The sequence below is a fragment of the Furipterus horrens genome, unplaced genomic scaffold (assembly GCF_987537825.1).
Source record: "Furipterus horrens unplaced genomic scaffold, mFurHor1.1.pri manual_scaffold_9, whole genome shotgun sequence".
Classification (NCBI taxonomy): Eukaryota; Metazoa; Chordata; class Mammalia; order Chiroptera; family Furipteridae; genus Furipterus; species Furipterus horrens.
Genome location: NW_028327179.1, coordinates 36,860,115 through 36,966,461, shown reverse-complemented (window position 1 = coordinate 36,966,461; position 106,347 = coordinate 36,860,115). Strand labels below are relative to the sequence as shown.

At 40.4% G+C, this 106,347-nt stretch overlaps 3 protein-coding genes, 1 non-coding gene and 2 pseudogenes across 4 annotated transcripts; 2 read left to right on the top strand and 4 right to left on the bottom strand.

The window, feature by feature from the left end:
- Window positions 1-948: 948 nt before the first annotated feature.
- Window positions 949-13,423, bottom strand: SRI (sorcin). Its single transcript, XM_090287262.1, has 8 exons — window positions 13,306-13,423; window positions 12,354-12,437; window positions 10,224-10,293; window positions 6,353-6,396; window positions 5,436-5,583; window positions 5,128-5,241; window positions 4,045-4,103; window positions 949-2,402 (listed from the first exon to the last, which is right to left on the bottom strand). The coding sequence occupies exons 1-8, from the start codon at window positions 13,354-13,356 to the stop codon at window positions 2,376-2,378; spliced, it is 597 nt and encodes a 198-aa protein (XP_090143388.1). The 5' UTR covers window positions 13,357-13,423; the 3' UTR covers window positions 949-2,375.
- A 1,482-nt stretch (window positions 13,424-14,905) lies between these two features.
- LOC150001607 (U4 spliceosomal RNA) lies at window positions 14,906-15,046 on the bottom strand. Its single transcript, XR_016513206.1, has one exon. It is a non-coding gene; the product is annotated as a U4 spliceosomal RNA (small nuclear RNA).
- A 9,524-nt stretch (window positions 15,047-24,570) lies between these two features.
- Window positions 24,571-36,329, bottom strand: LOC150001606 (clathrin light chain A-like). The gene is made up of 3 exons (XM_090286881.1): window positions 36,215-36,329; window positions 26,693-26,782; window positions 24,571-24,893 (listed from the first exon to the last, which is right to left on the bottom strand). The coding sequence occupies exons 1-3, from the start codon at window positions 36,327-36,329 to the stop codon at window positions 24,571-24,573; spliced, it is 528 nt and encodes a 175-aa protein (XP_090143007.1).
- A 23,949-nt stretch (window positions 36,330-60,278) lies between these two features.
- LOC150001605 (transgelin pseudogene) lies at window positions 60,279-60,923 on the top strand (annotated as a pseudogene).
- A 13,657-nt stretch (window positions 60,924-74,580) lies between these two features.
- STEAP4 (STEAP4 metalloreductase) lies at window positions 74,581-94,483 on the bottom strand. Its single transcript, XM_090287260.1, has 5 exons — window positions 94,393-94,483; window positions 79,921-80,378; window positions 78,737-79,264; window positions 77,149-77,313; window positions 74,581-75,595 (listed from the first exon to the last, which is right to left on the bottom strand). The coding sequence occupies exons 2-5, from the start codon at window positions 80,374-80,376 to the stop codon at window positions 75,332-75,334; spliced, it is 1,413 nt and encodes a 470-aa protein (XP_090143386.1). The 5' UTR covers window positions 80,377-80,378; window positions 94,393-94,483; the 3' UTR covers window positions 74,581-75,331.
- Window positions 94,484-104,959: 10,476 nt separating this feature from the next.
- On the top strand, window positions 104,960-105,843 carry LOC150001603 (glucose-6-phosphate isomerase pseudogene; annotated as a pseudogene).
- Window positions 105,844-106,347: the final 504 nt, after the last annotated feature.

Below are 106,347 nucleotides of genomic sequence, written 5' to 3'. Positions count from 1 at the left end.
ATTTCTTGAAGCCCAAGGCTAAAGCACACATCTGCAAAATTAAGTCTTGAGTCCAGGCAATTTGAGAAACTCGGTTCTCCAAATTGAAGCATTCAGGTTTGACTTCACAGCTTTACCATGCTTTAAGAAAAAACGGACCAAGAAACAGTTGTAAAGATGTGGGTGAGGCTGCACTGGAAGTAGATAATGAAGGAAACACAGAACCCAACATAAAATAGAAATAAGGCAACACGAGATTCACTTGTAATGAAGACTTTGGCTGTAATTAAAGAAGGGATGATACATCAAATCTGTCAAGGGGAAGGAAACTTTCTAACTGCAGGAATATGCTTTCAGAAAGAAACAGGGAAAACAGAAGTGAAGGCGATAAGGAGACTTGTTAAAAGGAATAAATAATTACAACTGAATTGAGTATTTCCAGACATGGCTTTGTAATACTTCGGCACTTAACCGAAAGCAGATTCAGAACCATGACTGGTGCAGGACACCTTGGGACTGACTTATCTGAGCAGCCAGATGGTTCAAATATGGTCCGTAACTCTGAGTTAGCAAGGCCCTCCCTAACCCTTCCCTTACACCGTGACTTCTTCAGAGGATCCTGGTGGGTTCAAGGCAGAGTAGGCACTGGGACTGAGGGTGGCCCTGCCTCCTGGTCCTCTGAGCCCTCCCTGGCCCTTTTCTGGAGAGCCTCAATATTATCTGGAATGAAACCTATACTCACCACATATTATAAGGTGGGGCAAAAGTAGGTTTACAGTTGTTTATATAGAGAAATAATACAATTAATAAATACAAGAATAAACTTTCACGTACTCACAACTATAAGCCTACTTTTGCCCCACCCTGTATAAAGCAGGCTGCCTCCCATTCTAATATATAGCCAGGTGTGACTACCTGACATAAAGATATGTTAGGGTTACACAAATTAAATGACTAGTGAAAGGTAGCTAAAGATGCTTAGAAATATTTTATTTTCATTGGTTGACCTGAGAATGGTAGCTATTGCATTGTGCCCTAAAATCGGACAGGTATTCTGCTGGCAGGGAGAAACAGACTAATTACATTACTTATCTGTTCAACTCTTGCAAAAAGAGCAAATCAGGCTGGCATTAAATTTAAGAAACAGAAACATTATTGGTGTTTATTATACCAACACATTTTTCATATTCAGATTTATCCCAGGAGATAAGTTATCTCCTTTTCAAAGATGGGGAAACTGAGGCTCAGCTTATCTGAAATGATCAAACCACATGCATAGTTAGAGGCACAGCCGGCATTAAAATCCAGATCTTACATAAAAGCACATGGTTTAAATTTTTTCTATAAAGCCCTCCATTATAAATGTTGTACTTGCTAATCAGAGAACATTTGGGACAGTAGTAGGAAGGAAGAAAATGACTCAGGATCCTGACTCCAGTGGCAGGCAGTCTCATCAACATTTCGGCACACTCTTTCCAGACCTTTTGCTATACTTTTTTAATATGTGAACACATGGCATATCAAAACGGAAGCATCAGTATTTTAAAAAATTAACATCTGATTTTAAAAGGAAAGCACACATTATAGAAAACCCTGAAACGTATAAAGGAAATTAAATCACCTAGAATTCTATTAGCCAAAATAATCATAGTTAATATTTTCATAGTCCCTTAGTCTTTTTCTATTAATTTTCTTTTTCGACATAGTTAAGCTCGTAATGTACAAGGTTTTTAAGTATGCTGAACAAAGGTCTATGTGGATGATGACCAAGATCTTGGTGACAGATTTGCCACTCAAATTATTCAATAGGGTCTCAAGAGGCAGGAAATAATCACTCAGTTCCCATTCATTCATATGGCCAGCAAAACATCTGTAAGCCTGAAAGCCTAGGCTAAGTTTCCATTAAAGTGAACCCTGGCATGGATAACCATGCATGGTCTTTTTTGCATCCAGGTAGGTCTAAACCATTTTACAGGATAAGAATACTCCACACATAAAGCTTTCAATACCGTGCAAAAGCTCTTCTAGGAGAGGAATGACAACAGCTGTAGTCTGATTAAAGAGTTTTAGCATCCTACAATGAAAAATAAATAACGTGCCTTAAACATTTTGCACACTTAAAATTACATAAAACGGTTAGCAAGAAAATAAGGCGTATGACAGCTCAAGGAAATTCCAAATGGTATAACAGAACTGATCTTCTATTAATAAAATTCCAGACTTTATTATCTAAACTGAAAGCAAAAACTTCAGAGGTACATAAAGCAATATGCCTTTACAACAGCTGTGAAGGAAAAGTGGCGATGCGAGCACACACACGTTACTGAAGGCCGGAAGCTGGAGCGAGGCAGAACCCCCGCGGAATGTCGGGTCCAGTTACACCGCTTCCTCTCGGTTTAGATGCTCATGACACACTGAATGAACTGAAAAACAACAAAGTCAGCATTACACTGCAGATCTCGTAAACTCAGCACACCCAAACTTACTTTGAGGCAGCTTACATTTTCGTATTCTAATTTCAATTATGGATTTCAAAAAATCCTTTACAAAATAAAGAGTCAATGACATGGAAAGGTTTGTTTTTTTCAGGGAAGCAGTCACATATAAAACCCAGTCGGTTTCTCACATCAAAGCTTACAGGAAACAGCACTCCAATGGATAAAGAATTATTTAAATTCCATACAATATCTAAGACTCTAGACATGGGAATGGTCAAAGGTACCTACTTACACACAGAACAGTTGACTTTATATATTTATGTCACGTGGAGACTTCCAACCTACACAGGATTACTCCATTACTCTAACAAAATTCCTTTAAACAGTTTACTCCTTTACAATCTGCTTAATTAAATCATAACATGAAAGTATATGTATGCACAGAAACAGAATATCTGACCCTCGTGCAATTCAGAAACCCCAATTTAGAAACATCAGTATGTGCTATGAAATATTTGCTTGCTTCACCACTAAACACACACACCAATAGACTGCTTTTTCTTATCAATTTTCTTTTTCATGTTCCAGCACCAGGGAGGACTTGCTAATCAATCTTCACAGCATTCCTGCAAGACCAAGCCGACTGTCCCTATTTCAGGGAAGAGGACACTAAGGATCAAGATGTTTAGGTTTCTCTTAAGTGGCCCGATCTGAGGCCAAAGCCTGTGCACTTTCCATTCCACAGGCTGACTCTCCATCTTTGGAAACAGTGACGAAACTGTCACCTGAGAAGTTGCACACTAAAGAGAACACATCTTTAAGCAGAAAAAATAAATATATTTACACACAAGCGTTTTAAAAGGGTACTTATAACTGCGGGAGCTGCTAAGCCAAATACATGTGCATCTTTGTCTTTTGTAATGGAGAAACATTTAGTATATTCAATCATCACAGTGATTCTATTCTAAAAGTAATTTTAAAAAACTCAATGGCTTTTAAGCAAAAAATTGGAAAACAACTAAACATCTCCCTAGCTTTGTTAAGTATATCCAACTAATACCATCAAAGATGGCCTTTGGTTACACTCACACTGTGACATGGCCTTATCCTACCTCCTTTAGCGTGGCTGTTTAGTAAATATTGTACATTGTTTTAAATTGTGTCTTGAGTTTGCGCCTGATGTCCTCAATGAAGGACATGGGTGTGTCAAATACAGTTTTGAGCTGTTAAAGAAGTTATTTCTTATTGACTATGATACAACATGTACATAATGTTTTTCAAGGACATTTCTGATTGAAGTCTCACAATAGTCCAGTGAAGAAGGTACTACTTTCTCTTTCCTGAAACAGTCTTGGAGCAATAAAGAAACCTGCCTAAGTAACCCAGCTTTAGAGTGGGACAATCTGGGCTTTGACTCAGGTCTTTTCATGCAAAGCAAACAGTGGTCTATGTATGGATAAGATGAATAATAAATGAAATGAATACATTTTTAATGGTAACTCCTTCTGATCATTTAAGCCTGGATTCCTCTGGCATCTTTAAGATGCTCTTCAGTTAATGTTAAAAGGGATGCCCATTTGTTGTACATCTTACTAATCTACTCAGTTCTGAATTTACTGAGACTTACATCATCATATGGGAAATTCACAACACCTTGCTGACCAGTATCCCGTCTTCGAAAGTTGTCTGTAAAACACAACAGTAAAATTTGTTTGTTTGTTTGTTTTTTAAATCTTATATGAACTCATAGTAGTTCACTGTTTTGGATTTGGGTTGCGTTCACAATGTAATAACATTTAAGTTGTACAAGCAGCCAACATAACCAAACGCCAAAGCAAGGAAGCCAACTATATGAAAAGAAAATATACAACAAAGTAATACAATGTGCACAAGTTAGCTAACTGTCTTTTTCAGTGTGGACCTGGAAGAAAATATCTTGCCTCACAGTCAGTAAAACCTGTGCAACTTCTGAGGCCATTACTTAATTTTGATGAAAGCACAGAATTTCAACTTCCTAATACCACAGATATTGTTTAATTAGGAAATAGACGGAGTCCCTACTATGAAAAATTGGCTGTGATAAAATATTCCATTCATTTGAGCTCTGCCCCACCGAAAAGGATTTACTTTAATAAAAAGATCTGCCCACTATTTTGTTAGGATGAGTAAACATTATAAAAGCTAGTATTAAAAAGAGTAAAAAGAGAGGAATGGAACAGGTAGACAAAAGAAAGAAAAAGAATAGAGGGAATTGAAAAGTATATACTGACACTAGTGATATCTTATCATTTAAGAAACACACCTGAAACAGATGACCACTATTTTATAAATGACTTTCCATCAGGAAGAGATAGAAAAGAGAGCTACAAATGAGTAATTGTACTCTTTTCAAATATTTCATTCTAGGGAGAAATCACAGAATATTGCTCATACTCTGATCAAAAAATTAGTTTGTTATGTTTTGAAACATTTCAGTAAAATATAGTTAGGGTTTTTTAACAACAGATCATGTACAAATCTAAAAATAAATTTGAAAAAAAATAACTCTGCTAGATAAGTTTAATAGCAATGTTAATAAAAAGATACTTAAGTTAGGGGGAAAAAAAAAAAAAAAAAAAAAAAAAAACTAGGGCAATGAAAGTTCCTAAGCACTGAGAAATAAAAATTTGTGTCTTCCTGGCCTGTGGTGACAGCATCTCAAGGAACCCACCTGTCAGAGCTCGCAGTTTGACGCAGCAGGAGATGTAGTCATCGAAGGTGATCTTCCCGCTGGTGCTGTACCGTTTTGCGATTGAATTCACAGCCTGAGGACTCAACCGAAATCCTGAAAAGAAAAATCATCCAGCCAAAGAAGTTAAAAGGATTACAGAAAGATCCTTACAAATAATCAAGCACAGTTTAAGACTGAGAGTACTCCTTTGAATTACGAATACACATTACTCTAGAATATAGAAACTGCCTTCATGTAGCACTTAGTCTTAGAAATTAAAAAAAAAAACTTCTCCTCCCCATACATACCCATTGCTGTCAGGGCCTTCTGCAGTTCTTGAGGGTCTATTGTTCCACTTCTATCGCTGTCAAAGCTGCTGAAGTGTTGCCTCCAGCCATTCAGTACAGACCAGAGTTCTTTAAATTCACTGAAACCCATTGTGCCTGACAGATCTCTCTGAACTGTAATTAAGGATTGCAGCTTTTGAAGGGGGCGGAGAGCATTTTCTAATGATTAAATCAAAGATCAAAGATAAGAAAATTTAGTGTTCTTTCTGCTAAAAAGGTTAAAAATGTTACATGTTCTTGTTGGTATGATATTAAAAAAGACACACTAATGATGTAACCATCAGGGCCTATGGAGAAAAAGCTGAGAACATCTTTCCACTGTGGGGGAAAAGGATAATCTCTGTGATGTGATTACAAGGAAACGACAAAGACATTGTGAGCCTCAGGTAAAAAGTACACCGACCTGGCTGCACTTTCTGGGTGCCCCAGGCTGGGCTGCTCACTCCCTGTCCTGGGGTGCTCTAGGTCCTAACTCCCTCCCAGACCCAGGGTTTTCACTTTTGAAAAGGAGGTTGGGTGGAAGGCACTGTGGGGTCAGCGCTTGCTAAACTAAGTCCAACAACTGTGCTGTGAAAAGCCTCCTGCTTGAAGGTCAGGTGTGAGTCCCAGAGGGCACTCACTGTTCCGGCACACAGGCTTCCCTGACCACTTGAGTTCTATACTGTTCTCCTTGGACACTTCCTTGAATTCTTAAACAACCAACATTCTACTTACTAAGCTTCCTTCCTTTTTCCAAGTTCCATCTTTAATGGTTTCAGAAGAATTTTTTGGTCATTTGTCACTGTTTACCAGGTATTAATTCTTAGATGAATTCCTTTAGGGAGGAATTTTTTTTGACAAGAAAAAATACTCTGAACTGCAATCAAGGTAAAGGATACATCCAGCATTGAAACCATAAGCCGACAAGTCTCCAGGTTGAAAGCTGTTAAATCAACAAAAGTACATATTAATAAATTTCAAAAATTCACATTATATTAGATGCATTCAAATTAGAAATATGATTTATACACTTACTTTTATATGCTACTCAATTTATGTGGAACTAAATTATATGGAGCTTTGAAGTACGATTTTTTTACATTTAGGATTCCTTCTAGAACCCAAATTTGATTTTAACAACTTCATAGGAATCTTTTATAAAAGCACTGCATAGTACTGTTACAATAACATTTTTCAAAGTGATTATGGTTTTTAAATTGGGGGGAAAAGTGTCTTATCTTTTAGAAAAGTACCCAATGAAGTTATTTGTAGGTGAAATGACTTAAAAAAATCTGGAATTTGCTTCAAAAGAAAAGGGACGGGTTCATAGAAACAAGAATGGCAACACAGTGATAATTGCTGAAGCTGAGCGATGGGTACATAGAAGTTCATTGTATAATTATCTGTATTCTTGGATAGGCTTAACGCTTTCTATAATATTGTCTTTTTAAAATATATACTTTCTTACCTCTGAAACTCTAATATAGTGAGTTCAATTCATCATAATGAATCACAACGTATTACATACATCGTGGTGAGTAGGAAGGTGAGGTGCTTTGTCACTACTTGCAATTGACTATCGATAGCTGGTGTGCTAGCTGTCTAACCATTCTTCTTTCTTTTCCCTTTAATGCCAGGAACTGAACAGTAACCTTCTACCTCAAATAGCCTGACCTCTTTTCATTCGCAATAAGCTCATGTATGAAACTAGATAAATACATTTGCTAGAATTGTGTGTTAAATGAGTGTTCTGGAGTAAGACACAATGAGGACTTAGAGGCTCCTTCCTAGTAAGAAACACGTCACAGAAGCAGCAGCATTTAAGCCAAATCTTGAGTGACAGAAAGACGGGGGACATTTGGTGACAGCCAGGTAGAGCTAGGGGCCAACATGAGCAAAGAGAAGCAGGAAAGTCAGGGCAGACAAAGGAAGTGGAAGTAAGTTAAGTACCTTTCAGTGAGGCTACATTAGAGGATCTTGAATTCCTGATAAACCATTTTGCGTTTATTTTATAGGAATCATGGAGCTACTCAAGATTTTTAGAGGAGAGTGACAAGTTAGAGCTGTGTTTCAGGAAGTACAAAATCTGGTCATTTTTGGTCAGGGGTTAAAAGGGAGGGGATGCGAAGGGTAGTGAACAGAAGTGACCAAACAGACACCATTCCAGACAGTTCCAGGGACTAGAATGCTGATGTCTAATAAGTTTGGATGAGGAAACTCTTGCTTAATATGACTTGTATTTTCCCCCAGAAAAAGCTTCTATTGATACTTAATTCTATTTTAAATGACTTCAACATGATCTTTGCTATAATTTTACCTTTACTCTCTTCCTTCAATTAATTTTACTACAATGCCTCAAACATCTTTTCTACCAGTAGAAATCACGATGTAACAGACATAGCAGGAAGGTGCTACCTCCAGTTGTTTCAACTGCACCAGAGGGGTAACTACGCTCAAGGAAAAAGAGGAGCTAAATTAATGTCTTACAGACTAGAGCATCGGTCCTCATCAACTCCACCTCTAGGTATGGCTGCTTCCTTTTAAACAGGTTAAAAAGCTGTCTGTAGGTCCTGGGCTGGGGTATATCCCCATGCCCTATCTGTGCTCTTTTAGTTTGGAAGCTGGATGTATAATTTCTGCATTACAAAACCCAGTCCGACACCTCTCAAGCAGGATAGTTTTGTAGTTCAGTACGGCCTCCACCACCAGATGAAGCAAGCATATGAATTCGGTCTCACAGTCCTGATGATTAAAATGTCTTCTCTGTAGCTCAGTGATCTAAGGCCATCATCAAGTATGGCTTTCTCAAATGAAATTTTTAAAAGAACTGTTCTCCAAGGATATACAAGCTACTTTGTTGGTCAGATTTTAAAACCTACCACACCTCTCCTACTGAGTGTAGAATAATAGTGTATGTTGTTCACTAGACCCAACTGCTTGAGGTTAACAATGAACAGTTTAAATGTATTGCCTACAATAAAAAAAAAAAAAAAAAAAATCCCCTAATCTAGAAAGTGCTTCTTTTATTTAGGACCAGATTAAATGACAGAAATGCAAAAGGTTCCTCTTTTGTATTAATTCCTCCCAACTGGGAAATATTAATAGAGTAATGAAGTTACATAAAACAAAGAATAGAAACAGAAATGCAAATAGTTTAAGGAGGGAGCGAGCTAGTAAATATGCCATGTCAGTCAAAAACTGCCACTGTAAATCCTCAAGTGTGACTTATAATTTGAGCATTTTAATTCAGTTTACCAGGAGGGGCTTCGATTTGATGTTCTGCCTCAGTTAACAACTGGCAAAGAAGCAGGCAGCTCAAGACTTCAGTCAAGACACTATCGTCTGCCCCGGGAATCTATCATGGTCAAGATCTGATTTGACAAGAGGCATGTGGTCTGGGAGTGTGGAGTAATGTGAAGCGCCCCGACAGGATGCAGCGTCTTTGCAATGGCTCCCCCTGTCGGCAGCTCACAGCAGAGCCCAAAGGGCAGGAAAGTGGTTAAGTGCTAAATTATAAGGCAGCAGATCCAGCCTGAGGAACTGGGGAGGAGGGGAAAGGAGGACTAATATATAGTTTAGAAATTAGGAGGGCAGGTCCTACTTAGCCCAAACGAATTCTCTGAGGTGGAAAGAGGGAGGACCTGGAAATGTCACGGCAAGCGTTCATGGTGCCACCAGCACTCTGAAAAACCAAGAAGGACTGGTGTGGACGACAGGACCAACCACCAGAACCAGGAGTGCAGGCAGGTCACTCGGGGACCAAGTGCACAGGACCCGCCACTCAAAGTCCTTAGGGCCACCAGGCTCAAGACAGAGCCAGCTCTTAGCAAAGAGCAGTAAATATTAGCTATTATGAACAAAATGGAAGTAAGGACTACATAATAAACCTCACAAACTATTGGGGAGCCCACGGCAGGCCTGTCATGCTCAGTGACCCAAAGGAACCACACAGCATGGTCTGACTGATCACAAATTCCTAACTGGGCAGGTCAAAGTGGGTAGTCATGCCCCATGCATGTATCTTCCTTAGCAAAGTCAATCTTTGCCTTACACAAGACCTGGACATCGTTAGGCATCCAAGATAACTCAGAAGCCAGAGCAGGAGACCACAGAGACCCTCACTGTTACCTTATTCCCCACATACCAGCTCTATGTCCTGCCAACGTTAATTCCTAATCATCCTGTACCCACCGATGTACAATTATGTGCTTTTCCACTTCGCCTTTTAGGCGGTCCTAGACATTTCCTTACTTTGCTTTCTCTCGCCTCCTTAACGTACCACCAATGGACTTCATGTACCTTCCTTACATTTTTCTCCCTTGATTCGAAATACATAAGAGGAACTGCAAGACAGCCATTCTCCAGAGCATGTTCTCAGCCCATTGAGATTTTACTTCCTGCATGTCCTCAAAATTTTGGCTTACATAGACTCTTATAAAACTTTTGTATAGGCTGGCCATTCTCCTGTCATTAAAGACACCTGACCTGGCAGATTTCATCTCAGCACCTTAAACTCTTCCTCAGTGAAGAAGGCCACATAAACTGTTTCTGCTTCAAATGGTTTCAGAAACATGGAACCCAAATCTAAGAAACGATTAAGCTGGCAGGTAGTGTGGAATGATTTATTAAGAACTGTTTTCAAATTCACATTCTGAAATAAACAGTATTTAGCTTTTGAAATTCTGAATGTTGAAGGCTATAATCACAAGCAAGAGCTAGAATGTGAAGTGCAAGAGTACTTCTGGAGAAACTCAGGGACTGTCCACTTACGTTTATATCCTCCAGCAATGCCAGACTCTGTCAGGCACTTCTGCAATTCATCAGCATCTATTTGTCCATCCTTTTGAAAACAAACATAGGAAGAGAAATCACAACAGTAATTTGTACCTTCTAGTTCTTGCTTACTTTCAGTATTCAATGTAGCAATAATAGCCAAGAAAAAGAGTATTATCATGCATGAAACATTTCATTAAACCTTTTTTAAAGGAATGCGTTTCAACAATAGGCATTCTTTTCTTCATCCTACATACAAAAATAATTTCATGATGAAAGAAAGACAAATTGTTACATCCTCTTCTGCAAATGGATCATTAGGGCCATAAAAATGTATTTCTTAATATCTAAGTGGGCATTCAATTTCAGACTCTATATAATCATTACACAAAAATTAACAAAGTCAGAAAGCTGCTTACACTTATATTTTAGAATTACCAATGTCCTTTCATCATTTCCTTTAAATTCCTGAGTTAGATTTGGCATAAACATTCTTAAGTATAAGGTTCCTCTCTTAATAAAACACTAAGGTGAATCCAGTTTCTTCCATTGATACTTGATATGTTTTAATGAATAAAACTCGTTTCTGTCCTGAACTACTCTTCTCTGACTCTGAGCTAGAAAAGTGCCAGAGTTTAGCATTTTGAAATAAAATAATTTATGTAGTTGCTTAAAATCTTATTCCTCTTTCTAGCTTTTTAGGAAGGGGACAGCAGGACACACAGCTGACATCAATGAATATAAAGCTTGGTTCAGAAAGAGATCTTTGTGATCACCTTTGCTTATGATAAGTGTTTTCTTTAGATGACACCTACATATATCTGGAAGATATAGGTTCCCAAATGCCTATTTATTGGCTGGCCTATGTCAGAACTAGATGTATGTTATTTTTAGGGATTTAAAAATAAAATACCTAATTTCTCAAGTCCATAGGTATTGTAAGTTCTAAATGAGGAGCAGGTCAATAATTTGAAAGAGTATGAATATGCTGATACAGGCCAGGGCTGCTGAAAGCTAAGCAGGTGGGGTCACTTACAGGCTGGAGGCACAGGCAATCTAAGAATGTGAGTCTTGAGCTTTGCTGTGTCTTGTGGTTTCAAAGATACAGATCGTTAACAGATTAAGCAGATACTTAAAGGGAAGCCCTTCCAGTTTTAGACTCAATTTTCCACTCAATTTCTCAAACTGTATTTCTTAGAGTGCTATTCTAAAGGTGGTCTTAGGTTTGTATCCCATATATTCTATGGCGTTTCCACATTAAGGATGTGTTATTTCTAATCTTTGGTCAAAACAAAGCTAGCTTGAATTCATATGAGCAAACATCCCCTCTGGGCACACATGGGTTACACCAACAGTGTTTACCATACACAGTAACCTCCTGAGCTAAGGCAGTGTCCTTCCTCAATGTACAACACCACCTGTCATACAACGCAGAATTTAATGAAGTGAAAGATCTTGGGGAGCAGACCTTAAGCATCTCTTTGGGTCAACAGGCCACAACACCTAATAAGGACATAGAAGAGCTGACCTAGTAACAGCATCTCCATCAAAAGAGAAACTGTTCACAAGATTAACTTCCTGATAGTAACAAGAGAGCAGTAACTTTCTTATTTTGGAGCTGGTGGGTTTTTACGATAAATATCTATTTCGTAAGGGGGATAATTTATTAACAATCAAATTCAACCCAAAGAAAGCATCCATTCTAATTTGATAACAGAATTACCAATATAGGCCCTTAAGTTGTACAAACAGTGTTCACCAGATCAGCAATTTCTTCTCTGGAAACCATCCTAGATTCTGACAATTCAGTTCTAAAGACCTTTTCTACCTTACAGATCCTCAAAGGGTATTAATAATCCCCTATTCTGCTCAATCTGACCCTAATTCAATCACGTTTAGTTTTGAATTGAACTAATATAACATCAGTAACACTTTGTCCTAATTTGTTCCGGATATTCAAAAAAAGTAACTAACAATAAATCTCCTTACTCTCTTTTCTTTTGGAGGCGCAAAGGGACTACTTTCCAGAGGAAAGGTGATTTATTTATTTTTTTTTTGGCCACTGGAACAAAGACTAATACAAATATAGAATGTGATGATTCTTTAATATTGAAGGGAAAAGCTAACCTGTCCAGCTACTGCAGCGAAGTAACCATACAGCGGATCCTGAGTTTGTCCAGGGAACGTAGGTCCTCCGGGAGCCCCTCCATACTGTAAAACAGAAACACAAATTCAGTTTCATTCTGCTGAACCAAGGTTAGTTCTTTCACCACTGCGTGCCTTTGTGCAAAGCCAGGCATTTATTTACCTCCCCACCACCGGGCACACTGTAACTGCAGTCACTCTACCCCGTTCTTCCATTCTCACCACACTATCATTTAGAAACGAGAGGCCTGACCAAAATGAACCGTCCTTAAGGTGACATCTGCGTTAGGTGAAGCAACTTAAAAAGCCCTGTTAACCCTCAGGTTACGAAAGTAAATGCAAGCTAGGCAAGCAGTTTATGACCAAGCTTCAGTTTTTTTATAGCGTTTTACGGTAGTTTCAAACCGTTTTGGGGCAGGTGTAGCCAGGAAGGGGTAAGGTGTGTCTGGGTTGGGCTATTCGCCGAGAGGGAACATTCTCTCCTGGAAACAGTTCCCACGACAACGCGCATCCTGGACGCAGGGCAAGGGGGCCTTCCTCCCGGGAGACATTTACTCTGGCGGTCTTTCCCTGACGATTTTTTCTTTCTTTTAAAGGGATAAGTAGATCCTTGGACTATTCTAGATTAAAACTGTTGTTGCTCTTAGAAAAAAAACACAGAGGGAGGCGGAGAAAGCCAACACCCAATTTACGCTATTTCACGCCAGGTATCTGAGAGTCACTGGGTGGGCTTCTGGGGGTCTGAGTCCACCACGGGGAGACAGAGAGGGCAGAGAGAAGGAAGCCAGAGAAGAAGGCCGAAAGATCAGGGGCGAGGCAGCCGGGGGGAGGCGCCCGGGGAGCCGCCCCAGCTAAGTCACCAAGTGTGTTTTCTAGGCGTCCCTGGTGGACACGGGTCGCGCCGGGGCCGCGAGCCCGCGCGGGCTGCACTTACCCCGCCTGGGTAGAACCCGCCGCCGGCGCCGGGGTGCCCGGGATAAGCCATAGTGCAGACTGCGCTGGCGCCGCTCCGCGCGCCCCACCTCACAGCCCTCCTGCCCGCCTGCAAGGGCCGCCCGGATCGCACCAAGCGGGCCGGCGGGGGACGCGCCCCGGAGCCGCCGCCCGCGCGGGTTTCCGCTGCGCCTTTAGCCCTCAGCCTGCTACCAACCCTGTCTTTGTGCTTCACATGCCCAGGTCGTGCATCCTCCAAGGTCTGGTAAATGACTTAAGACCTGCGAATTAATTCACACCAAGGGCTTTCCTCCCTTCGAATCGAATGGTACATTCCAACATCTATACAGAGCCAAGGGAATTTTTTTCTTCCTGTTTGACTATTTTTTCTGACTTTTTTTTTTTTTTTACTTTAAACAACTTTATTGGACAGGGTTGACCGGCTCTAAGCAGAGTGCAGTACTGTGGGAGAGGCTGAATACGTTAGGGCAACTCTTAGATGCTTATAGGGGAAGGCTTTGAAAGATCAAAATGGGAAAGCGCCCTTGGAAAACAGGAATAAACTTAAGGGACTGTGTGCAGGAAGCGTTTGGCATGCGGCTGCACGTTTCCCTGAACAACAACGGCCTGTTTCCTTGCTAGGGGACATTGCCATCTCAGGGCTAAGCTGGGCGTAGCCGGTTACGGCCTGGGGAAGGCAGAGGGCATGCTCTGGGCTGGGCAGCCTGGCCCAGATGGTTCTTAGAAAAGGAATTTGAATTAGTATCTGGATGAATCAGGCACAATAAACCCTATCTCCAAAATGACTCAGCTACTTTATATACAAGAAAAGTTTAGAGCAAGCGAAGAGTGTGCAGGTAAATATGCAGGAAGGTGACCGATTGGAATTTCCGCTTAGGGGATTCAGACAATGGTTTTCCGTACTTTCCATGTTTCCTTTTCACTCACTTGAACAGTCTTGAAGCTATTCAGACGTGAGACTCTCTCTGGTTTTGATTCATGTAATTTTGATCTCGCAGAATGTTTTTCTGAATATAAACGTTTTTAAGGTGCATTAGTGAGCAAAATTCACAGTATTTGTTGTGGAGGTTGCACAGAAAAAATGAAAGAGCCATCAGCATTGAACAAACGGGAACATTTGCTGAGTGTGGTACTGTGCTTGTTTACCATGGCAGACAGGGTTCCTTCATTCCAAGTTCCTGGGCGCGTTTTCACTAGGGCCATTGCTTTCCTCTTATGTATAACTCCCATCCAACTCTTTTTGGATACCCAAACTCCAAGAATGAAAGTCCTGAATTATGAGGGAAAAAAATCTAATAGTCCCTGTTGTCTCATATCAAATAAACTATATATTACCTGTTCTGTGTTTGACTCAGAACCCAGATTACTGTTTCCAAATACCATAGCATCATCGAGGTAGATTAGACAGTTTAGGAGTCCCTTGGCCTCTGTTGGGTTTTTTTCTACTTTTTTGTTATTTTGCTTGTGGTAATAACACTTGACATCTATTCTCAACAAAATTTTAAGTGTGCAGTAGAGCATTGTTAACTATATGCAATGTTGTACATCTTTCAAACCTTTTTATCTTTTTTTTAGTTCAGTCTCCATAGAGACTGTCAAAAATTGCCAGTGTCTGCTATATTTCTAGTCTCCACAGTGAGATATTGGGAAAAGTTTTCAATTAACAATAACCGTGCCTCGCATAAACCTCATTGGGTCCAACACTGCCATGCGACCATGCAAAGTTAGAAACTTTTTATCTTGCATGACTGAAACTCTATACCTATTGAACAGGTCCTCATTGTTCCGTACCCAATGAACAATTTCCTTCTAATTCCAGCCCCTTTCTACTTTTTGTTTCTATAAGTTCGACTACTTTAGATACTTCATATAATTGTAACCATGCAATATACATCTTTTTATGATTGGCTTATTTCACTTAGCATACCATCCTTGGAGTTTATCCATGCTGTAGCATATGACAGGATCCATTGTGGGATTGCTGGAACATATGGTAGTTTTATTTTCAATTTTTGAGGAGCCTCCATATTGTATCCCACAGTGGCTACTCCACTCCGCATTCCCACCAACAATGTGTAAGAGTTCCAATTTCTCCACATACTTACCAACATTTATTGTCTAAATTTTAATATATAATAACCATTCTGACAGATGTTAGGTGATATCTCACTGTGGCTTTGATTTGTATTTCCTTGATAATTAGTGACTTTGAGCCCTTTTTCATCTATCTGTTGGCCATTTGGAGGTCTTAATTCCTTAGCCCATTTATAATTCAAGTTATTAGTTTTATTTATGTTGAATTGCAGGCGTTCCTTATAAGTTTTGGAGACTACTCTTTACCAGATATGTGGTTTGCAAATATTTTCTTCCATTCCATGGGTTGCCTTTTCATTCCGTTGTTTCCTCTGCTGTGCAGAAGCTTTTTGATTTAATGTAGTCCCACTTGTTTATTTTTGTTGCCTGTGCTTTAGGTGTCATAGCATGAAGCCACTACCAAGACTGGTGTCATGAAGCTTTTTGCTGTTTCCTTCTAGGAGTTCTATAGTTTCAGGCCCTACATTTAAGTCCTTAATTCATCTTGAGCTGGGTTGTGTGTATGATATCAGATAAGGATGCAATTTCATCCTTTTGCATGTGGATATTCACTTTTCCCAGCACCATTTGTTGGAGAGACGTCTCTTTTTCCATGGTGTATTTTTGACTCTCTTGTCGAAGATAAGTTGATTGTAGATGTGTGAATTTATTTCTGTGCTCCTTATTCTGTTCCTTGGCCTCTGTTTTGATATCTGTTCCTTCAGAAAGAGGTAACTAGAAATAATTATAAGAAATGGATGGTGATAGCTTAACTCAAAGTTGAGAGTAAACTCTTTCAGGGCTCAAGTTTGGAAGAAGTAGGTAGCATGCAAAAGTAATGCAGAATTAGCTTTGTGGGTAAGCAACTATGCTAATTGTCATTTCAATTGACTTTAGACTTCTTTCTACTGCCCTGCTGCTAAAGAATATTTGCTGGAGTGCTGCAAATGAAATTTCTGCAATTATTGCTAGCAAATTGGCAAGCTGTTGCTGATGCTTTAGTTTATTAAAAAAAAAATGTAGCGACTAATAATAACAACAAACATAGTACTTAATATGTTCCAAACCCTCTTCTAAGCACTTTCCATATTTGCTTAATTCTCATAATGCTCCATGAGAAAAATGCTATTATCATCTTCAGTTGAAGAAACAGGGCTGAGAGAACTTGTCTAAGTGGAAGCAACACAGGACTGAACTATGCAGCCAGGCACTGGAGTCTCTGCTCTACACCAGAGGGAAGCAAACTTTATAGAGGGCCCAATAGTCATTACATTGTGGGCCTTACAGCCTCTGTAGCAACTACTGAATTGAGCCATTGTAGCACACAAGCATCCATCATAGATAACACACAAATGAGTGGGTGTGGCTGTACCCCAACACGACTTTGTATATGGCCATCGAAATTTGAATTTCATACAATGTTCACATCATAAAACATTATTCTTTATTTTTTCTACTATTAAAATATGTAGTATTTTTCTTAGCTCCCTGGTGTCAGAATACAGAGGTAGCCAGTATGCAAACCTGGTCAGACAACAGGATGTGTTAATCAACCTGGTCAGAACAACAAGATGCAAACGATCTACTGAATATGCTAATACAACAAACTCACCCTCAATGAAATGTGCAGTTGGCAAGTTTAAAAAGCGCACCTGCTGAAGTGGGGGTGGGACTCCTACGTGACCGCGTGGAGGACTGGGAGTTCCCATTCCCTTGCTCCCCATTCCCCTGCTCTCCATTCCCCTTGCTTCTATGGGCCCTCTTGAGTCTGGGAGTTGCCTCTCCTCTCCACCCTCTTCCCCCTTTGTTCACTCAATAAACCCGATGCCTGATACCACAGTGGTCTCTGGGTGATATCTCAGAGCACGGGGGCTCTGACACCTGGTACAAAAACAGGAGGTGGGCAGATTTGGCCCTCGGGTAGTAGTTAGCCAACCACGGCTATAAAGCCCTCCAGGATTGTTTTTAAGATAAAGCTTAAGGGTAGCAGTGGCTGAGTCACCTCAAGGAATGATGACTTCCCTGAAACAGGATCCTGAGTACAGAATGGCTTCTTCAGAGTCTTCTCCATTGCCCAAGGATGACAAAAAAGAACACGGTGAAACTCTGACTTGTCATGTCACCTGTGCAGTAATAACAGCCAAAGGGCAAACACAATGACAAAGCTAGAACAAGTGTTTATTCGTGTAATGTGGATACCTCTATTCGTAGGCTGAGGATTGACAAACCTAGGAAATTCAGGAAAAAATACTCAAGAACTTGACAAAAAAAAAGATAAATTTACTTTTATGTTTTTAATATTCATTCCAATGGACAGAGTAAAGGTGGAGAGTGAGGGAAATAAACAACTTTACTAAGATCTTGACATGTGCCAAGTGTTGTACTAGATACTTCCTTGTGGTATTTCACTAGAAAAACATCACTTTCAAAGGAGGTGTAATTAACCACATTTTATAGATGAAGAAATTGAGGCTTAAGTAACTTCTGGGAAGTTACTCACCAGCTCTTTGACCCGTAGCTATCTAACTCTGAAGCAGGAGTGTTTTAAAATATAAACAAACTACGAAGATACTAAGCCAAGCTCTCATTTTTTCCCCTCATTGTGCTGCTTTCTGAGGGATTAAGGCAGAAGAGAGACTGCAGAAAAAGAATATTAGAGATAGAAAAACTCATCAAAGGTTATAAGTATCAGCGTTGGACAAGGCCACACAAATTTTCAAAGAGTAATATCTATTTTCTTCATTCCTAAATATAACCTGGAGGAAGAGAGTCCACTCCTCATGTCTATTTTAATTTGGAACCAAATAAAAACCTTAGTGGAATAAGAACTCATTCTTATCCTTTATACCTTCAAATCACAGAATCTGAGATATGGACCCTGCAAATCCTCCAGCCATTTAAGGAAGCTCAGCAACAGAACACTCCAGCTGTATACATTAGTTAAAAGAGGGATTCCTAATGGGTATGGACATTCTGGGGAGGAAGGATACTGTGTTATATGCCCTACAACTTACTAAGTCCTAGTGAGAAACTGCAGGAGTTACACAGCCACACCGCCATGATCAAGGGGCATGGCAGCAGCGCGGGTTAGGGAGAGAGCTACAGGAGGCTGATAAATAAAATATGGATCATGGTCATTAGGGAAGCTGTTGGAATCACAGAAACCGATAGGGGACTCAAATGTTGGGAAAAGTTTAGTTTCAGGTAACAGCTAATAAGCTTAGTAATCAATGTATGTGAAAAGCTATTGTTTTAGGAACTGGAGGTATGACCTGTTCTGACTCCAGGAGACATAAGCAGTTCCACCTTTGTGCCTTGTGCCTCAGTAGGAATGCAAGCTATCAAGATGGTATCTGAGCCATTGTACTCCAGGGTGAGACACCACCACCCAGGACACAGATAAAGACCCCCGCTTAGGGCACAGATGAAGGAATGCTGCAGCTTTTATCTGATTAACCTTTTCTCTGAATTCCAAACCCCTTAGCTACAGTTTTCCTTATAAAAAGGGTCCATTTATAATGGAATTTATGATGGTCTGTTAGGGTACAACCCACTGTCTTCTCAGATCGTGGACCACCTCAGTAAAGCTCCCACAAAGATTCAAGCCCTGTCTCTACTTATTGGGTCTGGTAGGTGACAGACAGCACGAACACTGGCCTTTCTGGTTTCAAAACCTTTGTGATTTTCTTCCCCAATTGTGCTGTTTTATGAAGAAGGTGAAGAAACTGAGTCTGAAAGAAGGCTGACTCCTTCTCCTGATGTAACTATTTCGCTCTTCCAACTAAAGTGGTGACATTATCTGAATATGCCTCTCAGAGAGGATCTCGTTCTTCTGTAGTATACACTCCCCAGTCCATCTCTGTCTATGCTTCCAAGACAAAGGCAGTGTGGACGTTCTCTTTGACCCTGGAGAAAAGTTAATATAACGTACTCTGTGTAGTTTCCAGGCTGAACTTCCTCACTCAGAGAAGTGGTGAAAGAAATAGTCTAGCTAAGCAACTATAGTTGTTTCACCATTTCCTGCAGGTGAATTAATCACAGGTCTAACATTTCTGGAAGAAACAAGCAATAGTGTTTACCAGATTAACGTCTCAACTTTCTTTTAACTCTAATCTGCATGTCAAGTGTTTAATGGGTTCCTGGTACACTGTAGGTAATAATGAATCACGAAAATCATAAACCACTGCTGTCTAATAGAACTTTCTATCATAATGGAAATATTCTATATCTGTACCATGCAGTACAGTAGTCACTAATTACATGTGGCCACTGAGCATGTGAAATGAAAACTAAAATTTTAATTTAATTTAATTGACATTTAAATAACCACATGACTACTCAACAGGTTCCTTTTGACCCATTCCTTCCCTTAGTGGAGTTTTAGCTAGGATGGATGATCAAGATTAATCAGTAAGCAGGTTTGTTTTAAAGAAAAAAGTATATATATATTCATATACATATGAATATATATACTATTTATATATAATACTATATATTATATATACTATTTATGTAGCTTATATATATGTAATATATGCATATGCAACTTTGTAGCAATTAGTGCTGTTGAAATAGCCATCAGAGATGAGTTCCCTATCACTAGAGGTGATCAAGCAAAAGCTGTCAGGGATGCTAAAGGGCAGGTTTACACTTTGGGTAAAGGATTGGATGAAATAAGCTCTAAAAACTACAAAGTATTTTCTAATGGTCTTCCCTTAATTTTACCCCAGTCACAACTCTAACACTGATGTTATACCCATTTTTCAGGATGAAGACTGAGGCTCTGTGACTTGTTTTAGGTCACCACATTAACGGCAGTGACACCCTACCAATTGCTTATCTTCTGACTTAAAATCTTTTCACAAACTCATGCTATTCTCTCAAAACACTTTCTTCTATGGCTCTGCAATTCATTGGATCCAGAATGTGGTTTTTTTTTTCCTATTCCTGATTAAAATGTTTTTCAGAAATCAGATATTACATTTAAATAATTGTCTAAAGTAATGAACACCCAGTTAGCTCTATTATTATCCATTATAAAGGTTGATTTTAGGACAGACAATTATTTAACAAACAGGGTGTAAATAGGCATAGCTAAAAAGAGGTCAAGAAATGAATTGGCTGTAATCAGTCCTTTCTGAGGCTTAACCTGATTTTCAAGCGTCCACAACTGTACTTGCAGCTGTCACCATGTTTGGGACCAGGTAGAGAGGAAAAGACTGAACATTGGAGCTACATTGCCAGGTAGAAAATCACCTGTGCTTAGCATCAGACTTCCACGAAGTTGAGTATTCCTAAGAACATTAGACAAGTATATCACAGGGTGCCCTTCACTCTTAAAGGGGGTGTGTTCTAGAAGCTGGTTGTTTGTAACTTGGAATGTATTCTACTACACAAGTCCCTTTATGACTGGCGCCTGCGCAAGCCTCCAGAGGTTCTTCAAAACCCTGCGTTCTGGGGAGAACCAATACTGGGTCGAGGGCAGAGAGAGGAAGGGAGGACCCATTTAGGCTTCTTTTCTGCCCGCTCCCCTCTCAGTTCCTTTGTCCTGTCAGTCCTAAGGTCACAACATCTGCCCAGAGCCAGACATTAAGTAAGAAGCCAGATTGGGGTAGGAGGGGGATACAGTCTCTATCAGCTTTATTAGCATGGTGTGTGTGTGTGTGTGTGTGTGTGTGTGTGTCTGTGTTTGTGTGTGTATGTTTGTGTGTGTGTGTGTGTGTGTGTGTGTGAGAGAGAGAGAGAGAGAGACAGAGAGAGACAGAGACAGAGAGACAGAGAGAGACAGACATTGGGAAGAGGAAAAACGGAAGAAAAAATTTCAAACTAGAACTCTGTGGAAGAAAGAATGACTGTTTTTGACTCCCAGACACCCAGGTGGAGTAGCTGTTTCCAGAAAGCCAAACATGTTTGAAACTTACACATAAGCCAGTTATATGTAAATTGGGAATTTTTTAATTAAGAGTAAGATATCTCTTTATATAATTTTTTTCCAGGAAGTTACTTGCCTGTTTTTACATAGTGGGAAGTCAGTTGCAAAGCTGGGAAAAGAATCTGGGTTGATTCTCATCTCTGTACTGCTATTGTGGTTAGCAAAGGATCAGTTAGGCTATGTTATTTAATGCTGTATTCAAACCTAGTTCATTACATACTGGAAAGCAATGATTTGTTAAGTATCTAAGATTCTATATGGGAGAATCAATGTAACTATCTCAGTCTAAAACATATTACCAAAAGAGTTATAGATAGTTTTTTTTCAATTACATTACATGCTTTAGAATTACTGTTCTATGAAGCAACTCGTATCCACTTTAACTGGAGGGATAACTTTAAATTAGATCCAATTTTCTCAGAGCAAAAGGAAAAACAAAGAAAGCTTTTCTTTTGGCAAATGAGAGAAATGTGGGGGCACTGAATTATCTAGGAAGCTGAAGCTATATAGAGAGCTTAATATTCTATGAGTCTATAGCAATAGTTTCAATGAGGAAATTCAATAGTAAATTCTGTATACCCTTAAAATCTCAAGATTGAGAACACTCTTCAATTATTAAATAATTTTATTTACCATATTTGTTAATTTCTCCACTTCATTCTTAAGCTTTTGCTGTCAAAAGAGCATCCAGATAATATTTTATGGAAGTAAACTTGGCAGATTTTCTCATCCTGGAAAAAAAAGTGAGTTAATAGAATTGCACAGATTAAGAACTTTCTTATTTTTAACAGCAGAATTAGAACATTTGAGTTGTTATGGAACTGTGTGACATTACATTACCTGCATCTTAATGTGAGGTCTACGAGGCAGAAGCTGGTGATTCTGAGGAGTGTGTCCTTGAGAGGTGGCCAAACAGAAGAATCAATAAGTATAAACTCTAATAGCAGATTAATCACATTCCCCTCTTGAGACTTGGCAATAGTAACCAACTATAATCACATTCAACAGTGTGTGCAGCTTTCCCATTGGCTCCAGAGAGGCCTTCTCTGAAATGTGTGTTAGAAGGAATTACCTTAGCTAATAGCAACAGTATTGAACACATGCTCAGCTCAATATTTGACATTCCATTGGAATTATTGTCTTTATCAGAGACTTCTGAAGACTTGCAGAACTGTGCACTGCACTTATGCTATGTGGGAGCCAATTTTCAGGAATTTTGCTAGCCCATTGTTAAACACTGTCAATAGTATAAATTAAAATTTTTTAACTTTCTAAAATCAAAGGTAATAAATACTCAAAATATATCACTTCTTAATTATTTCTCTACACTTATACTGTGTAATGGGGTATTGCTGGACATTAATTCCCAACTCCAGACTCATTCATATCATCTTAGTGCTTGAAATAGGCCATGGTGGGGGTACTTATGTCAAGGAAATTAACTTGTATGTGCAAATAAGAAATTTATTTATTGTTTTGTTGCTTGTCTACTCTAGACTTAGAGTTGACATGTTGGAGAAAATGTTAATAATACAGATTAAACTTAAAAGTGTGTTGTGTTTGTGAATTGTGCAAACTGTTAAGGAAACATTCCTCTTTCACTTTAAGTTATTTTGACTTATTAGGACCATTTAATGCCCCTTATGAAGAACTAATCTTATCATTACCAGCTATGGGAAAATTGTGTCATTTAAGTTTAATTTAAAACATGAAATTGATTTGAATGATTTTCAGGATTTTGTAGGTGCTCTAGAGCCAAATGATGTTCCAATCCCTGCAATTATGCAAAAAGTGAAAACAACATTGCAATTGGTTGTTCTGAAGTTGGAATAAGTTTCAGTTTATTGAAAACATTTTTTGAGGATGAGCAATAGCTGAACAATAAATCATATAACAGACTTAACACTGAATTTACCGGGAAAGTGTTAGTGGATTGGGATGCAACTCTATTTGTCAAATCATGGTTCAAGTTCAACCATAGGCTGGCTGGCTTTGGATTAAAAATGTAAAAATTCAGCAAAAGCATTTTGTGAGAATCAACTGTCTATATGAAATTGACAATTAAAAATACTGTATGTTTTTATTATTATTTATAAATTGTATGCTACACATTCTTTATATCTTATGTGTATATATAAGCACATGAAAGGGTTGTTTTTTTTTGTTTGTTTGTTTTTGTCTTCTCCTTGCAGAGCCAGCTGTTAAGCTTTGACCAGCACACCACTGCCTGCAGCCTGAAGGGTAGGACAGTGTCAGTTGAACTCAAGGACTTAGATAGAGGTCTCTGTCTGGGCTCAGGCTGTGCACTTGAAACTGACTGGCAAATGAAAGGTAGCATGAAATGGGATTTTAAAGCACATCTAGGTAAAAATTCAAGAGTTTTCTTTAGGACTTTTGAATGCTTTATCCTGTTTCTATTCATCTGGGTTCTGGAAGCAGCTACCACAGGCCCTTAAGTTTCTGTCTTATGCTTCTGTGACTGCTGAAAGTCCCGAGCTTTAAGATCCCCCTTATGTCTCATTTAAACTCCTGTCCATTAGATGTGGAATATCTTTTATAGTTGTTAGAAGTAATTTAATTAAAACATAAACACACAAAAACATAAACACTGCAAAATACTAGCATTTTACAATGGAACATTTTTACCTGAAATTAATCTTTAATAATAATTACAGTATGTAGAAGGTTTAAAAAATAATAATACATGTTTATTAAAATTTGTAAAATACAAATGAAAAGAAGAAATAAAAATCACCTACCACTCAGAGAAAATCATTGTAAATGTCTCCAGGCTGTTTTCTATAATTAAAAATAGGATCATCCTATATATACTATTTTGTAACTTGCTTTTTAGACTAATAAATATATTGAGCGAACATCTTTTTATTAAATATTCTAAGTCAACACCATTTTTGATGGCCACAGAGTACTCAACTATATAATCATTTTACACTTTAGTTAACCATAGCCATATTATTTGTTTCCACAGTTTTTGTTTTTTTATTGTTTGAAACAAATTTATTCTCAGACTAATGCACAAAAAGCACAAGTTGAAGTTACCATGGCACGCTTCCCTCCCTTCTTCTGCTGCCACCTCCCACTCCTCTCTCAACACCAGGGGGAACACCTTTGAAGGAAGAAACATGCAATCACAAACAATGAACAACTCTAAAGACAAAAGGTTTGGTCCAAAAGAACTCAACATGATTAACCCAATTATGTGAAGAGCTTCACCGAGGACTAAGATACTGCAGATGAAGTGTTTCCACACAGTGGCTCTTCAGTGCACGCAGGGGCCTGCTTGGGGGAGATGCGGACAGAGCGTCTGCGGGAGACATCTTTGACCTGCTTGTTGGACTTGGGGTTAAAGTCACACAGCCGGGCCACCCGTTCCCACTCGGTGCCTGGGGATGACTCGTCCATGTCATTTACAAAGGCTTCTTCTGCTGCCCTGTTATTTGCTTTTGTTTTCTGTAGCTGCTCCTCCTGCCTCGCATACCACTCTTCCAGCTCCTTTATTGCTTTTCCTTTCCGCTCTGCTTCTTGCTTCCGGGAAATTGCATCTGGTAGTATTTGCCATTCATCACCCCATCAATGGCATCTGTCTGGATGAGTATTTCTTCTTTATATCTATGTTTGCTGGACTTACATGTAGTTTGATTTTCTGAAGCTTCTGGTTGTTTCTAGTTTTGCGGTAGTTGTATTCCTTCTCAGTTGTGGAGGGAGACGCAGCATGTCTGTCTATGCCTCCATCTTGGCCAGAAGTCTCCACAGTTTTATTATTACATACAATGCTGAAATAATAATATCATAGTTAAATTTTGCTTACCTTTTGAACTGTTTTCTTAGACATCTTTTTAAATAGGTGTGGTGGGATGAGGTTTTTGAAATTACTGAGAGTTACTGTAAATTGTCGCACAGGAAGTGTCTAACCAATGTCCTATCATCAGTAGGACATGAGAGCATTCAGGGCTGTCCAGGGAGAGGGGTGCAGTGATGTATAATATCATGGCCAATCCCTCCTTCTGTGACCTGGATTGTAGACTGAGCTGAAAAGAGTATCTCTGAGTGTTGAGTTTATGGGCATTTTTCTTTAATACTTATGTGTGAATTGTGGTATTTTTTTAGTGAAAATTAAAAGGAAAGAAGATTCATGTTAATTAAAAAAATAAACAAATAAGCTTTAATTAAAAAAGCCCTACCATTAACAAAATTAAAAGGCTAATGACAAACTAGAAAAAATATTTGCAATATCTTTAATAATGGGTTTATTATTTTATTTTATTATTGTTTAATTACAGTTGTCCCAATTTTCCCCCCATTGCTCTCCCCTTCTCCCCTCACCCCCTACTCCCACAGTCAATCCTCACCCTGTTGTCCATGTCCATGGGTCCTTCATACTTGTTCCTAGTAATAATGGGTTTATATCCTACATATATAGAATATAAACTGCCCTGGCTGGTTTAGCTCAGTGGACTGAGCGTCGGCCTGCGAGCTAAGTGTCGCTGGTTCGATCTTCCAGTCAGGGTACATCAGAGAAGGAAAACTCTGACTCCAAAAAACCTCCGCTGCCTTGCGGCATACCTCTTCAGGGGAAAGGCTAAGGGAGTAAACCCCGACAGAAAATCCGGAGCCGGAGTCCCTAAGGCGGTTTGACGTTATAGTCAACACCGGCAACTCCTGCGGCGCACCTGAACCCAAGCTGTATTGACTCCGTCTTTCCCTTGGATCCTTCAGCTGCGAAGAGAGGGGGGGTCTGCTGCATGGGCAACAGCAGACCCTCCACATTACCCTGCCCAGGCTCTGTAGCTTCAGCGTCATCGCAAGATGTCGATTCAACACGGGAGGAGACAGATACCATGTCACTCCCGAGTCAGACTGCACAGCCATTCTCGGTGGTGCAGATAGACTCTTAAGAAGCTACATCATCGTCTCTCGAGACGGACGGCTGCCGACGACAACGATAGAATATAAATCAGTAACATGAAGAGGTGTTTTTGATGGAGATTCAACCTGTCCTTTGCATCCTCTGCACTTTGCTCTGTCATTCCCTCACTTACAATTCCACACCCACACCCCCCCCACACCCTTGCCCACATTCATACCTGACCACATTTACCTACCCACTGATTTGATGCCACATTTTTGAAAGGCTTATTTATAAACTACCTTAAAAATTAATTATTTAGTTTAGAATGATGAAACCGCACTATGGTTTTACAGATAAAGTTTTAAAAGGTTAAGTGATTTTGATACAGGTTGAGCCTCTCTTAGATGGTTGCTCTACGGTTATTTTTTAAAGCTTCTCTTAGATAAGTTTAAAGTTTCTCTTTAGGCGCTCTCCAAGAGCTCTGCTCTGTACCTTTGTGGTTGATTCTGGCCCGTACTGGAACCCGGACAGCAAAGAGCTCTGCTCTGCCCCTGTATGGTTGATACCAGCCCACAAAGAAACCTAGAGAGAGAAGAAATCCACTCTGAGCCTGTGTGAAGCGCCCAGCCCTACGTGAGCCAGAACCCGCAGCAGTGTCGGGAGCTAGGCTTTCCTTAGTGTGTGCTTCCTTGATGCATTGAGCTCCCTGTCTCCTTTCCCTCCACCTTGTTTTCAGGAAACCTCTTCCTTTGAATCTGTTTTGCTTCCTCTCTTGAGTTTTATCTTGGGAAAAGCAAGAACCCTTTCATGGTGACATTTTGACAACATCACACTGCTAGAAATTTCTAAGAGTCCTAAAGAAAACCCAGGTCACCTGAGGCTCTATCCAATGTCCTCGTTTACACCATGATTGTATTCAAACATCTATTTAAGTAAAACTGTCACGGATGGGGAGAAAGATACCCGAGTCAGGAGGCCCTCCTTCCCTGCCTCTATTCTTGTCCCACCGCGAGAGATGAATTCAAGCAGGAGACAAACACGTATAGTGAAAATGAGATCAAGTTTATTTATGAAACACACATGAGCACAAAGCTGCCAGCAGGACCCAGCTAGTCTTAAGTGCTCTACGTATAGAGGAAACAACGTGGTTAGTAAGTAAGCTTATTAGTTAGGTAGCTCTATACACTTGAGCCGAGGCTAGAAGTTGGCAATTAGCTAATCTAAGTATGCCGACTATTGGGGTTCAGGGGTTATATGCCTTAGCTGGCTTCTAGGTTTGCCCTCCTTCTACCTTGGGAATCATGTACACCTACAGCTACAAAGGCTTTCTTTCTCAGTGAAAGTTCTTTGTCTTAGTGAAATTGTTGCAGAGGTCCCCTTTCCCAGCATAGGCCCACCTTCCCCATGTGCAATTCCTGCTTGTGATGTTTAGAACACCTGGCAATCTTAGTAAGATTGTTACAGAAACCCCCTGTCTCAGCGCAGTCTCAAGGACTATCCCTTCCTCCTGTGCTGTTTTGCTTGCATTGCTCAGGATACCTGGCAATCTTATCAACTGGAGTTCGGGACTGCTGATGCTGAGTTAATTGGTGAGACAGGTCTTCCTTTGGCTTCTAGCCTCCTGCATTAATTCTTTGTAAGATTGTAGTGGTGAGGGCCCTGCTTTATTTCCCCTCTGCCACTCATCCCTAGCTACTACCTAACAAAACCTTCAATCATTATCTTTAATAAGTTGTTCCCTGTGTTTGAAATTCAGATGAAATACAGAACTGAAGTAGGTGGGTCCTATTGTTGTCTACACAACAGATTCCCCAACAACAATCACACCCAGATGAGTTGTTGGTTTTCCAAAACTAATAATCCCATCCGCCTTGTAGTGATTGGTTTAAGAAGGAGCATGACAATCAAAAGAGTGAAAAGGTCCCTCCCTCCTTCTTCCCGTTTCAAACCTTGGGAATAATGTACAGCCACAAAGACTTTCTTTCTCAGCTAGTAAAAGCTCTTTGTCTTAGTTAGTGAAATTGCTACAGAGTCCCTTTCCCAGCAGAATCTCAAGAACTGCCTTCCTCCTGCGCTATCCCTGCTTGTGATGTTCTGAACGCCCAGCAATCTCTTCAGACTGGGCTCAGGACTGCTGAGTCAATGTGTGAGACATGTATCCCTCCTCCTCCTCCCTGCCTCGGTTTGATTAACGATTCTCAACATCATTAATTATCAAGGAAATGCAAATCAAAATCACAATGAGATAACACCTCTCACCCATTAGTATGGCCATTATTAAAGAAAAAAGAAAAAAAAATGACAATAGCCAATGCTGGCCATGATGTGCAGAAAGTAGAACACATGCTCTGTTTGTGGGATTGTAAAATGGTGCAGTTGCTATGGAAAAGAGTATGGGGATGCCTCAAAAAAATTAAAAATACAACTGCTGTACAGTTTAGCAATGCTACTTTTGGGTGTATCAAAAAAAATTGAAATTAGAATGTGGAAGAGATATTTGCACCCCATATTCACTGCAGCATTATTTACAACAGCCAATGTGTGGAAACAACCTAAATGTCCATCTGTGGATGAATGGATAAAATATATGACATATACAACACAGATGAACCTTGAAAACATTATGCCAAGTGAAATAAAGCAAGCACAAAAAAATATACTCTGTGATTCTACTTATGTGAGTGAGGTGTATATAAAGTATTCAAACTCATAGAAACAAAGTAGAATGGTGGTTGCCAGGGTGTTGGGGGAAGGGAAGAGGAGCTGTTCAATGGGTATAGAGTTTCAGTCATGCAAGATGGAAGGTTCTAGAGACCTGCTGTACAACACTGTGTGTTTAGTAAGCAATATGGTGCAGTACACTTAAAATTGTTAGTAGGGTAAGTTATTTATTTTTTAATCACAGCTAAGTAAAAAAAGAACCATATGACCTAATTCTGAATGATAAGATTGAAAGGGAAGTCAATGAAAGGATAAATGTGTGGACATTGCTCTTAAGAAAGTGATTCAAGAATAAATGGTTGTCTGGAATTGTTACATGTTTCATTATTAGTGAGAGGACCAACAGACTTCCAGGGCCCCTGAAGTGATAATACTGTTGAGAAATAGATTTCCTTATTACTTAACTTAGCTAAGTCAGTGCTTAATGCTACTTGCAGCACAGAAACATCTTGCCTAAAACAGAGAAGATTTTTAAAGTGTAATTTTATTCTTTAACTTTTCTGGCAAGTTACCTAAACTGTATTATTTATTTAAAAACTAACCTACATTAGAAATTAATCTATCAGTTAGCATTACTTATTGAAAAATATAGAGAAGACTTATTTTTTAAAGTTGTTTGTTGAGGTGTAAAAACATTAAAATCCTAGTTTTTATATACATAGCCCTGATTTTGACAAATGTGTTCTTCTTTATGGGTTAGTCTTTATGCCCACTTACCAAGTAAAAAAATGTGAGGACAATGTCCTAATTTCAGCTTTGATTTGAGAAGAAAACTTTTCTGCAAATGAGATCGTCGTCGTCGTCGTCGGCAGCCGTCCGTCTCGAGAGACGATGGCATAGCTTCCTGAGAGTCTATCTGCACCGCCGAGAATGGCTGTGCAGTCCGATTCGGGAGTGACAATCCCTGCCGCACTTGGTACAGGTGAAGGCAGATGGCTGTTGTTGCTGCTGCTGACGCTGCTTCCGCCTCGATCTTTTCTGGACCGCCTCCTCGTTGCGCGCAGCCTCCGCGCGTGACGTACCTTGCCTGACCACGAGCCTCCAGGCTAGGCGGTCGTCTGCTTGAACTTCCCATGTGTTGAGATTGATGGAGCATTGTGTCATGTCCTTTTTGCAGATGTCTTTGAACCGCAGTTTTGGGCGCCCTGTCATCCTCTTGCCTTCTGCTAGCTCGCCGTAGAGGAGGTCTTTGGGGATACGGCCTGCATCCATTCTTTTGACATGGCCGAGCCACCTGAGGCGTCTCTCGCTAAGAACTGCATGCAAACTGCTCATATTGGCTCGCTTCAGCACCTCGGTGTTGGGGACCTTATCCTGCCAGGCGACATGCAGGACGCGTCGCAGGCACCTCATGTGGAAGCTGTTGAGTTTCCTTTCGTGCCTTGCGTAGGTGGTCCACGTCTCGCTGCCATAGAGGAGAGTGCTGAGTACGCAGGCTTGGTAGATGCGCAGTCTGGTTTTCTCAGTGAGGCTGGAATTGTTCCACGCTCGCCGGTTCAGTCTGGCCATAACTGTGGCTGCCCTGGCGATTCTCCGGTTGACTTCCAAGTCGACTGACAGAGAGCTCGAGATGGTGGACCCGAGGTAAGTGAAGTCGTTGACAACCTCCAGGGTGTACCCGTCGATGGTGATGCATGGGGGAGTCCCCGTGCCTTGAGCCATAACATTCGTCTTCGTCAGGCTGATGCCTAGTCCGAACTCCTTGCATGCGTGGGAAAGGCAAGTGACTAGCTGCTGGAGTCCCTCTTCGGAGTGTGATGTCAAAGCTGCGTCGTCGGCGAAGAGCATCTCACGGATGAGCACCTCTTTGACTTTGGTCTTGGCTCGTAGATGGGCCAGGTTGTAGAGCTTGCCATCGGATCTGGTGTGAATGAAGACACCCTCGCTGCAGTCCTTAAAGGCGTATTGGAGGAGCATGGAGAAGAAGATTCCGAACAGCGTAGGCGCGAGGACGCAGCCCTGCTTTACTCCGCTGCTGACTGGGAAGGCCTCAGAGGTTGCGCCGTTGTAGGACACCGTGCTGTGCATGTTGTCGTGAAAGGACATGACCACAGCAAGCAGATGTGGTGGACAGCCAATCTTACGTAGCAAGCTGAAGAGTCCGCTTCGACTGACCAGATCAAACGCCTTCGTGAGGTCAATAAAGGCGAGGTAGAGTGGTTTATGCTGCTCGTGACACTTCTCCTGCAGCTGGCATAGGGAGAAGATCATGTCCACTGTTGATCGGCCAGCTCTGAAGCCACACTGGGACTCTGGGTAGACGCGGGAAGCAAGGGTCTGCAGGCGGGCAAGAGCGACCCGGGCGAATACTTTGCCGACGACGCTGAGGAGAGAGATGCCCCGGTAGTTGTTGCAGTCGCTGCGGTCTCCTTTGTTCTTGTACATGGTGATAATGTTGGCATCTCTCATATCCTGGGGGATGTAACCCTCCTTCCAGCAGAGACAGAGTAGATGGTGGAGCGGCTGTAGCAGGACTGGTTTCCCGCTCTTTAGGATTTCTGGAGGGATTCCGTCGCTTCCTGGTGCTTTCCCGCAAGCAAGGCGGTCGATGGCTTTGCTGAGCTCTGCCGCAGTAGGTGGGGTGTCTAGCTCCTCCATGACTGGTAGGTCTGGGATGGCGTTAAGAGCAGTGTCTGTTACGGTGTTCTTCGTTGCGTACAGCTCGAGGTAGTGCTCGGTCCACCGCCGCATTTGCTGTTCCTGGTCAGTGATGACCTCACCTGTCTTGGACTTAAGGGGGGCGATCTTGGAGGGGATTGGGCCTGTTGCCTTCTTGATACCCTCATACATTCCTCGTGCGTTGCCTATATCGGCGGCTTCCTGAATGCTTCTGCACAGGTTTAGCCAATAGGTGTTGGCACAGTGGCGGGCGGTCTTCTGGACTTTGTTCCTGGCAGCCCGTAGAGCTTGAAGTGTACTGGGAGTGGGCGTGGCCTTGTAAGCCAGTAGGGCCTTCCTCTTAGCCTCGATCACGGGTTCCATTTCTTCCCAGTGAGCCTCGTACCAGTCAGCGTTCTTCCGCTCTTTCTTCCCGTAAGCAATAATGGCGGAGTTGTATATGGCGTCGCGGAGACGTGGCCAATTGGATTCGATAATGTCATCTGCCGCCACTCCCTCACCGAGTGCATCTTCCATCTTGTTGATGAATTGCTGGGTCTTAACTGGGTTGCTGGCACAACTGGTGTTGATGCGTGGGCGACCCTTCATCTTGGAGTGGTGCAACCTCTTCGGCATTATGCGCACCTTGCTTACCACGAGGGCATGGTCCGTGTCGCAGTCTGCACTGTGGTAGCTGCTGGTGAGGAGGGTGCTGCCAATATCCGTTCTTCTGGTGATGACGAGGTCAAGCTGGTGCCAATGGCGGGAGCGGGGGTGCCTCCATGACACCTGGTGGATCTCTTTGCACTTGAAGAATGTGTTTGTCACGCACAGGCCGTGGTGACACAAAAGCTCAAGCAGTCGCTGACCATTCTCATTGATCTTTCCTCTCCCAAAGTTTCCAAGGCAGGTGGACCAGGCCATGTGGTCGGCTCCTACTCTTGCGTTGAAGTCTCCAAGGAGATAGAGAGCGTTACTTCTGGGAATCTTGGATAACTGCAAATGAGATAAGCTCTATCTTTTGTATTTGTAGTTCTAAACTAACTTCTAAAGGAGCCGGGAAGCAATCTGGAGTGGTAGAGATAAGAGTCCAATTTAGATCAGTATCTTGAGTGCCCAAAGTATACATTATATACTCCCATTTTTTTGTCTATCATTTTTATTTGTAATAAACCAGAACATACCTGGTTTTTGAGCTGAAAATCTCAGTTCTGAGAAACTCCTCAGTCCTGGCCAAACCAGGCTGGTTGCTCACTTTAGCAAGGTTTCTCAATCTCAGGAGTATTGAGATTTGGGGCTGGATGATTCTTTGTTGTAGGAGACTGTCCTGTGTGTTGTAAGATATTTGTAGCATCTGTGACTTCTTCCCACTAGAAGCTAGTAAAGCCCTCCACCCCTGTCCTCATAATCAACAGTATCTCCAGACATTGCCAAATGTCCCCGGGGAGCAAAATCACCCAGGGTAAGAACCATTGCCCTAGATATAAGTGCACTTAATGACTCACAAATTTGAAACCCATGAGCTTATTCTTTGTTGCTGTTGTAAAGCACAGACAAGTTGATTCTGCTATTTTTACACAGGACTTAAAGCTCTTAGGAACTGCACCTAGAGTCTCCTATTCTTTTGGATATTCTTCCCCCCTCCCACTTTTTAGATATTGCAAATGACGTGAGCAATAATTCTAGATGCTTCTCTCCTTTAGATCCGGGGGAACTGCCACTGTGGGCAGTGCCAATCTAATTCTCTAGACTTTGTTGACTGTTGTTATTTCTAATTCTTCCATGCTCACATAATCATATCACATAATCAGCTTTACACACACGTATGTATAGGATGAAATGTGTGTGATTTTAACATGATAGTATTTTGTACACTTTTCTGCTTTTTGCCTTTCTTAGTTACCAATGCTACCTGGAAAGATTTCCAAGAAAATGAGTATAGCTCTAATTTATATTTTAAAAAATTGTGTAAGTTTCCATAGTGTGAATATACTGTATTTTATACACCATTTTAACTATTTTGTTTTGCATTAACCTAGTCTGTTTAAAAGATATCCAGCCATGTAATATGAAAAATAGAGACATTTAATGAAGAATATACAAGATAGAAGAAAAATTGTACATAGGACAATGATGCCTCAGTCCCCTAAAATTAGGCACTTGGGACCTCACACAGTTCTCCCCATCACCATTAGTTTTCTGGTCATATTTTCCTGACTCTCATGGACAGTCTGAAATCTCATCCCTTTCAAAGGTGATTTTAGTTTTGGGAAAAGCCAGAAGTCACAGGGCACCAAATCTGGGCTGTAGGAAGGCTGAGTCACCTGGGTGATTTGATGTTTTGCCAAAAAACTCTGCATGAGACATGATGCATGAGTGGGCACATTGTCATGATGAAGCTGCCAGTCACCAGTTGTCCATAGTTGTGGCCTGAATCATTTGAATAGTTTCTGCAGAGGAATATTTAAGCTTAACACAAAATTTGGTGCAGAGTTATTGCTTTACTTGCTCAGTCGTTTTGAATGTGACAGCTGTATAGTACACATGCTCACACAATGGCATCTACTGCCCCCATTGACTAGTACAGTGAAGTTTTCATTGTTCATACATGTGCATTCCAGTCCACTCTCCTTGGCTGCCAGGTTATGTCGATGTCACGCAAACTGTTCTTGTTATATTAACAATGGCTGGACCTTATCTGGACAGACCTCATGTATATGTATATGTTACAGAACCCCTGGGCTACTCCAGTTGAAAACAAACCCACGGGCTCTTTAGTTAGGGGCCCGATTGCCCGCCGCCAAAATTATAACTCTCAATACCAGAGTTTAGTGAAAAGAAAAAGAATTGTTTATTTAACAGTTATATAGATTTAGTTATTTGCGGATTTCTGTTGTTAAGTCTTATGCTCTTTAAAATACCCACAAACTCATATCCTTGCCTCCCCCCTTCCAAACCAGGCTAGTTTTAGGAAAGTCAGAGAAACTGTTTCCCTACTTTCCAAACACAGTTCAGCTTTACCAGCAGCTGCCAATCATTCAATATGATTGAGGAGGTCCTTTCTGTGCTGTGGTGCCCTCCAGCTCTCAATGCAGGACCGCCTGGATTCTCAGCCTCCTTGCCAACTGCCTTCTTCCTGCAAACCGCGCGGATCTCCTCTCCTTCTCAAAACCGCATGGCGAGAGCCTCTTAACGCAGCCTGGAGACCCCTTCTCCAAGCCACATGGAGAAGGCCCCTTCACCAAGCCACGTGGAGGGAGCACACGAGAGAGCGAGAGAGAGCGCGCGGGCGCGCCAGAGAGAGAGTCAGAGCGCCAGAGCCAGAGCGCGAGTGAGAGCCCGAGTCAGAGAGCGAGAGTGTCTCAGAGTGAGAGCACAAGCGAGAGCCAGAGAGAGTCTAAGCTAAAATGTCTGCAGCTGCTTATATATCCCTGACTGCGTCATCTGACGCAGTGGGCGTTGCAAACAGTTCTGACCATTCACAGACCCTTACGTAGGCTCTGTGTGCTTTCCATACCGTCCCCTGGTTCAAGACTCCTCCCATCTGCCTGAGGCTTTGGATGCATTAAAGCCATTTTGCATAAGAAAGACAGTAGCCACCAGCCTCAGGCATGTGGAAGCATTTGAAAAGCTGCTTACTTCTCCTCATCCCCCAGCTGCAAGCTCTGGGGATTTTTGGACTCCCTTGTTTCTGTAACATATATATATGTATTTTAGTATTGCAGTGTTACAGTAAACATCTTTGTACATGTATTTTTATCTTCTAGTGCTCTTCCCTCTATGGGAGAGATTCCCAGAAGTGGGATTGATGAATCAGAGTATATTCCACATTTTAATAGATTTTCCAGACAGCTTTCTAGAAAAGCTGCAATGGTTCATGTTTCTGCTGATATTGTTAAAACAAACACACACAGAAACAATCCTTTTTTCATACATCCCCAATAGAAATGTCTTGTTCTGTTTAAGTTTTGTTAACCTGATGGGAGTAAATTGATGTCTCATTGATAGTTTACTTTGTATTTCCCCAGCTAGTAGAGTGTGAACATTGTTCAATGTTTGTAGGTTATTTACATTTGTGTGTGTGTGCATGTGTGCAAATTTCTACTTCTTTCCTTTGCCATTTTTTCCTTGTCTGTCCCTCTATAAAATCATCTCCACATCCATACCTATATCCATTACATTACCTACCACTGTATCACTTTTAACTTGAATTTACTCTTTCCTGATAGTAATATAGCCCTTCCTGGCCACTGTTTTGCTTATATTTATGTTTTTTTTTTTTCTGGTATATTTTGCCTCTCCCTCTCCCTTCATTTTCAGCCTTTCTTCACCCTTTTTCCACTTTTTTTTTTTTTGAACCAGCCTGTAACCGGGTTTTGTTTCAGTTGACAGTATTAATAGGAGTATTCTGTCCTGATCAATATTCTTGATATTACTTCCATCGTACTGTATTATTGATTTTTACTTCATTGTTTACTGTTTTCCCACTTATTAACTTGTAAGTTTTGCCATACTTTATAATCTTCAGCACTTATAATTAGCCATCTATTTCTCTTTTATACTATACTCAGTATTTCTGCTTCCAGGATGCTCAGCTTCCTCACTGTCCCTCCCCAGTAAGATGAGATCTTGGGAATAACTTTCACCCACTCTTCTAGCCTTCTCTGATGCCCTCCAAATGCTTCTCTTTCTTACCTGTCCCAATCATCTGCTCCGGGCTCTTGCTGAGCACCTTTTGTGCTTTCACTTCACGACCATTATTGAACAGCTCTGGCATTCTGTCTCTTCCATTTTTGCTTATTTTCCACATCTCCAGTTTATTACTATTAATTGAAATTTAAATACTGTTACATTGGAAAGTTCATTGCTGTTAGAAACAAGGACATAGTGACTCCCAAATCAGGAGAAAGTCATTAGTAACAAAGGGCAAATGTAATGAAAGAATCTCTGAGAAGGGAGCTGACAGCACTGGCATATCTACAAACCACAGAAGGGGCATTTAGATAACTGTGTTAGATTGTAACTCCGGAGTAACCAGTCATGGAGAAACAGGGAAGGAGGAGAGGGGAGGGGGAGCTAATTGCGTTAGGGCGGGGAAGATAATCCTCTCACTTTAGGGCAAGGAAGATAATCACTTTAGGGTGGCAATTTTAGGGTGGAGAAGATAATCACTTTCAGGGCAATTTCAGGGTGAGGAAGCTAAGACTATAAAACCAGTTTCCTTTGTCTACTTTGCGCGCACGTTCTCCTGGCTGTGAGGGTGCGCCCGGCTCTGCAGACTCGTGAATAAACGCCTCGCTTTACTGCTCAAGTCCTGTGTCCCAGTTTTTATTGTGGGCATTTCTCACAATTGCTCATCACTCTTTTCCTCTCTTCTTTGTAGGTCTTTATCTTGAGTATTCTGTTCACATTCATTTGTTGTTGGGAATTTTCCTTGAGTTTTTCCTTAAATCAGATATATTTTCTGAATCCTTGCTTATCCACAAGTCTGTGGCCAATGTGGGGTAGTTGGAATACATGTTTGCTTGTTTTTCTCCTGCTGTTTCTGTGGGTGTGAGTCTATCTTCTAATGTTGCAGATGAGACGCTCATGCTGTTACAGAACCCCTGGGCTACTCCAGTTGAAAACAAAACCCACGGGCTCTTTAGTTAGGGGCCCGATTGCCCGCCGCCAAAATTATAACTCTCAATACCAGAGTTTGGTGAAAAGAAAAAGAATTGTTTATTTAACAGTTATATAGATTTAGATTATTTCAGGATTTCTGTTGTTAAGTCTTATGCTCTTTAAAATACCCACAAACACATATCCTTGCCTCCCCGACTTCCAAACCAGGCTAGTTTTAGGAAAGTCAGAGAAACTGTTTCCCTACTTTCCAAACACAGTTCAGCTTTACCAGCAGCTGCCAATCATTCAATCTGATTGGGGAGGTCCTTTCTGTGCTGTGGTGCCCTCCAGCTCTCAATGCAGGACCACCTGGATTCTCAGCCTCCTTGCAAACTGTCTTCTTCCTGCAAACTGCGCGGATCTCCTTTCCTTCTCAAAACCGCATGGCGAGAGCCTCTTAACGCAGCCTGGAGACCCCTTCTCCAAGCCACATGGAGGGAGGCCCCTTCACCAAGCCATGTGGAGGGAGCACATGAGAGAGCGAGAGAGCGAGAGCCCGAGAGCTAGAGTGAGAGCCCGAGTCAGAGCGCGAGTGAGAACCCGAGTCAGAGAGCGAGAGTGTCTCAGAGTGAGAGCACGAGCGAGAGCCAGAGAGAGTCCGAGTCAGAGCGCCAGAGCGAGAGCCAGAGTGCCAGTGAGAGCCAGAGCCCGAACGAGAGCTTGAGAGACTCTCAGAGAGTCTGAGTCAGTCTGAGAGAGTCTGAGTCTAAAATGTCTGCAGCTGCTTATATATCCCTGACTGTGTCATCTGACGCAGTGGGCGTTGCAAACAGTTCTGACCATTCACAGACCCTTACGTATGCTCTGTGTGCTTTCCATACTGTCCCCTGGTTCAAGACTCCTCCCATCTGCCTGAGGCTTTGGATGCATTAAAGCCATTTTGCATAAGAAAGACAGTAGCCACCAGCCTCAGGCATGTGGAAGCATTTGAAAAGCTGCTTACTTCTCCCCATCCCCCAGCTGCAAGCTCTGGGGATTTTTGGACTCCCGTTTCTGTAACAATGCTGTCTCATTAATAAGCAACTTGTTTCTTCTGTCTGCATGCTTGTCAGGTTTTCACTCTATCTTTGAAGGTTAGGAGTTTCTAGAATGTACCTCAGCTTTATATACATATATACGTAGAATGTGTGTGTGTGTGTGCATTTTGTTCCTTTCTGAAACTTTTGAGGTCTCCAGTTCTGAGTAAAATTCAATTTTTAAAAAATAATAACCTGTTCCTTCTCTTTTTATATTTCTGTAACATCTGTTTACATATTAGATTTCTTGGATTTATTCTCTAATTCTCTAAAATTTTCCATCATGAATTTCTTTTTTCCTATGTGGTTTTAAAGATTTCTTTTACTTGATTTTCCAGGCACTGTTTGGCGTCTCTTAGTCTCCCTTCCCCTACATAGCTTTCAATAAGACGCCTGGGAGGGAGTCCCAGGGCGTGTCCCCCTGAGTAAAAGCCAGCTTCTGTATTCACTTATCTTCTAAGATAAAAGGGCTAAAGAACAACTTTGCACATAGAAAAAATCCAACAGATTACCAAGAATGCAGAATAGTCATTAACCTTTATGCAGGAACATCATAGTTCCAACTTTAGAAAACAAGGAGAAATACAAGGAGAAATGGACTAATGCAGTGTGCTGGGTGATTTTGCAAATCTCTCTCAGATACTAAAAGGCTTATTAGGCATAATATAAGCGAGGGAACTAGAGTGACATAATTAACATACAGAACTTAACGCACATATACTGTTGTACACCCAACAAGTGGAAGGCACATTCTTTTCAAACAGAATATCTTTGAAAATTGCCCAGGCAATGGACCACAAAGGGAGCTGTCCACTGATGCCCCCTAAAGCCCAAAACACACATCTGTCTCTTCTTCACTGACCATGAAGGAATTAGAAAAGGAATCACAGCATAGAGATATATTTAAAAGTTCTCTACACAGCTGTACATTTAGAAACATTAAATTTAAATAAACTTTGGTTAAATATAAGTATAAAATTAAACTACACAAATGTGAAACTAGGGTAATGAAAGCAGTACATTGTTATGCACCCCAAGTAGTGTTTAGTAAGAAATTTACACCCTTAAAGATTTATAATTAGAAAAGAAAAACTGAACACAAAAGAAACTGGGAAAAAGAAAAACATAATAAACCCGAATCAAGTAGAATGAATATGTGAACTAAATCATGAAGAAAGGTAAAAATTAAAAATAAACTTGAGTTTATTAACAAATCAAAGCGAATTCCTCTAGAAGTCTTGTTACAGAGTGGGGATCTCCAAAAATCCCCAGAGTCTATGGGTCGGGGGGATAGAGAAAAGGGAACAGCTTTTAAGACGCCAAGGTGCCGTATGAAAGAATCCCCTTTTGCTCTCTAACAGTTTTGGTGACCCCAGATGGGACTAATGGAACCTGTAGCCAGGTTCGCTCTGTAACAGTTTAATAATGTAGGAAAAAAATGATATTATTTATCAAGGAGAAGAGAGAAACAGGAGCCCCCACCCCAAAAAAGACACAAAACTTAAAAATACATTTTAACAAAATACCATTTATGGCAGCTTGCATAATTGTTCTCAGTTCTTCATCCCTCCTTATATCCAGGCCCTTTGTCATGTAAGATACAGGGCGGGGCAACCTAAATTACTTTGGCTGTTGTGACACCAGGCTATAAGAGGCATCACACATTTCCATTTACCCCTCTTGTCCTGTCATCACCATGAGAAGAACATGTCTTGGGTAGCCAGTTGGGCCAAGAAAAATTCGAGACAAATCCTGAGATATGGAGTCCAGCCCAGCCAAGCCTGGAGATAAGCCAGTGCGTGAATGTCTCGTAGGTGTGTGAGCTGGATTAAAAGTCACTTGACACAACTAAGTTTGGGGTGGTTTATTGCACAACATTATTGAACTATGCCGATGAACATTCTATGTAACAATAAATTTGAAAAAACTAGAAAATTCAGTCAGTTTTTCCAGAAATATATTTGGACAATATAGGCCCAGAAAGAAGTAGAAAATTTGAATAGAGAATTATCACAAAAGAAAAAATGGGTATTGCAAAGTGCCTCCACTAATAAATAGCATCTTCCACTACATCTTCAAGTAACAGAGTATTCCCATCTTATCCAAACTGTTACAGGACATGAAAAAAGATAAGACACTATCCTTCTCATTAAAAAAAAGAATAGTGCCATTGGTAATAATGCATGTAGAACAGAAAAATAAAAGAAAATCATTGGCCAAGCTTAACCGAACATACTTGCAGAAATTAAATAAATTAAATAGGAGTCAAATGTTCTAGCTGAGAGCCCAAACTATATATTAAAGGAACATATCATTAGGAGCCAAGAGTTAATAAGAGTATTTATTAGCAGGAAATACTGGAGCAGTGCTAAGACAGGGAAAGTCAAAGTATTCCTTTGTTAGCATAATTTCCCCAGCATTAGAGGTTCCCTCTTAGCTGTGTTCTGCCCCAAACCCAGCCGAACACTTACTTCCTTTGTGATGTCACCTAAGCATGTGTTAAGTCTCTTTTTGTAACTTTGCTTATCACTTGTAGATAAATTCTCCAAAACATGATAAAACTTAGAAAGTTGTCACTGGAAATGATTCACCTTTATGTCTCTCAGAGTATCTTGAAAAAAATAGAACATCAGTAATTGTGATGCTTGTTTGTCACATGCAGGGAATGGGCTACTTCAAATTTCTTTCAGAATTCGAAAGTAAATACACTTTTGTGAATAAAAATACTGAATATTATGCATGTTATTTCAGCTATTTGTGACAATAATACTTTACAATATATTTTATGTACATTTTTCTCTTTAATGTTTTTAAATTTGTGAGTTGTGTTTGTAATCCCCATTTTGGAGGTAATTATATTGAGGCTACTTAAATGAAATGGCACTGCCCTGGTCTCACTAATAAATGGAAAGGCCAGACTTGAACTGAGGTCTCCTCAAACAAACTGTCTTGTTCTTTAGTATGCTATATGGTACTCTAAATTTTTTCCCTATCAATTTAATTTTAAAACACAAAGACAATTGAATTCTGTTGAAGTAATAACTGGCACACACATCAGAAATAGCAGCACAAGGTGATTAAAGCAAGAAAGTTATTTAAGAAAGGGAAAATTTAGAAAAATAGAAAAATTCAAGGATGAATTATGTTTATATCATATCACACAAAAACACAATGTACTAGAGTAAGTTGATAAAATTTCAGGGTTTTTTGACAAGTTGAAAATTTTAATGAAAAAAGTAGAAAAGTACAGAACACAACTAAAAGACATATAAATAGGAAAAAAATTTAATCATGACAAAGGGTGAGGATCATTGGTTTATTTGAAGAAATAAATGAGGTCTTTATATTTGGGAAACTTAAAAGATCAGTAAACTGAGCTAGAAAAAGCTAGTCTTTTTAAGGAGTGATCTAGTGCTGTGTAGCATAAGGGATAGAAAAGTAATTTCACCAATTTATGTATTTATGTTTCTATTATCATATGTTTATTTTTTATTCATTTTTCTAGTTTAATTAAGACATACATTTAAAAAAAACAATCCAGTATACCTAAGTATTGTATTTTTGGTGCTTAATTTCACTGAAGCTTCAGTCAGTGCTATACTTCCAGAATCCACAAGGTGTCACTATAACATTATATTTATTTTGGAACCTGCCTTACCTTTTAATTCTTACTTTTTTTTTTTTACATTTTGTAGTAAGCTGCATCTTGGTCTTCTCAGAGAGAGTGCCCTGAGGGCTGCTAATTGCCCTGAGGGAGATTGCTGAGGCTGGTGTTGGGAGGTCTGAAAAACGCTGAGGGCTAGACCAGTGAAGTTCCTGGTGGGCAATGCTGACCAGCATTGGAAAATTGAAAGCACTGATTTCTCCTTTCCTCTAACCGTTCACCTCCTTTTTGTTTCTCTAGTAACAACATAATAGGAAGTCAGTGGACAAGAAAGTCCGGGAAATCCAGACTTCCGGCCAAGATGGAGGCTTAGACGGACACGCTAGGTCTCCCTCTACAACTAGAGAGGAATACAACTACTTCAAAACAAAGGATAACTAGAAATTCCAGAAAATAAAACTACACGGAAGTCAAACATATGAAGTTATAAACCAGCGGTGCCATTTGGGCAGGTAAGAGTTAAAGAGGGCAGTGCTGTTTGCGGTCGCACCTGGAGCGGTGGGGGGCGAGGAATCCCGGCTGCACAAGCCCCTGGCGGTGCGCGACCCCGGCGAGGAGTCCCGGCTACGCAAGCCCCTGGCGGTGCGCGACTCCGGCGCTGGGGAGAGCGGCCGCCGCATCGCCTTGAACAGTGAGGCCCAGGGGGGCGGGAGGACGGATCCCGGTCTCCTAGCTGAATAACTGTGTGAATCCATCTTGGACCCCCGCCCCCAAAGAAAGCACCACAGGGCTGCGAAATAGGTCGCGGACAGGCAGGCGCCGGTCGCTGATTTGTGACGCCAAACGTGCCCGCCGGTCGCTGGGTCATTACGAGTACACAGGCACTGCCCCCGACAGCCGGCCCAAGAAAACAAAACGCATCTGTCAAAATGAGGCAGACAACTATAGAAATACCGGTGACACAACTCACCAGACAGCAGATAGAGAACCTGACAGATGAACAGATAAGAAACCTGTCAGAGGCTCAGTTCTGGGCCATTGTTATCAGGTGGCTTACAGAATTCACAAAAGAGCAGGAAAAAGATAAGAAAGAAGCGAAAAAATTTCATAACGAAAGGAACAAAACCGCATACGAGATAGAAGGTAAGAAAAAATCCAGAGTTCATTTCAACAAACTGGAATATGGAGAAGGAACAAGCAGTCAACCAATGCAGCGAGAGGAAATGGGAAGCAACAATGAAAGTATCAGAAACCTCTGGGACAGCTATAAAAGGCCCAACATAAGAATGATTGGTTTGCCAGAGAATGAGGAAGATGAACTAGAACTTGAAAAATTGAGTGAAAATATAATAAAGGAGAACTTCCCAGACTTGGGGAAGGGAATTGACTTGCAGGTCCAGGAAGCAAGGAGAGTTCCCAAGAGACTGGACCCAGGGAGAACCACTCCAAGACACATTATAATCAAAATGTCAAAAATTAAAGATAAAGAGAGAATCTTAAAAGCAGCAAGAGAGAAGAAAAGAATTATGTACAAAGGGGTCCCAATTAGACTATCAGCTGACTTCTCAAGGGAGACCCTACAGACAAGAAGGGACTGGCAAGAAATATTCAAAGTAATGAAAATCCAAAACCTACAACCACGAATACTCTATCCAGCGAAATTGTCATTCAGAATAGAAGGACAGAGAAAGTGTTTCCAGGACAAAATAAAACTGAAAGAGTTCATTAGATCCAAACCACTGTTATATGAGATGTTAAAGGGACTGGTTTAAAAAACAGAAGCTAGGGAGATGAAACAAAGGCAAACTAAATAGGCAACGAGAGTGGAAAAGGAACTGTGGGTACGGGAAGCATATTGGGGGGAGGTCAACAGGGAGGGGGAATGGGGAAAGGGAGGGAGATGATATAGGAATTGGAGATCAAGGTAGGAGGGAATGGAATAGACGGAGAGAGGTTGGGAGGAACTGTATGCACAACTAATGGACATAATCTAAAAGGGGGGGACAACTGGAGGGAGGGGGGCCACCGGGTGGAGGGGAGCAGAGGGAAGGGAAATTGGCACAAATGTAATATTTTAATCAATAAAACACATTAAATCTGAAAAAAAAAAAAAAAAGAAAGAAAGTCCGGGAAATCCAGTCTATAGAGTCTCAGCGCAGTGCAGATCAGAAAGGAGAGTTTTGAGCTGAGAGACACAGGAAATAAATAAGCAGCATGAATAAATCAAGCAACAAGACCATGTGAGTAAGAGGATGGTGGCTGGTGTTTAAACATTTTTGGTTCTGTATTATTCAGAAAAGAGAAGGAAAACTCTGACTCCAAAAAACCCCCGCTGCCTTGTGGCATACCTCTTCAGGGGAAAGGCTAAGGGGAGTAAACCCCGACAGAAAATCCGGAGCCGGAGTCTCTAAGGCAGTTTGACGTTGTAGTCAACACCGGCAACTCCTGCGGCGCACCTGAAGCCAAGCTGTATTGACTCCGTCTTTCCCTTGGACCCTTCAGCTGCGAAGAGAGGGGGGGTCTGCTGCATGGGCAACAGCAGACCCTCCATATCACCCTGCCCAGGCTCTGTAGCTTCAGCTTCACTGGAGAGGACACTCCAGCGTCATCGCAAGATGTCGATTCAACACGGGAGGAGACAGATACCGTGTCACTCCCGAGTTGGACTGCACAACCATTCTTGGCGGTGAAGATAGACTCTTAAGAAGCTACACCATCGTCTCTCGAGACAGACGGCTGCCGACAATTATTCAGAAAGAGAGTAAAGACATAGCCTTTAAGCCTTAAAAAGTTAAACATGCATGTTGCAATCTTTAGGGTACTTAATATAAGGGTGCAGACACACCATAACTTTCAAAGCAAGAAAAGGAATAAAATGGAATGAGGGGAAATAGTCTATCAAACCACAAGAAGGCAAGAAAGGGGACAAAAAATTATTATAAAGCAAAAATCAATAAAAACAAAATAGGACATTTGAAATAAATCCAAATATATCAATAATTGTAACCAATTTAAATGAACTGAATGCTCTAGTTAAAATAAGTTAGATATTAAAAGTGTCCATATTATGCTCTTTTTTAAAGTATATTTTATTGATTATGCAGTTACAATTGTCCCATTTTTTTTCCCTTTGCCCCCATCTACCGGGTACCTCCCTTCCCTACATCAATCCCACCCCCCTTAGTTCATGTCCATGGACTGTGCATGTAAGTTCCTTGGCTTCTCCCTTTCCTATACTACTCTTAACATCCTTCTGTCTATTTTGTTTCTACCAATTATGATTCTTAATATCTGAACCATTTCCCCCTTTCTATCTCTTCCCCCTCACAGATGATAACCCTTAAACTGATCCCCACACCTATGATTCTGTTTCTGTTCTGGTTGTTTGCTTAGTTTGTTTTTGTTTTTGTTTTTTATTTTTTAGATTTAGTTGTTGATAGTTGTGGGTTTGTTATCATTTTATGTTCATAGTTTTGATCTTCTTTTTCTTCTTAAATAAGTCCCTTTAACATTTCATATAATAATGGCTTGGTGATGATGAACTCCTTTAGCTTTATCTTTCCTGGGAAGCACTTTAACTGCCCTTGCATTCTAAATAGAGTAATCTTGGTTGTAGGTGCTTGCTTTTCCTCACTTTGAATAGTTCTTGCCTGCAAAGTTTCTTTTGAGAAATCTGTTGATAGTCTTATGGGAACTCCTTTGTAGATAACTCCCCTTTTCTCTTGTTGCTTTTAAGATTCTCTCAATATTTAACCTTTGGCATTTTAATTATCATGTGTCTTAGTGTGGTCCTCTTAGGGTCCAACTTGTTTGGGACTCTCTGTGCTTCCTCGACTTACATGTCTATGTCCTTCACCAAATTAGGGTTTTCCTCTATTACTTTTTCAAATAAGTTTTCCATTTCTTGCTCTCCCTCTTCTCTTTCTGGCACCCCTATGATTTGGATGTTGTCCCAGAGGATCCTACTCCTCTCCCCATTTTTTTCAATTGTTTCTTCTTTCTGTTCTGGGTGAATGTTTGTCTTCTTTTTGTTCCAAGTCATTGATTTGAATCTTGTCTTCCTTCCCTTCATTATTGGTTTCCTGTATATGTATATATTTTATTTCACTTTGTATAACCTTAGCTTCTTCCTTTATTTTGTAGTTGTTCTCTGAGCATCCTGATCATCAGTGTTTTGAACTCTTCATCTGATAGGTTGGCTATCTCCATTTTGTTTAGTTCTTTTTCTGGGGTTTTGTTTTGTTCTTTTATTTGGGCCATTTTTCTTTGCCTCCTCAATTTGGCAACCTCCCTGTGTTTGTTTCTGTGTATTAGGTAGAGTTGCTTTGACTCTGTGTCTTGGTAATATGGCCTAATGTAGTAGGTATCCTGTAGGATCCAGTGGCACAGCCTCCCCTATCACCCAAGTGGGTACTCAAGGTGTGCCCTTCAGGGGCACTGAGTACTCCTGCCTCTTGTAGTTTAACCTTGGTTGCTGTTGGCAGATCAATGGGAGGGATTTACCCAGGCCAGTCAGCTGCAAGGACTGGCTGTGACCATTAATCACCATCCTCCACCCTCCGTGGAGATCAGCTGTGCAGGGGCAGGGTGGTAGTGTTCTGATATGGTCTGTAGTTGTCCACTGTGTATGCTGGCCCTGGGGTTTCCTGGGTGGTACAGGCCAAGTTCAGCCTCCACCTGTGTTTTGCCTGGGGCACCCAACCTGAGCTATAATCTGAGATGGCTGCTACTTGTGCTGGGCTTGGAGATTCCCAGGTGTAGCCAAGCTGTGAATCTAAGCTGGCTGCTGGGAGTAAGGGCTGGAGTTCACTGAGGCCAACTGTTGCTTGTTTGGTGGGATTTAGGAAGTTATGAAGCAGGAGTCAAGACCAGATATTTATATGGAAAAGCAGCTTGAGTGGGCCCATACGTGAGTGGGGCAGAGCCTCTGAAGATCACCAATCAGTGTTAGCTAGGTGGATGGAGTCTCAGATATGGTACCAGCCTGCCGGCTCTGTTAGGGTAGGGTTTAGAAAAGAGACAATGGCCTCTGCTGGCATTGATGCCAGACACTTCAGTTTCTCCCTGTATGCCACAGGTGCCTTTCAAGCTGCTACCCCAGTGCTAGAAGCCACAAGGAGTGAGTCTGAGTAGGTGAGTCCATGTGTGAGTTCTTTATGAGGAATTGCTTGAGGCTCCAGCAGTTTCTTCCACTGGCTCAATCTCCACTGGGTTTTGCAGCCAGAAGTTGTGAGAACTTATCTTCCTGGCAATGGAACCCTGGGCTGGGGGCCTGGTGTGAGGCTGGAACTCCTCATTCCTGAGATGTCCCTCCCAAATCTTTATTTACCATATGAGGGTGATAGGCCAGCTCGTTTTGCATCTGCGCCCCACCTCCTAGTCTCCATGGATGTGGTTTCTTAAATTTCGTAGTTGTCAGATTTCCATTCAGCTCGATTTCTGATGGTTCTGGATGATGGTTCTATATTTTAGTTGTAATTTTGATGTGGTTGTGTGAAGAGGTGAACCATGTCTGCCTACGCCACCATCTCTATCAGATGTCCTTTTTTTGTCTACTATGCTCTTATATACATGTCAAATATAGAGATCCAGAAAGTTTAAAGATCTTAACAATGAGGTGAGGGACGAAGTGAAAGGCATATACTAACTAACAAAAAAAGGCCAATGTAGCTATTTACTGTCAGACAGAATAGACTTTTAGCAAGAAACATTACTACAGATCGGGTTGGTTTTGATAAAGGGATTAATTTACCAAGAATATATAATAATTGCAAGTGTGATGCCCCATCAGCGTAATTTTAAGTTATAGAAAATAACCAATAGGACTACAAAGAGACAAATACACAATCATAGTTGAAAAATTTAACACACTTCTCTCAGTAATTGATAGGTCATGTGGACAAAAATATGATTAAGAAAACAGAAGATTTAAAAGAACAAAATTAACAAGCTTAATTTAATGGACATATAGTGGAAAACTGCTGTCAACTACAGGAGGATGCACATTCTCTTTTTTCACACAATGACCTTGTATAAAAGTGGGAAATGTGTCAGTCTATAATGCAATTTCAACAAATTTTAAAGAGCTAGTATTATGGAGGCCACTTTTTCTGACCAATGTAATTGAATTAGAAGTCATTAAAAAATAAGAAAGGAAGAAAGAAAGAAATTACGTTTAGAAGTTAAGAGCATTTAAAACCAAATTTTTGATCAAAGGAAAGATTATAGGAGAAATGAGAGAATACTTAACACTGAAAAATAAAAATATTACATCTGAAAACTTGCAGGATGCAGCTAAGGCATTAAAAAAATGAATCAACACTCGAAAGCTGTTCCATGCATAAAATAAACACCCATTGAGTTTTATTTGCAAATTCTACAAACATATTAGGAACAAAATTCCAATCCTACAACCACTTACAGAATATAAAAAGGAAACATTCCTCACCTTGTTTGACGAGGCTGGTATAACTTTGAAAACAAAACTGGATAAAGATAATATACAAAAGGAACATTGGACTAATTTTATGCATGGCATCAATAAAATATTCCTAAATAAAATATTGGCAAATCAAGTGCAGCAAAGTATAGCAAAAAAAGACCAAGCTGGAGTATCCCAGGAATGCAATGTTATTAATGTAAGCCACTCAGTAGTAGAATAAAGGAGAAAAATAAAAAAAGCAATATAATTTAATTCACTTATGATTCAAGCTCTAAAACTATATATAGAAGGTAACTTCCTTAGCTTACAAAGGGCACCTAAAAAAGTGAAATACAAGAAAATAAACTAAAATATGTATTTGGCTTATATACTTTAGAAGACATTTCTATCTAAAACTAGGAGCCATGAAACAATTCCTACTACTAACACTTTTACAATACTTAACACTGCATTAAAGACATCAGCTGGTGCAGGAAGACCAGAAAGAGAAATACACACACAAGAATTAGAGAGATTCACAGATTATATGGTGGTTTTTATAGAAATTTAAAAAAATTAAAGATAATAATTGAGCTTTTCATGGTTCTCAGATATAAGATGGACATAATACACTGGACACATGTGCAGATCTCCACACATGTATAGACTGATATTTATATATTGGCTTCAAACAGAAAATTAAAAAGTAAGAACTGTTCCATGTACAATAGGTGCAATAATAACAACAGCACAATCTGCCTAGAAATAAATTTAACAAATGAAGTGTAAGATCACTTTGCAGAATATTATAAAACATTATAAAATGATATTAAAGCAAGACCAAAATAAAAAGAAGTCATGCTACGTTCAAGAGTACAGAGATTAAAAAAAAAAAGAGTCAAATTTTCAAAGATTAATATATAGATTCAATCTCATTCCAGGCACATATTTTTTAGCTGTAAATAAGAGTTAAATACCTTTTTAATTGTATGATTTTATTTTATCATAAAAACCAATATTGCGAATGAGATAAAAATAAGGTTGTATGATATTCTCTCAGTGTCATTTCAAGCCTAAAAACATATTTAATTCCTAGCTGATCGGTAACTCTAACCTGCCATCGTGGTTCTCAGAAAATGGGAACATGTTGCATGGGGAGACAGAGACAAAGGTTCCTCCAGTTTCAGGGATCAAAGTTCCACAGCAGACAAACGTTTGCAGGAGGCAGATATATCTGAAACTCTTTCAGTTCAGTTCTCTCTTTTTTAACCCTGAAGCGATTTAAATAAATAACATCATGATATTTGGCCCTAAATATGTCATTAAACATCTCTAAACAATAACAATGTTTTCCTGCATAAATACTATACTATTGTCACATCTGACAAAACTAATAATTTCCTAATAGCTATGAATAATTATCATACCCAGCCCATGTTTGAATTAGCCCAGTTATCCCTCATGCATTGCATTTCCCCTTCATTTTTTTGATTCTTAGGTCATAAAACCTTCTGCTGTTCTCATATCCAGGGATAATTGAAAAGGACTTTTCTAACCCCCAAAGTTGACTTGTTGCTTAATTGCTTGACTTCCCTTCACCTTAATCAGCAATGTCAACTAACCTGATCTAAGTTAGGAGTAAGAGAGAAAATAATCGCTACTTTATTAAATTCACGAAGCAGAAAGGTCTTACGAGTTTCTGTTTTCATTTCTGGCCTACATAAGATGCTCAGAAACTGTTAAATTCAAATTATTGACACTAATGGGTGCTGTACAATTGTTAGTTGTAAATCAGGTGGTTATAAGTTGATCATTTCTTGTATTCCTTTGTATTCCCTATAGTATGTTGACTAAATGCTTGTTAATTGGTTGATACTGTTTAAATATACACGGTTCTTTTCAAAGTACTTAATATATGTATTTAGTCACTGTGAAGATATGTTAGATATATCATCACAAATTTTCAGATCTAGTATTTTGTACTCATTTCCCCACTTCACCCATTTTCCCATCATCTCCTATTATTGGTGTTAAACATCTTCACTGAATGAAAAGATGTAAAGAAAGCCATACATTTTAATGTCTTCTACCCTTGATGCACATCTCATTTACAAATCTAGGGAGCAGTTGGAAATATAACAACTTATATCAAGTGTAAATGGTAAAATGATCTTTAGCTAAATGAAAACCACAGGAACAGATCTGGAAGAATAAGTTAATTTCTAAGTAGGTGTTTGGAAAGTCTACTCTGAGCTCTTTGGTTGATTAGGTACCCTGGAGGCAGGACACTTCTTTCTGTAGCTTTTTTTTTTCTTCCATTTTATCTCTCTGAAAGATGTAGGGTATCGAGTGAATTTTGCTTTTATTTATTTTCAAAAAAAATTATTCACCTAAGTAAACATAACAGTTGGCATTAAAAATTGTTTTACATTGGTCTGCGAACCAAGTGTTGCTGGTTCGATTCCCAGTCAGAGCACATGACTAGGTTGCACGTCAGGTCCCCAGTTGGGGGCGCGAGTGAGAGGCAACCACACAGTGATGTTTCTTTCCCTCTCTTTCTCCTTTCCCCTCTCTCTAAAAATAAGTAAATAAATAAATGAATAAATTATTATTTATAAAAAATTGTTTTAAATTGTGTATGAAAATGCTCTCGCATTTGGGCCACCTGTTAGTATGGATTTTATTTCCTTTGTATCTTTGTCTTGCTAAATCAGAGAAAAATTATTTTGTATTTTTCAGTAGCTCACCTATAAATTCTATATGTCCTTCTTTGTCTCTTTTTATGGACTTTGCTGTGAAATCTGTTTTGTCTGATATAAACATTGCTACCCCTGCTTTTTTTTTTCATGTCCATTTGCTTGAAATACTTTTTTTCCATCCCTTCACTTTCGGTCTGTGTAGATCTTTTGTTCTAAGGTGGGTCTCTTGTAGACAGCATATATGTGGGTCATGCTTTCTACTCCATTCAGCTACCCTATGTCTTTGATTTGTGCATTTGATCCATTTACATTTAAGGTTATTATCGATAGGTAGTTACTCATTGTCATTTTCCCCATTTTGTACTCGTGTTCCTCTCTGTCTCTCTCTGTTTCTTTATCTTTTTAAAGCAGACCCTTTAGCATCTCTTGCAGTGCTGGTTTGGTGGAGATGCATTCTTTTAGCCTTCTTTTGTCTTGGAAACTCCTTATTTCACCTTCCATTTTGAATGAGAGCTTGCTGGGTAGTGTTCTTGATTGTAGGCCTTTGTTTTTCATTGCTTGGAATATTATATTTTTTGCCATTCCCTTCTGACTTGTAGTGTTTCTGCTGACAAATCTGATGATAGCCTTATTGGAGCTCCCTTGTATGTTATTAGTTGTTTCTCTCTTGCTGCTTTTAGGATTCTCTCTTTGTCTTTGAATGTTGCCGTTTTAATTATGATGTGTCTTGAAGTGGGCCTGTTGGGGTTCATCTTCATTGGGACCCTCTGTGCTTCCTGGACTTGCGTGACTCTTTCTCTCCTCATGTTAGGGAAGTTTTCTGTCATTAGTTCTTCAAACAGGTTTTCTATCCCTTGCTCCTCTTCTTCTCCTTCTGGAATTTCTGTGATACGAATATTATTACGTTTCATGTTGTCCTGCAGCTCTCTTAGAACCTCTTCGTTTTTTTTCATTCTTTTTTCATTTTGTTGCACTGTCTGGGAGTTTTTGTCTACATTGTCTTCCAGCTCGCTGATCCGATCTTCTGCTTCCTCTAGCCTGTTTTTAATTCCTTCTACTGTGTTCTTCAATTCAGAAATTGTATTCTTCATTTCCTCCTGGCTCTTATTGATAGTTTCTATATCCTTTTTCATGCTGGTGTAATTCTCAGTAAGTTCCTTGTAGTTTCCCTGGAGTTCTTTGTAGTTTTCTTTGTGCTTACTGATCTCATTGAGCTTCTCTATAATCTATGTTTTGAATTCCATGTCTGATAGTTAGCTTCCTTCTATTTCACATAGCATTCTTTCTGGGATTCTTCCTTTCCTTTCGATGGGTGGTTGTTTCTCTGTCTCCCCATTTTTGTGACTCTTCTTGTTTGTTGCTGCTTCTTAGATTGATCTGCACTTCCTGGATCTGCCCCTGGTGGCGTTAGATCCTGTACCAGTCTGGGCCTAAGCAGCCTGTTGGAGACTTCCAGAGATCTACTGCCTTTGTCTGTCTCCTTTAGTTGTTAGTCTATTCAATCTGTGATTAGCCGTGAGGCTTAAGGACCGAGGGTGGAGCAGCTTAAGTCCTGTAGGCGGGGCTTTTGCTTTCCCTCAGGTTGGTGCCACTTGGAGGGGAATGGTCTGCCTGAAGTATGGGGAATGAGTCAGCACTGGGACCTGGTCTGCTGCTCCCCCAGTTCTCCCTTCAAAGCCACCACCCCAAATTGTCCCCAAGCATCTCTAGTCCTCTCTGCCCTCCCTCTGCTTGAGCCCAGGGTAAGTGCGTGCCAAAGTATTTTTGTATGTGGTCCGCTTAACGGCTGTTTTTCTCCAGCTGTTTCTCTCAGGCTAGCAAGTAACCCTGCTATTTTAGCTTTTCACAGCTGGATACTATTTTACTTTACGCTCTGTTGCTGTAGGCTGGGAAGCCCCGCTGGGCGTTTAGACCCTGCCCTTCTCAGAAGGAACTCCTGGCTGCTGAGCTGTCTCAGTCCCTTCACCTGCCCCCTGTGGGAGCCCAGCCAGCCCTTCCGTGTCTCCACACTTCCTACCGGTCACGTTGTGATGTAGCAGCCTTCTCTCCAGCTAGTGTTCAGTTGGTTATTCCAGGTGAATTCTCCACAATTAAGTTGTAATTCCAGACTGGTCCTGGGAGGAGGTTAGTGTAGCTTCCACTTACTCCTCTGCCATCTTGGATCCCTTATTTTTTTGTTTTAATTTTAATCTTCAATGTTAAAAAGACAAAATTTAATCTGTATAGTCTTTTAAGTACAATTAAACTACTGTTATTTGGTTTATCAGCTTCAAGTGATATACTTAGTTCATACTTTCTTTTGTTGGATAGCTTAAAATATGTAGCTAGGAAGCTGATACCTAATATCTGGAATTTGTATAATACAAATAAATGTCATCAGTCTTATCCATCTTTTAGTGTTTGTTCTACAGTTCAATATATTCAGTGCTTACCTCTCCACCTCTTGTGCTGGATTGCTCTGTAGTATCTTATTCGGGAAGATCTTATAGGAACAACATTTCCTGAACTCTAGTATATTTACAACTCTTTGTCTGTGGTCTTTATAGTTGAAAAACAATTTCAGCAGATATAAATCCTTAACTCATTTTTTCTTTCATTGAATATCTTAAAAATGTTGCTCCTGTGGGTCCTACTATAAAATATTGCTGTTTAGAAAATAGATGCCAATCTGATCTTCATTTTTTCCTGAATGCCTAAAGAGTATTTTTCCTTATCTTTAAAGTTCAATAATTTTGCTTAAGATATGCCCAGTATTGACCAGTTTGTGTCATTTCTCCTTGGTTTGTAGATCTAAGACTTTTTAAATTCAGGGAACTTCTTTGAATTACAGTTTTAAATGTTTTGTTCATTCTTTTCCCTAGATGCCTTTTATTTCTTCTTCTTGTTTGATTGCTTTGTCAAAGACTTCCAGTTCTATGCTGAATAAGAATGGTGAAAGCAGACATCCCTGTCTTATTCCTGATCTTAAGGAAAATCCTTGTAGTTTTCCCTGTGGAATATGACATTAGCTGTTGGTTTGTCATATATGGTCTTTCTTATGTCGAGGTATGTTCCCTCTACTCCAACCTTGCTGAGAGTTTTTATTATAAATGGGTGCTGGATTTGACCAAATGCTTTTTCTGCATCTATTGATTTGATGATATGATCTTTATCCTTCATTTTGTTTATGTGGAGTATCACATTAATTGATTTGTGCTTATTGTACCCACCTTGCATCCCAGGAGTTAATTTTATATTAAAGCAGCCTAAGTCTTGTTTATTATTTAATTATTTGTTTTTAATATTTTATTGATTGTGTTGTTAAAGTTGTTCCAACCCCCCAGCACCCCTCACTTCACTCAAGCAACTCCCCCACCTTTGTTCATGCCCATCGGTTGTGTGTATAACTTCTTTGACTACTCCATTTCCTGTGTTGTACTTTGCATCCCCATGGCTATTCTGTGACTACCAATTTATACTTCTTAATCCCCTCACCTCTTCACCCATTCCCCCAAAACACTCTCCATATCCATGATTCTGAATCTTTTCTTTTTGTGTGTTTAGTTTGTTCTTCGGGTTCCACTGTTGATTGATATGTATTTATTGCCATTTTATTAATCATTGTTTTGATCTTTTTCTTTTCCTAAAATAAGTCCCTTTAACATTTCATATAATAATGGTTTGGTGGTGATGAATTCCTTTATTTTTTCTTGTCTGAGAAGCTCTTTATATGCCTTTCAATTCTAAGTAATATCTTTGCTGGATAGAGCCAACTTGGCTGTAGGTCCCTGCTTTTCATGATTTTGAATATTTTTTACCAGTCTCTTCTAGCCTGCAAAGTTTATTTTGAAAAGTTAGCTGACTGCCTTACAGGAACTCACCTGTAGGTAACTAACTGCTTTTCTCTTGCTGTTTTTAAGGTCTTCTCTTTATCTGTAACCTTTGGCATTTTAATTATGATGTGTGTTGGTGTGGTCCTCCTTGTATCCATCTTGTTTGGGACTCTGTGCTTCTTGGAAATACATGTCTATTTCATTCACCAAATCAGGGAAGTTTTCTTTCATTATTTTTTCAAATAGATTTCCAATTTCTTCCTCCTTAACTTTTCTTTCTGGCACCCCTATGATGTGAATGTTGGTTCATTTGAAGTTGTCCCAGAGGCTTCTAACACTACCCTTATTTTTTTGATTTTCTTTTCTTCTTGTTGCTCTATGTGGTTGTTTTTTGTTTCCTTATGTTCCATATTATTGATCTGATCCTCAGCTTCATCCACTCTACTGTTGATTCCCTGTTTATTGTTCATTTCCATTAGTATATCCTTCATTTCTGCCTGGTTCTTTTTTGTGCAGTTGAAGCACTCACTAAATTCCTTGAGCATCCTTATAACCAGTGTTTTGAATTCTGCATCTGATAGATTACTCATCTCCATTTTGTTTAGTTCTTTTTCTGGAATTTTGATCTGTTCTTTAATTTGTGCCATGTTTCTTTGTCTCCTCATTTTAGCAGCCTTCCTGTGTTTTTTTTCTATATATTAGGTAGAGCCGCTATGACTCTCTGTCTTGGTAGTGCAGCTTGTAGGCTCCAGTGGCACAGCCTTCCCTATCACCCAGTTTGGGTGCTCAAGGTATGCTCTCTTTGTTGACTGAATACAACCTCCTTTTGTTAATTGAGGCTTGTTTGCTGTTGGTAGGTCTGTGGAATGGATTTACCCAGGCCAGTCATTTCTAAGGACTGGCTATGACCACTGACCACCAGCCTCCACCCTCTGTGAAGGATCAGCTGTGTCATGGCAAGGTGGTGGTGCTCTGATGTGATCTGTAGCTGTCCACTGGGTACACAGACTCTGGGGTTTCCTGGATGGTACAGGTCAGGGTCAGCCAAAATCTGTGTTATGCCTTTGGCCATCCAGCATGAGCTATAAAGCAATGTGCAGGTGGCTGCTCCCTTTGCTGGGCATGAAGTTTCCCAGGAAGAGCCAATTTTTGATCCAAAGCTGGCTGCTGCTAGTGCTGGGCCTGGGGCCACTTAGCCAGAGGTATGGGGCTGGGGGCATGCCTATAAGTTGGGTGGGGCAGAGCCTCAGGTAAACACCAGGGTGGGGAAAACATTGTAAACCAGGCTGATGGAGTCTCAGATATGGCTCCCGCCTGCTAGTTCTGTGGCTCTTTGGGGGGAAGGCTCAGAAAAAGCACAATGGCCTCTGCCTGCCTTTCTGTCTGGGAGAAAGCTGTGCCCCAGCTCTCACCCTGATGCCAGACACTTAAGTTCCTCCCCGAATGCCACTGGTGCCTGTCAAGCTACTGTGCCGGTGGTGCTGGAGCTCAGAGGGAGTGTACCTGAGTAATTTGGTAGGTCCAGCAGTTTTTTTTTTCGCCCATACCAATCCTACTGGTTTTACAGCCATAGGTTATGAGGGTTTCTTTTCCTGACATTGGCACCCTGGGCTGGGGGACCTGGTATGGGGCTGGTAAATACCCCGCTTACATTTTTATCCACCGCATGTGAGCGTGGGACCTGCTGTTCTGTGTCTCCTACCCTTCTGGATTGATGTGGCTTCTTTAGTTCTGTAACTTGATTTCTGATGGTTCTGAATGATTTTTGGCCTGTTGTTTAGTTGTAATTTTGATGAGGTTGTGCGTCTTCATCTTGACTGGAAGTTCTATTCATGATTATTTTTATTGTTGACACTATTACAGATGTTCCCCATTCCCCCCCTTTGCTCTCTTCCATGCAGCCCTCCCCCACCTCCCAGCCTTCACCATGCTATTGTCTGTGTTCATGGGCTGTGCATATACATTCTTTGGCTAATCTATTTTCTGAGGTCTGTCAGTCCATATGGGCAAAAATTCCAACAGGAATTAAATAATGGATTTTATGTTGGAAATTTCTAAAAATATCTACTAAAAATTTAAATACTATTTTAATTAGAGAATGTGAAAAGAGGTGAAATATTTATCATTATTTAATATTCTAGTAATCACAGGCAATCTAAATCTACTATTAGATAGTGCTGTTCATTTAATCTTATTTATCTTTTTTTAAAGGTAAAGAACTTAACTACTTTATCACTGACAGAGACATCCAAAATTGCTAAGTGGATATGCTGTTCCTGATCAGTCTGTCCTTTTGACCCTTCTGAGCTTGACCCACAATGATTTTTTTTTTTTCAACTAAATCACTTGCTTCCAAAATGCACCAGAACACTCCTGCCTGGGAATTGGGTCATCTGTGTCCTAATTCTGCTTTGTTGCAATGTGGCTGTGTGATCTTGTGGAAGCTATTTATCCCCACGGACTTCAGTTTCCCTATCTGTGAAATGGTTCATTAGATTAAATAATCTCCAGGCTTCATCTAGTCTAGGAAATATTAAAGTTAAAGGTTATGGATAAAATGTTTTCATATTATCAAAAACTAAAATAAAGACATGGAAGCTGTATTTAGGAAATGAGTGGACAGCACATATATTAGAAAATGCAATTAATATTTAAAACAATTTTTCAGGCTAGGAGAGGTTACTTTCTACAAGATAAACTTTAATAAAGGATATGGTGTGTGTGTGTGTGTGTGTGTGTGTGTGTGTGTGTGTGTGTGTGTTTGTGCCTGTGTTTAAAGTAACCCTTATTTTAAAACAGTTTTAGATTTACAGAGTTATTGTTCTGTTATGGAGGGGAGAGAGACCCTAGTTAACAGTCTCACTCCCTTGCCTGGGTTCTCCTCTCGCTGGCAAAAAAATAATTCAGGCAAGAGACAAACACGTATGTGGGAATAAGATCAAGTTTATTTATGAAACACACATTAGCACAAAGTTGTAAGCAGGCAGCTAGCTAGTCTGAACGCCCCAAGTGTAGAAGAAAGAAAGTTGCTAATAAGTTTGTTAGTGTGTTGGTAAGTTTGTTCTATACACTTGACCCAGGCTACAAGTGGATACTTAACTAAGTATGCTGACTTTTGGGGTTCAGGGTTTATATACCTTAGTTAGCTTATAGGTTTCCCCTCATTTTCCCCCTTCTAAATCTTGGGAAAAATGTACAGCGACAAAGGCTTTCTTTCTCAGTGAGCTAAAAAAGGCTCTTTGTCTTAGTGAAATTGTTACAGCGGCCCCTTTCCCAACATAAGCCCCCCTTTTTCCGGTGCAATTCCCGCTTGTATTGTTCAGGACACCAGGCAATCTTAGCAAGATTGTTACATAAGCCTTCCCCCGCCCCGTCCCTGTGTGCTTTCTCTGCACAGTCACAAGGACTCTCCCCTCCTCCTCCTCCTGCGCTACTTTGCTCGCAATACTTGGGACACCGAGCAATCTTATCAAACTGAGCTCAGCACTGCCGAGTTAATTGGTGGGACAGGTCTTCCTTTTGCTTCAAGCTTCCTGCATTAAGTTCTTTGTTAGATTGTAATGGTGAGGACCCTGCTTTATTTCCTCCCTGGCTGCTCTTTCCTAGATGCTACTTAATAGTTGAAGATAGTACAGTGATTATTCGTTTTTGTTTCATACTTGAGTTTAAGTATGTGTGTGGCAATCAGTGTTAGGTGGGTGATATTAGAGGTGGAAGGGGGCAGGGTTAGGACTGATAGGGCAGACTGTGGAGAGACTGGATTTAACATTTTATGTGAAAACAATTCAGGTATATTATTGAATGTGATTCTGATATTACGTAAAAATAAAAAAACTAATAAAAGCTTATTTACTTTAATAGAGATGTACAATCTACTCAGAATAAGGGAAGCAAGAATCACATTGTACTCTAACCTGGCTCTGCCTCATCTGGAGTTCCATTTTTTGATCAGGGCACTATGTTTTAAAAGGAACATTGAAATATTTGTAGGAGATCTGAGGAGGAGGAAGCAGGGTAATGAAAGATTCGGAAATTATTGTACAAGAGGAAAGAGTGAATGAGCTGCAGAGGTTTAGCCTGAAGAAGAGGACTTAGCAGGAATATGCAACCAGTTACTTTTAAATTAAATTTACTTTAAAAATTAGGTACAGTATTTATATAATTAAAAATAAAAATGATTTGAAAGAGACACAGTGCTTCTACTCCTGTTTCTACTCCTCTGTTCTTCATCCTATTTAGGTATGATTTTTTAATTAGTTTCTCTTGAATTCTTCTCATGTTTCTTTTGAAAATTATAAGCAATTACACATATACAAAAGTGATCGAACTGTATGTGTTATTTTGCACCTTGATATTTTTTTTTTTTTTAGTCTATAATATATTTTGGAAATCTCCCCAAATATGCCTAGAGAAGGTAACTCATTTGTTTTAAATAGCAGCATAGAATTCTATCCTGTCAAAGCAGTATAGGTTACTTAAGCATTCCTAGTGATGAATGCTTGGGTTTCTTGCCCCTATTCTGTTTTATGATGTCTTTCACACACATACACTCACATACACCAAAAAAAAAAAAAAAAAAAAAAAAAAAAAAAAGAAAGAAAGAAAGAAAAGAAAAATGAATAAAAATGTCTATTTTTCATCTCAAATGCTTGCAGGCATATCTATAGGATAAATTCTCATGAACAGGACCCCTGGGCCAAGACTTAACATGCACTCATTTTTAATTTTGAAAGATTGTTCTCCATGGAAGTGGTTCCATTTGCACGCCCAGGAGCAATGTGTAAGAAAGCATGTTTGCATGGCCTTATCCAGATTGTGTGCTCAAACTCCTGGATTTTTGCCCATTTGTCAGGTGAGAAATGGCATCTCAGTGCAGTTGCAGTTTTTGGGCATCTCTTCCTAGATGAAGTAGACTATCTTTTATATGTCAAAGATCCCCGTCCCCACTCCCTGAGCCCTATGAACTGTCTGCTCATACTCTCAGCACAGTTTTCTATTGGCTTGCATGGCAGTTGTCAGTGCTGCACCTTGTCCTGTTGACATTCACCTCTACAAGCAGAAAGCTGCGTGTGTGGACACCTGTAACACTGCCTGCAGACTTTTTTTCCTGGCCACAGTGGTGTATGCCACCAGTGTATAGGGAAAGGCAGAAGATCCAGAAAGCTAATGCCCTGGAAGCTCCTACCATCCAATATAAAAACAGTGATTTGGTGCATAAAGCCTCCATCTCTCTTCCGCTGGAAGGAGATAGCTCTGAGGTCAGTTTGACCCAGCCCCTCAGAGTTTCCTAGTGGAGCAGGGCCCAAGTGGTGATGGGCTTGAAAACCCACATTTTATTCCTTCCATGCTCTGTTTGCTTTCCTATTTCATTCCCCATACTTAATTTCATTTCCATAGTGAAGCTGGTTTAGAACCCCTGCCTCAGGCTCGGCTCTTGGAGGAACCAAGCCCCGCCAGCGCAGGCCTGCCTCTCAGGGCCCCTCAGAGTGTGGCGTGTGTTAGAAATAGTAAAAACCACTGTCCAAGTCCAGACAGCGCTGACTCCTTCCTGTGAGCTCTGAGGAGTCCCTCTCTCCCCAAACATGGCCAACAAGGGAACTTCCTATGGCATGAGCTGTGAAGTGCAACCCAAAATTGAGAAGAAGTATGATGAGGAGCTGGAGGAATGGCTGGTGGAATGGATCATAGTACAGTGCGGCCCTGATGTGGGTCGCCCAGACGGTGGGCGACTGGGCTTCCAGGTCTGGCTGAAGAACGGTGTGATTCTGAGCAAGCTGGTGAACAGCCTGTATCCTGATGGCTCCAAGCCAGCGAAGGTGCCCGAGAACCAACCCTCCATGGTCTTTAAGCAGATGGAGCAGGTGGCTCAGTTCCTGAAGGCAGCTGAGGACTATGGGGTCACCAAGACTGACATGTTCCAGACTGTTGACCTCTTTGAAGGCAAAGGCATGGCTGCAGTTCAGAGGACCCTGATGGCCCTGGGTAGCTTGGCAGTGACCGAGAATGATGGGCACTACCATGGAGATCCCAACTGGTTTATGAAGAAAGCCCAGGAGCATAAGAGGGAATTCACAGAGAGCCAGCTGCAGGAGGGAAAGCATGTCATTGGCCTACAAATGGGCAGCAACAGAGGAGCCTCCCAGGCTGGCATGACTGGCTACAGAAGACCTCGGCAGATCATCAGTTAGAGGACAAGGGCCGGGCCCCAGCCCTGCCCTTCCCCAGCTCATTGGCTGTAGCCATTCCGCCTATAGCCTACCTCATCCACAACTGCGTAGTCTTTCAGCCCCAGCCAAGCTTCCAGGTTCTGAGGCTCCATCACTGACCAAAGGGGACTGTGCTTGGGCAACTCCCCCCAACCCCTCAGCCCAACTTCTGACCCCACACACTGCTCCCCGGCCTCCTCCTAGCTCCCCCGCCATTTCTACTGTCTCTCCCCATCCTGGGATGATCAGGGTTCGGGGGTGGTTGGCCTGGGGGTGGCCTGGGTGTGGGTCCAAGTCCAGTGTCGTCCTTGGCAGCACATGCCCGTTGAAGGAGACCCAGCCCAACCTCCCCCCTATTTTTTGCTGGAATATTTTGGGGGTTGAAATTGGAAAAGGAAAAAATATATACATTAATCTTTTCTCAAAAAAAAAAAAAAAAAAGTAAAAACCGAAATCAAGGAAGCTGAGATGCAAGATATATTAAGAGGAACCTGCCGGGCTGTCTCAAAGGAGAGAACAGGAGCTGGCGTACAGGCTGACAAGGTTTTAAAGGGAGGGACAGAGAATGACTGGAATAGGGTATTGGGGCGCCTAGTGATTGGTTGGGCCTGGGGGTAACGGCGCGAACAATGGGTTGAGTCTGGGGGTAACGGCAGGCACAATGGTGGGAACAACGAGGTACTTGGTGTTTTGTTGGGTATGTTGCTCAGGAGAAGGTACTTGGTGATTTATTGGGCATGTTGCTGGGGAGAAGAATAGAATAAGGGAGTAAAAAATTTTCTACCCCCTACTGGTGTTTTGCAAGATTTGAGGAACTTTTCACTGGACTCCTCAATAGTCATTGTTTGTGGTTTTTACTTCCTGCTAATCAACTTATTGTGTGGGGTTTTTTGAGGCTCTTGCTGAACCTAAGAGTGTGCAGGTGGATGTGGGGGAGAGATAGACATGGGGAGATGTGGGAAGCAGACAGGCTTGGCTTAAGAGACTGACCGCTGTGCGGAGCCACCCCTAGCTGGGCCCTTAGCCTGCAGGTTGTCTCTCAGGCCTGCTCTGAATCCCACCCTCGGGGGGATTTTAAAGATAGAATAGAAATACAAAGTGGCTTTTAAGGAAAAGGGAACCTGCTCTGTTTTTCTCTGTAAAGCCTCAAATCCTTGTCAGTAAAATGTGAAGAACAGAAGGATTAAGTAAGAGGAAGTGCTTTTGACCTTGTCTAAAATACCTGGATGTTTCAACCCTGTATTGATCTGCACTTCCCTTTCACTTCATACCATTTGGGGAAGTACTGTATATTTTCCTTATATACTTCCGCATGTGGAAAGTGGGTAAAAACCCTGGCTAATAAAGAAACGGGGGCGAGTTTCCACTAGAGAAAACCCCCACCCTTACTTCCTCAGATGGAGAGTGTCTGAGTAGTTTCTTCACCCGCTCCGAGGGACCCAGAGTCTCTCTCAGGTGGAGCTGCATGTGCCCTGCTCGTTACCAGTCTGACAGATTCAGAAACTGAGCTGCAGAGTTTAGAAACCTTTACAGCATTTTGAAGTTGCCATAATATTTCAATGTGTGATTATGTGTTTTGCACACACATATACACACCCGGTAGTCTGTGATGAATTGGAAAAAAAATTGGCCTTTATCTCTCATACTTGTAGAAGCTCCGTTTAAATGATGGCACCAAGAACAATGGGTGGAAATGTTACAGAACCCCTGGGCTGCTCCAGTTGAAAACAAACCCACGGGCTCTTTAGTTAGGGGCCCGATTGCCCACCGCCAAAATTATAACTCTCAATACCAGAGTTTGGTGAAAAGAAAAAGAATTGTTTATTTAACAGTTATATAGATTTAGTTATTTGCGGATTTCTGTTGTTAAGTCTTATGCTCTTTAAAATACCCACAAACACATATCCTTGCCTCCCCCACTTCCAAACCAGGCTAGTTTTAGGGAAGTCAGAGAAACCGTTTCCCTACTTTCCCAACACAGTTCAGCTTTACCAGCAGCTGCCAATCATTCAATCCTGATTGGGGAGGTCCTTTCTGTGCTGTGGTGCCCTCCAGCTCTCAATGCAGAACCACCTGGATTCTCAGCCTCCTTGCAAACTGTCTTCTTCCTGCAAACTGCACGGATCTCTTTTCCTTCTCAAAACCGCATGGCGAGAGCCTCTTAAAGCAGCCTGGAGACCCCTTCTCCAAGCCACATGGAGAAGGCCCCTTCACCAAGCCACGTGGAGGGAGCACACGGGAGAGCGAGAGAGCGAGAGCCCGAGAGCGAGAGCTTGAGAGACCCCGCTAAAATGTCTGCAGCTGCTTATATATCCCTGACTGCGTCATCTGACGCAGTGGGCGTTGCAAACAGTTCTGACCATTCACAGGTCCTTACGTAGACTGTGTGCTTTCTCCATACTGTCCCCTGGTTCAAGACTCCTCCCATCTGCCTGAGGCTTCGGATGCATTAAAGCCATTTGCATAAGAAAGACAGTAGTCACCAGCCTCAGGCATGTGGAAGCATTTGAAAAGCTGCTTACTTCTCCCCATCCCCCAGCAGCAAACTCTGGGGATTTTTGGACTCCCCTGTTTCTGTAACAGTTTCCCCCCTTTCAGACTAAGACCCTTTATAATCTTATAAAGGACAATGGGCGAAGGTCTCATGCTCCTCTAACTGCTTCCTGCTGAACGTGGTCGTCGTCCTACCTACCCTTGGGTCTAGAAATCCCTAATAAGAGTGGGGATGTAGGGGAGGGTGCCCTTCCCACATGGGGAAGAATCTTGCAGAGTCCAGGTCAGTTGGCTATTCCTGGGTAGCAGCATGCTTGGTTTCCAAGGGCTGGTACTGCTGGACAAGCTGGCATTCTTGTCATATTCTGAGGGCAACAGATTTGGCAACAGGGTTAAAAAAAAAACACAATTCAACCTACAACCACTATATACAAAAGGCAGGAGTTAATTTTTCAATGTCCCACGTTAGGAAAAGAAATGGCTTCTTTGGAGGAAGGTGTGCAGGGCATGTCACACCTGTCCAAAGCCCTTTTGCCCACCATACTTAGTTTGGGCTGAGGGGTATAAATTTTGGATTTCCCACCTCTCAGACCTCTGGGCCCTTTCTGTCCAAGCCATTAGGACAGAAAAGAAACCAGTTTTAAAGTGAAGCCTGCAGACCACCCCATACTTCACCAACTCAGCCACTTAGTTCAGCCAAACCGTTGAGTCTCAGGAGGTGGCAATGCAGATGGGCTTCTTAAGTGAGGCCTATATGTACAGATAATTACTCAGGTAGAGATCATAGGCTTATGCCCTATGAAAACAGAAAGAACATACACGTTAATTCACACAACACAATTCACAAACCAGTCTCTTAATTTGAGAGACTGTCTTACTGTTAAGACATCCAGTTGCAAGGCACTTGACATTCTTCTTGCCTGTAAATAAAGCATTCTTGATAATGTCACAGACTTGGTTTAACTTTCAAATGGAAAACAAACTTTATAGACAGCTGCACTGAGCATTGCGATTTTCCTTGAGTCACGATTTTTTCTCCTTAAGATTACCCTCCTTGCCAGTAAAGGGACTGCATTAAGTCCAGTTTTTAATTTAGCCTGTTCATTTGCATAAACACAACAAGAGCAGTGATTGATCACATATGATCTTTAAGTCTACTATGCTGGAACTTACGCAAGGAACCTTCATGTTGACTTTTGTCTGCCCATCAGGGCACAGAAGCTGAGCCACATACCTGCCTTTCAACCTTGCCTGCAAACACCTGCTTTCCCAAGTTCTTTGGGTTTTCCATTGTGCCTTAAGGTTCTTTCCAGCCATCTTTCAGGAAAGCAACCTTCGTTCCTTTCCTGGAAAGACTGCCGTGAACCGCACAACCAACCAAGGTGTCAGGCCTTTTTCCTTCTGGGCTTTCCTTAGCTTCAAAAGTCAAGTCCAGTTCCTCAGGGCTTTCTGGTGACCACCAGAGCCCAAGCATGCCTCCTTCAGGCATGTCACTCCAGTCAAAAGTCTTGGTTAACAATACCTTTATTAACAACTGGTCTTTTTAGTTTTATGCAAAGAAACCTAACGGTAATTACTTACTCCTTTAAATTGCCAAATTCTGGAGGGATCAGGTAGGAGAAAAATACACAGTGTGAAGGAAAATCCTTGTCCTTCTAATATTCCCAAAATTGCATTTCCATGCCTTATACTTTCTTTTGTTCACTTTCCTACATGTGAAGTTTTCTTAACTTTCTCTGGGAAACCTCAATTTTCCTTTCAGATTATATGGCCAGTACCAATACAGAGAATTCCAGACCCTTCCTGGGCCTCAGAGAATTCTAGACCTTACATAGGTCTCTAATGGCTAATGCCAAACCAATACAGGGAATTCCAAATGACCTTTCATAGGTCCCAAGGCTAAATGCCAACACAGGGAATTCCAGATGACCTTTCCTAGGTCACCAATGGCTAATGCCAATCCCAACACAGGGAATTCCAAATGACCTTTCATAGGTCCCCAATGGCTAATGCCAATCCCAACACAGGGAATTCCAAATGACCTTTTATAGGTCCCCAATGGCTAAATGCCAACACAGGGAATTCCAAATGACCTTTCATAGGTCCCCAATAGCTACATGCCAATACAGAGGTACAGTAACCATACAATTAGACCACAAGTAGTTGAGGTTTCCCTTTTCCCAGGTTTAAAAACTTTCACAACCTTTCTATATATTTACCCATTCAGATTTAACCATAACCCATTTCCAATTCTTTTCCACACTGTAAAGGACTCTACCCAAACTCAGTATTTAGCAGCTAAAATTCCCTAGATTTGCAAGCACATGCCTAAAGCAAAAGAAACACTTTTAATCTGTGTTTCAGTTCACTGTCCTTTTTTTCGAAAGAGTAATTTCAAATCTTCTTCCGGAGTGCAGGTCCAACTTTCCCTTTCGGTGTCAGTCACAGCAGCAGGGTCTGTGTCCTCCTCAGGCGGTGCTCGTTTTACCCGTGTGTGGTGTATCCAGGACTTGATTCCTACCAGCTTCAGCGAAGCATGTGTTGTTAGCAAAACATCATAGGGACCAGTCCATTGTTCAGCCAGCTGCTGTTCGGGACCTTGCGTCTTCCAGGTCTTCAGTAAGACTCTGTCCCCAGGTCCGAATGGGTGCAAGGGTTCTCATTTCTACTTCCCTTCTTACGATCTGGACACTCATTCTTCCAATGGCCCTTCTTTCTGCAATAGGCACACTGGTCCTTGCCCAATGGCTCTTTCCTCCTCTCTTTAGGGTCCTGTTTCTTCCTTTGGCCTCTCCAGCCTGTTTTAAAGAACATCAGGTCCTGTCTTCTCTTTTCTACTCCCCTTGCATGGTAAACTCTAAATGCGATGTCCACTAACTGAGAGGGGCTCATTCCTAATACCCCATCTATACGCTGGAGTTTCCGTCTAATATCTGGGGCACTCTGCCCAATAAATGTCATGTTCACCATTCTTATGTTCTCTTGTGCCTGTGGATCAACATCAGTGTACTTTCTATAGGCTTGATAGATCCTCTCTAAGAACTCAGAAGGATCCTCATCTGGTTTTTGCTGAATAGTCTGTACCATATTTAGGCTTTTTGGCTTGGGTACCCCTTTTCTAAGTCCTTCCAATATACACTTCCTGTAGTGTTTCAAAGGAACTAGGCCTCCACCATTTGGGTCCCAGTTAGGCTCTGTCCAAGGAATTGCCACAGTTGGGTCGGGGGTCCCATGGGGATCCTCTCCATGGAGACGCTGAGCCTCTTCATTAGCCTTACTTGTAACCAGTCGCCTCTCATCCCCAGTTAGCAGAATATTTAGGAGAGCCTGTACATCTGCCCAGTTCGGGTTATGAGTGGCAAAAATGGAGGCAACAAGCTCTGCCATTTCCTGAGGATCTTCCCTATATGAGGGGTTAGAATTTTTCCAATTTAGCAAATCTGAAGTGGAAAATGGAGTATGGGCCCAATAGTAGCCAGAGGGCTGGCCTTGCTGATTTATTCCACCTATTGGGTACTGCCGTAGAGGGAATTGGCTTGCTCCGAATTGGGAGGCCCCCTGACTATACTGAGTTCCTTGGCGGGTTCTGGCGGGGGAGACCCACTCCTCCTCCTGTAAGGGTGGAGTCATTGACTTTGCAGTCACTTCAGAGGCTGGCTCCAAAAAGGGTGGTGCAAGAGAAGTCCCTTGAGTTTGCAAAAGGGCGGGCACCACGGAAGCCACTTCCATCTCTGGAGGTGGCATGGTGGAAGCAGCCTCCACCTGCAGAGGGCGCTGTGCCGTCGCCACTGGCATTGCAGGAGCTGCGGCCACCTGCAGAGGGCGCTGCGCCACAGGAACCGTCCCCCCGGAAGCCTGGGCCTCCTGCAGAAGAGGTGGAGCCACTGCTGCGGAAGCTATGGCCTCCTGAACCGCCCCCACCTGTGCCTGGCTTGGCGCCAAATTAGGGCCTTTGTCTCCCGGATTTAGAGAATTAAAGAGGGCTACTTCCTCATTCTCCCTTTCTTCCCGCGTTTGACTCTCAGGAAAAGGCTTTGAGACCTCTTTTTTCCTCTGCACCATTATTTGGGCCTCCATTTCTGCTAAGGTCTTATTATGCAACTCTGCAAATGCATTTAGATAATAAACATCTTCCCAATTTCCTGATTGCAGGCAGTACCTTTTCAATTGCTTAATGACATGATAATTCAGGGTACCATTCACAGGCCACCTTTTCTTACCACCCAGAACATACTCAGGCCAAACAGTGTTACAATAATAAATTAATATTTTTCTAGTCATAGGATAACGACAGTATTTATCCCAATTTTCCAAAATTCTCTCCAGTGGGCTGCCATCAGGGACTTGCCCAGAACTGCTTCCATTAACCCAGACATACATGCTAATGGCTATACCCAAAACAATCCCAAGGACTAGAAAACATATATACCACTCCGGCACCCATAATTCTTTTACGTCCAGGAATTCTCCTAACCGGACAAACAAATCTAGTATCCACGATGCCATTATTTCAGAAATGAGTTTTAGCAAACAATCTTACTTCTCTAATCTCTTCTCAGTTCTATTTTCTTTTCACCACACTGGCGTGCTTAGGCGGTCGGCGCCCTCAGAAGGTGTCTCCCAAGGGGGTCGACCTGCCACGGGCAATTATTAATGTCCCATCTGGGTCGCCAAATTGTTACAGAACCCCTGGGCTGCTCCAGTTGAAAACAAACCCACGGGCTCTTTAGTTAGGGGCCCGATTGCCCACCGCCAAAATTATAACTCTCAATACCAGAGTTTGGTGAAAAGAAAAAGAATTGTTTATTTAACAGTTATATAGATGTAGTTATTTGCGGATTTCTGTTGTTAAGTCTTATGCTCTTTAAAATACCCACAAACACATATCCTTGCCTCCCCCCCTTCCAAACCAGGCTAGTTTTAGGGAAGTCAGAGAAACCGTTTCCCTACTTTCCCAACACAGTTCAGCTTTACCAGCAGCTGCCAATCATTCAATCCTGATTGGGGAGGTCCTTTCTGTGCTGTGGTGCCCTCCAGCTCTCAATGCAGAACCACCTGGATTCTCAGCCTCCTTGCAAACTGTCTTCTTCCTGCAAACTGCACGGATCTCCTTTCCTTCTCAAAACCGCATGGCGAGAGCCTCTTAAAGCAGCCTGGAGACCCCTTCTCCAAGCCACATGGAGAAGGCCCCTTCACCAAGCCACGTGGAGGGAGCACACGGGAGAGCGAGAGAGCGAGAGCCCGAGAGCGAGAGCTTGAGAGACCCCGCTAAAATGTCTGCAGCTGCTTATATATCCCTGACTGCGTCATCTGACGCAGTGGGCGTTGCAAACAGTTCTGACCATTCACAGGTCCTTACGTAGACTGTGTGCTTTCTCCATACTGTCCCCTGGTTCAAGACTCCTCCCATCTGCCTGAGGCTTCGGATGCATTAAATCCATTTGCATAAGAAAGACAGTAGTCACCAGCCTCAGGCATGTGGAAGCATTTGAAAAGCTGCTTACTTCTCCCCATCCCCCAGCAGCAAACTCTGGGGATTTTTGGACTCCCCTGTTTCTGTAACAGAAATACAACTAGGAACATTTTGATTAGGTGTAAGAGAATTTTGTAATTGTCCAGAGTGCCTAAAAACGCAAGAGATTTCCTGTTGGTGGCAGGCAGTTAACACTTCCATGAGAAGAGGTGAGCCTGCTTGACTGGCTGTCTGTTGAGGCTTTAAAGAATCATTTGGTGGCAGATCTCTTTTATTTTCACAGATTTTACTACCATGCTTTAATGAAATGTAAACAGTGATGTTACTTACTGACTTAGGTTGTGGGCACCTGGTCCCAGGAAGGACTCTCTGTCCTCCCAAAGGTTCTTTATCTGTGCGTTGTCATGGAGCCAGAGAACCAAATGGAAGCTGAGCGGTGAGCAGCACAAGCTTTATTCAATGGCCGGAGAACAGAGAATGGAGAAGCGGGAGTTAATTACAGATCAACTTCTCATCTTAGAGAAGTCTCGGGAGATTATTATGGGGCAACATAATGGGGAGAAATGGGCCCTCTCTTCCCAGCACTGGGGTGCCACCCCCTTTTCTTCCCTTATATGGCCCCAGGCAGATCTGTCATGGCACTGGTGGGTGTGGCTGTTAGTCACTTAGCTAACGTATTATAATCAGGGTGCAATGAGGTTCATAGTGCGCTCTGGTCTTTTTTTTTTTTTATTCTAGACTTCTTTCTACTCCTGTGTTTTTCCTGTAACTGGAATGAAAAGGTAAGTACACGAGGTTTCACCAGTGAGGGCTTATAGCCATGGTGAAAGTAACTCTGTCATTTCTCTCTCTCTCTCTTTAAACAAACAAACAAACTTTCAAAGTAGTCTTTCCCTTCCCTAAGTGTTCTATTTTATTTGCTTTCTCTAGTTGCTTCTTTTTCTTCTTTTTCTATGAAAGAAAGGATTAGGAAAAATGTAACTACAGTTGACCCTTGAACAACGTGGGTGCCATCCCCCAAGTATTTGAAAATCATGTTTACCTTTTGACTTGTCCCCAAAACTTAACTGCTAATAGTGTTCTGTTGACAAGAAGCCTACCCAATAACATTTTTAAATAACACAAATGTTGTTATACTGTATTCTTACAATACAGTAAGCTAGAGAAAAGAAAATGTTATTTTAAAAATCATAAACAGAAAATATATTTATAGTATTTATTGAAAATCTGCATGTAAGTGGACCAACACAGTTCAAGAGTCAAATGTAATTTACTGGTTGTGCTCCTTAAAAACCAATCATCTCTCTAAAAACCAGAGGGGAACATTTAATTCTAGTTAATCCTCTTCTGATAGTTTTTGATATACTGTGAATTCCATTTCAACAGCCCTTCATATTTACAAAACGGAGGGACCAGCAACTGTATGTAATGGGAATGAATCCTATTTTTAACGCTAAATTTTCTCAACTAGTATTAAAATACTAAATGAAAGGTGTTATGATATTTCCTGGGTGAGTCACTGAATCTCAAGAACAAATATGTTTACTCAGTACACAAAGCACTGTGAAACCAGAGAAAGAAAGCATTTGTCTTTCAGAGCCCAGAGGAGGTCTGTCCCCTCCTTGGCTAATACTCTGAGTCCCCGGGTTAGGGGGCTTTGCCTACTTCCACCTCAAGGCACAAAGCTCTCTTTGATGCTCAGGAAAGCTTGTGGCAGACTGGAGTGGGGAGATTAAAATGGCAGTTACAGCACAGTTGAAGTCCACGCTGAAACTATAGATTTCCTGTCACTACAACATTTCGGGTGCATTAACATCAACAATAGGCTAATGCGGAGTGTTAAGGATAGCGTAATCAGGAATATTTAAAGTGCGAATGAGCTTCCTTAACAAAATGTTTTTAAAAAGTCTCCAGTGTAGTACATGGATTGGAGGAGACATTGAGAAGGAGCATGCTGTCCTTCATTATATTGTGCTATTGAAAGGGAACGGCCTCCATTCAAATCTCAGCTCTGCCTCTTACAGGCGAAGGCATTCAGTGTTTTCAAGGCCCAGTTTCTTCTGAAAAGTGGGGATAATAAGAGCACATGCTGACAAGAAAAAATTCTGAGATGTCCTAAATTAAATTTCAGCAGGCTGAATGGAGGAAGGAAGAGACAAGAGAGGTTAATCAGTTAACAACTGCAGGTCAAAACCAAGAAAAGACTGCTGACCTTTCTGAATGTACCAGGAAACTTGGAATTAGCTTACAAGAGGCTATCTCCCAGGTTATTTAAAGACAATAGTGGAGCAGCTGACCACCAGGTGCCTCTGCATCTTGCTTATGCATGAACTTTCTCGACTGTTTCCACAGCCAACTTAAAGGGGAAACACTCCTTCCCTATGGACAAGGAACCTTTCCCAGAACTAGCCTCACTTTACCTTCTCTCACTGACTTTATCTGTAGCCAATATAAATTCTTTCAAAACAACTTCCATCTTTCTTCTCCAACTTGATGTGTAAAAGGACTATCAGCCCCAGGACTGAGGACACGTTTATCTTTTCCACCTAGCCCTGCTCTTGTGGTTTAGACTACACGTCCCAGGACAGGTTCTTTCTCTGGCCAGCATAGTTGTATGACTCCATAAACCCTTTGTTTTAGAAAAGCTTACGGCCTTAACAGTTTTTTACTTATCAGTTCTCTGGAGAATTGTTGATGAGGATTAACTAAGATAATGTATATCAAGGTTTTAGCTCAGGCTTTGCTCATAGTATTATATACAATAAATGTCTTGAAAAGCTTTCCAAGATTTTCTTGTAACAGGAAACATGTAGAACTGGATGCGTTTGTCCTGGTTGGGCTAAGGTGGGGTGCACTGTCCATGCTTCCTTTTTCTCTGACTCCCCAATTCCTTTTCTCTTCACTCTTGAGCCTTCTCCTCCCTCATTTGGGTCTTTTTCTTACTTCCTCTTGTCTGAGAGTTCAGGTCTTTGCTTTGAGCTTCAGGAACAATAATGCATAGAAGAGTAACTTTCTTTCCTAAATTCTACTGAACGAATCTTTAGAGGAGCAGAGGGATTTTCTCTATTGTAACCCTAACTCATTGTACGAAGTCAGAGCAGGATTGTATGAGGATATCTTTGGTGTGTGTATACAGGACCGGTGGTGGTATAGGGCATGGTGTGATGAGATTGTGAGCCCTGTCTACCATTCCATCCTGATTTGGGGAGGAGTCCATTAATCAGTATCATGGCTCCTCTATGACCCCTGAACAAGAAACACTTTCCATTTCTAATTGAAGTAGGTTTGGAATAGGGGCTTTTCTATTTGCTTCTAGCTTATGCTAGGTTGGCAGCCCTCTCTATCAGTTTTTATTTTGTTTTTGAAAGAAGGATGATACCCATCAGAGCTGAAGCTGTCCAGTTGTGCAGGGAGTTTAGCACCTGGTCCCACAGACTGAAATCCGACCTGAAGTCAGTTCACTCATTGAGATATTGGCCCTATCTGGGTGGCATCCACCTGGAAGAAGGCAAGTCCAGTGAGGGGTAGTATATTCACACCCATCGGTTTGGCCAGCTGATGCTCTCTCTCCCTGAAGGTGGAACTGAAACGTGCAGGGTATTGGAAAGCATCTCTGAACTGAGCTCAAGCATTCATTGCATGGGGCTGCATATCCATTAATGTGCTTTAAAACCCATGTAAGGACCTCTCCTTTTCCTTACTTCTGAAGAGAGGTATTTTTAGTTTCATTTGCTGGAACTAATGTGATTCAAAATCTTTTAATCGGTTTCTTTGTAATTCTGATGAGTTAAAAAATGCCAGAATTGAACAAAACTAAAAAAATATTTTTAAAATAATGTTTAATGAGTACACATTTACAAAAGCAGTCATCTTATAACATGGGGAGAACATATAAAAATAAAAGGTCTATGAGCTTAAAAAAATTTTCCCAGAATACAAGAAACACACCAGTACTGAAGAAATTTAGTCTAATTTTTAAAATGTAGAACAGTTTGGATCTGTTAGAAAGAGTACAGCTCATCATTTCCATCTATTCCAAACTCATTCTTTCCACCTTAAGTAAACCAGAGGGTTTGGCCGTGCTAGGATGGTCTCACCTGGCTTGATGGTTTGGGGAGGGAAGAAAAGGAAATGCTTTTCTGTTCAGCAAGCATGTGGGGCTTGGAACCTTTGAGGTTGAGGCTGAGGGTCAGGCCCAGCAATGCAGTGTTGTTTCAAAACCACCAGGGGGCGCTCTCTAACTTCCAGCTTCACGGAGAACTTTTTTTAAGTACCCAGGTAGAGCATTTTTGCTAGGCTAGAAAAGGAGGGTCCATTTTACTCTAGGAAAGCTTTGCTACCTAGGTGTAGTAGTTCCTATTTTTAGTGATAGATTGTAATCCAGTGAAAACATATTACTCTGTTACTGAAAAGGAGCATGGTTAACCCAAAAGGCTTTTTTACATCAGCCAAGATAGTCCTTAACCAATTTTCTAGCCAAAGGGCAGGCTCCAACCCTTGAATACTTGGCTGTCTGGCATAAAATAGAATGGATAAGTAATGACAGTTTCCCTGTCCTTCCCATTTAAGCTCTAGGGTTGGCACCACACACCACAGCTCTGCTCAAAGTCTTTGTACCCTTGCTGGGTGGATCAAGGATACATTGATGATCATATGTTCTGTGTATCATCTCAATGAACATAAATTGAAATAAAAAACAAAATCTATAAGGGTACGATGAAACCAACACCCTTATCTAACACCAATGATATTGACAAGGTCACCTTAGAAATAATTTGGCAATATGTATAAAAGCAGTTTAATTTTGCAATCCCAATTCTTGGTGAGTGTTCTGAGGAAATAATATGAAATATGAAAAAAGTTGTAAGTGCTAAATTATCCTCTGAAATGTTATTTGTTTTAGTAAAAAATGCACATAACCTACATGTTTAATTAGGGCAGTAGTTAATAAATGTCTATTTGATACAATATTATGCGTCTGTAAATTCAATACATATACCAGATAACTAAGAGAACAAAGCTGCTGATATATTAAGTGAAAAAGATACAACATCGAGTATACAGTATACATAGAACTATTTCTAAAAAGCTTTATAGAAAAATATCCTGAATTATGGATGATATTTTAATACATTTTCATTATTTTGTATACTGTCATGTAGAATATATGATAAAAGTAAAAAATAAAAAGAGAGAGAGAGAAAAAAAATAAATGGTCTTGATAGAGCAGGTGAGAAATGTCAAACCCAAAGCCTTATTATTCTTTCGGGATGTGGGAAGATTGTGCATAAGGCTCCTTTTAGCTCCATGTATGAGCCAGGAAGGCTAATCCTGGTGAAGGTCATCTTGGAAATGGAACTATCAGCACAGAAGAACAGAGAGAAGCATCCTGCATTCTGGTGAGGATGTGAGAAAGAACCAAGTCTCATGGAACAGCTACTGCTCACATGTCTCTGCACTAAGACGTGCTGCAATCCTCTCTAATCTGTGCATTTGTCACACACATTCATTATTCATTTAATTTCACTGCTTAAAATTATAATAAACTATGACAATTATAGAAGCTACTTCTTTTTATGCTAGAAATTCATTTCATAGATGATTAATAAAGAATAATATCTGGAATACATTATTTACAAAGCATACCACAATACTTAAATAAACCAGACATACTCTAGTGGGACTTCACATTTATTTAGCTTACTATCTAAAATTCTTGTTTATTGCAACTTTTGTGCATGGGCTTTCATTAACCTTTCCTTGCTCACTGTACCTTGAGAAAACCCAAGTGGGTATCTTTTAAGTTTAACTCATTCTTTCGTGTAGAGGAGGGATCTTTGGACAACTGTATAGATTTGCATATTTCTGACCCGTACTTCCAATAAACTGTAGTATTTTTGTTGTGCTGTAAAACAGTTCTCCACTCTACACATTCATATTGGTAAAATCAAAATCAAAGAGCACACTTAACTACAGAATTCACTATGGCAATATTTATAATCATCTTCCTGTCCAAAAATAAAAAAACCCTCATTCCTTTTACTTCACTTGGTGCTCCTCTTCAGGCATACCTACTAAAGCCTTTATCAGTGGCCACCCTTCTCCTGTTTTCTTTTTGCTCCACCAGAGTAGGAAGTTGCATGTACTTGCCCTGGAATTTACGAGACATTAGGTTATGCAGGGTACCCACAACAGGAAGCTTTTCAATATGAAACCACAAGGCTAATCTGGTTCTCCAGGTGAGGCCTGCATGAATTCATCACTAACTCGAGGTAAAATGCTGTTTTCTTCCAGTCTCTCAAGTTCTCAAAGTCAGGCAACATTTCCTTCATTATTCACAAACTTCAGGCCACGGTGGGAGAAAAATGTTTTCTTGACTGAGCCCATTGTTTGTCTCTACAAACTGGGTGAATTGAACATTGCTTTAAATATCTGTTTTTCCATTCATTGCCAAGTCTGATAATTTTGAGTTCCTTTCCCATCCCTGTCGGATCCGTGTGAGGGTCTTGTCTATACATGGCAGGATGAGGATGAACTTGATCACCAGCACTGTGCAAGGAATGATGAGTGCTAGCACATAAGCTGAAGGAAGATACCATCTGAGATTTGAAGGACTGAGGAATCTCTTTCCGCCATATATCAGGGTGTGAGCAGTGCACAAGATCAGGGTCAAATAACCCAGCTTGGACTATAAAAGCATGAAACAAAAATATGTACATTAACTCTGTTTACATTTTACAGCACAACACTCTAAGCCAACTAAGAATATTTGTCAACAACAACAAACCTTTGAAACCTATCATATTTGGAACACTTTGCTAAATACTGAGGAAAGCATCAACCCTCCAGGATGATAAATATTTTATTAAAAAAAAAAAAAAGATTGTGCTTACAAATGACATGGTGGTTTCATCTTAAGCTGGCTGGATGGGAAAGTTTCCCAGGAGTAAACTCTTTTGAGTTTGAATAAATAAGATACCATACCTTCTTTTTCAATGGTAAAACTCGTTCCTTAATTACCTTTTCTGGAGGTCAGAGATTAATAAGATACAGTATGTCCTCAAGAAGTACCACATTAATATACATTACTGAGTAAAAGCAGATACTAGTTAATTTCTATCACAATAAAGAGAAATTATCAAACTTTACTTTGGTCTGTTTTGGCCTGAATACTCAAGCTCAATGTTTATTTCTATCTTAGTGCCTTGAATAAAGGTGTTGACATGAGAAAATGTTGACTGTATTTGGTCCCTGGAAAAAACTGTAAGACTTTTGAAATTCGAATAGTTTTATAAAATTCAAACTGAATGCCAATTACTCATGGTCTTTTCTATTACACTGATTCATAATAAACATGCATCAAAAATAATTGGGAGGGCTTGTTAAAACAAATTGCCAGTTCATATGTCCAGACTTTCTGATTCATTAGGTCTGGGAGGGCCTGGGGATTTGTGTATCTAACAAGATCCCAAGTGATGCTGATTTTACTGGTCCAAGTACCACATTTTGAGAACCACTGGTTTATAAGAATATTTAAGGCCCTGGCTGGGTAGCTCAGTTGGTTAGAGCATTGTCTAGATACATGAAGGTTTTGGATTTGATCCCTGGCCAGGGAGTATATAAGAATCAACCAATGAATGCATAAATAATTGGAACAAAAAATTGATGCTTCTCTCTCCAAAATGAATAAATTTAAAAAAATTTTAAAGAATAGTTAATAATCCCCTTTAATAAGGTATCTAGTGGTCGATATGTGAAAAAAAAACAAATTTCCCTGTTACAGACCAGCATTGTGTCTGGTATGATGACAGTCTAGTATATCTTGTTTTTAAGGCTTTAAACTTTGTTTCAGTACATTGCTTTATAAATCAGTATGTCCCTATTCTAAAGTTGATTTTCAGAAGTAGAAATTTTGTCTTTGTGTTTCTTTTCACTTTGTACCAAGTACACCTCCATAAAATATAATATTTGTTGGTGCTTTTCACTCTGTACTTGTAGCTGTAGTTCTGGGAGAGTCAGGAATCTCAGATGCCCTGCTAGGAATCAAACCATTATGGAATCTACCTTTTGATAGTTTAGCATTTTCTAATTTGAACTTCTTTCAGTTGCTGTTTTTATAGGATTGCTAGAGAAGTCATGGAGCAAAATGAAAATTTATGCATGGTATGAGAGAAAAATGAGAATGTTTGAAAAGCAACACTCATTTTGCAATTAAAGTAGATTAAATTTTGAGGTCCTTACCTGGACAAATCGGAACTCTCTCCAGTTGACCATGTTGCTAACTGATGGCAAGGAAGTGATCCCCAAGAGGACAAAAAAGAAAAATCCAAGGATTCCCAAAGACAAATATGAATCACTAAGCCAGGCAGAAGAGGCACTAAATGGATTTGCTTTCTTTTCTATTGCCTGTGAATAATTATAAGCAATTTTTAATAATTACATTTTAAAATAAACTGTCCAAACCTTCAAGGGGACTAAAAATACCTCTGCATGGTTTATTTGCTCAAGGAAAGTTATATGACATTTCTTAATAATCGTTTGAATATAATTGTAAAGAAAAATGACCCATGGATATGGACAACAGGGTGGGTATTGAATGTGGGAGTGGAGGGGTGGGGAGGGGTGGGGTTGACAGGGCAGTGGACAGTAACAGGGAAAAATTGGGAACACTGTAATAGAACAAGATTAAAAAACAATAAATTTTTTAAAAAGAAAAATACACCTGGAAGTATTTTTCTTGGTAGAAAAAGTAATTGGTTTTACTGGAAGTTCATTATAGTTGACTCCAGGAGTTGTATAGAGAGTTTTAATTGGCCCTATAAATCCTAAAACAAGGTAAACATGGACTTAAACCTTCTTTACCATATGGTTTCTTGTTTCCCAAGAAAAACTTGATATTCTCAAATGATTACACCAAGATTTTGTCTTTCTGCTTTATATGTTGATTAGCCACACAAAAATTTTAGTTTTTTTCATATTTATTATGTGTAATACAACATCGAGTCTGTCATACCACAGATGGAGAGAAATCAGGCCCCTTTAATGTGATTCTCACCCCAAAATTTCCCATGCATTTGTTAGGGAAATTATGTAGAGAAACCCACAGAAGCAGCATCAATGAGTTATTAACTAATAAACTTTGAGACTTAAGTACGATTGGTCAAAACGAATTATTTCCTTATGAGAGCTAATGTATATAGACAGCCCTTCCTCTGGGACTGCTTTTAGGCTCCCTGAGTTGACTGACTCTGAATATTTTGGTTATGCAGAAAATGGTATTTGCCATTTGCTTAGAAAACTAAATAATTGAGGACAATCCCACAAGCCACAACATTAATGGGGTTATACACACTGTTTTGTAAATTTGTTTACATGCTTGTGACACATGCTGGCATAGCCCCCTTACTTACAAAACGGTTCGTTTTGACTTCCCAAAGGAAGTAGCGAGCATAAAAAGAGAAGCTTTAAAATGCATTGGTTTATATTTATTAAATGTGCCCCAAAGGAATTTAACTAGATGTCACTACGTTTCCTGAGCCCTCAACACTGTCAGTTTGTCAGGATTCCAGTTCTGTGGGAACACAGATCTAGACCCAAGGGAACCGGGGAATCTAACCTGGGAAGGAATCCAACTTTCCTTCTCAAGTTAGATTCACTCAAAAACAAACAAACAAACAAAAAAAACAGACATGAGGTGTCTAATTTTAGTTACTTTAAGCAATAAAGGTGCTTAGAAGACTGGTTTTCTATCCTTGTAAAATGGACTATCATATAGCAAGTTTCCTCTTTGACTTAAGTAATAGGAGAGTACAAATGAGTAGAGATTCACCTGGGTAGCGGTTAGGTTTCCCAACCTCCATCGTACGTAATAACGAATAGGAATCACAAGTGTGTAAAGGACGTGAAGAAAGGCAAATCCCAGTGCCAGCAAGCCAAGCTGCTTTCTGCAGAGCATCCAGTGGTCCAGCCAGTCTGGGAATCGGCGGTATTTGGTACCTCGGTACAGTTGCAGAATGGCAGCAATCACGCCAGGGAGGTAAACCAACGCGAGCAGGGTCAGCGCAGCTATTGGAAAGACGCGATTTGGAATGGAAACAGCCAAGCGGAATGTGATGTCTTTCTTTTCATAAACGTAAGAGTAGATTACTTCTCTGACAGCACAGTAGACAAAAAAGAAGACGCACAGACATACAGACAAATAGAAGGGGAACTTCCACATTGGAAACAGTTGCAGGGGGTAGTTTTCAATTTCCTGGGCTGCCCCGAGAGATCCTCGATCCAACGGTGTCAGTCCAAGAGTATGAACTATATCCATCACTTTCTGCTTGGCTTTGCTATTATTTCCGCAGACGAATACCTGAGTTAAAAAAAATTATTTTTGTATTTTTTCTTTAATAATTATTTTGAAAAGTCTATATAAGTACTGCTTAGAATGAGGACATGTGGTAGTGAACTGCATTTCAAACGAGGCTGTTGAATCAACATGTAATGAGATGATGTTTTAAATTTGCACATGTGTGTTGGGTAGTTAAGTACCAGGGTTTCAAGCTGAGAGGGGTTTCGGGCACATCACACTGATAAGGCAAGCCTTTGTTTTCCACAGTGGGAACAGTTTCATGTTTCTTCTGTATTCGTGGGTGCCCCATCACTTATAGATTGCTTCTAATCTCAGTGAATAAACGGACTAGTTTCACACAAGGTAATGGGAGCAGAAAGGATATCTAGCAACAATTTTCGGTGTGTTATTGTCTAGTACTAGCAAGAGGCCTCCAGAGACTGACACCATTGGGGTCCATCAAACCAAAAACTTTGCAGACAGTGGGAAATTAATCACAGATGACCACCCTACTTGGTTAAACTCAAGAAAATGATTCATGGCACATATTAGCAGAATGGAATATTGAGTGGGTATTTTCTTCTGGAATTATATTTTGGAATCTGTGAGGTGAGGGCACGTTAAAAAATTCATTTTTTAAAGATTGAGTGTGAAGTAAATGCATTGTTTTATCTTACCTGCCGACTTGCATCCAGTGCCCCTGACTGCAGAGCCCAGGCCGAGAGGGTGTTAAATGCTTTCACTACATGGGCTCCTGGCACCAGCTGAGCCAGGTACTCTGCGTTGGATTCTGGGTACTGATTGACTTTGAGGTTGTTGCTGACATCGACCAATATTTTCCCATGGAGAACCTCAGTCAGTGCTGTGAGAAAATCATAATGTTCCCTGTGGATGACTATGATTATGGTGTCAGATTTCTGAGCCGCTTCTGAATAGCTCAAGACCTCAGCACCGGTGGGCAGCAGACTGGACATCCTGGGAGTTCGACTTCCAAAAACAACAGAATAACCACACTGGAGCATTTTAAGTCCCAGTGATCTTCCAAAATCTCCAGTTCCAAAAATACATATAGTCTCTTGCTTTTCTGAAGAAATCATAGTAAGAGGAAGTGTATCTGTAGAAGTTTTCTCCATGACTGAAAGATAATAATAAAACAAAATATGAATGCTCTGGGCATGGAAAAATTAATGAGAATTATCTCCAGGAAAGAGTGGTTGGCTGATGTTATTCTAAACTTATAGTGAATTTCCCACAAAATTTGGAAAGAGTAAAAATTGTCATATGTATTCTCATGTGTTTATTTAACAAAATTATTGATAAAAAGTTCTGTTGGATAAAGAGATGCATTAAAAAAACCAAGATACTGGTGGATGTTTTAAACTGTGCACATGTTTTGCAATGATATTACATTTATTGAACACTCACTGTTCCAAAAGTTCTCAGTCTGCCTGACTATTCCTTCTCTTCTCTATTCTTTTACCCTAATATACTATTTTTCTCTCTCTTATGTTGGGATGAACATTTGCAAGCAAGACACAGATTTGATCAAGTTGCTGGTGTCCTGTAATGAAATGGATGATGGGTTTATTGATGTAGCCTCACTTGGATCATCTTAGTCATTGCAAAGAGAGAGTGATTCTGGACTTACTTTGAGGAGCCACCACATCATTTATTCTAACCTGCCATAAACATTTTTAAAAAATAAAGATATTGACTACACAGTACTATTTTTGTTTTACCTATTACTAGCAGCGTGACCTTGAGTAAGTTACTCAAACTCTTTGTGTTTCAGTGTCATCATCATCTTTTCTAAAATCCTCACCCAAGGATATGTTTTTACTGATTTTTAGAGAGAGAGAGAGAGAGAGAGAGAGAGAGAGAGAGACATCGAACGATCGCCTCCTGTTCGCACCTTGACTGGTTATCAAACCTGCAACCTAGATGTGTGCCCTGACCGGGAATCAAACCCGGAACCTTTTGGCGTATGTATGAGATGATGCTCCAACCAACTGAGCGACCCAGCCAGGGTTCAGTGTCATCATCTCTAAAATAAAAAATTTATAGTACTTAGTTTGGAGACATTGGAAAGACCAGATGAATTGGTGTATCTTAAAACAGTTTTTGAAACACAGCAAATTGGCTATTAATAGATTACTTAATAATCTACTAATTATCTAATTAATCAATCTATTAATTATAATTTATATAAATATAAATTAAGGTTTAATTATGCTTCTATAACTGTGTTTTTTGGAAATACATAACATTTATCTGAAACAGCATTCAATAATTCTTAAAAAGCTTCTGGTGTACTCACTTCTTATAAACCCTACATGACATGGCTTTAGAGCATATGGATTTATCAAAACATAGATGTAAAAACAGCTCAAGTGTGAATTTCTCTCATTTGTAATTCTTAATATTTCTCTCTTAAAATGCAGCTTGGCAATCCAATGTAACATACTTGGACTGTTATCCCAGCCATTAAAATTTATTTTCACCCTTCACCCTTCAGAGACATCCCTGGGCAAACTTAAGAAACAAAACCAGTAAGGAGATATTAAATATCACTGGCTGACTTAATAGAATGAAGTATAGTTATTCCATCAGGCAGAGAGTTGCTCCTTATCAAGCTGTAGAAGTTCTTAGGTTGATTGTTGTCTTGGCCACATCTTGAGCTCCACATCAGATCCTCCTGGTTCAGTTTCCAGTCCTGGGGCAGAAACTGAGTGTTGCTCAGCTTCCAGTGCCTACAGAGGCTTACGTTGGGGCCCTATATCTTACATCTCCTGATTCTTGTCCCGGTGCTCGCATAGCCTTCAGCTATGTACAACGCATGGGGCTGGTGCCCATAGACCGGTGGGGATCAGGACTCCATAGATAAGTGGTTCCCTCTCATATTCTGGCACACAGTTCTGACAAATTAAATAAAGCTTCTCAGTAAGACCCACTGGATCAGAGCACCGCTCATCTGCAGCAGTGGCCAATGTGACCCCTCTTCCTGTCTTCCCCCCTTCCCTGGTTTGTGCTCCTGGCCCCTCACTCCAGCTCCCTGAAATCACTTCCCTAATAAAGTCTCTGCACACAAGCCTTTGTTGCAGCTCTGCTTGCAACCCAGGAAAATACAACATTTTGATTATTTTTTTATGAAAAAAGAAAAATGATCAGACCTAAGGTTATCATAACTGAGATGATGAAATAAGATGTAAAACATAAAAAGTTAGTAATTATTTGGAAGAATTTAATTTCTAACTCTTGGGGAAATATTCTAATAATAGGAGTACATAAAAATGAGGTGTATGCATGCTCTAAACCACAAGAGAGGTCATTTTACAGTAAGCACTACATAAAGAAGGAAGTTACACCCATTTCAGACTATAACTCAAAGTAGCTCCCGTGTGAAAACATGGATTTATGGAGGTAGTAAGGTTTCTTGTTTAAAAACGTAAAAAAAAGAAGTTTCCTAGTCCTGTTTTACTCTTAGATGTAGGCTGGAAGGAATAAAGAAAATGAAAGAGGTGGTAAACAGGAAGCAGAGTTATTAAGGGAAAGATGAGTTAAAGCAGTTACAACACAGTGGTCTCCTCTCTCTCCTTCAACTCTTTGTAAACCTCAGTTAGGTAACAGCAAACGCAACAAGAATATCTCCTGGTTTGGAAAATCTCCAGAACTGGTTTTACCTCCTTTGGAAGGGAGGCTCCTTGAGAGGAGGGCCAGACATGTAATGTGATCCCACAAGGTGTTTGTAGAGATTAGAGACAGGCAACCAATGACGCAGATGCAAAGGTGGCCAAGATGACTATGAAAGCCTTGGTAGCAGCCGGCTGCCACTGTGTGTGTGTGTGTGTGTGTGTGTGTGTGTGTGTGTGTGTGTGTGTGTGTGTGTGTGTGTGTGTGTGTGTGATAGGAGGGCCAGGTGCTGGTTATGCAGTCTTGCCCATCGTTTTGGAAACCTGAGTCAGCATTCTTCCTGGGTGTTCCTAACTTGGCATGCTAGATTCAGTCTGGTGTGTGTGCTAGTTTCTCTCAGCTCCCAGAGGTCAGACATCAGAGAGGTTCAGGCCACTTCCCACTTCAGAGGATTTTAGCATAATAAAACCATGAGAATGTCCAAACAGGATTACAAAAATTGCATATATTAAATGCTTGTACTTAGCAAATAAATATATTAACAAAAAAATCTTTTTATCTGAAGTAATGATAGACCCACAGAAAGTTGTAAAGATAGTACGAGGTCCTTGTGCATCCTTCACCATTTCCTCTGTAATGGAAAAAAATAAAACGAAGTAAACATTGCTAAGACAGTCACGTTATATAAAATAAAGTCAGGAGGTTACTAAGGAAGTGGGACCTGTACACATCTTATGCCTCAGTTCTCAGAGCTGCTAAGTTGCTAAACCTGTTGCTAAACTCAGCTCAAGGCTGACTCACAAACATCCTGGAATAATGACTGCACTGTGGACGCATATGAACTTGACCTCCTCTTTGTTGTTGTTACTCCCTCGTTTGCATACAGAAACTAAGAAATCTCTGTTAACCTAGTCCACAATCCTTCATTTGCATGAAAGAATTACATCTGATGGTTTTTACCTTCTCTCTGGAGGGCAGCTTAGGTTGCTACCTGAATCTGTATCCCAGGGATTTGAATCTTTTAAAACTCCAAATAAACTTTTAAATTGTTTCACATGCTCAGATCTTCCTTGGTTAACACCTCCAGTAGTTATATTTTACATACTTATAGTACAATATCCAAAGTGGGAAACTGGCATTGGTATAAAGCATGTGTATAGTTCTATGTCATTTTATCCCATGTATAGTTTCCTGTATCCACTACAGCATCAGGGTACGGAACTAGTCCAGCAATACCTCTTTATAGTGATACTTGTCCCTCTCCTTTGCCTCCCCTAGCCCCTGCAAACCATTAGTCTGTTCTCTAACTCTATAATTTTGTCATTTTGAGAATGTTATATAAATAAAATCCCACAAAATATAACATTTTCTTATTGACTTTTGTTGTTGTTGTTGTCACTTAGCATAAACGCCCTTGAGATCCATCCAAGAGGTCTATAGTCTGACCTCTTCATTTGCTCATTTGCTACCTGCATATTTGGTTTGGTAAAAAGTCTCTTTATGTCTTCTTCCCTTTTTTAATTGGGTTGTTTGCTTTTTAACTATTGAATGCTTTTAATTCTTTATGTATGCTAGATATGAGTCATTTGTCAGGTATATGGCTTTCAACTATTTTTTCCAGTCTGTAGCTTTTTTTTTTTTGCTTTATCATCTTAAAAGGGTCATTCACAGAGCAAGTTTTTAACTTCAATGAAATTCAATGTTTTTTTGGATTGTGCTTTTGATATGTCTAAGACTTCTTCACTAAGCCTAGGTCCTAAATATTTTCTCCTTAAGGTTTTATAGTTTATATTTTACATTTAAATCCATTATTCATTTTGAGTTAATATTTGAATAAGGTGTGAGATTTAAGCCAAGATTCATTTCCCCCCTATCATTTGTTTAAAAAGATCATCTTTCATTTAATTGCTTTTCACCTTTGTAAAAATCAGTTTCTGCACATGATTGGGTCTGTTTTTGGGCTCTCTGTTCTGTTCCATTGATTTATGTGTCTACCCTTCGCGTTTAACCATAGTTATATAATGAGTCTTAAATTGGGTAGACTGATTTTTCCCAATTTATTTTTTGTTTTAAGAATTGCTTTAGACATTCCAGTTACTTTGCCTTTCTTTTTTTTTAAATAATTTGTTTGTTTGTTTATTTTTTTAGAGAGGGGAAAGGAGAAAGAGAGGAAGAGAAACATCACTATGTGGTTGCCTCTCACTTGCGCCCTCAACTGGGGACCTGACCTGCAACCTAGTCACGTGCCCTGACTGGGAATCGAACCAGCAACACTTGGTTCGCAGGCCGACACTCAATTCACTGAGCCATGGCAGCCAGGTTACTTTGCCTTTCAATATAGGTTTTAGGATAATCTGGTATATATATATTAAATGCTTATACTTAACAAATCAGTGCTTTTTAACATATTCCAAAAATTAATGCAAACTGTTTTATTTAGTATGAATTTAATATTTAAAAGATTAAATTCATATTAAAACATAATACCCATGTACAAATACCTAATAAATGGATACAAAGTTAAAGTTGTATGATGGACTTATTTTCATCCTAGCAGTATAGTTCTGTATGTGCATAGACCTCATTTGGAGAATATATCAAAATAAAAATTTAAAGTCCTTGTGTATCAGTAGCTAGGGACAACATGGTTCTTTTTCCCTCCCCAGTCCTGGAATAGATTTATTTTCCATTCCTCTTAGAAAGAAGAATAGGGTTCAACAATCCAACTATACACCTTCTAAAAGGTACATCCTTGGAAGACAGGCCATTTGTTTCCCCTAATGTTTTCATAGAATAAAGAAGGAAATAAATAAATACTTATATACAGAAGATCATTTGTAGAAGAGAAAAAGAAGAAAAATCTGTCTCTCTCTGGTGCAGATAGGCCTGAAAGAAGAAATTAGCCTTCATAGATTCCTCCTATATCTTTCATTCTGAGAAATCCACAGAAAATACAAATTAAGGTGAATTATTTTATATAAAGATTCAACCTTATTTACATTATTAAAAGTCTTATTTGTTTTTAAGCTCACTCAATTTTACATATGTATATACAAACAAAATGCAAAGAATATTTCACTTAGAAAAGGTTTGAAGGTAATCATAAAAACAATTATAAAGACAAAACTATCGACATTACAGCACACACACTATTGAGTAATAGAACTAGTGTGCTGAGAACCATGACAAAATCATAAGTAGACAAGAAAGACACTCCCCTGCCCCCACCCCCGTCCCCCACCACAGAGTTTGGTTTGGAGAGGAATGGAAGGAGAAGGGAGAAGGTGGTACAGGCAGAAGTCTTCCTGGCACTCCTTCCAATCTTTCATTCAACCACCAAAGCAACTTCTTAGAATCACTAAGGCTTAAAGAAAATGGAAATATGCCTGCAAAGGATTACAAGAGACACCAGTGTTTTCCAACCCTGGTGCACATTAGAATCATGGGGAAGCTTTTGCAAAATACTGATGACCAGACTCTTGGAGTCTGAATCAATTGGTCTGGGGTAGAACCTGGGCATTGTTTTTTATTTTTAATTTAATTTAATTTATTTTAAATTTAAAGCTTCCCCAGATGATTCTACTATAGAGTCAAGACTGCAAACCATTGCCTGTTAACTTTCAGTGGTTCTTTTCCCTGGTCACCATTAAAATCATCTGGGCAGCTATTAAATGCTCAGGCATCACCTGCTGAGATTCTGAATCAACTAGTCTAAGGGAGAGCTCTGACATTTAAAAAAAAATGAAACAATCGATTCTAAGGAGCACCAAGGGCCAAGAACCACCAGGAATGAAAAAAGATGATATCTTCTTTGAAGAGGGACAGTAGGAGGAGAAAGACAGGGAGAACAGTGTGTCAATGAGCTTGTAAGGAGATGCAGAAACATTTTACCCGCTTTAAAGTTTTCCCCCTAAGTAATTATGGACCATATTTGAGCATCTAGAATCTTACTGTTCCAAAAGCCAGAGGCAGGAACGGTGTGCAGGTCCCACAAAGAAGAGAATCGAGGGAGCCAGACTAAAGACTTGGTGTCAGGCAGCAGGTAAGCTTTGCTCTGTACCTCTCTCAAGGAATCCTTGAAGAGTTGTCTTCCATGAGCCACGAAGTCATAGTTTGATTAAATTCAACCACTTGCCCTTGTCAGGTGGCTCAAGTAATTGGAGCATCATCCCATACACCAAAATGTTGTGGGTTTGATCCAGGTCAGGGCACATACCTAGGTTGCAGGTTTGATCCTTGGTTGGGGGGTGTGTGGGAAGCAAATCAATGTTTTTCTCTCACATGAATATTTCTCTCTTCCTTCCTCTCTTTCTAAAATCAATTGACATGTCATCAGGTGAGGACAAATAAATAAATAAGTCCACTCACAAATCTACGTCAGTTCTCCTTAGTAGCCACTCTCACCTAGTGCCATACAATATCTCGTTTAGCATATGGACAAAACCTTTATTAAAGACATCCTGCCCCTTTCTACATTTGAGAATTCAGCTTTGAGTTCTGAAATGATTGTTCATATAAGATTTCGAACTCCTTGGACAGTATGTCCTTTGGAGTCCCCACCGCCCCTTGATGTTGTAGCGCACATGTGCACTAATGTGGCTTGGCGCTTCCAGGGAGTCAGAATAGAAATAACACTTCTAAACTGTATAAGATGTGACAGAATTTTTCATCTTAATTTGATGCCTATAAACAGGATTTTTTGTTTTTGTATATTTTTTAGTCCTTCCTTCTGTTTTATTATTCCTTTTGAATTTCAACCTGAAAGCCCTATATGACTTTACAATATATTTATAATGTGCTGAAGGCCATCAATCAATTTTTTTTCATCAGAAGGTGTATATAGGGCATTCTGCAACTATGCCAGCCTTCTTGTGATTCAGATAATTTGTTTGCTTTTTTCTTAATCCTCACTTGAGGACATGCTCATTGATTTTAGAGAGAGTGGGAGAGAAACATTAATGGGAGAGAGAAACATCCATCAGTTGCCTCTTGTATGTGCCCCAAATGGGACTGAACCTGCAACTTAGGTATGTGCCCTGACTGGAATCAAACCTGTGATCTTTTGGTTTATGTGACGATGTTCAAACCAACTGAGCCATACTGGCCAGGGCCAGAGCATTTGTTTTGATATGTCCCAGGGACAATTGGACAATTGGAAAGAAAAAAAACCAACTTACACTAACACATGAACCTATCCAATTTACTATCTGAGCTATTTGTGTATTTAGTGAGATCAAAGCTGTTTAAGGAAAGCAAACATGTTCACATTTAAGCATATATTATTTTACTGACAAGTATACTTTATCAAAATCAAAGGACTTCAGTTTAAAAAGACCACCAATTACAGTTTATAAAAAATTTAGTGTGACCTCACAAAAATCAATGGGTTTTTTTTTTATCAATTACTTTTTTCTTTTTGTGGATGGTTCAATTTTCAGTCTATATGTTATTTGAAAATATAACAGTATATTTCTTACTTTATCCTTGTAGTTAGAAATAGGTCTGTTAGTAATAGCCATAGACTAATAGAAATATATCATTTAAAGCCCTTAATCTAAATAGGCCACTACAAGTAGGTTGCTGAAAAACTAATTATGTCAACTGTTTTGTGAGAAAATGTTATATGCCTCATAGCAACATAATTTACTGACGATTAGTTTTTGTGTTACCCACTAGAATGAGACAAAAGGAAATAATATTATTTTGTACAATTTCATCAAGTCACAAGAGCATAACTAAATATAACCTTTACATTAATGTTCTGGATATATCCTTCCACATGATTTGCTAATAATCAGAACTAGCTAGGGCTTGTGCTGCAACTTAAATGATTCTATTAGTAACTTTTTGCTGCCACCAAATGAATTACCAACACAGTAAGGTAATATACATCTATAGTATCTATTTTAATTGTACTTTAGAAAAAAAATTTTAATTTCAATTCTTGGTGAAATTCTAGTTCAGTTAAAAATCTTATTAATATACGTTTTCACATTTGAATCTCACCTGCATCTGTCAAGATAAATGAAGATTGTTTTCTGATTCCCTGGCCAAGAATTTCATTAGGTAAGTTCATTATCCACTGTCTATGCTGGTTAGTTCATTTGATTAAAGTCCAAGATTCATAACAACAAGGTCGGGAATTCAGTCACTTCTGAGTTTATTTACCTTGACCTCCATTTACATTCTAATTTCTGTGGTTCACCAAATATTTAGCCTGAGGACCAGGACCTGGATTGTCACCATCAGAAAAACAACTCTCTGTGATTGTGATTGAGTGGCATTTGGCTTGTTCACACTGCATGAACATTGCTTATTGAGTAATTTGGTGATTATAACAGCCTACTTAATATTTAGTGTAAATTAGTAGGTTTTGCTTTTCTAGGACTACTGCAGCCAGAGATATTTAGAAAGTGATTTAATCATTTCAATTTTGAGTTAACTTTTTTTAAATCAATACTCTATGAATAGTAATTAATCTCTTCACTGAGGCCACTAGGGATTATCTGTTTGATAACTGCCAAAGTGGTCTGGGGATAGAGCAGTTTGCTGTGGATCTGATCCCACCCCTTGAACCCCGCTGATGGGAGAACTTCATTCTGCTTCAAAGGTTCTCTTTACCATTTTTAGCAATCTCCTAAGGGTGGTTCCCATGTTCTTAGGAATATAGTTTCCTTCATCTTCTTTTGGTTACCATTTTCTTCCTTTTGTAACCTGGCTCTCAGAGGCAAGGACTCCCAGTAGCCACAGAACCTCTAACGTTTGCCCAGATTAGCTTGAACCGTGGGGCCGGATCTGGCCTTCAGCTGCTCTGTTTCTCACCTCAAGAGAAAAGGTGCTTTTGAAACTCCCTCCCTCTTTCTGTATTATACTCTGATAAACATGCCTGAGTGCGGTGCTGGTTGATAAATATTTTTTAAGAAAACAAATTTTTTAATTTCTCGGTTTTAAATCTCAGCTGTTGTCAGTGGTGTGGCCAGAGCTAGCTTGTCAGCTGAGAGCTTGAAATCAGCCATGATGGGAGTTTTCACACCATGGAAATCAGGAAATGCTACAAATGAAGACTTGTTTTCTTTTTCCTGAGAGAGCTGCTTTTCAGCATTCCACTCGAGCTTTCTCTCTCATCCCTTTCTCCCCAAGTCTCTGGTGTGTGATCGCAGAAATGGGAAAATAACTGGGCAGGATGATACCTTTTTCCAGTCCTGACTCTGCACAGGAGGCCTAAATCTCTTTCCTTTGGGGCCTCTCTTCTCAGAAGACTCCTAGATTCTCAATCCAAACAGAATCCATGTAACTCTCTTTACCCTGGCAAAGGTCCCAGATCCTCTTGACCCCACACACGGAGTTCACACAATTTGGGCTGTGAATTGGATCCCACTGTAAGACTCCTGGTTTCCTCAGGGAAACACATATAGGGCCCTTTTTGTGTAGCCACATCCCCAAACACTCTTCTCCCAAATATTCCAATTCCCCACACATACCTTAAAAATAATAATAAAAAGAAAGAAGGAAACAAAACAAAGCAAAAGGAAAAAAAAAGAGAAAAACCCCTCACAATTTGGGATCTCAGTCTGGGATAACTAGCTAGTGGCACACTTTCATTATTAACTGCAATGAGCCATTTACCAACCTGCTGACTGCTTTCTGCTTGACCTCTTTCCATTTCCCATACCACCTATGTCAAAACGATGGAATGGGATGAAGAAATCATTTCAGCACTTGGGTACTAAAATACTTTAGTACTGAGAAAAAAATAACTCGAAGCATAATAATGTTTTATAAGAATGATGTGATATAACTTAGTTCTTTTGAACTCTTCAATAGGCTTTATATCTTATGACATTCCTTGAGTTATTACAGAAGAGCTAAAATGTTTTACTGAAGTTAAACTAATTAAAACCTTTAGAAATTCAATATTCCAATCTTTATGACCTTAGTTAAATGCCTTAATTGTGTTTTGTCAGTCTTGAAAATGAATTACTCTTTAAACTGAATTAGACTCCAAAGTATTATAGTTACAAATTTATTATGAAACTTACCCACTATAGCAACATAATAGGGTTACTAAAATTAAGGTTAATGAGAAGAAACACCAAGGTTCCTGCAATTTCTTTATTCTTTTAAAAAACAGTTATAATAATTTCCACGGTTTACTTTATATGTACTATACAGTACAAAGCAAACTCATGCTTCTCCCCAAAAGGCAGGTAGTTGAAATCTGAACCTATGACTATATTAACCAATACAGTACAGGGGACCTCCATCTCATAACCTGCTATGCCCATAATGATCAGCATCTCCAAAAATAAGACTCAGTGCCACCAACAATGTCTTGGTAGGATTTCATGTTTTCAACTGATTTGTTGCACAGCCTCTCGGTGCCAGGCACTGTGCTATATGCAACAGGGGTTAAGTGATAAATGAGACCCTCATGGTTCTCAGGGGGCTTCCATCTTGGGGAGGATGTAGAAACATTAAATGGTTACAATATAGTGTGTAAGGACCTGAGCAGAGGAATGTGCAGTGTGGATCCCAGGCCACAGATGGGGCCCTAATCTACCTGAGCAACAGGAAAAGAAAGTTTACCAAAATCTGTGCAAAATGACTTTAGCCACTGATAAACTTGGCTCAAAGCTCTTTCCACACCCTGTCAAAGAGCAGGTGTAATGAAAGATGAAAAATCATGGTCGAAGGCTAATCAGCCCCTCTCATTGCCGCCTGCTCCTCAGGGTTGGTGCCATCACCATGGAGGAGGGAGGACGTGATTGAAGCCCCTTCAGTATTTGGAGTGGAGGCCAAAGAGTCTATCTACTTTGTGTTCTAATGACCCTCTCAGAGGTGTGCTGTGTAGTTATATTAAATTACCTCTTAGCATTCTTTACACTCAGAATGATAGTTTCTAACTTTATTTCATCCTGACATTAGGATTGGGCATGTAATCTATATTTAAAATAAACACATTTCTCATCAAACTTTTCAGAAATACGTGACTGTCAAAGTACAATGTGGTAATACCATTCCACACATGGTCGACTGAACTCTCCTAGAACATTGTGGAGAAACATTTAGATTAGATGTCAATCTCCTGTCTAGTTAATTAGGGTAGAAATAATTCTTTTAATAGACTATTGCATTCTTTCTGTAGTGATATATCTCTAAAAGATGATTTTTAAATAGTGCAAACATTCTTTGTTCTTTTCTTAATGATTTTGGAAGAACAAATTGTATCTATATATACATCAGGTATGTTTTCTTATCATGCATTATTTTAAGTATTAATTATCCTTTAGTTATTTACCTAGCTTTATTCCTTTCAGGACTAATTTCTTCTTTAAAAAAGTGTTAATTAAAATCATTTTGCAAATGACCTAAAAGTCGTATTTTGAGTGTGTTTAACACATCATGTGGAACTTCTCAGGAAGTCTTCATAATTAACTAATGACCTACTTCATTTTCTTTTGATGTACAAAGAACAGTCAAACAGATGACTTTGGAGGTCTTATCTTTGTAAATCTTATTTTTACTATCTCTGGCCTCACTACAACTCCAAGAAAAAAAATCCCACCCAGAAAAACCCTATTCCTAGATTCTTACAGTAGTAATTAAAGGTAGGTGTGGATGCAGACACTTTAATGAATGACCTCTTCCTCAGAGGACCAGCCAGGGGAAACTAGCTACAAGGTACCCTGGCAAGTCTTCAAGAAGGATGATTGCATTTTTTTTTTTTTTTTTGCCAGTAGCTTATTAGTCTTCTTAAGATTTTAAAAGGAAATACTTTTTAAATAGCAGCTGACAAAAGATTCAAATGACATAAAAAGAACTAGATGGTGAGGATCATGAAATACTGAACTGTGTAGCTGATGATGACTGCAGTATTAGCTACTGGGTAGACATTAAAAAGACGATCTATATCCTTTAAAAAATAGTAGAGTGATACAGGGGTGGCTCTTCAGGAGGCAAGGAAATGCAGAGCGAATGCTCAGAGTTTCTTTAATTTTGAAATTCTATGACAAATGAATCTCTTTTTCTTAAAATTGCTTACAACTAAGCTCAAGGCCCAGTGTATACAACTTATTAACAGGCTTATACAAATTTGTTTGTTTCCTTCTAACAATAGTTAGCAAGCTTAAGCAAGGCAGAAGTCTGGAAGTTGTTCTTAGGTTAGGGGTTTGGCCTTGCACATGCTGTTTTCTGAACCTCAAGTTGCTATGTGAATGTCATTCAGCAGAACCATAAACATTGCCAAATGAAGCAAGTGCTATTACCCAATTTCTTTATACACATATACTGATAACTTTAAAACCTCAAAGCCTGACAAACAGCGAAGGCTTCGTCCTATTTTATGGGTCGGCTGTGTGGGCTATGCTGATCGAATTTCATACCATGCTAAACCCCAGCATTCTGAAAAACTAGGGGCTTTGCAAAAGGCCATATCTCAAAGAAGTTACTACTTCAAATAAATGTGCCATTTTATAAAATTACACCTACTGTATCAGCAAAAATGTTCTTTGGTGTGAGTGACATTTATGAGACTGTCATTTATAGGGAATAGGACATTCTCACATAGCAAGAAATGTGATTTTGAAAGCTGAGAGTATTCTCTGAATGATAAATATGATAGAAGTCTAAGATATGTGTATGAGAAGAGACTCTCTCCACAGCTGGGTAGTTTCCCTATAAAAATGAAACCTGTATTATTATGAAGACAGTAATTACTTGGTCATACCTATAACATTAATAAGGTTGCCAAAATATTCACACCTGCAAACATCTTTAGTCGTGGATTTCCACCTTGGTAGGGTTGGACTTTGTGGATCCTAGGCCAATACTCTTCTACTTTACATATGTGGAAACTGAGGCTGAGATGTTGAGCTTCTAGATAGAACTAGGAATAGAATTCTCCTTCCTAATTCTCTATCCAGAGAAAAACTATCTTTTTGCTGCCTCTGGACACTCCGAACCCAGGCTTAATTTACTCTTCACAATAAATTGACGCTTCAAATACTATCTGTCTGGAAAAGCAATTGCCAAACAATAGAAGGAAATGTAAATCAAGTTCAAGGATGGGATCGGTTGCATATATCAGGACGTATTTCAGCTCTTGGTTAAGGTGTGACCTCAGATCTGAGACTGCAGAGATTACCAAAGCCACATTCTTCCTGTCTCCCTTCTGAGGGACATCGCAAGATTGCTCTTATCCAGAAGATACAGAGAGGAATCTAAAGCCCCCAAGTTCTTTTTCCTTGAAACTTCTCTGCACCCTGGGGTAGACATAAGCAATAAAAAGCCATGAAGGTAGAAGCTGCTGAATTGCTTAATAAATTGCGCGACATCCTTGGCTAGCCTTTCCAGGAGAGGGTGCAGGGGCGCGCTGGGGAGTTTGCCAGCACTTTCTTCCAGTGCCAGCGGGGTTGGGGAATGGGATCCTGAAAGGAGGGGCTCAAGGTTGGCTGAAGCAGGTAGAGGAGGCGGGCCCTGTGGCGAAATGTGCAAGGCAAACAGCCAACAACGTGACCCACCTGCGAGAAGGGTGCTTCCAAGTTGCTATGGTTCAGGGCAGCTGCCGCTGGGCGCGAAGCTGGCCGGGCTGGGTAGGAGACGCTTTGCAGTGCGGCGGCTCGGGGCTGAGGCTCGCGCTTCTCACTGGTATAAGAAGGCAGAGAGGGGAGGGAGGGGCGCGAGATTTCGCAAGAGAAATGGTGAAGAAAGCGTTTCCAGGAAGAGTTCAAACTGGGAATCCCTGGCAGCAGCAGGGATCAGAACTTCCCGTTCTGTCACTGCAGTTTATGGTGTTAACAGATGTTGCCACTGATCTCTGACCAGTGAGGTTTCTAAGGGGTTTCCCCAGAGCACTTGGGATCTTTGCATTCCAGGCGGACTGAGGCCCTTTACGAAGGGCGTCTTTGAGCACCTGAGGAAACGCCGCCTGGTCTGGGCTTCTAGGTATTTCTCTTCATGCCCTCTTGCATCAATTCACTGTAAAAGGTGACATCTTTCTCCCTCTGCCTGGAAGACCTCGGTTCTTATGGGACTCAGCTTGGGTGGTCTTGAAGTTTTAATTTAGGTAGAGTTAAACGGTTCAAAACCGAATGAAAGAGAGGGATGGTGATAATACCTTATTGTTGATATATATATCTATAAATATATAATATTGCATAATAATATGCAATAATATATATTGTATACTTGGATTGATATCTCTTTCTTTATTGGGGAAGCTCAAAAGCCACAGCTATGGCAGTTTAAGATTTAACTAATGATGATGACCTATGAGGCAAAGCACCCCTGCACTCCCAAACTCTGGTCGAGAGCCCAGAGTCCTCTCAATTTGTCTTTCACCCAGCTATCTGGTCTTAAGTTCCATGGCACACTTGCCAAGGTCCAGATTGTAAGCCACACGGGAGGCCTGTTCCAGTACTTTTGAGTCAACTTTCCCTTTGCTGGGATTGCAACTCTGCCCAGAGCATCTCATGGAGTCAGCACAGATTCCATGTCTTTCAAGAAGTTTTCTCTGAGTCACTAGTTGTAATTAATCTTTTCTTGTTCCATGTAGCATAGTTTATGTTTCTAATACAGCAGTAGGACAAACTGCCTCTTAAAAGAGTTATTTTGTGTGTATCTCCTGGCCTGAACTATAGGCTCTGAGAGTTGACACCCCATTTTTTCAGCCTGGAGCTCCCCACCACATGTAGTGCAAAGCTCAATACATATTACACTCAATGACAAGTCTACCGCCCATTACCCTATTATTGCTTGCAAAAAAGTCCTCTGGTACTATTCCTGGAGCAAGGAAGAACTTAAAATGTACTTATTGATTTTATAGCAGCAGTTTCCCCAGTTTGAAGACTGACAAAGTGAGACTGGGGCATGTAACTAGGAAATAAGGCCTCCGGTGTGTCCCTAAGAGGCCTCACATTTGGTCAATACAGTTTTGTGACTACCCCTGGCCTAGCATCAGGCTCTCAGCCTTGTGGGCACAGAAACTTGATTCTTACTACATTGAGCCTCATACTTAAAACCAGGTTGCTGTTGTGTTAGTTGTCAATGGAATATAAGCAAATAATTACTGTGAAAACACAGCACCAGACCTTCTAGCCATCATATCCTTTCCTTGTAGGCACAGCCCATGGGAGCCGTTTTGTATAGATGGCTGCTCCCTAACAGGAGAGTGAGTTGTAAATTCCAAGGTTGCTGCCATCCCATCATGGGGATATATGTGCCACCCACAGCAGGTAATTGTAGTTTGTGGACCAGGTCACTCTGGTTTCTGGGTTGTGTATGTACCCATTATAAGCTGACTTAATAGACAATCATATTTCCAAAAGTAGCCTCCAACTAATAATAGCACCATTGCCTTATATACTTATTGTTATTAAGTGGACAAAATAATTGAAAACCTGATTATTATGAGAGGCAGCTGTATTTCAGTTATATAAGCTCTTTTCTTTGCCAAAGGTAACCAGAGTCCCAGAAAAAGATGATTAAGTTACTGGAATATGAAGGAGAAAAAATTTTCTTTATTGGTACCAAACTTAAGAGATATTTGACTTATTTATCCGGTGGTGTAATTGATTTTTCCCTTGGCCCTAGGAGGGACACACAATTCATGACTCTCCCAGCGTTTCTGTAAACCTGTGCTGTAGGGGAAATTTAAGCTTTCAAAAATGTCAGCAACCCAAATACCCAAGGACTTGCCTTGGCAGGATTCACCCTTCTCCCTGAAGCTTTATCAGAACTCCGGATAAGCCTTCTCAGATGTTGCACATCAACAAATAACTCCTATTTTGAGATTTCCAGATTTTCTGTGCCCTGAAGTTTTTCCTGCTACATCCTCAATCTCAAATTGACCCTACATGAACCAGAAAATGAGTGTCTCCTTAAATATTGCCCCTTGGGGCTTCCCTGGTTTTTTCTTTTCCTAGCCTTGCAGAATCCATTTCCCTTTCTGCTAATCATATCTTAATTTTCCTTTGAGAAATATCCTTCACAATCTCAGTCCTTGTGGTGCAGGTGGAAGTGACCGTACCACTGGGCTTCAGGAATGGACCCATGACTTAGGCCTGACTGATTAAAGCACACAGCCTTGTCCACAGTAACTGGTTCAGTGGTGACATATGACCTTAGTTGGGCCAATAGGAATCTTTCCTGAAACAACCCAGAAAGAAACACACTCTTTAGGGAAGGTTGTTGAGCTGCTAGAATGTAAACCTAGTAGCTGTGAAGAGAGAGCCAACCTGAGGAGGAAGCCACTTCAAGAGAAAGGAGAGCAAACAGATTTCTGAAATTATTGGAACTCCATACCTGAAGAGGGCCCTATAGTTACATGAGTCAATAATTGGGTGTCTGTTATTTACATAGTCCTGCCTAATAAGATGGGATTGGGTAAAATGAGAAGGGCCCCTGCTCAGGCTTGCTTCTCTAATCATACTACTACTGAGGTGGCTTTGTCATGGTGTACAGTCAGAATGAGGGTATAATTTTATTGTTAAAGAAGTGTTTTCGCGTTTTCTTGTAGCAGGTGTGGGATTTAGGTAAACAATCAATTTCTTTTTTCCCCTTTATTTTTATTATTGACACTGGTTACAGATGTCCCCATTTCTGCCCTCACCTTTGCCTGCCTCCACCCACCCCTCAACCCCCACCTTTCCCACTGGCCATCACCACAGTGCTGTCTGTGTCTGTGGGTTATGCATAGATGTTCTTTGGCTGAAGTTTCTCTTCTTTTTCTTCCCCTGCCCCTCCTCTTTCTCCTCCCGTTCTCCTTCTTCTTCTTCTCTTCCTTCTTTATCTTTTTCCCCTCACCGGAGGATACTTTTTTCCATATTGCTTCTAAGGGAGAAAGGAAAAGAGAGAGAAAAACACAGATTTCAGAGAAAGCATTTATTGGTTGCCTCCTTTGGTTGCCTCCCATATGCACCTGAATGAGGAATCATAAATGCCTGGACCAGGGATTGATCCCACAACCTAGGGTTGTGCCCTGACCTGACTGGAATCAAAACCTCAACCTTTGGGTTTGAGGGTGACCCTCCAATCAACTGAGCCACACTGGCAAGAGCAGAACTTTCTCAGCTTCTTCCTGGTAGACTTGGAAATTTAGTTTGTCCCAGAAAACTTCTCTTCCTACTTCTTTCCTACTCTACTGAAAAAGGGCTAAGAGAATTCCCCCACTCCTGTAGAACTGAGAAACTGCAAAAGGTACAGTAAAGAAACCCAGGCCAATAACCTGGCTTTATGCAATGTCTAGGATTCCTTCCAACACAGAACAGGAAGCAAATTCAAACAAGATTTTACCACCCACCTGTACCCAAGAAAAGTCCTGATGGGAAAATATACCAGACACTGGCAGTATTGGAGAGTGGGTTAAGTGATGATGTCAGGAATGACAATAAAGAGTTTAAAAATAATACATGCCTTAAAGAACCTAAGTCTGTCATTAGAAATTCACAAGAAGGTAAAAGTAGAATAGTTGAGTATATGTGTAAGATGAGTGAGTAAAAATATTTTAAAAAGTCACTGACTGGAAGTGAGAGGCAGCTACTTATGGGAATTGGAAATGAGAAAAAAAAGTCTCTGTCCTCTTTATCTCTGACTCTGAACCTCAAAGTCTTTTGTTAATTTGGGAAACTCCTGGGGCCAGGACAGGGCTATGAACTGATTAATCACCACTAGAAAACTGGACATCACCCAAGACACACTTGCCAACCTTAGAGGAGGTCACTTAGCCATGATGTTATCAAAGAACATGATGTTCAAAGTAGTTTGAAGAGATGGAGAAACATTTTAGTTAAGTCAATTCAACCGTGGGTGATGGTTACTGTTAGTACTGGAAGTATTATTGGTAAACAGTTCCAGCGTCCTACCAGTCTGTGCCTAGTGCCAGTAAAGAAAGGTTAGTGGGATTCTCACATACAAAGGAGGGGAAAATAATTAGAGTGAATGTAGCTTCATTCCTTGACCTGTTCACCTTCCAACAGAATTAGAAATGAGATAAGTATAAAGTAAGTCATAAGAGGAAAAGGAAAATAATGAAATAAATGAAATGAAGTTTTCATTTTAAATAATTAAAATATTTGAAAAATTAATTTACAGGTGCAAAATTCAAGCTATGAAGGGGTTACATTAAAAAGTATATTTCCCCAGACACTGAGTTCTCCTACCTGGAGGCAGCCATGTTGATGATTTACTGGGCTCCTTACAGAGACAGACTAGGCAAGTGAAAGCAGGTATTCTTAAAAAACACAAGTGGGAGGTATTAAAGGGTGTCAAATGTAGAAGTATGATGATGGAAATAGATTTGACTTTGGGTGATGAACCCATAATGTAGTATACGGATGATGTATCATAGAATACTTGAAAACTATGTAATTTTATTAACCAATGCCACCCCAGTAAATTTAATAGAAAAAAAAAATTTAAGGCCCCCTTCCCCCAAATAGAAGTGGTAGCCTACCAGTCCCATTCTTTTGCATCTTGCTTTTTTCACGTAACAATGTAACTTTGAGAGCATTCAGTATAAAGCAGTGAAGGCAATCCTATTAAAAATGACACATACGTACGCCTAGTTCCCTTCACTTGCTCCCCCTTTCTCTGCTTTATTCCCTCAGTCCTCACAACTTTCTAACACACTGTAATTGAATTATTTCTTATGTTTGTGGTTTGTCTTTCCCTCTGGATTGTGAACACCATGAGAACAAAGAATTTTTTGTGTAATTTGTGATCTGTTGTATATGTAACACCTAGAATAGTGACTGGCATATAACAGTGTCCCAAAATGGCATAATAAACTGGCCTATATTTATTTCCTGTTTTAAAACTTATTCCTTTATAATTATTTTTTTAATATGTTTTATTGATTATAATGTTACATTTGTCCCAATTTCCCTTCCCTCTTCTCCCCTCCACCTGGTGGCCCCCCTCCCTCCAATGGTCCCCCCTTTTAGACCATGTCCATTAGTTGTGCATATAGTTCTTCTCAACCTTTCTCTGTCTATTCCATTCCCTCCTACCATGCTCCTTAATTCCTATATCATCTCCCTCCCTCTCCCTGTTCCCCCTCCCTGCTGACCTCCCCCCAATATGTTTCCCATACCTATAGTTCTTTTTCCACTCTTGTTGCCTATTTAGTTTGCCTTTGTTTCAATTCCCTAGCTTCTGTTGTTGTTTGTTGTGATGCAGTTTTCATTTTAATGTTCATAGTTTTGATCCTCCTTTTTCTAAACCAGTCCCTTTAACATCTCATATAACAGTGGTTTGGATCTAATGAAGTCTTTCCGTTTTATTTTGTCCTGGAAACACTTTCTCTGCCCTTCTATTCTGAATGACAATTTCTCTGGATAGAGTATTCATGGTTGTAGGTTTTGGATTTTCATTACTTTGAATATTTCTTGCCAGTCCCTTCTTGCCTGCAGGGTCTCCCTTGAGAAGTCAGCTGATAGTCTAATTGGGACCCCTTTGTACATGATTCTTTTCTTCTCTCTTGCTGCTTTTAAGATTCTCTCTTTATCTTTAACTTTTGACATTTTGATTATAATGTGTCTTGGAGTGGTTCTCCCTGGGTCCAGTTTTTTTGGAATTCTCTGTGCTTCCTGGACCTGTAAGTCTATTTCCTTCCCCAAGTTTGGGAAGTTCTGCTTTATTATATTTTCACTTAATTTTTTAATTTCTAGTTCTTCTTCTTCGCCCTCTGGCAATCCGATAATTTGTATGTTTGATCTCTTATAGCTGTCCCAGAGGTTTCTGATCCTCTCATCATCCTTTCTTCCCGTTTTTTCTCTCTGCACTGGTTGACTGTTCCTTCTTTGTGTTCTGGTTTGTTGATTTGAACTCTGGATTTTATTTCCTCACCATCTGTCTCGTATGTGGTTTTGTTCCTTTCAGTATGAGTGTTTTTCAATTCCTTCTCATCTTTTTCCAGATCTTTTGTTAATTCTGTAAGCCACCTGATAACAATGGCCCTGAACTGAGCCTCTGACAGGTTTCTTATTTGTTCATCTGTCAGATTCTTCATCTGTTGCCTGGTGAGCTGCGCCACCGGGATTTCTATAGTTGTCTGCCTCATTTTGACAGATGCGTTTTGTTTTCTTGTGCAGGCTATAGGGGGCAGTGCCTGTGTACTCGTCACGACCCAGCGACCGGCGGCAATCCGCAACCTTTCTCGCTGCGCTGTGGTGCCTTGTCGTCACTGCCCAGCGACCAGTGGCGATCTGCAACCTATTTCGCAGCCCTATGGCGCTTTGTGTGGGGGCGGGGGTCCAAGATGGATTCACACAGTTATTCCGCTAGGAGACCGGGATCCATCCTCCCGCCCTCTGGGCCTCACTGTTCAAGGCGATGTGGTGGCTGCTTCTCCCAGCGTTGGGGTTGCGAGCCGTGGGGGTTTCACTGCAGCCAGGATTGTCCTCCCTGCCGCTGGGATTGTTCTCCCTGCCGCTGGGATTGTTCTCCCCACCGCTGTCCCTGGTGCGACCGAAAACAGCACCACCCACTTTCGCTCTTACCTGCCCAAAGAGCGCCGCTGGTTTATAACTTCATACGTTGGGCTTCCGTGTAGTTTTATTTTCTGGAGTTTCTAGTTATCTTTTGTTTTGAAGTAGTTGTATTCCTCTCTAGTTGTAGAGGGAGGCCGAGCATGTCTGTCTAAGCCTCCATCTTGGCCGGAAGTCTATTCCTTTATAATTAAAATAAATATTATTTAAAAACAAGCAAAACTTAGGGCAACATCTATGGATGTATAATCTTCACTGAATTGTTATACTTTTTGAAAACACCGTGACTTTTGCTTGTTACGCCCCTTCCTCCTTCAACTAAGTCAGTAACTTTTCTAAAACACATTTCATTCTGGTAAGAAAACTTCTAAGTATTATTGTAAGTGGTTATAAAACATTGTTTCTTCCCCCCCAATATTGTTTGAAATATTTCAATAAATATTGTTGAGTGAATGAGTGAGTCGTTTGAAGGAAGTGCGATGGACTGATAGAAACCCATAAAGGAGGTTTGTAGAAATTTAAGGTCTTTGAAACCATTCATGTAAAAAATATATTGATGAGATTACACCTGTGCTTCACTAGCTAAAGTGGAATGCTCAAGTAGCCACCTCTACTGATTGCCAAACATTTTTGTGATAAAATTGTTCAGAAAAGGCCAAATGCTTCTAGCAACTTTATTTCTTCCTATTCCCAGGGAGCTGCTTTTTTTTTTTTCAGGTGTCCTTTTCGTCTCTAACCTTTTCATTTAATTACTTCGTTTTCAATTCCATATCTCCTGTGTCTGCAATAGCATTTTGTGAAAATATAATAGAGTTCCTGGGCCTTTCTGGCAGTGTCTCTGTGGTGAGATATTGCTTCCTAAGTCCCAGGAGTTAGGAGTTGTAAACAGGCTGCGGAAGGATGTCCCAGCATTCATTACATGAAAGGGAGTGGAGACTTGGCTCTGCACATTATGGAGCTGTACAGGAGTCACTGAAAGAATGCTGATTCCTCAGATCTGTCATCTGAGTTTTTATATAGTAACTACAGGAAAAAGGGGTGTGAAACTGTGCTTTCAACTGCTGTAGTAAGTAAAACATATTTTTATCATTAAAAAAAAGAACAGAAGAAAAACAAAATAAATGGCTTACTCTACTGGGTCCTTTTAGATATCTGATTTGGTTGCGATAGTGGCTATTTGGGAATGTTCTTAATTTGTTTTGTTTTGTTTTTTTTCATTTTGTAAAGCTGTGATTACATGATAGATTTTACACATGAGAAAGACCACCAGGGAAAACATATTTGGATGCAGTGGAGAGATAAGTAATAATTTTTGATGTCATTCAAATGAGAATTACTTAAAACCCTAGATCAGAATATTTTAACTTTGAACTGATATCCAGGGTCATTCATAACTTAATGGCTATTCCCCAAGAAAATAATTCATAAACAAGGGAAATATTTTAATTGAGCACTAGATATTTAAATAGAGAGTTTTACTAGAAGTAAAATCTTATTTATTTACTTATTTTGGTGGACTCACCATCTATCAGTCCTGGTGCCCCCTCCTCCTCTTCAAAGGATGAAGCTTTATTTGATCAGAAAGAGGGAAGCCTAGTAAAGGACACCTAAGAAATTCAAATTGATTCAGTCAAGTTCATGGACTTGGATTGTAGGTGGGCCTTTAAGGCCATCACTCAGGGATGTTTTAGTTAATTCTAAGAAGTCTACTTTTCAGGTTACTACACCTGAAAAGAACAAAAGAACAGACAGGAAAACTCTAAATAGCAGACCCATGGACTACAAATACAGGTGTATGGGATAATTCATTGCAGGGGCAAAAAAATCAGGAAATGCTGAGGGGATTACCATCTATGTCATAATAATTTATTTTTATATTGGTAACCCTATTATGACCAGGAAAAATTATGTTTTGCCTATTCAAATAATTGAAGAAACGGTATAAAAACCATTTTAATTGTATTTCTACCCAAAATGATTGTATTAAAAGTTTTAGAGTCAGTTGTTGATCCTGATCTGACTTCCTTCTTCCTTAGAGACTGCTCACATGGCCGCCACATCCACCTTTTCATGACTAACAACTGCCACACTTTCCTTTCAGACATCTCATTTCAAATCATTAACTCTTGTCCATCAAACTCACCCTGTTTATCTCTGTCTTGCTAGTGTCTAACTTCTTCAAAACCTCCAGTCCCTGCCCTTGTCATCCATCTTTTATATTCATCGCTTGCTCTTCCTTCCTCCATCTGCTCACTTCCCTTCTTACCCAGTGGAGATTTTGTGTATAAAATGACTATTTTCTTGCAAATGCTTCTTGATTTGCTTGGCCATCCCTTTGTCCATTTCCCTTGCTTGGCAAAATCTCAACCTGATTTCACTCAACTGTCTCCTTTTCACCTCCATTCAAGCAGCTGGATGTTGCTGGAGAAAGATCAAACAATTGTTTTCGGCTGGAATCATTTCCAAACTATGACCACATGTGTCAAAGGCCCCCACGCTAAGTGTCATCCTACTGTAACCACCAAGTATGTTCAGTTCTAACTCTAAAACTTCTCTTCTTCCTTTCTACACACTCACAGGTTATGATCTCACCACTTTCTAATCTTCCTACCACCGTATTCATACTGATGTTCTGCCAAGTCTCTTAGCCCACATCTGAATCCCCTCTCTGCAGATATACTCTGGATCCCAGCCTATGCTACCTTCATAAAGGCTTCACTCCTGCAATTGATCCCCTTTATTTCCCCAGTCACTGGTTTATCTCTTTCCACCAGGTCATATCTGACAACATTCAAGTAATGACTTAACATACCAACCTTGAACATTTGTTCCCATTGTAATATGTTTGCTTTTTGTATTTTCTCTGCTTCCACTTGGAAAGGTCTCTGCTTCGATCTACAAGTGACTGCCTCCTCATTCTGGTCTCAGCTAACTTTTCTTTTATCCTTTAATGATTGTAGCTCAAACAATCTCTGCCACCTTTCAGGTTGTCACTATATGTCATATTACATAATTAAGTTTCTTTATGATACATATTACCTGAAATTATCTTTTAAAAAAAATTGATGTACTGATGTATTGCTTTTTCTATTGGAGTATAAGCTTCTTGAAGGGGGCTGTCTCTTCTTCAATTCTGCATTACTCTACTACTAGAGAACAGTGTATGGCACACAACAGGTGTTCAATAAATACTGAGTGATGGATTGACTGATCGACTACCTAAAGACAGTAAACTTTCTTAATTTAGAAGACATTATTCACCAGCAATGCAGAATAAAAGATATATTATTGTATTTACTCCTTCAAACAAACCTATTTCTGGAAGGCCAGTGAAGAATAATAATACTAATGGAGCTACTCATAAAATGCTTATATAGAATGCTTTATGTGTCAGATGCTCTTCTGAATGCTTTCCAAATATTGACTTATTTAAACCTCACAACAACCCTCTGATTCAGGTACAGTTGTAACCCCCATTTTACAAATTGCACAGAGTATACCAGTATAACTAGGCACTCCGTGAACTTGGATTTCATTGTTGCTTCAGTGGGAAAAATATTGAGCAGTGTCTATTCAACATGAGTCTTTCATATCATCACATATGTCAGTAATACTTTCCACAAGAAGTAACCATTTAGTAGCTATTGGACTTTCTATTGCCCTACACATGGGATTTGACAACTTTGAGCAGCTGCTCTCAGGGGCTCATTGGATGGACAAGCACTTCCACATGACACCCCTGGAGAAGAACACCCCTGTCCTGCTGGCTTTGCTGGGTATCTGGTACATCAACTTCTTTGGATGTGAGATGCATGCCATGCTGCCCTATGACCAGTACCTGCGCCTCTTTGCTGCCTATTTCCAGCAAGGTGACATGGAGTCCAATGGGAAGTACATCACCAAGTCCGGCACCCATGTGGACCATCAGACGGGCCCCCATTGTGTGTGGGGGGAGCCAGGGACCAATGGGAAGCATGCCTTCTACCAGCTCATCCACCAACGTACCAAGATAATACCCTGTGACTTCCTCATCCCGGTCCAGACTCAACACCCAATAAGGAAGGATCTGCATCACAAGATCCTCCTGGTCAACTTCTTGGCCCAGACTGAGGCCCTGATGAGGGGGAAGTCAACAGAGGAGGCTCAAAAGGAGCTCCAGGCTTCAGGAAAGAGTCCAGAGGACTTGGAGAAGCTGTTGCCATGGAAGGTCTTTGAAGGAAATCATCCAGCCAACTCTACTGTGTTCAGCAAGCTCACACCATTCTTCTCAGAGCCCGGATTGCCATGTATGAGCACAAGATATTCATTCAGGGCATCATCTGGGACATCAACAACTTTGACCAATGGGGAGTGGAGCTGGGAAAGCAACTGGCTGAGAAAATTGAGCCTGAGCTTGATGGTAACAGCCCAGTGACTTCTCATGGTTCTTCCACCAATGGGCTCATCAGCTTCATCAAGCAGGAGCGTGACACCATAAGCCAATAAACTCATGCTGGGCTGCAGTCCCTGTTGTGACTGTCGTTCTTGTCCCTCCTCACCAGATTCTACACTGCACAGTTCTGCCCAAAGCACCCTCTGGTCACGGGCTTAGACCATGAGCCCTTTGAAGAAGCTAGTCTGGAATTGCCACTTCCACTCTGTGTCCTCCTCACCCCTGTTTTACAATTAGCTGAAGTGTTTCAGTATAGCTGATTTTTCTGACCCAAGTTCATACTGTTCATGTACCCGGTAGAAAAATAAAGATGCTACAAAGGAGGTTGTAAACTCAAAATATATATATATTAGGAAATCTTTCAGCTACCACTGATCATGGATTTGCTATATACCATGAGCTGTGCTAGGTACTGTGAGGTATACCAAAGAAGGATAAGACAGGGTCCTCTCTATAAAGACAAGATTAGTCTCTTTAGTAAATCTAAGAAGGACTATACATATAGAAAGAGCCTTATAATATCATTTAAAAAAGTGAATAAATAGGCTGATAAAATA

Bases quoted from the DNA above. Each gene is read 5' to 3' on its own strand.
- SRI (XM_090287262.1), bottom strand. From the start codon at position 13,356: ATGGCTTATCCCGGGCACCCCGGCGCCGGCGGCGGGTTCTACCCAGGC. The intron at 10,294-12,353 runs GTTAGCTTTTCC...TGTTTTCAAAAG, and splicing joins TCGCTGCAGTAGCTGGACAG to GATGGACAAATAGATGCTGA. The intron at 5,242-5,435 runs GTATGTATGGGG...TTTTCTTTTCAG, and splicing joins GAAGGCCCTGACAGCAATGG to GATTTCGGTTGAGTCCTCAG.
- LOC150001606 (XM_090286881.1), bottom strand. From the start codon at position 36,329: ATGTGGAAAATAAGCAAAAATGGAAGAGACAGAATGCCAGAGCTGTTC. The intron at 26,783-36,214 runs GTAAGAAAGAGA...TTCTCTCTCTAG, and splicing joins GGAGCAGATGATTGGGACAG to GTTTCTTTGTGGGCTGGTAT. The intron at 24,894-26,692 runs GTACAGAGCAGA...AAATACTACCAG, and splicing joins GGCCAGAATCAACCACAAAG to ATGCAATTTCCCGGAAGCAA.
- STEAP4 (XM_090287260.1), bottom strand. From the start codon at position 80,376: ATGGAGAAAACTTCTACAGATACACTTCCTCTTACTATGATTTCTTCA. The intron at 77,314-78,736 runs GTGAATCTCTAC...AATTATTCACAG, and splicing joins GAAACCTAACCGCTACCCAG to GCAATAGAAAAGAAAGCAAA. The intron at 75,596-77,148 runs GTAAGGACCTCA...ATGCTTTTATAG, and splicing joins GAGAGTTCCGATTTGTCCAG to TCCAAGCTGGGTTATTTGAC.